Source organism: Lytechinus variegatus, chromosome 10 (assembly GCF_018143015.1).
Source record: "Lytechinus variegatus isolate NC3 chromosome 10, Lvar_3.0, whole genome shotgun sequence".
Classification (NCBI taxonomy): domain Eukaryota; kingdom Metazoa; phylum Echinodermata; class Echinoidea; order Temnopleuroida; family Toxopneustidae; genus Lytechinus; species Lytechinus variegatus.
In genome coordinates this window covers 12,679,438-12,823,616 of record NC_054749.1, presented here as the reverse complement: position 1 = coordinate 12,823,616, position 144,179 = coordinate 12,679,438, and the positions used below count along the sequence as shown (strand labels likewise).

At 36.9% G+C, this 144,179-nt stretch overlaps 5 protein-coding genes across 7 annotated transcripts; 3 read left to right on the top strand and 2 right to left on the bottom strand.

The window, feature by feature from the left end:
- Positions 1-10,033: 10,033 nt before the first annotated feature.
- Positions 10,034-14,607, top strand: LOC121423113 (somatostatin-like receptor F_48D10.1). The gene has a single exon (XM_041618404.1). It carries the CDS (start codon positions 10,787-10,789, stop codon positions 11,975-11,977), a length of 1,191 nt encoding a protein of 396 aa, XP_041474338.1. The 5' UTR covers positions 10,034-10,786; the 3' UTR covers positions 11,978-14,607.
- A 14,113-nt stretch (positions 14,608-28,720) lies between these two features.
- Positions 28,721-30,195, bottom strand: LOC121422625 (somatostatin-like receptor F_48D10.1). The gene has a single exon (XM_041617785.1). It carries the CDS (start codon positions 30,165-30,167, stop codon positions 28,980-28,982), a length of 1,188 nt encoding a protein of 395 aa, XP_041473719.1. The 5' UTR covers positions 30,168-30,195; the 3' UTR covers positions 28,721-28,979.
- Positions 30,196-39,853: 9,658 nt separating this feature from the next.
- Positions 39,854-46,359, top strand: LOC121422781 (manganese-dependent ADP-ribose/CDP-alcohol diphosphatase-like). The gene is made up of 3 exons (XM_041617968.1): positions 39,854-40,015; positions 41,283-42,206; positions 42,966-46,359. Exons 2-3 carry the CDS (start codon positions 41,363-41,365, stop codon positions 43,289-43,291), a joined length of 1,170 nt encoding a protein of 389 aa, XP_041473902.1. The 5' UTR covers positions 39,854-40,015; positions 41,283-41,362; the 3' UTR covers positions 43,292-46,359.
- A 2,038-nt stretch (positions 46,360-48,397) lies between these two features.
- Positions 48,398-72,589, top strand: LOC121422475 (intraflagellar transport protein 56-like). Of its 2 annotated transcripts, XM_041617545.1 has the most exons (16): positions 48,398-48,598; positions 54,740-54,877; positions 55,347-55,554; positions 56,664-56,713; positions 57,031-57,176; positions 58,385-58,556; positions 59,593-59,770; positions 60,714-60,823; positions 61,808-61,871; positions 62,412-62,500; positions 63,644-63,727; positions 66,999-67,068; positions 67,998-68,104; positions 70,440-70,573; positions 71,745-71,854; positions 72,332-72,589. In XM_041617545.1, exons 1-16 carry the CDS (start codon positions 48,596-48,598, stop codon positions 72,337-72,339), a joined length of 1,671 nt encoding a protein of 556 aa, XP_041473479.1. In that variant the 5' UTR covers positions 48,398-48,595; the 3' UTR covers positions 72,340-72,589. The 2 variants fall into 2 exon arrangements, with proteins under 2 accessions (XP_041473479.1, XP_041473478.1); XM_041617544.1 differs by having other exon boundaries at positions 71,745-72,589.
- Positions 72,590-79,880: 7,291 nt separating this feature from the next.
- Positions 79,881-143,810, bottom strand: LOC121423289 (transmembrane channel-like protein 7). Of its 2 annotated transcripts, none has more exons than XM_041618624.1 (17): positions 143,478-143,810; positions 131,088-131,457; positions 109,238-109,307; positions 97,768-97,849; positions 97,066-97,206; positions 94,690-94,787; positions 90,979-91,145; positions 90,319-90,466; positions 89,448-89,609; positions 88,234-88,400; positions 86,971-87,085; positions 86,478-86,575; positions 85,481-85,588; positions 84,318-84,524; positions 81,856-82,011; positions 81,336-81,414; positions 79,881-80,720 (listed from the first exon to the last, which is right to left on the bottom strand). In XM_041618624.1, the coding sequence occupies exons 1-17, from the start codon at positions 143,566-143,568 to the stop codon at positions 80,541-80,543; spliced, it is 2,439 nt and encodes an 812-aa protein (XP_041474558.1). In that variant the 5' UTR covers positions 143,569-143,810; the 3' UTR covers positions 79,881-80,540. The 2 variants fall into 2 exon arrangements, with proteins under 2 accessions (XP_041474558.1, XP_041474557.1); XM_041618623.1 differs by lacking the exon at positions 143,478-143,810 and adding an exon at positions 135,072-135,332.
- Positions 143,811-144,179: the final 369 nt, after the last annotated feature.

Below are 144,179 nucleotides of genomic sequence, written 5' to 3'. Positions count from 1 at the left end.
GGTTCGAATCCCAGCCATGGCGTAATTTCCTTCAGCAAGAAACTGATCCACGATGTGCTGCACTCGACCCAGGTGAGGTAAATGGGTACTGGTAGGAAGTAATTCCTTAAGAAGCTGTGTGCGCTATGAACGCCTAGCTTAGCCGGGTAATATAGGAGCGCCTTGAGCACCTAACAAGGTGGAAATGTGCGCAATATAAATATCCTATATTATTATCATGAACACACTAAAACTTCATGTGATTTACATTTTGATGTAATGAATGAAACCTTGACTTCAAATCATGAGTTAAGGGGTCATTTGTTTTAACTCTTGATGTCGCAATGTGAAAATCAATGTCACAAAATGAAAAATAAATTCATGTCAGTCAGTAACAACAATTATTAATTCCTTAAAGCATTCTCCTCATTTATTGTATGATTATGTAATGCAACATTGACCAGTGTATAGATGCACATGCATGACAGAGTAAAGGCAATTGAAATAGTTTTTTTGAAAAGTAGTTTGGTGGATGGTGTCTTAATTCACCAGAAAATCACAATCCAAGCTAGCCCGTGTAAAAATACTGTTCATTTTGACTGAGTGGAATTTGTGCTGTGCCCTTTTGAAGTTTGGTCAGTTTCTTTTTGAACCCAGTTTCAATCCTATACTTTCAGAGTTATGACATTTAGCTTAACCTTGGTTGTAAGATTTCATTTTGATTTTCCCGGCCGACATAATCTAAGTTCATTGATGACATTTCAAAAACTTAACCTCGGAAAAGCAGCACCTGTTGTCTCGCATTGCTAGTGCTATGCAGGCGAGACGAAAAGGAGAAGGAAAACAAAGGAATTGAGAAGAGAAAACGGTTAGATGTGTTATTTATAATGAGCATTCTCATTTATCATGTCATAGTCCATCACAAATTAAAGATCTTGTATGAATAAAGCTCAACACTTTTGCTCACTTGCAGGATTTAAGAACGGTCCCATGGATACGCCATACCAGGCCCCCTCAAACAATGTTTTTCTCATATTATGCCACTGATAACACAATCGTCCCAGCATAATAGGCTATTATTACCCTTCTCCATTCTCAAAAGCCCTGATGAAAAAATAAAAGATCCAAGTCTGTGGTATATTAAGGGGGTTAAGGTGCGGGCGCACCTCGTAGAATATTCGTATAATCTATTCTGCACTATTCGTATAAGAGGAGGAAACCCCGGTGTAGTGGTCCACCTGCATTCCCCCAATCAGTTATATCGGGAGGAGAGACCTGCGGGTCATAGTGATTCAGTTCGCTTTTCGCCTCCCAGGAACAGGTGACGCCAAAACAAATAATAATTAAAAAAACGGGGAGTAAGGAGAAAAAGAGGGAGAAAAACAAAGAGAACCATAGTGGGGCCAGAAGAAAAATTAAAGACTACGGAAATCCTTATATAGGAAGTAACAAATTAAGTCAATTTCTAAAGAATTGTTTGAAATTGACAACAGCTACTACATCGCGCCAAAAATTAGCTCCCCGTAAAAGTCCAACTTTGGATCCGGGCCCGACATATCACCTCCCGTGCATGTGGTGACGGTCTTCCACTGAGCCGCCAGCATGCTTCAGTTGCCTGGTGAAGGTCGTATCTTCATCTCGGACCGCTTGACGGAGTAGTAAGCGTTCTTCCAGTGGTACCAAGCAGTTCCCTTGGAGGATATCTTCCCGCCTTCGTAATACTTGCCATTGAGGTTGGAGAAGTGGCACCTTTGATACCACCACGCCCCCGAGTAGAGCTTGGCGCAGTTGCCGTTTGATGCGTCGCCGTCTCTGTCACGTGTCGAAAAAGGTTGACCATGGTGGTATGAAAGCGAGTCACCTAGAAGAACGATGATATTTAAAAGAAAAAAAAATCACAATTAAAGGACCCGAGAAGTAGGTTTAATCATGGGAGGAAATCCCAGGGGGGGACACGATATCAAATCTATTTTTGGTCTCTTATGATGTTAAAAAGCCGGCTCATACCCCCCCCCCCCCCCCACCTTTGAGAGCAAAAAAAAAAGATACAAAAAAACCCCGTTATTTCCCAAGTGATCAATCCATATAAATCTGTAATTTATTGTTCGAAATAGACATGAAATTAAATACTCCGAAAATTTGCTTTGGCCAATTGATCGTCGGCCCGGCAGCCGCTGTGCAGCGCCAGATCGACGGGGCTCTATCCCTTTAATCGTTGAACGCCAAACAGGGTAGCAGCAACTCCCATCTTTTAACGTCTTTTGGTCTGACGCGGCCGGGGTTTGAACCCCCGACCTCCCGGTTGTGAGACAGACGCTCTACCAACTGAGCCAACACACTGGTGTCTCCCCCTTTTTCTTCTTCTTTTTCGCTTGTCAAAATTTTCACCCCTGGTCCCCCAGGGAGAGATTTCCGCCCAAATAGGCTTAATGGGGATCTTCTCACGTGACCGAAGGTCCACGAGATTTCTCATATTTTTTCGAAGTTGCTCTCGGCAACACACTTGACCCATGTGACAACGAGCCGGGTCCCTTTTTTCTTTCCCTTTTTTTCATTGCTTACCAGAATTTCGTTGACATGAAAGTGCTTCAATTAGTGGGGACCTTTGACCTCTCTTTATTAATTGCTATAAAATGTGCCCCCCTCCCCCTGATGAAGATTTCAAACTAGGTCACTGGGCAAAAGTACAAGATTAAACCAATAAATATTGAGGCATATCAGGAATGATTCGCGCAGAAACTCAAGTGTTAATCTAAATCCACTCGCATTTCAGGGATCAATGAGAGAAACTTAACAAATAAAACAAAGAAAGCCAATCGTCGAATTAGCTTGGCCGTCGTATCACGAACTTTTTCAATTTTTCTGTGCAACCCGATTTGAACATTGAAATTTCAAACTCGTCTTGCTCATTAATGCGTGAAGTGTTAGTTTCATATTAGGTACAAAAATATAGAATATGATGATGTAAATGAAATATCATAATTCATTTTCGTTTGAAGAAAAAGATGAACTGTATTCGAGGGAAACTCGCCCCCGGAAGACCCGTCAAATTATTTACCTAAAGCTCCTAGAACCATGGTGACCAGTGGCGTAACTACGTGCCCCCCCCCCCAAAAAAAAAAAGAGGGAGAAGAAAGGAACGTAGTGGGAAAGAAGAAATTATTGTATACATTACAATGTTATATTACATAAGAAATATGTTTTTCATAACTTTAAGAAACGTAATTTGCCCAGGGTGTATTAGTTCATTATTCCAGATACTCGCATTGTCAGTTTTAACGAGAGATATAATCATGTTGCACTTAAACGTCCTGTTTTCAAGTCAATATGCACCAAATATATTTCATCGCACTTCGAGTTATTATTGTTCTATGTAGTGACATATGCTTTTTCATGACTACTTAAAGTGATTGCCCCATTTTAGGATCTGCATATAAAAAGTTTCCTGTTCGTGCTTACGTTCGAATTAGAGGATTGATGAGATATGTCTGCTCTTCATGAAGTCCTAAAATCAGTCATTCAATTCTAATCAAATGTAAAAATTTTTCAGCTCGCGCATTTGGTGAGTGAAATGGTCTCAGTAGATTCCTACAAACTAACCTTAGAATGCCCCTCTTCAGACCTGAATTTCCTATATTTTCAGCTCGCACTTTGCGCTAGTGAGGTGTGTATGATAATCATGATTACTATGACTTCAAAAAGCTCTTCATGTGTTTGGATGTGATTGGATATCAGAGGGCGCTGTTTCCCTAGCGCAGAGAGTGATTTGTGTTGGTGAAATTTCTCTTCTTTCGTAAACGACAAAGAATGATGGATCTCTGCTGTCGTCCATGTATCATCCCATGGATCATAGACTTCCTCACTGGTCGTACCCAGTGCGTCCGCTACCAAGGTGTCATGTCAGACACTATGAGCGCAGGTGTACCACAAGGTACACGGCTTGGCCCGGTGCTCTTCCTAGTTCTTATCAACGATGCTCTAGCATCATCCAAAATGGAGTTATGGAAATATATAGATGATATAACACTAGGTGAAGTGAAAACGAGGGGTGCAGCCAGTGAGGTACAAGACACTCTTGATGAGCTAAAAATGTATGGTGTAATACAAATAAAATGAACTTTAATGCCAGTAAATGTCAAGTGATGAGAGTGGACTTTGGGAAAACTCCATTCCCACCACTGATTGTTGAAATAGGCAACCAGACCCTGAACGAAGTAAATGTGATGAAAATACTTGGTATCCCTGTCCAATCAGTCCTGAAATGGAATGACCACATTAGTTCAATGATAGCTAAGGCTAACGGGCGAATTTACATGTTGAGGCAGCTCAGACCTTTTAAACTCCAACAGGGTGATCTACTGACCATTTATACTTGTTACGTGAGGCCGTTGGTGGAGTATGCTGTGCCAGTTTGGCACCCAGGCCTGACTACCCAACAGCGAGCACGAATCGAAAGAATACAGAAACGATCTCTCCGAATCATTCTTGGCCCACTGTACATAACCTAGTATGAGAATGCCCTACAAATCACAAACCTGTGTTATATATAAGAAGAATTGTAAAAGCAATAACATTCATCTATTAGTTATTTCCCCTTTAAGGATAGCTTAGAATGATCAAGAACATTCCATAACAAGTTTGTAAAAGCTTTTGTTAAGCAGGCCTCTGCCTATTTAAAGGCCAAGGATTATTGTTATTTGTGAATAGAGACTGCCAAACAATAGAATTAGCTATGTTGTTGATTTCAATGAGGTCATTCAAGAGTCTTCCAGAGTGTGATTGATCCTGAAAGAAGGAGAATGTTCTTTTAAAAGACAATACTAGAACCTTCCATAATAGTGAATACTATATAGAAGCCTCTAGAATAGTGAATTTTAGAATGATCTAGAATAGTTGTAATTAGTATATAAAGCTGGCAGATTCTTCAAGGACATCAACACATCATATGAGATCACTTCACCAGATCAGAGCTAAGAGTTTCACGCCAGACTTTGTTTCCACCTGGAATATTTATCTTCTGTGGAATTATTTGCCCACCATCAATGGACTGATTGCATTTATTTTGAGAGCGGAATTCTCAGTTCTCATCGAGATCATCAACCTGTTTAATGAACACTCTTCAACCCATGTATTGCTGAAATTGACTGTTAATCATCATCAACATCGTCTTCACGGACATTATTTTCAACTCATTACAGTGACTCTTGTTATTCATCGTGCTTCAACATCGGTTTCATCGTCGCCATCATTGTGGACTTTTATCTGGATACTATCATTTGGATTTTAATCGGATATATTGCACATCTGTCACCTCAAGAGACGTACATGTAAGATAGATATTTATTTATGTTTTCTTAGTTTTTGAGTGTTATATTTCCTGTAATAAAAGAAAAGGAAATTCAATTTCAAATTATTTCATTGTTATTTGTTGCAGTATCGTAACACCTGAAATCACTCGAATTACGACGACGGGACCTGTGTATCAAATTTGCCAAGTCAATACAAAACTCACCCACCTTCAGATCCTGGTTGCCTAATCCTAGACTAAACACAAAATCACTCCAAAGAATTGCCGCCTACGATCAGATTAAATGCAGAACACAAAGGTACAAACTAAGTCCAATCCCATATCTAATTAGCTTATTGAATGAATCCTAGATAAAGAAGACAATATGTTATGATCTGTATTATGACCTCTTCCTAAATCTTTTTTTTCTTTTCATATCTCCTCTCTCTCTCTTTCTTCCTTCCTTTTCTATCTCCCCATCCATCTCTTTCTCTCTCTCTCTCTCCCTCCTCCATCATTCTCTCAAATTCTTTCTCTATCTCACCATACAATGTGACTTATTATTATTATTGAATTCGAATAATCAGCGACTATCTGTAATGTTTCAGTAGAACGAAATAAGTATACAAAACTCTCTGTACATAAAACTTTATTCTAATTATTTACCCATTGTTACCCACTTCCATCTCTCCTATTACTCTGAATACGTCACTAATTCAAAATCTCGATATCCTCAAGTCAAATTCCCGACCTTTCGTTTGAGGACGCGTACGCTTATTTAGAACGGTAGTTCATTTTGGGAGAGACTTTTGGGCCGGTCGTCATGGTCGTAAAACTCCGTCCTGTAATGCAAATTGTGTGACATGGGATTTTTTTTTCGTTTCGCATCTGGAACGGAAACATTCAATTTGCGTTTCGTGTGCAAAATTCTGGTTGCTACTATGGTAACAGCGATATATCTGATTTAGGACGACTTTCCAAATCCAAATTTGCTTCCTCCCAGAGCTCGAGAGGCCGCCCGGGGGACCCACTTCCATTGAATGGTGGATACCAGGCGCGACCATACGTAAAAAGGGAAAGAGTGGGTATACATATAGTCCTATGTAGCGTTATGAGGGTGTGAGAAACAATAATTAAAATACTGAAAAGGGATATATTTCCACTACTTGTAGGGTGTCACAACTTGTTGAGAGATGCATTTTCATAATCTGGAAAAGACCTTCCCTTGTTTAGGGTACTTTTCGAAACCCCATGGTCGCGCCTGGTACCCACTCATCAATGGAAGTGTACCCCCCGGCAAACCCCCCATTTCCGCGGAAAAGTAAAACATACTGCCCATCACATTGTGTGCTAGAGGCATATCGTTTATGTAGAAGGTGCTGGCAAAAGAAAAAAAACTCCGCAAATTTAGACGGTTTATGACCTGTTGCATGCTGTGTACATGTCAATGCATGGGAAATGATTCGGCTTGAGAGGTGATCTGACTCATGGAATCAATTGCCAGTGATCCACAAATAATGCACATTAAATGCAATATCGATTCGATGGACTGTAATGATCTATATCTAAACCTTAATTCGGTAAGTTTTTCCTTACTCAATATGTACTCGATTTGTTTGAAAAACCACTTTCTTATCCATGTCATAATCTACATTTCGCGTGTCTCCAGTCAGCTGGAGTCATAGCCATGATACAGGTACAGTCCTGCCGCGAGCTTCGGCAGGCAAATGACATGGCATGGCATGCTGGTATCGTATGAAAGAGCTTTGCACACGAAAAGCAAGATCTATAGAGCCTGTAACACAAAGCTTGGCAATGATTGTAAAACAGTTTTCTACGTTTGATTGTATTGACTGTAATGTATAATCAATCTAGAAATTCGAGTCTATGATTAATCGTTAACTTTTGAGTTACCCGACTCTAATCTCGCGTTGTAGAGATTTGCGAAAGGTGCCTATTTATCCAATCCAATTCACTTAAGGCGCTGTCACACCTTGGCGTTTTAGACAGCGTATGCCCGACGTATGAGGAATTTGGCGAATACGCTGGAGTACGTCGAATACGTTACGGGTAAGTTTTTGCATACGTTAAGAGTACGCGAAAACACGCTGGTATACGTCGTCATACGGCGAGGTCGTCGAAAAATTTTGTGCAAGCACAACATTTTTTGACGTATGCCAGCGTATGGTTCATACGTCCCGCATACGCGGGCCATAAGTTGTAGGCAAGTTACGCGATCGTTGACACACGTTACTCGTAAGTTACTCATAAGTCGATGTACGTCGAGATAATGTCCAGCGTACCCTAAAACTTACTTCTAACCTATGAGTAACGTGCTTTGAACGTATGTGTAACTTAACTCCAACGTATATTGACGTATGAAGACGCACGTGCTCCGGACGACCACAAAACTTACTGAACATGTTTATAACTTACAGCTACCGTATAATGGCGTATTGACGTTTATAGGAATTGGTATATAAAGGTGGGGTTCACAGGAGATTTCTTCGGCATGGCGGTGGTGTTGATACGGTGATGTATCGTGCGGTTATGATTTGAATAGTCGAGGGCAGCCTTTTTATAGGCTACGACACGTGTTCGTCAGCGATACGCTGCCTCGCGCTATGCGTAAGTTAGGCTATCGTAGGGCATAAGTTGTGTACGCCGGCAATACGCTAAGCATTCGTTGGAATACGTTACTTATAAGTTAACGAAGCGTTCGATATAAGTTACTAATACGTTATGTATACGTCCAACTCGCTACGAATACCCTAAGTATACGCCCAGAGTTGAAAAAAAATCAAAGTTCAGCGTATGCCGACGTTTTAGAGAAATTTTGATACGTCGGGCATACGCTATCTAAAACGCCAAGGTGTGACACCACCTTTACATCATAAATCCTTCCCATCCGCTTTCTCGTATACATGTGCTATATATCTTAAGCAAAATTTGAAACCTCTGCAGTTACTTATATCTGAAAATATTCTGCTGATTCATATTTACCCCAAAGTATTAATGATAGTAGGTTTTTTTACGCTTTGTCTATTTTTATAATTTTATTTTGATACTGTTATGTTTAATGCTGTTTTTTATGTAAAAGTTCTGTACAATTCAGCTCTTGCTGCGAACAGTCTTTGAATAAATACCGTTACTATTATTATTCTAACAAAATCAGCAATCGCTTGGCACTCGCATTTGATGACTATGGTGAGATATGTATACTCTTAATGGATTCCCAAAAAAGAAATGGTCCTTAAAATGTCCCTGTTTGAGGTCAATATATACAAAATTTTCAGCTCGCGCTTCGCGCTCGCATCATTTTGTTAGTGGAAAACGTATGGTCTTCGTAAAATCCTATAAAAAGGCCTAAAAATGCTTCTCTTCAGGTCGGAATTTCCTAAATTTTCAGAGCTGGCACTTCGCGCTCGCAATATTTGATTAGTGAAATGCGTATTTCAATCATGATTACAATGACTACAAAAAGTGTTTCATGTTTTCTAACAAAATCAGCCAGCGCTTCGCACTCAAATCAGATGAGTATGGTGAGATATGTATTCTCTTATTAGATTCCTAAAAATAGTCCTTAAAGTGCCTCTGTTTGGGGTCAATAAATAAAAAAAATAGCTCGCGCTTCGCGCTCGCATTGTTTGTTTAAAGATACAGATACATATTTTTCTAAATGTACTTATGTCCCTTTTTAGGTCTGAATATCAAAAATGGCACAGTCCTTAAAATATCTATAAGGTCAATAGGCCCGTACCTGGCAATTGAGCGCGCTTTACTCGTTCATCGAGTGACTCAAAATTTTTGCTGGTGCCCCCCAATGCCGTGACCAACGGTACACCACTGATAGTGACATTCAGTGGCGGACCGTGACCCGGAGGAGACAAAGCATTGGGGGGGGCACAGCATTGTTCACAAACAATGCAGTGCCCCCCCCCATGCTTTGTCTCCGCCGGGTCACGGTCCGCTACTGGTGACATTCTTTTTTATTTATTCATTCATTATTATTTTATTGTGTTGCATATACTGTAGAGCGCTTAGAGACTTCTGACAAAGTAAGAATTCAGCGCTATATAAGCAAATATAATTATTATTCTTAATGGCGATCGATTTTTTTGTTAGTTTTTCAATATTCTGGAAGCGAAATTTAATGCGTATCGAACCATTCTACGTCCTTTGTTGACTTTTCGTTTCTGCCCCCCATGAACCCTGAATTTATCATGTTTAAAGGTCAAGTCCACCTCAGAAAAATTATGATTTGAATCAATAGAGAAAAATCAGACAAGCACAATGCTGAAGATTTCATCAAAATTGGATGTAAAATAAGAAAGTTATGACATTTCAAAGTTTTGCTTATTTTTAATAAAAAAAGTTATATGAACGAGCCAGTTACATCCAAATGAGAGAGTCGATGATGTCACTCACTATTTCTTTTGTTTTTTATTGTTTGAATTATACAATATTTCAATTTTTACGAATTTGATGATTAGGACCTCCTTGCCTGAAGCACAAAATGAAAAAAAAAAGTGGAATTCCACGTGTTCAGGGGGGAATGAAACTTCATTTCACATGACAATGACGAGAAAATCAAAATATTTCATATTTTAAACAATAAAAAACAAAAGAAATAGTGAGTGAGTGACATCATCGACATTCTCATTTGGATTTTACTGGCTCGTTCATATACCTGTTTTGTGAAATGAAGCGAAATGTAAAAAATGTCATAACTTTCTTATTTTACATTTTTTGATGAAATTTTCAGTATTATTTTTGTTGAATTTTTCTCTTTTTATTCAAATCAAGATTTTGTTGGGGTGGATTTGTCCTTTAATATTCAGTGGATCCGCCGCTTTCCTCATGTAATAATGAATGTATGCAAATCAGGGGGCCTGTTTCATAAAGAGTTACATTGCACCAACCTTGATAACATGCCTCATCAGCCAATCACAATCAAGGATTCTATGGTGGTTACAACAATAATCACAAAGTTACCATAACTGTAATTCCTTTTGAAAATGACTACGAGCCATCCAAAATATACAGGTTTGTTCGCTCCATTTTATTCTTCCATGAACTCTAGAAATCTAGCGCTCAAACTTGCTTGCAAAAAATACATTATTCCGATTTTCTTAGAATATAGGTGCACATGAATTGTGGTTTTTAATGGAAGTTAGATTTATTAAGATTGGAATATTAGAATTAAAAAACATAGTAGCAACTCATCCATAGCATGCAAAAAGATGAAATAGCTCGCGAAGGTGTTAAATGAGTAATCAGTGTCTGCTTGACTGCAAGAAAATAATGATACACGCTTCTTTCTGAAAAGCGGAAAAGATTTGATGTAAAGAGATTCATACTTTAGAGTGCCGTATAGACCTATATAAAGCGGCTGACGATCCGACATAGATCTAACTAAGAGGAGCTTTATCACCGAATGCCTCCAAAGGGTTGCATATCTCCGAGCAGTTTTCAAAATAATCTCAAGTGCAACATTCGTGTCCATTATCGTTTCTAATCATGCTGGCCTTGCGATACATCCTTGGTGCGTTGATTCGTGCAGTCATCATGGCTATAGGACTCCCAGGCAATGCTCTTATCATCATCGTGTACTCGAAGAAGCAGCGGAAGTCTGGAACGGATGCTTTCATCTTGGGGCTCGCTATCACTGATTTTGTCGCCTGCCTGACTTTCCCGCTCAAAATCTACTCTTATGTGACGACGCAATTCACTAACGACTTCCTGTGTAAGACGATGTACTTTACGCAGTATTGGACTCAGTTCGTTGGGGTTTTCCTGACAGGAATCATCACCATTGATCGGTACATCGCGGTGTGTAAACCATTGAAGAAGAGACTGTCACCGAAGCAAGCTACCATCATTGTGTCGCTTCTATGTGCCCTAGCTATGGTCTTCGCAATACCAACGTTGGTGTGGACAGGAGTCCAGAAATTTGGTGTCTTCGCTTCGAGGTGTACCTACGGTATGTCTAACACGAGAATATCTCCCCTTGCATTCACCTGGGTTTTGCATGACATCAATGATGCCCTCTTCTATGGAACCCTGGTGATGATCATCTTCATGTATAGTAGGATCTGGTTGACAGTTTACCGCAGGACCAGGGCAAAGATTGGATGCGTAATTCCCGCGAGCATAACTACCGTTTCCGGTCAGGTAGCTAAATCAGAGCCAACCGCAGAGACATCTACTGCATCTAAACCTGACACAACTGACAATGTAAACCTTAGTGACTGCAAAACAGAAAACACAGGAACGACAGCAAACGGTGTCACCACCATCGTCAGTGGTTCGAACAACGGAGATTCCTCTGGAGCAAATGGATCGGGTGAAGGGAGCTCTTCTGAAAAGATACCACTAAAACCCTTCCCAAAGCCAAAAGCCAAAAGTAAGCCCGGCAAGACACATATGCAAGCAAGGGCAAGCAACAAGACCACCAAGATGATCTTCATCATCACCATAATATTCTTTTTGAGCTGGGTACCAGCCAAGCTATGGGTTATCATGTTAAGGTCCAAACTCATGACAAACTTACGGTCAAACCAAGTTCTGTACAACATCTTCTATCTTTCAACGTTCATGGTCAACATCAATCAGGCCGTCAATCCATTCGTTTACAGTTTCTGTAATGAAAACTTTCGAAAGGAATGTGTGACGGCGATGAGGCACTTCAGACAGTGCCGACTGTCATAAATAAAATGCAATCAGTGAAGACTATTGATTGCAAGTCTTATCGTGTGTAGCAAGGAACTTATTCAGTTCCGTATCCAGAATCAAGTCCCCGAAGTCAAATCCCTTGGGTTAAACGCATATATGTAGTTGATTCGCGTTCAATTGAAACGAATCCAGGATTTGTACATCAATTTCTTGCAGCATCCCATTAGAGAATCTGCAATTCTTAAATCAATGTTACCGAAGTTTTCAGTGTTGTTAGTATATGCCTATTGTATCTAGATTCTTTATTCGGAGAATTCTTTCGCGTATTGCCCATGGGGTCTTGGATGTAAAATATGTGATTGTTACGCTGTTAGATATGACAATGTACCCACCTGTGATGTCGTCACGATCTCGTCATTAGCCGAGAGTCATGACTTAGAATGGTCAATTGACTTGAGAACTGTTTCTTGGATCTTTGGAAAGACCATCTGAACTGCCAGTGGGTGAGCTCAAAGCTGTAGGTCTTCCCCAATGTCTTAAAAATTCGATTTATTGATATACAATTAAATAATGTAAAGCGCCTTTTGAGACGTCGACCAGGGTCCGTCTCACAATGAGTTGTAATTGATCTGATCAATCACAACTATCGACTATGGAAATCCACCAATATCATGATTTTCTGTAAATGGCTTCGAGAGGTCGACCAGGGACCGTCTTACAAAGAGTTGTAATTGATCTGAACAATCACAACTATCAACTATGGAAATCCAACAATATCATAATTCTCCATACATGATTAGCACAAAATGTCCATTGGCAAACTTATAGAAGCACAATGATTTGTCAAGAAAATGATGTGCGTATGAATATATGGCTATATAGACGCTGGGCGATGCTGGCTTTCCAAAGTTGTGATATGTTAAATCAATCTCATCACTAGAAATCCTCCAATTTCTTAATTTCCCTACCGAAAATGTACTCAAGGTCGCTTTGGATATAAAAAAAAAGGAAGCACAAAGACTAGCAGTTCGCACGAACATCATAATTAGATATGAACTGATTATGCATTATACACTCTAAATATGAAAGGGTGTATTGAGTGTTACAAAAAAAATATGGAAAATCAGAATATTACTGTTATTGTTATTACGAATAATTTCATAAAAATATCCACTGGCAGTATAACACTTTACTTTATATAGGCTACTCTCTAAGTGTCCATATGTCCTAGTCATTTCAATAACAAAAAAAAAGTTTTTAAGAAATAGATGATCTGTGTTTCTTTTCCCTAAGGTTGTTGTAGAACTTTTAGCGTTGCCATAATAATAGACCCCGTGATTCTTCATAATATTGAGAAGAACAGGTTGATCAATTTTAGCATTTACATTTTGCATCATGATTATCATGATTATCAGCGTGATGAGTACAAAAAAAATCGAGGGGCCAGATCAAAGACGTTAAAATATATTTATGACGATGGCGCAATAAATAAAGTGCTAAAAGATGCAAGCAAGCAAAATTTGTGACATTTTTTAAACGAAAATTGAATTTGGGGGTAGATTTCGAAGTAATATTCAGAAAATAATGTAAAACCACACTCTTTCCCTTTCCTTTTCTGTTTTTTTTCTTGGTGGTGGAACTTTTTTTTTTTGGGGGGGGCATGGCCTTCAAGCGCCCTCATCTGCACGCCAGTGATGATTATGGTGATCAGTCGGGAGTTGTTTTTCCGCAATATTATATTTGAGTATATCGATTTATATCTGCGATTAGAATATTGTATGTTCTACCAAGCAAAATCGAAAACAAAGTGATTAGCAAGTATTGAAATATGAATTAAGAAATCTACACGGGTTATTTGGTGAAACGGCATCCACTACGTCGTGCGAAATTCATATTAGATCAAAATTCCCCTATACGTAACAGTTATGTAACACAATCTGAGACCAAACAGCATTTATCAAACATATACACCTCTTTACAGGGGTGGTGATCCGGGGGGGGGACACAGTGCCCCATACACTTTTTGAAGCACTGAAAAATCATGCTAACGGCCAATAATATCGTTTTAAGGCACCGCTATATGAAAATAGACCAAGATAATGAGTCGTAGTTTCTAACTTTATTTAAAAGAGCATTGCGTAGTTGATGTTATACCTTGTAAAAAATAGGTTGCAACAATGATTATTATACACATTACAATAGTAGTCAATCTAACTTGTATCATTTTTAGAACAAAACTCGATTAAAATTTGTGATTATACACACCATAGTCAAATACAAAAGGAATAGTTGGAATATGACACCACCAGCTTGCTCGTTGCATATTCATGAAGACATGCGTAGAGCTGTTACACTGAACTATTTAAAAAAAATGTCACAACTTTGTTATTCCTTGTCTGAGTTGATTGAATTATTAGATTCAAAGTTTTGTTTGTCCGATTTTACTTCGATGTTTCAGTCTTGAGGTGTCTTCTGTGTACAAGGCAAATACAGGGACTTTAGACTAAATATTCCGATCATTTGAATTAAGTGACTTATGATTTGTTTTGTTTTGTATAATTTCAATCAGCAGTTTTCGATTGTTAGCCAGGTATTGTGTTTAAACATCATCAATTAGCGTCATGAAAATAAATATTTAAGCACTTATACTATAGGCGCTACATGTATATCATTATTGTCTGTGATTACTTTTCCTTGGCTCTTGATTTGTTCAGTGTTTAATACTTTAAAAAGGGTCCGAAGCAAAATGGGGTCGAAATTAATTATTATGCATTTAAAAATAATTCGGGATAAGACTGAATGAAGTTAAGAGGGTTCGAGTGTGTGTGCGTACTGCGTATGTGCGTGTGAGAGAGAGAACAAGGGAGAGAGAGGGGGTGATTGTACCTGCTGTTCCGTTGAAACCCCTAAGGCTCAGTCTGTATCCATCGCGTTCGTCCTCTACCGCGAAATGATCGTACGAAGCATACGATTTCTCCCCTTCAAAATCCTCGAGATCGACCCGTAGTTCGTACGGTCTCTGCGATGTAAGACGATGAAGCTTGCTGTTGCCCAACCAGTGTTCTCCAGACAGCTGGCCAAAGCCGTAGTGGTACTCGATCCATGTCCGAAAAAAATTGGCGCTGCCATCCTCCCTCCGTTGAAACACCTAGAGATACAGAATGGAATTACGGAAGGTTTAAAGTGCCGTCTCCTTGATGAGATGTCCTGCCATCTTATATACCATATCGTCAAGCCTTAATAAATTATGTCGACAAGTCGACAATTAAAAATGTTCTTGATGTCATGAATAGTTACGACATTGAAACCTATTTAACATCTCACCAGGACGATATTTAACTTGTTATGCCTGTCGATAAAGGCAATGTAGCACCCTCTAAAGAAAGTTTTACCCAATATTGGGTAAAATGGGAACATGCATGTTGGATGGTTAAGAAGATTTTGTCAGTTTTACGCAATGTTGCGTCGAAATGGCCAAATATGGGGTAAAAAAATACCCAGCAAACATGCATGTTCAATTTCTACCTAATATTGGGTAACATTTTACTCAGTGCTTTAGAATGCAAGTTATATTCACCATCTCGTCAAGTATCTCGCATTTTAAAGATTCCACTAAATTTCAATTAATTTCTCGACATTAGCAACTCCAAACAATATCAGAGACATGTATGATCTTTGAAACTCAACATGGATAATATCAACTTCAAATACAGTTTAATATAGATTATCTTAGATAATTGAATTTAAGATACATTGAAATCCATTACATACTTACTTAGGTTTTCAAACCGAAACAACGTGAAAATGGAAACGGTTGAGTGTAAACGGATTTTCATTTTTAGATGTGTGCGCATAGAATGTGGGTGGTTGAAGTAGGTCCATGACATGCCTAATATGCATGATGGGTGGTGCATGTTAATAACGAAATAAGGAGAAACAGGACTTTATGTCCAGAAATATGTGGGTGTGTGTGTGATCCAAATGCGAGTGGGTGTGTGTGTGATCCAAATGCGCGTGGGTGTGTATGCGTCCGGTGTGTGCGAGAGTAAGGTTGCGTGGGTGACTGAGATGCGAGCTTATTAACGTGCATGCGCATTTTATTTTATTAACCTTTTTTAAAGACCCGTTAAAAGTGTATTGCCGTCTACCAAAAAAAGAACAGGTTGGACAGGAAGTGATTGACTTTATTATATATGTTACAATAAGTCGTTTTTTATTAAGACCCAATTTGTTTGTTTCGATGGAATCGAATAAAATATTACATTCAATGTGTTTTGAATCAATTAGATTAATGGCGTAATGGATAAAACAGTCAGGGGCACACGATGTCGTTAGTAGCAAACTTTCTTTGAAATTCCGAGCAAGCTTGCGAAACGAGCAAGCTTGCGAAACGAGCAAGCAACCATCTTGACCGTTTTAATATAAAAATCGAATTTTGTATTAGATTTTGATATAATTCTCAGAAAAGAAAAGCGTGTCTCACCTTTTCATTTCCCTTTTCTCTTTTCTTCCACTTTTTTTTGGGGGGTGGGTTCGGTTGAGTTTGGGGAGGGGGCATGGTCCCCCCGCCCGTCTGTACACCAGGGAATAAGATGGAATTGCGAGCAAAGAAAACAGAAAACTCACAGTCCAGCCTCCTCCGTCAGTATCCATATCACAGAAGACATAAAACGGATCGAAGTCCTCATCTGGAAAGACAACATATCGTCCACTTTTTAATGACCCAGCCATTTTGACGTCATGACAGTCCCTCGGTCGACCCGGACAGAATGAAAGCATAGACGAAGCTCCCGATGTGCTCTTGAGCAAGTCGATAACCTTATCCAGAGAATCTTTGAAAGATGTCACATCCTCAAATGCTATGTATACATGATAGATAAGAGATGGTATTCAAAATTGCTTCTTCTTTTTTTTTTAGTCTACTCTAAAAAAATAAATCTTTTCAAAAAGAAACAACAGAAAGGAAATAAAAAATAATGTCCAAAATGTAAAAAATCACGAATTCCGCCCTACGTCAGCTACGTTAACTAATATTAGTGGGCATAATACTGATAATTATCCGAAAATGAATGAAGGTATTTAATCTAGCTTGCTAATCGAAATATTCATGACATTTAAATACTCTTTGATGGTTACTCATTCCCGTTCTTACGCCTTCAAAAAGTAAAAGATGCAGTATTTTTAGCTTTAAATTCGCAATTTAAAGGAGAAAAATATTTGGTATTATGCTAATATAAACAGGATACAATAATTAATAATAACCCTAGTCAGTCGTTAACATAGGATCGTCGGGTAGAATACGACAGCCCCCGGCCCCCCCCCCCCCATATGGCCCTGGGAAGAGGCAGTGCTGGTGAGGTGCAGTGCGATTATACCCCAGTATTGTTCTAGTGGCGCTGCGTATGTTATACCCCACAGGCAGCACCCCGGGAAAATAGGTTGGTGATTTAGAGGAATTTTTTGGGGGGAGGTCGTTACTTTCAATATATAAGAATCACCTTCATTTTAGAGTGATTACTTTTTTTAGGAAGGGCTGGCGTGTTAACAAACAAGCACCCCCTTAAAAATAATGTTAAAGCCCCTGCCCCCCCCCCTCCAAAAAGGGGAAATAATAATAATAAAAATATACCTGTAATGAGGCAGCTCGACTTTTGGTCAACTATCTGATTCAACAATATATTGGTTTCTCGGAGTAGTTTTCTGGTTGACTCACACTCATCAAACTATAAGAAAACATAAAGAGAATGAAATACGAAGAGAGAGAAAATGGGAAATTATAACTGCCTCTCTTAAAACAAGCAACTTATTAATGACTCGATGAAAGGGTGTGTCAGGTTTAACTATTTAACTTGCCATGCATATATACATTATTCTGTGCAACTGTTGAGACCACGAATTGGCAAGGCCGTCATTCCAACTTATACAAACTTACTAGGTCGACATGATAAGGTAATTAAGTCACTTGGCAATATGGCACCTCTCCAACTCACTAAGGGAATAGCATTTTAAAACTTCTATGTGTTCGGTGATAGTTTTTTGAACCCCTCCTCCTCCTCCAAAGAGCATGGAGAGGAGTCTCATCAATAATTAGGCCTATGCACTTAAGTAAGAAATATATCCATCAACACACTTGCTATTTTAAGAGATTATTCTAGTAGTGTTCTATTTTTTGTTGTATATTTCGGTATTTGATTACTATTGTTATCTTTTAGCACGATGAATATATTTCTGTGGTTTGAGGTCTTTCTTAATCCTCTTTCGTATATATTTCTGTGGACTTTCTTAATCCTCTTTAGAATAACAAAACCTCAGTTATCCAAAAATAATCCTTTCCATTATATTGGTTTGCGTGCGGTGCTTTATTTAAGAATGATCAAAGCAGAAAATATTAATTTCGTGTTTGATTCACAATTAAGGGCTTTATTTCATTCCAACAACAAGAAACAAAACATAAATGATAAATTTATAAGAAAGAAGAAGTATAAATAGATCTTCATAATATAATGACATACCACATAATTTAAACAATTTGATAGACGAATGAAAAAATGAGTTTACCTCCAATGATTTGGAGGTAAGCGCCGTGGTGTAGCGGTTCTGACTCTCGCCTTGTAATCAGAGGGTCGTGTGTTTGAATCCCACCATGGCCTAGCGCCCTTTGGCAAGGCGTCAGTCCACACTTTGCCACTCTCACCCAGGTGCTAATTGGGTACCGGTAGGAAACAACCGTCATTGTGGTTGGTTTAGCAAGTTTGCGCCTAACGGGCTGCTTGGAATGCTATGAAACCAGTGACCGGTATTTTGGGAAGCGCTTTGAACAGTCGTAGATTAATAAAGCGCTATATATGCCAATTATTATTGTTATTATTAATGATTATTTGATATTGTCTTATTGTTTCTTATAGTCTTATAGAACTAAAGAAATATTAAAAAAATGTTCTTTATTCGTCATTTTATGTTATAATAGCAATAATGGTAATAATAGTCAGCTCTTGTATAGCGCATAACACATTATGAATAACGTCTCTATGCGCTTCCAAAGGACTTCGATATTATTACCCCGGCTGTAGCTCAAGCAGCCTTTCCAGAGCTCGGCATTTCAATGATTAGATTCCTGCCAGGTACTAATTCACCTCACCTGAGTTGAGTGACAATGGGGGATAGATTTCTTGCTGAATTGAAACTACGCCATGGCTGGGATTTGAACCCACGATCCTCTGTTTCAAGTCCGGAGTCTAATCCACTGGGCCACAACGCTCCAATTAAGAGCTATGCTCTCATTAATATTGGAATATTTGCTCCTTTATTTCGACATGTTCGACGAAAAATGTTATAAATGGTGCCTGGCTTGACATATATGACTGATGGGATAAGCCCAGCTCGAAAATTAATTGGCCTACCAATTTTTATTGATAAAGACCAAGAAGATGACAGAATTATGAATAGCACATTTATATTCCGGACTTTTTGCATTTATTACGAAGACACTCTCTACAACCCATCAATTCCTTTGAAAATGCAAGTCAAATCACAATGGAGAGCTGAGAGGCTTTTGTCGAAAGTTGGTGGACCGGGACAGCATCCGAATCTCTTGACTCTGGACAACGAATCATATTTGCAATTGCTCGGCCGGTGCAAATCTTCAGATGATCTGCTGTCCCAGTCCAGCAACTTTCGACAAACGCCTCTCAGCTCTCCACTGTGACTTTAATTGCATTTTCACCGGAATCCATGCGCTGGAGAGAGTGTCTTCGTAGTAAATGCGAAAACTCTCTATTGCCAAGCAAGAGGTGTAAAACTAGCATATTAATTATATTTGGGATTTTTCACGCAGCGAAGTACGAAGGATTCAAGAACAGAGAAAGTGAATTGTCAAATCTCTTTCATGACAAAGAACACAACCAAGTCTTTGTCGAAAAATGATGATTCAACACAGCAGTTTAGTCCTCGACTCCGAAACTGAGAATAAAACTATTCTTCCGGTTCATCAATTTTCGACGAATGCCTTCTTGCTGCTCTTTGTCATATGACTGGTATTCTCAATACATAATACATTTACTGTGTTATTAAAGTCTCTGTAGGTCGCGCTGAGCGAATACTCCCGAAAATCATAATGACTTACCATTGAAGAATTGCAAAATATCAGATTCCATGTTATGATTGTAAGAACGATTGTGCTGCGGTGAACGATGCGTTCTGTGAAACCAGCCAACATCTTGAACTTCAGTTGTTAGATATTGGTGCGTCACGAAGCATGTCCCTAACCCCAATCTAAGACGAAATAAAGCCCGGAGCAAATTTCGCAGGAGCAAATGTTGTGTCATCGAAATGATATCAATATTAATGGAATAGGCCTCGTGTTGATATTGCCGCTAACTCTATTTAACGAATTGGGATTCGTGTAATCGCGGTGATATATAAAACATTGATGTTGGGTTGTTAATGTTCTTTGGCAGATGACCAGGTAATTATCATGCACTTGTGTGATGTCGTGCTTGAGATTGGAGGAAGAAGCTTGTGGGTGGGTGAGGTGTCTGCATGCACTGCATGGCCCTGCGAAATAACGTTTGAATAGCTACGAAGTTCAGAACAAGGCTGTCAGATATTTTTATCGCCATTTCATTTTAAAAAGTTCTGGTTGAAAAAAAATGTGTTTAAAAATGGATCCATTTCTAAATTGATGACCACCGCGCGCGCTCGCGGGCCGTGCTGGAATTTTTTTCTTTGTGGATAACATCATGACTTGCAGCTCAATTTTGTTGAATTTGTTCTTTGACTATCTTGGCCCTCCTTGGAAATCCTAATTTCCGAATGTCTGTGCATGTTTTGTGATTGAACCCAATTAGGCAACGTTAAGAGAGACTGAATATTGGCTCACGGTTTGTTAAATTTTGTTCAAAATCCTTAGTAGCGCGTGACACTTGAAAAGGTTTCTGCAGTTTTGATTGTAGGTGTTTCGATATAGGTCACGTCTATTTTGTTGGATTGTCAAGACCACAGCTGAGGCCATTAGTGAAACTCATAGAGAAATGTATATCAGTCTATAAAAACAAATTCTCAAATAAAAAGATTGTATATGGTTATATATTTCAATCTGCTATTCTACAACTTTTGAGTCAATGCTCTTTATTGTGACGTCAGCAGGGCGAAGCTTAATTTTCAATCCACTTAAGAACGCTTAATGTAATCCAATGCTCTGACAGCTCAATGGAAAAAGAAAACTATCGGTATATTTCATGTAAATTGGGTGACGGTGATATTCATAATCATTCACTAATGCAAATAAATTAATTGTTCCTCTTCGAATTAATTTTCTTATCTTTATTTTCATTGAATTCGCTACCAGGATCAAGAAATGATCGCTTACTTACGTTATATAGATGAATTGATAAATTACAAGTGTGAAAACGAGTTTATTGATTGTTGACTAGTAGGTTATTTCAGCATTTGTAAGCCCATGAAGCCACCGCAATTAAAAATACGCCAAGGGATTACTCACACAGATATAACTTGCCTGCAAGAAGGTATCAATTACTCTTCACCGTGAACTGCATCTTAAACATAAATAAGTAAACATAAATAAGTAGTCTTTGGAAGGATTTCTGATACGATTATAGGCCTCTGTTATTTCTCTTAAAATAACCGGTTCTTAACCCACAAGGCCACACTCTAAGCAGTGTCTTGTTAAACATGCATATTTGCATGATAACACACTAATCTTCTTAGCAATATTTTCATACTGCAATTATTACGTTAAAAAGTAGCAGAGCAGATACTTTTCCACTCAATAACTTTTACTTTCTCTTTGCAAATTAAATATGAGTATATTTTCTTCTCTGTACTTTTATTTAAAGGGTATGATTTCAGACTAGCTACTCATAACACAAAGTCAACGAGAGACCACATGTACACTCTCATTTAATTCGGACCAGGGGGGTGTTTCATCAATATTTTTGTCCGACAAGTTGTCAGATCTGACAACTTTCCTGGATTCTGATTGGTTGAGAAGCACTGTTACTATAGTAACTGTCGGATAAAACAGGACTTGTCGGATAAAACGTCTGACAAGTCCTTTCATGAAACGCTCCCCAGGTATATATACTTACTGAGGGACAAAATAGAAAAAATAATAAATAAATGACGAAAAAAAAAATAATCACTCAAAAAGCCAAATCTGTTCATATTTCATCATCTTAAGTACACTTGAATCAGGGGCAGATCCAAGATTTTCAAAGAGGGGGTCACATTTTCCCAAGCAAAATTTGACAAGCACAAAAAGGGATAGCGATCTCCTTTATTACGATCAGAAATTCCCTTTACAACCTCTTAGGTAGAATACTTTTGTATAGCCGGCATGAACTCTGCACCCTAAAAATAAGAAAAATTGGCAAAAATGTAATTAACTGTGCCCTTAAAGGTGAATAAAACTTCACGTATACTTTTGGTTTAACCCTACAAAAAAAAAACCCAAAAAGATGAAGAAAAAAAACGAGGAAATACATGCATAAGTGAAAAAAATCTAAAAACAGGAAAAAAATTTGCTCTCACAATTTTTCGTTGTGGAAACCTTTAAATTTGATTACAAAGATGACATCTTGAAAAAAGGAAATTTGAAGTGTAATTGTGCGTCCACTTTGCAAATAATAATTTTCATTAATAAATTTCCATATTTTATTCATAGTAAATACGAAATAATTATTTTTAGATGTTTTTATATAGACAAAAAATTGACAAGCAAAAAAAAAGAAAGGTCTTCAAGTTCAAATTAGGGGGCACATGTCTGTTTTCATTGCATTTTTAAATGACAAATTTTTTGTATTTTTTGTTCTCAGAGGGGGGGGGCACGTCCCCTGGATCATTTTTTGTTTTCCTTTCTCTTTAAACCCTTTCTCCCCCCTTCTTTCCCTATCTTTCCTTTTCCTCTCTTTCCTCTTTCATCTTTTCTTTTTTCTTTCCTTTATTTTCGCTTCCTTTTTTGCGTGTGACTCGGCAGGGGAGGGGGCAGTCTGCTAATTGGCGAAAACTGGATCCGGCCCTGACCCATATAATTAAACAATTTCAAAACACTAATAATGTTTCATTTTTTTAACTAACATAAAAAGCTATTTCACGTTTCGTGACGCATATTAAATAAGTCCGTTTCAAAATATTGAGAAATTAACCGCAATTTCGTCTATAGAAATGACAAAATAACAGCCGACATATAAACTACGTAGCTAGTTAAAAGTTATGTCACAAGGCCAGTGCAGACACCCTGCCAACAGTCTTCTTCCTCCAATTTCAGGCACGACATCACACAAGTGTTAGTTTTCTGGTCCAAACTTTAATGTTCCCTATATTATCACGATTACGGAAATCCCCAAATCGTAAAATAGAATTGCTGCCAATGTCAACACTATTCCATTCGCCGCCTTTGTGTATTTACATCGAATTTATTTCTGACCTCGTGACGAATCAAAATTTCGCAGCTCAAGTTCAAGATGGTGGCTGGTTTCATGGGACACTCTCAAAACAAATCAGTCAAAATGACTAGGAAATCGGGTCAGCTGGATGCAACTGTTATTCTAGTCACATTTGACTATTTTAGTCGTATTTTACTAGAACAGAGTCATTTATGACGAGAGTATACGTCAGATATGTGACTAGACATATCAGTTGCACCCAGCTGACTGCTGATCTAGTCAATGTCATTGGTTTGGTTTAAGAGTGTTCACAGCAAGGTCATCATTTTTACAATCATAACATGTAATTTGATTGCTATTATTAAGGTTTATACCTTATACTTGGTCAAAATGGTACTCATAATTCTGCTTTACGTTGGATTGGCGGGTAAACTTACTTGTTAGGTCTTGGTTTCCGGGATAATAATATCTGCAGTCGTGCCAAAACAACATGAACAAGCAACATTTATCACATTTATCTTAGAACTAGAGGGGAAACGTTCCAATATTATTTATGGCGCAAAAAGGAAAATCGAAATACCAAAATGTTGGGGCTAATACTATTATTGGAAATATTCACGCTCCAGTGTGTTTTTTCAATAAAATCCCGTCATTTCCATTCCTGTCAGCTTTTAAACAATTTTAAGATTTATTACATAATTCATATATCAAATTATGTAAACTGTGTTTGTGTATCTGCAAAGCACTACAAAAAGGAATTGTCTTCATTATTGTAATATAGTTCCTTCTTTTTCTTCAAAGTTTGTTATTTCATTTTTTTTGTTCAGTTGATGTACTAAGTAATCAACTCCTAAACCCTGAAATAAATACGAAATAATTATTTCTGCCTTGATATTGATAATGATATTCTGAACGAAATAAAGCACTACACACAAAATAAAATAATGGAAAGGATCATTTCTTTGGTAACTGAGTTGTTATTCCCAAAGAGGATAAAACCACAACAAAACCACAGAAGGCGTTTCATACGGGCATGGTCGTATATAGTTTTTTTTTTTTTTTTATAAAATCGAAGATTACAGCAATACACTGAAAAGGAATTGCTTAAAGGTCAAGTCCACCTCAGAAAAATGTTGATTTGAATCAATAGAGACAAATCAGATAAGCACGATGCTGAAAATTTCATCAAAATCAGATGTAAATTAAGAAAGTTTTGACATTTCAAAGTTTCGCTTATTTTTCACAAAATAGTTATATGAACGAGTCAGTTATATTCAAATGAGAGAGTCGACGATGTCACTCAACCACTATTTCTTTTGTTTTTATTGTTTGAAATAAACAATATTTCAATTTTTATGAATTTGGCAATGAGGACCTCCTTGCCTGAACCACAAAAATGTTAAAATAATGGAATTCCACGTGTTCAGGGAGGAATGAAACTTCATTTCACATGACAATGACGAGAAAATCAAAATATTTCATATTTCATATAATAAAATACAAAAGGAATAGTGAGTGAGTGATGTCATCAGTTCCCTCATTTGCATACCGACCGAGATGTGCATATAACTGTTTTGTGAAATGAAGCGAAAATTTAAAATGTCATAACTTTCTTATTTTACATCCGATTTTGATGACATTTTCAGTGCTATGCTTGTTGGATTTTTCTCTTTTTATTCAAATCAAGTTTTGTTTGGAGTGGACTTGTCCTTTAAAATAATGATTGTGTGTTTGGATATATATTTGTTCACTGATACGAGTTTAAAGGTAGGTTATAGAGTTTTCTCGATTTTTCACATTTTTTTTCTATTTAGTCAGAAATATCAAGGAAAATATGGACATTAAAAATAATGTCTACTGATAAGATGACAATATATCTCTTCTTCCTTAATCGATGTAATAATCTCACCATGTCAAATAACTAAAGGTCAAGCCCCCCCCCCCCCCCACCCCTGGAAATTTTAATTTGGATCATAGAGACACATAAAAGAGCATAGCGCTGAAAATTCCATTGGGATCGAATGTAAAATCAGAAAGTTATGACATTTTAAAATTTCGTAATATGCAAATGAAAGAGATGATGACATCCATCGGGGTCATTTTCTTTTCTTCTTTGGAGTTTGAATTATACAATATTGATATTTTTAGAGATTTGACTATAATAACAAACTTGACTGAACGAGAAAATGTCAAAACAATGGTAATTACAAGTGTTCAGGGAGAAATAATACTTTATTTCACTGGACAATGAATGATGTCATCAGTCCCCTCGTTTGCACGCCGACTGGAATGAACATAAAATTGTTTTTATTTAGTAAGTGAAACTTTAAGTTTTTTTTATTTTATATCAGATTTTTATGAACATTTCAGTGTTGTGCCTTTTGGATTTTTTTTTTTTTGGGGGGAAGGGGGTGGGTGTAGCCTACCTGTCCTTTGACTTTGTTTAATTAATTCAAAACACACAGAATAAACTATTTTATTCGATGCCTTCAAAACTAGCAAGCATAAAGGTTGCAATTAAACATTTCAAAAATTAGACAATTTAACACACCTCATTTCTTCTTTCATATTTTAAATGCATAATAGGCCTATAAACACAACTCATAATCTGGTATAGGAAAAATAATGGCATGGATTGTAAAATAACTCATCTCGTATCCTCGCATTTAGGCACACGTACATACACATTTGTACCGTACACACACCCTCTCCCACACTCACCCCCCTCCCACACACACACTCTTTACCTCATTCAATCCCATCATCCCGAATTACTTTCAATGCATAATAAAATTTGATCTCGACCCAATCTTTCTTCGTACTTTTGAGTGCTAAAAAGTGAGCAAATCAAGAGCCAAGGCAAAACAATCACGGATAATAATGCTATACATAAATGAGCTGTATTACATTTATTTTCATTCAGCGCTAATCGATGGTGTGCAGTAGGTGTGCAGACACAAAAATAATTGATAAAAAAATGACAATTGCCAATTGAATTATAATCATGATACATGAAATACATCGCACAAAATAACATGCTGTGCAAACCCTTCACTCGAGGAAAAGGGTCTGAATATTTAGTCCCTACCAATGACCTGTGTACAGAAGATCAATCGAAATTGAACACCACTAGGCACCGTATTGGCGACACTGGGCGCTGGCACGAGCTGTCGCCAACTGGCACCAACTAGTGCCGGACAAGCGGATTCCTATAGCCATCTGGGGCCCGATTTGAAAGAGTTACAACTGTTGTAACTTTGATATTATGGCAACTACCATGGACACCTTGATTTTGATTGGCTGCTGAGCCCGGTTACCATGGTAGTTAACATAATGGCAAAGTTACGACAGTTGTAACTCGTCCTGAAACGGGCCCCAGATGCGCGTTAATGAGTGCCTACCGTGGGGAACGCTCGCGGTGTCGCGGCTCTAGTCAGTGGCCAAATAGCGATCTACATCATGTACATAGAAACAGGAGGACGGCCTGTATAGCAGTACTAAGCCATTAGGTTTGTATACTGACAAAGACTTGAATAAGTGACATAACTTCTTTTGGTCAGTCAAAATTTCCCACACAAATTAAATATGGACTGTCAGTTTTCAATGAATTTTGTTCAGGTACATGAAATTTGAGGATCTAAAGCTCGAACGCCTTGATGGAACTATTTTTACTTTCCCTAGTATAGAAAAAACGTTTGATCCCAAATATAAAACAAATATACTCTGCCTAATTTCGAGTTTCTAGTTAAATTCTGGGTATCGGTGCCTAAAATAGTTTTAACCAGAAACTCTCAAGACAAAGTGCATGTTTTATCATTAATGTAAAAGTTTGGTGAAATCAATAAATCGAAACCATTATTTTAGAGAAACATAAAATTCGTAACGACGCAGGTGCTATAATAAAGTTTGACCAAATTATTATTATCATTTTTCGAGCATTGCTCTCAAACGAGTATGTTGGATAGCATAAATAGTCTGAAGTGCCATTCATTGTGATGTATTGCACAATCTAATATAAAGATAAGCTATTGATATTCATTAAACAAAGTGTATATGCTAGAAGTGATCAAGCTGTTCTTCTCGAAATGACGATGAATCACAGGGTCTATAACCATTTCAACACTAAAGGTTATTCAACAGGTCATCTATTTTCTTCAAACATTGTTATTGAAAATACTAGGACACAGGTACAATAATTAAAGAGTAGCCTATTAAGTAAAGTGCTGCCAGTTTATATTTCTATAAAACTGTTCGTAAAATTTGTAACAAAAATAAGAGTAATATTCTGCATTTCCATGTTTTTTATATACACTTAACGCACCCTTTTATTTTTTAGAATATAATTCAAAATCATTTCATATCTAACTATGATGTGTACATGCGCACTGACAATCTTTGGGCTCCATAATCGAAAGGGACCTTGCTTACGTTTCCGGTATGGAAATTAAGACATTGATGGATTTCCAGAGTTGATGTTAATTTGAGAGCCAGCACCGCCCAGCATCTTTATAATCATATATCAGTTAATATCTAACTTTGATTTATATTCATGCGCACGTCATTTGTTGGCAAATCATTGTGCTTCTATAAATTTGCTAATGGACATTTTGTACTATTCATGTAAGGAGAATTATGATATTGTTGGATTTCCATAGTTGATAGTTGTGATTGATCAGATCATTTACAACTGGTCCACCTCTTTTAGTATTTTACAGATATATCACTTATGTATTTTGTCAACACACTGCACTCTTAGTTTTTATTAGTCAAGCGGGGGCAAGGATTTGTCAAACTGGCCGTAAAAATTCGTCAAGCCATTATGACGATCACTTTATGTCAATTGACAAGTCATTTATTAGTTTGACAAATCAAAAATCGGGAAATACTAATTCACGTCTCTACATAACGAATGTAAATCCTGTTTTGACAAACTACTTTAACTGACGAATCCAACAAGTACGAATTGAAAAAGCAATATTGTCGGTCCGATTGCTGCCGACGAATCTTATCAGACTTGACAAAGCAAGGGACGAATCTAGACATACCATACGAATTTGGAATGAAAGTTTTTGACAAATTTAAAACGGGTTTCCTTATCTTAAAAGATTTTTGTCAAAATTCACATCGTGCCCATGCATAGGAAAGAACTGCAGCTTTGGGCTCACCTTCGGCCATTCAGATGTTCTTAAAGTTCTTACCATAGATCAAAGAAATACCTGTCAAGGCAATTGACCATTTTTTAATATGACGAATGATGGGATCGTAAGGACGGGATTGCCGGTGGGTACATTGTCATATTCAACAGCGTAACAACCACATACATTACATTTACAACCTAAAAGGATCAAATTAACATGAAACCAAAAAATTCTCCAAATTAAGAGTTCTAGATTTAGGCTTGTTCTAGGAACTTAGTGAGAACTTCGGAAACATTATTTCAAGAATACAAAGTTCTTATCATCCGAAATGGACTTTACAAGAAACTAACGTTCAATGACACATCCTGGTGCGATTAAAGAATAAAGTGAATCTAAAAATTTACGATTATTCACAGGATTCATGCTTGACTTCGGTGACATGCTGGATTCAGAACTGAACTGAACTTGCAATCAGTTGTTTTCACTGATTGCATTTATTTATGACAGTCGGCACTGTCTGACGTGCCTTATCACCGTCACACATTCCTTTCGGAAGTTTTCATTACAGAAACTGTAAACGAATGGATTGACGGCCTGATTTATGTTGACCATGAGCGTTGAGAGATAGAAGATGTTGTACAGAACTCGGTTTGAACTTATGTTTGTCGTGAACCTGGAACTTGAGATGAAGACCCACAACTTGACTGGTACCCAGCTCACAAAGAATATTATGGTGATGATGAATATCATCTTGGTGGTCCTGTTGCTTGCCCTTGCTTGCATCGGTGTCTTGCTGGGCTTACTTTTGGCTTTTGGCTTTGGGTCTGGTTTTAGTGGTATCTTTCCAGATGAGCTTCCTTCACCCGATCCATTCACCCCAGAGGAATCTCTGTCATTTGAACCATTGAGGAGAGTGATGTCGGTTGACGTTCCTGTGTTTTCTGGTTTGCAGTCGCCAAGATTTGTATTGTCCGTTGTGTCAGGTTTAGATACAGCAGATGTCTCTGCTGTTTGCTCTGATTTAGAAAACTGACTGGAAACAGTAGTTATGCCAGAGGGGACGCTTCCAACCTTTGCTCTGCTCCTACGGTAGACTGTCAACCAGATCATACTATACATGAAGATGATCATCGCCAGGGTTCCATAGAAGAGGGCATCATTGCTGTATTGCAAAACCCAGGTGAACGTACGGCGATTCCTTGTTATCCTCAGTTCAGAGAAATTGTAGGTGCACTTTGAAGCGAACCTACCAAATTTCTGGACTCCTGTCCACACCAACGCTGGTATGGCGAAGACCATGGCAAGGGCACATAGAAGCGACACAATGATGGCAGCTTGCCTCGGTGACAGTCTCTTCTTCAAAGGTTTACACACCGCGATGTACCGATCAATGGTGATGATTCCTGTCAGGAAAACCCCAACGAACTGAGTCCAGTACTGCGTAAAGAACACCATCTTACACAGGAAATCGTTGGTGAACTCCGTCGAAACATAAGAGTAGATTTTGAGAGAGAAAGTCACGCAGGCGACAAAATCAGTGATAGCGAGCCCCAAGATGAAAGCATCCGTACCCGACTTCCGCTGCTTCTTCGAGTACACGATGATGATGAGAGCATTGCCTGGGAGTCCTATAGCCATGATGACTGCACGAATCAACGCAGCAAGGATGTATCGCAAGGCCAGCATGATGAGAAGCAATAACGGACACGAACGTTACTTCTATTGAGTTTATTGTGGAAACTTCGGAGATGTATGCAACCCTGTGGAGACACTTGACAGCTAAATCGAGGCAAAAGTCTTATCTTTTCATCGCAAGCTCCGCTGAATTAGATCAATGCAAGATCGTCAATCGCTTTATATAGGCTTATGTGGCACTTTAAATTGTGATTCTCTATCAAAACAACACATTATTTCCGCTTTTTAGAAAAAAGCATGTTTCATCAATTTTTATCGCACTCAAGCAGACACTGATTACTCATCTTGCTTATTCGGGAGCTATTGCATCGTATGTATGCTACGGATGAGTAATTCATTTTTTCTATCCTAATATTTTAATCTTAACATATCAAGCTTCCATTCAAAAACAAAAATTCATTGCACATATATTCAAAGATATCAAAAGATGCCACTTACAACCAAGTTTTCAGCGGTAGATCTAAGTTGACATCTCGTGATCATCCAATTGTGACTTTGGATGTTGCTTATTCGGGAGCTATTGCATCGTATGTATGCTACGGATGAGTAATTCATTTTTCTATCCTAATATTTTAATCTTAACATATCAAGCTTCCATTCAAAAACAAAAATTCATTGCACATATATTCAAAGATATCAAAAGATACCACTTACAACCAAGTTTTCAGCGGTAGATCTAAGTTGACATCTCGTGATCATCCAATTGTGACTTTGGATGTTACGTAAAAAAAATAACTGGTCAAAGAAATGGAGAGGAAAAACAGCCTTTGATGTCTTCGGCTATAACTGGTTGCCGTTCACAAAGACTTACAATTATTGTAACTACCATGAATAAATAAAAGAAAGTCATCTTGGTTCTTGGGTCGTGGTCTCAGCACCTCTAGTAAATACTTTGATGGGACTCTTCCGGGGGGGGGGTGGGTGAGGTCCCCTATGTATGATCACAGCTCATCAAAATATGCCAAACCTAATAAAGATGTCAGTTTCTTATTTCGAAACAACTCGGTGAAAACAAATCACACTTTGACTATAGTAGATTAAAAGGAAACCCGAATTTGGGGTGGTAATCGCGTCCTCCCCTATTCTAGAAACCAACGGCGTTTGCTGCGTGAGTCATTAAATTCAGAAATTTAGATTTTCAAAAGTGGCGAGGATTTATTACATTCTTGATTAAGCACGTTAGCTATGCACCATAAAACCTAATAAGTATGGCATATAATCCTTTCTTACATCTACATTTTGGATTATACTTCATGAAAGAAATCAGTTATTAAATGGCCTAGAATTTATCACATATTCGCATGCATGATTGGCTAAAGAATTCAAATTAATTTGTGTATTATTAAAAGGATTACTTTCTTATGCATTTCGTTTCAGGCGCTGTACTATAAAGAACTTTTTAAGACTAGAGTTCCCACGTGCAGCTGACGAGCCACAAATTTATCCAAGCAGCTGTTTATTTCTAAAGAAGCACAAAAAACTACAATAATGTCGCCTTTGATGGCCGCCGTGCGAAATTTTATGGTAAAAATGGAAAAATGATTTTTGGAAACAACCATTATTTTGATTAGTACTCTACCTTTCATATCACGTGTTTTGTACTTTTTTTCCTTACCGTTTCCAGCAAATAAAAAATAAAATGTCGTTGTTAGAATGTAAATTATTAATATTTGATGTCAGATTAGTACACGTATATAAACCAGTAAATGTGATTCATATTTAAAAGATATTGTACCATCTTTTTTTCGCATTCCCCTGTAATGTTTCCGAATTATGCATATACTCTCTATTATTAGACCAAGAAGCGGCTACGTGAGTAATTACCACCACAAAGGGTCAAATGGTCTTTATTGACTACAGTAATTCAGTTAACTTTATTTGACCCTGGCAGTCCAGTGGGTGCTCAATCTATACTCTGTTATGTTTATTATATGTATACACTGTACCAATTTCTTTCTATTTTCATTGCCGAAATAAATAATAATAATAATAATAAAGGCATATTTTCTTTTTTCCAATATGCGCAGCAAAAACTGTGGTGTTAACCGGTGTACATAAAGGACCACACAAGCTATTTTACACCGTGTTAAATTGGTGGTGTTAGATTTACACCTATAGGTGTTATTACAACACCTATGGTTGTTAAATTTTCAATCTCTAGACTGAACGGTTATTTTAACATCTCAGGGTGTGGTCTTCTATTAAGATCTACCTCAATGAAAACTTGATCGCTTCCACTAAGGAGCTAATGAAAGATGTCAACAAGGCCCGCCGAGATGCCGGATACAAGTTACTGTGGACCCAGAATGGCCGAATCTATGTAAGGAAGGATGAGAAGTGTCAACCCATCATCATTCATTCCAGAGAGGACTTTTCTAAGCTGTAGAAGGACTATCCATGTTATTCCATTTTCCAGTATTTTCATTTCTTATGAAATTCTCGTCACAAAATTTTTCGCATCGATCAATATCTGTATTATTTTCCGTGGTATATTTCGCATTCTTTCACTGCCCTTTCAATAATGTTTCAAACCAGACATTTCATGGAGGTAATTTTACTTATTTTTGTGTGCAAATATTCTTCATCGACCGTTGATAATTGTGTTAAATAATCTTTATTATGTTAACTATTACAACTGCAGTATTTTTCAAACTCGAATTTGGGGTCATGATGGTATCAGATCTAAAAGATGCTTTATATGCTCAGCTTACAAAGATTTTGATTTAAAATGGCAATATATTCTATTTCACAATGGTGGATAATATGCGTGATTTCCCATTTTATCATCTGAATAATGATGATTTCTTATTACTAAATCATCGGGATAAAAGCAATATTATCTCAAATTATCTTACTCCATTTTGATAGATTTTCTACTGATATTCTTACAAATAATTTTCATGAATTTCAAGTTGAATTCGATATTCATGATAAAGCATACAATCTTTCCTCTTCTCCATATTATACAGAAAATTCATTCAAAGACTATGCTAAATTGATTGGAGAAGATGATGTTTTTATTTTGCATTTGAATATAAGAAGCGCTAACCAAAACTTCGAGAAATTACGATTATTATTAGAAAATACACAGTTTGCCAATCCCCCAATCATTGCTCTTACTGAAACTTGGTTCACGGAAACACCGAATTCCTTATGCACCATCCCGAATTATGATATTGTTATAAACAATAGGAAAAATAAAATTGGAGGTGGACTAGCATTATATATTCCGTCTTCATTTGATTATGCAATTAGACATGAATTTGAATATATGAATGATATCATCGAATCCTTATTTGTAGAAGTAAAACTTCAAAAAGAATACTCTAATAGGTGTCATCTATTACAGACCTCCTCAAACTTCTTGTATAGAAGATTTTTTACTTGCTACTAATGAACTTTTGCAAAACGGAGAATTGATAAATAACAATTGTATCCTCACTGGTCATGCTGGTGATTTCAATATTAATCTCTTGACCAGTAATCACTCTGTAACAAACGATTTCCTTGAATTAATGTTAACTTCTACTTTTTGCCGATTATTTCTAGACCAACCCGTATTACTGATCATTCTGCTACGCTTATAGATAATATATTCTGTAACTCTCATCCTCTTCCGAAAGCTGGCATTGTAACTACAGACATATCCGATCATTTTCTTATTTTTACCCATATCCAAACAATGCAATCACTCGCAAAAATGGAAAAAAATATAGGATCTGTCTCAACTTTAGTGACAAAAATATTGAACGCCTCCAAGAAGATTTAAGCTCTGTTGATTGGTCTGACGTTTATAACTCGAAAGAGAATGTCGATGACTCATTTGACATATTTTTGAAATATTTCAATGATTGCTTAGATTCTTGTGTTCCTTTAAAGAAATATCAAAATTACGACTATAAACGTGTTCCAAAGCTACCATGGGTTTCAAAATTGATATTAAGGTCTATCAATCGGAAAAATAATCTGTATGTTTCTTATATATCAAATCCAAATGATATTTCAAGGAATGGATACACGTCTTATAAAAATACCATAACAACTACTCTCCGAATAGCAAAAAAGAGGTTTTATTCAGAAAAAGTACAATCATATAAAAACGACCTTAAAAATACATGGAAAACAATAAATGGAACTCTAAACAAAATTAACCAATCTAGTGCTGTTAATAAATTATGTGTAGATGGAAATATGGTTGAAGATACTCATTCTATAGCAAATGAATTTAATTCATATTTCTCTCAAATTGGACCAAAGTTAGCTGGAAATGTTATGCCTGTCGTTTAAGGACTTTGTGGACAAACAAAATGATAGTTCAATATTTCTTACTCCAATTCATAGAGAAGAATTACTTGAGATTGTATTTAATTTGAAAGCAGAAAAGACACCCGGTTATGATGGCATTACAAATAGAGTTGTGAAAAACATTATACATTGTCTTGCTGATCCCCTGCTTCATACATTTAATTTATTTATTTAATTTATCTTTGCAGCTTGGCAAGGTTCCAAAGAAAATGAAAATAGCTAAAGTTATACCCATTTCTAAGAAGGGAGACCAATTAATTACTAGTAATTATCGCCCAATATCTTTGTTAACTTCGTTTTCAAAAATTCTTGAAAGGATCATTTATAAAAGGACAGTTGCTTTCCTTAAGAAATATAGTATTATATGTGATAATCAATTCGGTTTTAGAGAAAAACATAATACAACTCATGCTATATTGACATTAATAAATAAAATATCTACTTCTTTTTACAATTCTGATCATACCGTAGGATTATTCCTTGACTTCTCGAAAGCGTTTGACACAATAGATCATGAAATACTGTTATAATAAATTACGGTATCAGAGGGCCAGCTTTACAATGGTTTAGGAGTTATCTTACTGATAGAATTCAGTTTGTTACAGTAAATGAATCAGAATCTCCAACAAGGCCAGTTTCCTGTGGAATTCCACAAGGTAGTATTCTTGGCCCTTTGTTATTTATACTTGATGTTAATGGTATGAAAAATTCATCTCATGTTCTCTCATTTATTCTCTTTGCTGATGATTCCAATATTTTCTATACACATCATGATCCACATGTACTTGTGAGTACTATGAATACAGAATTTAAAAAAGTAACAAACTGGATTAAAGCCAACAAAATGTCATTGAATCTGCAAAAAAACTAATTATATGCTTTTTAGTCATTTCATTGAAACATCTACCGCATCAAATACTTTTTATAGATAATACTGAAATCAAAGAAGTGCAAACAACAAAAATTTTAGGTCTTACTATTGATAACAAGTTTACGTGGAATGCTCATATCAACAATACTTGCAAAACTGTGTCAAGAAATATTGGAGTCATCAATAAGCTTAAAAACGTTCTTCCAGCACAGTCGCTATCCACGTTGTATTGTGCATTAATTCTACCATATCTTAATTATGGAATTCTGGCATGGGGTAATGCCTCTCAAACGAGACTAAATAAAGTCTTGCTACTTCAGAAAAAAGTACTGAGAATAATATGCATTATGTCCTTTAAGGCCCTATCTCACCAACGGAGACGTCGCCGCGACAGTCTCCAACTTATCAGTCGCTGCAGTCGCGGAGATGTCTCGGAGACAAAAATGGCTTGCGCTCTCACCAAGGAGACGTCTCGATGGAACGTTTGAAAGATCATACACCTGACTTGGAGCAGGAGGAGGGATATCAGCACGCGTTCAGTCACGTGGTTTCTGAAGTGGGTCAAACAATGTGAAGAAGTGTAGCGGAGACGTCTCCGCAATGTATTATAATTTTTTTTGGTCTCCAGCAGGTCTTTGTGATGTCTCTGAGACGTCTCTGAGACATCGCGGCGACGTCTCAGCAGTTGCGGATATCATTAGTCTCCGAGACGTCGCAGTAACAGATGGAGACTTCTCGGAGACGTCGCGTAGACTAGAAACAGTCTCCAAAAATATTAAACATGTTTAATCTTCTTGCGACTCCTCGGAGACTCTGTAATTTTCATTAGACGTCTCAGAGATGTCGCGGAGACGTCTATGCAACTAGCAAGATTTGTAGTCGCGAACTAGTTTCAAGCCCAGTGAAATACCCCCTTTAAGGGGGTATCTCATACGGATGAATTGTTTCGTCAGAAACGTATCCTTAAAGTCAATGACCTGTACCGCTTGCAACTATTCCAATTCATGTATCAGCTAGATAGAAATAGTGTACCTAATGTTCTACAAAAGAAATTTATGAGAAACAATACTTTCCATTCATATAATTCGAGACAATCAAATGAATATCACTTACCTAAAAGTAGAACAGTATTTTCTAGCAAAACTGTATTTTTCACAGGACCAAAACTCTGAAATTCTCTTGATAGAGAAATGAAAGAGGCAGCTAATCTTAACTGATTTAAATTACTCATCAAAAAATTTCTTCTGAATTCTTATTGATTCAATCAAATATTTGTGAACTTCATACTTATCCACGGTAGTATTGATTGTTTTAAAGTCAATATTTAAAATTGTATATAGTGTATATACATTTGTGTTACAGTGTTTATATCTATATAATTTTATAGAATTTTGCTGATTATTTTACTCTATTTGTATCATAAATTATTACCCTTGTATAAAGTTATGATAGGGGGTCTACATTTTACAAGCTCTGCTTTTTAGTAGGCCCCTCCACTTTTTTTTCATTTCGTTGCTACGTTTCAATCCTGAATATGTTATGCATTTTTTTTCATTGTAAACATGATTTATTACGAAATGTACTTTGATGATTGTAGAATATGAATATATCAATAAATAAATAAATAACACCAATTGGTGTCAGTTTAACACCACAGTTTTTACAGTGTGACCATTTTTCCTGTAGGAATTCTTTGTCTATCATTTGCAAGTATAGTATTTAGTAAACTGCATGCCTGACATAGTTTCTGTTGGCGGCTTCGAAATTGGTTCAAAGGGAATAAGTTTGCTGCTCCTTCAATTCTTTTATACATCCTTGTTACTATCATGAATAAGAGTCGATGAAAACAAGTTGGCAAAATTAATGAAATTGGGAAAATACGCAGTTTATAGTTAATAGTTTATGCTCTATTTCACTTTCATCATTCGTATAGATATTTAATATGTAATATTTTTTATCTTATTAGGCATTTTGTTTCAATTTCTGTATACAATAAATACGTTGTTGGAAAATAATGCGAACTTTTTTATATATATACTATATAAGACTCGTATATTTATTACATTCACTTTACAGTACTTTTAATGGTTCAAACAAATAGTCATATACTGTATATCGTGGTCTAGTGGTTAAGACTCTTGTCTTTCAATCTGAAGGACGTTAGATTGATTCCAAGCCATGGCGTGTGTTCTTTCAGCAAGAACTCTACCCGCATTGTGCTGCACTCAACCCAGGTGAGGTAAATGAGTACCGGCAATGAGTAATTCTTTTTTCTTTAAATAAAAATTATGTTATTTCATTTACATCATTATACAATGCAATTATTCCTCTATATTTTTATACCTAATATGAGACAAACACTTAAAGCATTAATGAGCGAGACGAGTTTGAAATTTTATTGTCAAATCTGGTTGCGCAAAAGAGCAAAGAATGTTAGTTCGTGATGGGACGACCGTGCTTATTCGACGATCACACGATTTCCATTTTAGCATTTATTTTGTACTCTATGGTCCGTATTCTGATAGCAGGTTTAACTTAAACTCAGGTTTAAAGTTGTGGTTTAAGTATGGCTAGCCAATTGTTACATAATTCACTGACAGAAGACATAACATACTTCAGCTCATTTGGCTTTCAAATTATTCATAATTGTCTAGGAAGTACAAATAGACCATTGTCTTCTTTATCGATGACTCAGGAAAGAGCACAGTAAACATGAGAAACATACAACTTAATAAAAATTATGGTACTTTTGGCTTCCCATACTTAAACCACAACTTTAATCCTGAGTTTAAGTTAAACATGCTATCAGAATACGGGCCTTTAAGTTTCTCTCACTGATCCCTGAAATGAGAATGGATTCTTCACACGTGGGTTTCTGCGCAAATCATTTCTGACGTGCTTTAATGTTTATTTATTGTAATTTGCCATGCACAACCGATTTGACAAGATGTTGGTCTCATATTAAAGTTGTGATTCCACTCTTACGATGAATATCAAATTTATGGTAACACATATTTAATAATTGTGAAATCTGTCTCTGAAAACTGTAATTTTTAGGATTCCGACCTCAACAACTGGACAGTTTAAGCATGTTTTTAATAGAGAAATAATGTATCTCAATCTAAAAAAAATATTATTACGTGAAGTGCGGGTTGACTTTTGTTTAAGATTTAGACCTACAACGGAAAATCATTTTCACCTTTTTACAATTTGAAAATATAATGTTTCCTAAACAGATGATGAGAGCGCGAAGCGCGAGCTGAAATTGTTCAGTATGTAGGCCGTATACCTTGGTTACATTTTCCCTACGGCGGCAATATGGCGAGTCGAAAACAGCCGTTTTATTAATTTTATTTCAAACCACCTATAACGTAGCTGGTATAAAAAAGGTAAAACGGTTGTTTTCGACTCGCCGTACGGCCGCCGTAGAGCAAATGTGACCGAGGTATTAACATCTTAAAACTGGACATTTGCTTCTTTAAACTCATGGCCTATTTACGGCTGACCTGGTAGGATCAAAGCAGCTAAATATGAAGAGAATTCTATTCCGAGGACAAGGACAATACACGATACATGTACAGTGAATTCACTAAGTAATAGATGAATGTCCATCTCTCGGAACTCCATGAAGAAGGTCATTTGAACTCAATTGACATGGCGGTTAATATTCAATGGGATAAGTACCAGCTTTGAAGTCTCGATTATTCAATGTTAATTCATCTTTTGAACTGCGTTTTTCATTATACCCACTGGATATCAACAATTTCCGGCAATCAATGTGTCCATTATCAACTGGTATTTAGCCTTTGGCTAAATAGGCCTATAAATTGTAATAGCATCATGCGAATGCAACAAATACCTTCATAATGTGTTCATTGATGTTTTCGATGCAATTTCTGCATCCAGCTATGTCAGGCATGCTCGCAAAATATCTTTCTTCGAAATTTGCCTATCCTAATGAAAGAAAGTAAAGGTCTTTTGTACAAATTTACCCATGCAGAAATTACTACTAACTGGGGGGGTGTTTCACAAAGATTTAAGTATGACTTAGAGTCGCACTTAAATACCGAGTTGCGTACGGTATGAAAGGCTTGACCGCATTGGTCAGATCGTGTAATGAGGACGCGCACTAATGCGTATCTATCAATAAGATCGCGCGTTGCATATCATGTACGCGTCGGCATTTAAGTGCGACTTAAGTCATACTTAAATCTTTGTGAAACACCCCCCTGGTGGGTGTTTCATAAAGCTGTTCGTAAGTTAAGAGCGACTTTAAGAACGACTGGTGATCCCTTCTTGCGGTAAGTGGTATATTGAATTTGCGATGGTTTAGCGCGTAAGAAAGGATCACCAGTCGTTCTTAAAGTCGCTCTTAACTTACGAACAGCTTTATGAAACGACCCACTGGTCTATTAGGAAAATCATAAGGGTGGTCACCCCCCCCCCCCCCCCCTCCTCCTCCCCTTGTGACTGCGCCCCACTCTATGCGAACCGCCTTATTGAAGAGGTCACTACCACTGCGAAACAAAAATGGAATGGCGCCTCAACGATTAGTGGGCGTGGTTGACCTAGAGAGTTGTATGTCCTAGACGGTGGCGCCGCTGTAGAGTCGCACTACGCTAAGTAACATGTTCGCGAATATGGCGTTACTCTGATCAAGTGGGTAAGTTACCTTGAAGTGTCTTGTCGTACACAGCAATCTGCTTTTAATTTCATATTGAGGTATATTTTCGAAGGCGTTGGTGAGTCCTAGTGCTCTTTATAATGATTGTAAACATACGTATACTGCATTAGAATTTGACAATTGCGTTCTAAGATAATTAAGTAGGCTCCATCCACTTGTTCACTGCCACCATCTGGCCTGTGGAGAATCTACAGGTAGGACTATGGTATGCCAATGCTGTATAGAGCACACACTTTAAAAAATCATTAAAATATTACTTTTGTGACCAAAATTACTAATTTCCATACAGTTTTAATTTTTTTATCATTAGTAATGTGGGAATAATTTTTGTATTCACCAGAGCGCTCAAAAACTTGAATTTTGGGCATATTTTTGTGTACGCCCTCTATTGGTGGAAAGTAATATGGCAAGAAAATTTTCATTTTTTTATCTCTATTTTTAATTAAGAAAAAATTATATAAAGGATCAAATTTAAATAAGAGCCAAGCCGTATGAATTAACAGGTCTAATGGAAACTGTCAGTGTAAAAAAAAATCAAGCATTTGCCCCAAAGAAAAAGAGAAAATAAGCCAAACATTGCCACCCTTATTTTGTCACACATGGAGATAAAACTGAGAACAAGGTTATATTATAACTTTGTTCATTGAATGAGTGGCTCCATCCATTATTGTCCCGTATAGTCAGTTTAATGGGAATTTAAGGTTTGAAACTGAATGGGAATAGGTCGACTTGAAGATCAAGTAAATCGTTGGATTTCATATTTTAGATGATTTAGGGTTACTTGAAGAGATATCTTATTCACTCTTGAGTGAAGTGAGATTACAATATGTAGATAGCTAATTAGAAATTAATTACAGAATGAAAGTGCCAAAGTGAAATCATGTTGAGTACAAGTTGGCTCTATGATAATAATCATAGAAGATGAATAAAACAGTTATTATGATGGTAATACTTGTTGTAATGAGATTAATGATGATGATGTAAGTGTAATGATGATGATAATATTAAAGGGTGGCAGTGATAATATCTATTACAGTAATAGCAATTACGATGATGATGGTGATGATAAGAAATAATGATAGTGAATTTTCATCAGTTTGGAAATAGATTCAGGTATAATTGTAATGTAGATCATAAAGAAAAGATCATCTAGAGAAACATGTTCAATTCAGTTTGGAAATGACTCATGGTCATTGCAGATTTGTAAGTCAATTTGAAATAACAAATATATTCTTTCCAATCCTAGGTTTCGGTGTAAGAACAATGGACCGATAGCGCTCTGCCGAAGAATTGAACAACATTCTGAAAGGTCATAAAAGAACCAAAATGAATAAGATGGGAACGGCCTACCATCATCACAATATGTGTAATGATTCTCTGTTCTCCTTTGGTGCAATAGCCGATGTTCAGTGCGGCGACCTGGATGACCGTGATATTCCAACACTTCCAAAGCGGTACTATCGTGGTGCGCTTTCGAATCTCGGAGACGCTGTCAATTTCTGGAACGAAAGAAGCCAGCGTCCATCCTTTGTTCTTCAGCTTGGGGATGTGTTGGATGGCTTCAATGTGGCACGTGGTGGGAAAGATCAGTCGAGACAAGTCCTTGGTAACGTCCTCAAGGAATGTTCGGGGTTCAAGGGCGAGTTCCACCACGCATGGGGCAACCATGAATTCTATAACTTCACGAGACTAGAGCTTCTGAACTCCCCTCTCTTCTCGGGAAAGAAGTACCTCAAACAGTGCCATCCACGTGCTTATAAGCGATTCCTTTGTCAAGAAACCCACTTGAATTTGTTAGGTTCTGACTCCTGCCAACGTATTTTGCAAGATGGGACTGTGAAAAATTTGGTCAGTCCCCATGGAATCAACGATGAGACCACACCAGCATATTATGACTTCAGTCCTTTCAAAGGTTTTAGGTTTGTTCTTCTAGACACATTTGAGATATCCACACTCGGATACTCCAATGTAGACTGTCCAGAAAGGGAAGCGGCTCACAAGATATTAAAGGTACACAACAAAAACAAGTTCTTAAATGACTTTTCAGGATTAGAAGGAAAAGACCGAAGATTTTGCAGTTACAATGGCGGTATCAGCAACAGGCAGTTACAATGGCTAAAGGACGTTCTCTGCAGAGCTTGCAACCACCAAGAGAAAGTGATTGTGTTTGGTAAGTGTATATTATGTAGGCCAAGAGCTGTGTAGTATATGCCAATTACAAAACCTGGAAACTATGTTCATCACTGACAGTGAATGATTAATTGCACACCAGTTTTTATCAAGGTCAGTATAGACACCACTGGATGACTGATGTTCCGCCAGGGTTCCCTGAAATGCATCTCCACAGGCTTTTCTAAATCTCTCAGCTCTTCTTTATCAACTATGTTGATCCTATTGCTGTCTGTACCCTCTTAAAAATGATTATTCAGAGTAATCAATGCGCTGGTGACTCCGTATCCGACCGACAAATTGAATGATCGAGCTTAACAAAATTTGTTGATTAAAATTTACAAGAACTTCGGTTGATATTGTCCATTTTTACCAGTCGGAAGCGTATACCAACAGATTGGGTTACTTTGATTAATACCCCTTAATTCACTCCGCTCGCCACTTCCTGTCTTTATTGCAGTAACTTTATTATCCAAAGATTGTTTAAAAAGAAAAACACTTGATGTCATATGGTAGCTATTTTTCATAAAAGGTGCAGCAATTATTGCAATTGAATGCCATAATTCTTTTTTAAGCTTTCTAAATCCATTTATTTGAACATTTAAATTTGCATACAATATTTAAGCTTTATCTCATCATAAAATAACACAGACCAAAAGGAAGCAGAACGCTACATATCTTTGACCTATCCAAAGAATTCCCTGCTGTTGCCAAGATAATGATTCGATATCTTCTCTTTCTCTTCGTCCATGTCCTCCAGGCCATGTACCTATCTATCCAGAAGTAAGCTTGGATGATTGCCTAGTGTGGAACTACCAAGATGTACTCTCCATCCTTCAGTCCAACCAGTGTGTCATCGCGACATTGTTCGGTCACACTCATCAGTATAGACACCTCACTGATGAAACGGGTATCCATCATTTTGTTTTACCAGGAGTCGTAGAATGCCAGCCAGGATCAAACGGTTTCTTGACCTTTGACATGTCTGCTGAGGGTATGGTTGTGCACAGAGCTGGTGAAACATTGCCTTTGACTTTGGAATACAGAAAGGTGAATATAACTATGGATTCATTAAATAACATCTGATGAAACGTGTTTTCACCATTTCGTTCTGTCAGGAGTAGTAGAATGCCAGCCAGGATCAAACGGTTTCTTGACCTTTGACATGTCTGCTGAGGGTATGGTTGTGCACAGAGCTGGTGAGACATTGCCTTTGACTTTGGAATACAGAAAGATGAATATAACCATGGATTCATTAAATTAACATCTGATGAAACGTGTTTTCACCATTTCGTTCTGTCAGGAAAGTAGAATGCCAGCCAGGATCAAACGGTTTCTTGACCTTGGCATGACTGTTGAGGTTATGGTTGAGCACAGAGCTGGTGAAACATTGCCTTTGACTTTAAAATAAAGGAAGGTGGCCATGGATCCATGATACAAGCGATGAAATTGCATTGATTTAATCATCTGCTGTGCGACCATGCAGGAGAGCCTTTGGTGAAACATATACTGTCTTGTTACAAGCTATTGAAATCCTTGCATCTCGTTGGCTCAGAGCAAATTCGTCAGTGATAATCACTGACAAGACGAATCATGAAACACTTCCCAGGATCACGATGTTCAAAATTTTCATGCACGCTGTCTAAGCCTGTCGCTCGAACAACTATTGTTTAAAGTTTTAAACAAGTTGTTTAACTTAACAGCTTCAAGATTTAAACAACTTGTTTAACTTTTTTTACAACTTAAAATTTTGAATCAGTTTTACTTGGAACCTTTTGTTTGACTTAAAGCAAATTGATTAGATGTTTAAACAATGGGCTAAAGATTTCAAACAGAGTTTTTACAGTGGTATAGACTAGCTGTGCAAGTAAAGTACTTATAGTCACAATTACATTACATTGCCAGAGAATGGGGGAATGATCTTGGCCCTTTAAGGTGGTGTGTTCCTTACTACGGTGCAACGAAGAATTCATGTTTGAGATCAGGTTTATTTCCAAGCTTGTGAAACAAACCGGAAGAGCATTATCTCACCGACTCCAGCTAGGCTACAACATAAGACACCTTCAGGGACCATTTAACTCTTCAAGTTTAATTCAAGTCAGACTTCAGAAGATTCGCAGGGTAAATTTTGGCATGCAAGGTATTGGACTTATTAAAATATTTGTCAAAGTTTCTTACCACATGAGAATCAATCTTCACTGGTATAAAGGACTGGTCAGTCCGACGAACATTGTCAAAATCAACCAACTTATTGGTAGAAGCTCTTGGTTCACATTGACCATTTTTATCGGTCGGATTCATACTCGCCAACAGATTATTTACTTTGACCAATACATGTCAAGATTGTTTGGTTATTTTACAAACTCACTAAATTTTGTTTTGATTTACATTATTTTACAGCATGTCGTTGACAGGCAAAACAACAACTATTGTGAGATTATGTCCGTAATTTTCCGTACAATGTCTCCTGTCTCCTGACCAATTATGTGAGTTGATATTCTGTCGCCATGTCTTGATAGAAAATAACCATTTTAAAAAATTATCATCATCTTCAGTAACCAAATTAATGCATGATAAACTGATTGAAATATGTAGTTAGTCCTACTGGTCACGATACTCTGATCGATTAAAGTACCAACATTTTTTTATTTTTATTTTTTTTACAATTTGGATATGAATATGAATAAGAGGAGGGGTTTGATATGATTTGCATTCACATTAAATCAATTTTAGCAACATTTTCTTTTCAAATATAGGATAATTGAAAACTGTACTTGATCATATTTTGTACTAATTTACTCTATTCTCTATTAGGTTTTAACTAAATCCAGTGTGAATATGATTATGATCCATAAAGTAACATCAATTTCATTATTTCTAATTCTTTTAATTAAAATGTAAATATTTCTCTTTTTTCCATGCGATTAACTGTTTGGAAATGTATTTTTTGTATCTTAAATTCATCTGAAGGTTCGTGATGGGTTTAACGAACATCTGCTCTTCTTTATTTTGGGGACTATAAATGACTTTTTTGAATTTCTTGGAAATATATCTTTGTCCATATTTATTATGTGCATTTTTTATCGTAAATTTTCCAAGTAATTTCATAGAATGTATAAAACCATTTTCGGTATTAACAAGTAAATACACCTTTTTAAAAATTATATCTTATAACCTTTTAAAAGTGATAGTTTTAATTTTTTATGAGTCGGGTATGACTTCGGGATATTGATAAGATTAATTGTCTACAGAATGAAATATATGTAAAGTGGGCACGTGCTACATTATTAGAAATGCTATAAATGTTGAACTTTCATACAATGTCTTTGAGCAAAAGTGTGCTTTTCTTAGTCTTTACTCGCTCAAGTCCAAACGAATATATCATCTACACTTCAAAATTATAAAGGATCACCAGCCAGTGTGGAGCCAAGTCTACACCCTTAAGTGTAAAGAATATACACCATCAAAATATGAATACACTGCGCCAATTAGTCTCGATATAGCATGCAGAATCGCACCTATGAGTTATGGACTATCACCATAAATCTAACACTCGTGCAAAGTGCTTGATAAGCATGTTTTTCTCTATATTTACACCGACTGGTCTAAGATTTAACACCATTGGTTTTTGCAGTGTGATGACTGTGTAAAGTAATACAAAAATGACCCTCCATTCTATTCGAAATAACATTCAGATTTATTTTCAAGGTATAAACTACTCTGGAATGCAATGCAATAGGCCTACTTTTTAAAAGAGTTTTATTTGATATGAAACAAAAAGAGACATAGCATTTTTTAATAACCGATATTTCGAGTATATTTGATATCTTATAAAAGGTTGTGAATTATATAGCAGGACAGGATATGAATTAGACTATATATATTAAAAAAATGTTTGTCTATATAATCCATATATAGACAAACATTTTTTTTCTCATTTTTTATATACTGTACAACTATTCCTTTTGTTATTTTGCAAACCCTACAAATTTACAAAAATGAACCGAAAAGGAGTTTGAAAACAATAAGCCCTATTGGTCTTTTTAATTCTGATGAGATTTTTTGTTTTACATAAAAAATAATCTTGTTCATTTTGAAACTCAGAATCATGAATGACTTTTAACATTACATTACATTGTAGGTCTGAATTGCAATTATTGTATTCTGTGTTTTTATTTGAGTGATTTTTGTTTGTTATACTGCATGGGAGGCGCGATGCTGCTACACGGATCCGACTACCCCCTCGGAGAGGGGTTGAAACTGAGAGAAGGATAAAGAAGAGAGGAGAGAGATCATCATTGTTAATCCCTGATTTTTAGAAAAAAAACACTCTCAGGGCGTCTCAAGCCCCCCCCCCCCAAGTAGGCCACCCTATATAGCGCCGCTCATGGCACTTCATAAGGCAAATAAATTAATTTAACACTATCATTTTATGAAGTGGGGATGTGGTCATCCATAACGAGCAAATATGTTCACGGTATTTGAAGTATATCGTCAGCTGAAATGAACAAGATAGAATGTCGGGGATATACAGTGCGTCCCACAAAATACGAAACCGAGATTTATAGATGATTTATCATAACTTAATCACAAATACAATAGACTAATGACCTACCATTAGAATCTCCTCTTTTATCTGAAATTACTTAGATTATTTCTCATTCGGGCATGAGTGAGCAAAAACAATTTAAAAAGGGGATACCAAAATGTCACTTGGCGGGCCGTATCTGGGTTTTAAAAAGAAAACCACATTTTTAAAAAGTTCAATATCTGCTCTTTAATTTGATACCTCAAATACAGGAAATGGTCAAGAAATAACAAAGTTCTGGTTATTTGAAATAAGGCTTGAATTTCAATAATTTCTTTAAATGAAGAGGTTTTACAGGCTATATAGCGTTCAAACTCACTCGACACTCCGTTTTGTTGACGATGCGATAGCTTAATTCTGACGGAAACCGGTGAAAACACGTTTATTTAATGAAATTATTACAAGCATTGTTTCGAGGGATCATAAATCGTTTTACTTCTTGACCATTTTCTGGGATTAAGGTATCAAAGAAAAAAGCAGATATGACTTTTTAGTCATGTGATTTTCGTTTTTTTTTAAATTCAGATACCCCCCGCAAATGAGTTTTTGGCATCCTTTCTTCAAATTGTTTTTGCTCATTCATGCGTAAATGAGGAATAATCTAAGTAATACCAGATGAAAGAGGAAATTCTAAGCTTTACATTGGTAGGTCATTTGGCTATTCTATTTATGATTAAAGTTCGTTTTTTCTGGGTCGCACTGTATAATACAGCCCAATATCACTTTTGTCCAAAAACCCTTCATGCTTAGAGTCCATGTCCACTAAAGTCCTCCTGATGTTTAATAATAAATTTCAGAGTACTGTAAAAGATGATCCTGACTCCCTATCAAATATCTCTATGATCCCCACATAAACACACAAGTAAACTTTTAAGGCAATCTATAATTGCAGACCCATTGTCTTGACTAGAGCTGTGGCATTTTAAAATAAGCTACATTTAGAAGGCTAAAAAGGGAATGTTAAATGCTGCATAAGAAAATAATGATCTATTCGTGAGGTGTGCGAAGCGCACGGCAAAAATAGGAAAGTTGTATGAATTTCATTCTTCTTTTCTCCTCCCCTATTTGTAGTAATTTGAGTAGGCCTACAAAGGATTTCCATTTTTTTTCAACTTTTCATCTACCAGGGACCACACGGACCACTTTCAAAGTCGTTCTGTGGTAAACCATGCTAAATCATTCAGCATAGGCGGCGGAAGCGGGGGGGACGTGTCCCCCCTAAATTTGAGGTGGGGGGACCCTAATTTTTTTTTTGATAACCTTTTTTTTTTTTTGCTTGTCAATTTTTTTCCCAACGACCCCCATAAAGTCACGTGGACCCCCTTGAAATGTGTGTTGTCCCCCCCTAAAATTTATGTTGATGACTTTTTTTTTTTTTTTTTTTACTTGTCTAAAATTTTTTGGGGCGCTTGTCCAATTTTTTACCTGTGTCCATCCCAAAATTTTTGGGCTTCCGCCGCCAGTGTCATTCAGCATAGAACTAATTGAAAATTAATCATATTTATATTATTTCCCCTTTACCATTTATCTCTTTTTCAAGTAGGCCTATAAATTAATCGTTATTTAAAATTTTACTTGTATTTGCCTCCCTCTTGTGTTAAGTCTTTTACAACATTCCAGTGTCTGCAGCTGTTCAAGAATGATCCGGTAATCCTTCGCCTACGCGGAGTTCGCCGAATTTTCCATAAAATTCAGGGTTAAGTTCGAGATGAGGAGAAAAACGTGATAGAAGACCAGTCTTATACTCATCCGTCATCACTTTATAATACCAGACATCAAGAGAAGATCCGCATTTCTTCAAAATGGTAAGTTAAAATGCTTGCGGTAGGCACAGAATCAATGCACTGCCGGGGTGGCCTAGGCAACATTGGACGCTATTTTTGACCCGCTGCGATATGCACGTATTTTTGGTATTGTCATCAATCAACACAATGAGCTCCGTTGGAGGTGGGGGAGCTCAAGATCGTGGACCCAGCCAGGATGTCGTCAGCAGTGACGACTTGCTGGGATATTAACCGTCCCCAAATTTTCATGTGATAATTTGAAATAAAATGATAGTTAACACCTCCCTGGAATCCTTACAGGTAGATACTGGTGAATTACCACTTGATCTAGCTATGCCTATGCCTATGTGCGAATACGGGGCATCGCGAGCGCTGGTTTTGGTGGCACGGTTTTCGCGCGGGTTTTGCTGCGAGTGGCATCGCCTCTGTCTGGGCGGCTCATTGAAAATGGGGTTTAATGCGCATGCGCACATAGTAGGTGCAATCTCGTGCCTTTTAACAGACAGCTGAAGATGTGCTTTTTCTGTACATATAAGTTTCAATGTGGATACTCGCCTGTAAAGTGTGGATATCGGAGCTTGAAAGTTCATCAAATTTTTGGACGCGTAAATGTTCGAAATTTTTTTATGGTAAGTAAAACAAGAATCTGATTAGGTATACAATTTGACTGGAAATATATTTGAATTATCAAAAAATCCAAACTTACGCGATTCTGACGTTGCGCAGTCCAGATATAAGAGATGCCAGCTACCCTTGTCACAGCCGGTCTCTCGGCAGTCGAGCTGCCCGATGCGCCTGCGGTTGGCAGGGCGATGCTACCCTTGTCACAGCCGGTCTCTCGGCAGTCGAGCTGCCCGATGCGCCTGCGGTTGGCAGGGTGATGGGAGCGGTCGATAGTGAGTCGTTCATGCTGGATTGAACTAGATCGTAAATTGCTTACTTGATGGTTATGTTGTGCCTTTTTGGGGAAATCTCTGTCATTATACCGTAGATAATTATTCTGATATTGATTTTAATACATACATTTATCACAGAAAGATTTTATCATCCCAAGGTTATGTGACTCAAGTCAAGAGTCTAGGTGTTTGATTATCGTTTCATTTGGAAACTGGATTTGCTTTTGACAGTGGAATATCAATGTTGACTTTTCTAAAATTAAATTCATGGGTGGAAATCCCAGGGGGACACGTCCCCCTACCCAAAATAATAGGGGGACATGTAACAATAATACATTTTTTTTTCTTTCTTTTTTGGTCAAACTTTTTGGGGTTAAAATGACCTTACAACAGTTTGGGGATAAACTTTTTTTTTTTAACTTGTCAGAGTTGCCAGCATCCATAGGTGGCGAAAGCTGGGGGAAGTGTACCCCCCCGCCCTTAATTTGAGGTGGGGGACGATCCCCCCCACCTCAATTTTTTTTTTTTTTATAACCTTTTTTTTTTCTTTTCTTTTTTTTTTTTGCTTGTCAAATTTAGTTTTCTGCGTCCCCCTATAATTTTTGGTTGATAACCTTTGGTGTATTTTTTTGATTATCAAAATAATTTGGTGGTCCCCCCTAAAATTGTTGGCTTTCGCCGCCGATGCCAGCGTCCCCCTACATTTGGGGCCAATTTCCGCCCATGATTAAAATGCAAAAAATTTGTTGTTTAATTTTTCACTCTCAGAGGAAATATTTCACTTCCACATGGCTCTATTGTCTATTTTTTTTTCTATGTTATTCATTTTTTTTCTATTTTATTATAATTATTTTTTTTTTTCAAGAAGGGTGCAGGGGGGAGGGTTGTGTTCATAAGTTAAAATGGGGATGGGATTTGTATAAGTTTTTGTGTCACTTTTGTTCTCTTGTTTTGAGTGTTGGAGCTTTGATGCCTGTTTTTGTTGCTGTTCAGAGCTTTATTTATGTGCAGTGATTTCATGCTAAAATATGAACTTATTTTTCATTAAAAAAGGAGTGCTCGAACATGGCCTTTGTTGTAATCATACATATCTAAGAAATGCATATATTAAAGCTTAATTTTTATGTTTCCTTCTTGATACTTGAATTACATGCAATGCTACATCTTTACACCCTCAGACTCTGCTGCTCATCCTTCCTAAAAAAAATTGTAATCGAATGCCCACGGTCTCCAAAATGAAAGCTACATTATCCATCTATAAACAAATTGTTGAAACAATAAAATACATAAAGAATTGGTGAAACAATCAAATACATCAGAAAAGCACACTTGTATTTTTATACCATACAAAGTACATGAACAAAAGGGATGATATTTTTCATTTGTAAAAAAAAGACCCCATACATACATGTACACAATACTAAAGTTGAAAAAGAGCCAATTGTAATTTATATCAGAAAAACAAAGAAATACATTAGAAATTACAAAAACAATACTTTAAACAAATTCATTTAGGAAATTATCTACATGATGCTGTTTTGATGCCAACTAAATTATATACAAATTATCTCTCATTATCACCTTCATTTGGCAAAAAAAAGAGGCGAGTAATTGTAATTTGCATAATTAATTAGAATTAATTAAAAGAAATTATTTTACACATAATAAGAAGAAAAATTACCAAGTGAAATGATTACACATCAATTGAGTTTTCTTTCACCTTTCCATTGATACCTAAATTACTTCAAAGGGCTCAAAAACAAAGAAGTTAGAGCCCGTTGAAGACTTGGGTTCAAAATGGTCACAAAATGGTCACAAAAATCGGTTATGCACTCCATTGACTTTACATTAAGACAATGACCACAAATTTGGATAAATATGCGCGACTTAAACTGGAATAACTTTATAATTTCTTGATGAAAATTTGAGTTCTTGGTATCATTTGAAAGGTCTTTTTAAGGGCTTTCAAATGATACCAAATTCATTGAGATTTGGGGATTTTCATTTTTTTTGTCACATACCTACTTGATCTGAGAAGATATATGCTTAGGCCTTAGCAAGGTATACAAAGCAAAAATAAGACAAAACGCCAAACATCCACTCCAATCATCATTGAAGAACTGTTGGCAATTTGAATACGAAAAAAATAAGAAAGCACGAAAACCTTTTGGATTAAGAGTTTTGGAAGATGAGATACTCTACACAACTGAATCTTTTCAGTCTTATACTCCCATGCCTCCTTGGCATCTCTCTCCACCAGAAGTGTCATTGAAGCTGCATGAGCTTGTGTCCAAAAGTGACAACATTTTTTATCAATACAACACAACTGTGGAGTATATTAATACAACTTGGAAAGAGAATCTCCATATTTACACTGATGGTTCTAGAGACCCGGCGCACGGCAATGCCTCTGCTTGTTTTTACGTGCCTGCTATGCGGGTAATCGAAAGTAAAAGAATGCATCGTATAGATCGGAATTGGTCGCCATAGTCTTGGCACTGCAGTGGTGGGAAAATTTGAACGTTTATAATAAAGTGGTAATTTTTACCGATTCTTTGAGTGCTATTGAAGCGGTGAAGGAAAACAATGAGGATAATTTCGTTAGAGAAATCATAATTACCGCTACTTGTCTAAAATATAAAGGTATATTAATTTGCATTGAGTGGATTCCATCTCACTGTGGAGTTAGTGGAAACGAAACGGCTGACTTCTATGCAAAGGCAGCCCTAAAACAAGAAATAGAGATTAATAATGGTTTGAATATCCAAGAAACAAAAAAGATTGTAAGAGTTCTTGCAAGAAAGGAATGGCAGAAGAGATGGGACAAGTCAACTTCAGAATTAAAAAAATACCAGAAAGCTGTCTCCGAAAAAACTCCCTTTGATTATCTCTGCACAGATAAAAGAGGTGAAAAAATGATCCACAGATTACGTTTGGGAGGTTTGGGTTTAAATGACTTCCTTTTTAAGAAGGGAAGACACACGACTGGATTGTGTGAATTTTGTAATGAAAGAGAAACGATATACCATTTCTTATATGTTTGCCCTAAATTTATTATTCAACGAGCCCTATTACTTGCTGAATTAAATGTTAACAATATCCCTGATGCGGAACGTAAAGTGGAGAATCTCACACTTAAGACACAAAGTGCTCTAATCAGATATTTCAAAAGGACTCATAGATTTCAAATTGGCTGCCCGGATGGCAACCATCTTAACAGGGTGTAGTCAAGAGTAAAGAGTTCTAAACTTTAGCAAATTATTACTTTCGTGATCAGAATACCTTGCTGAGCAAAGTTTTTATAATTATTCATATTTTTCGGGGGTAATTCTTTATGATGTTTTCACCGAATTAATCTATGTGTGCACCTTTGTCACTTTCACTTTATCACATGGCCCTTAAATGTCAGTATTTACTCTACTATAAATGTTTTCGTTTAAAAAAAAATAATGTTGATATGGTTCCGATCGATTTGACATAAATTTGCACCTGCGGAATTTAAATCAAGTTCCACGAGGTATTGGATAGAGCGCCCCCTGCTCACGTTTGAGAGACATAGGGAATACAATTTTTTTGTACTCCTGAGACGCCCTCGAAATGCACCTCGAGCGGGCTTGTCAGGATAACGTACTAATACAGGGCAGGAGAGGTGGTCTTGCACAATTTCCTGGGAACTTTTCTTTCCTTTCTTTCTTTACTTTTCAAACTGACATAATTTGGACAAAGAAATTATCATATTTTTGAAAAAAAGAAAAGCATATTTATAAGGCAACAATAGTCAAAACTGACTAGTTTGCCTATTCAAAATAACAACAACAACAACAACTTACTTACTTTGAAATAAAATGATAGTTTACACTTGCATGACTTACTGGGCGTTGTGGCGTGCGCCTGTAATCCAAGCTGTGGGGAAGTTACAAATTGATGCAGAGGGTCGAAGTTTGAGCCCTAGTCAAGTTTTTCGGATGGTGACGTTAAAGGTCGGTCCCAGACGTAAATAATCATTTCTGATTGATACACGTCTGACAAAACACACACACACTTACACTTTTGGATACTCATGGATAAAGTTAGACTTAATTAATAATATTACTTCATCATCATCCGTTAAAATACGGTACAGTCCACCATAGGCGGCGGAAGTGGGGGGGCGTGTCCCCCCCCTAAATTTGAGAAGGGGGACGGTCCCCCCTAAATTTGTAGTTGATTACCTTTTTTTTTTTTTTTTTTGCTTGTCAATTTATTTTCCTACGCGTCCCCCCTAAAATTTGTAGGTTGAGAACCTTTTTTTTTTTTTTTTGCTTGTCCCCTCCTAAAATTTTTGGCTTCCGCCGCCAATGCAGTCCACCAGGTTGGTTTTCTTAAGACATCCCCTCCATTAGGTTAAAAAAATATGTCTCCAAAAGGCAAAACCCCCTTCTTTCGTTATCTTTTTCTTCTTTTTTTATCTTCTTACTTCCGGTTGGAACTTGGATACGATCCTCTCGCTGCAGAATGAGGCATCTCCAGTGTGTCGCCTTACTGAGCTAGCAGGAATTGTTGAAAGCCATGGGTTTCGTAGCGATTATCAACCGATATTATATTTAGGACTATTAGATTAACGTTAGGCATTGATGGGTAACCTATTAATTTGTGAATGTAGACCTAGGCGTACATTGTAGGTCTAATTTATTTTCCATAAAAAGTTGAAATTAAATAAAATCATATTTGATGCTCATAATATTACGACTCACGTTTAAGTAAATGACTTTGTAAATGAATAAATAAATGTCTATCTGTACTAAGTCTATTATTAGACTATTATCAACTGTATTTATTGCAGAGCCAGAGGTAAATTTTTTTGATGGTTGCATGTCATAAATGATAGGGCATATGCAAATTTTAAATTCTTCCCATTTTGATTTTTATACTAAATTTGTTTTCACAAAACTGAAAAGTAAGTAAATTTGATGGAAATCCTGATATGACCTGTTTTTTTTTTATTTTTTGACTAGATTATATTATAGGAAATTTTACAAAGAGTTATTAGATGTGTTGTGTTATTGAAGTTTAGAAATTACTTTTTTCAGAAGCGAAACTTCATTTTTCAGGCTTTAACGATGTTTTCAGTTGATTAGTTGATTAAGAAAGAAATAGAAATGATTTACATCTGGCGCATCATTCATAAAGAGATGAAACTGGAATAAGAGTATTGAATGTCTCACATCTACCACAACCAAAGATAGGCTTAAAAATAATCTATTATGTATTGTCTTTACACCTGTAGATGCTCTCAAGGCAAAAGCCGGCCACGGGGCCAGGCTCTTCCACACCGGCACAGGAGAGTAAGAAGAAGAAACAGATGCCAAAACTGAAAGAATTCCTGGATCTCAGAGACTACACGGGGGCCTGTACATTACTAGAGGTAAGTACAGTAGACATCTCTCTTCTGGCTCATAATTGCAATTTTATCATCCAACACGAAGATATATAAGTCAATTCCACATTTCGTTTCTTATGTGCACTGTGAATAATAAAGTTGGAATCGTGCTTAAAAGACAAAATAAAGTTCAGTCCTAAAGTTATGCGTGAGTGTTCATAGTGAAAACCCTGCTAACTACTGTATGTACAGTGTATGATGAATAAATACTACCAAATTATCATGCAGGTATGATCAAACTAGGACTTTTCTGAATTTCTTTAGATGATCTATCTTGGTGATTTATTTTCCTTTGGAGCAGCACAGCAAGCATAAGCATGCAATATACAAAACCGTAGGTCTGGACAGTACAGTTTGAGCTTCCTATAGGTTGGCACAGAGTTAGACCATGGCCCTTATTTGTTACTAGACTTAATCAGAGTATCACTCATTGTGCTACCGTGTCTTTATGCAGTTCACCAGGCATAGCGGTAAGGGTTCCGACGAGACGGACATGTGGCTGGCCTTCTGTCTCTTTCACCTCGGTGATTACAAGCAAGCTATGGAGGAGTACGAGAAGTTGAGCAAGAAGGAATCCTGTAACCCGGAAGTGTGGGTCAACCTCGCCTGCTGTTACTTCTTCCTTGGGATGTACCCCCAGGCTGACGAAGCCTGCAATAAAGGTAATCTGCCATTGATACAAAAACCAAAACTGGGGGGGGAGGGTGTGTTGTTTGCATTGGAGGTGAAATGGATATGGCCATAGGAAAAAAGCAAAGTTGGCTCAGTCGGTAAAGCGTCTGCCTGTCGAACCAAAGATCGTGGGTTCAAGTCCACCCCGGGCGGATGAGTGAAGCTAGCGTGTTTTGTGTAAACGTCTCTCCCCTGTTCCATTGATGCAGGCTATCTAACAGTGGAAAACACTCCGCCCCTCGGATAGGACGTTAAATGGAGGCCCCATGTCGAAGAGAGTCACCACCTTTGCATGTTAAGAACCCACTGCAATATTCGTATAAGAGTAGGGGGAAACCCCAGTGTAGTGGTCCACCTGCACTCCCCCAATCAAATATATCGGGAGGAGAGACCTGCGGGTCACAGTGATTCAGTTCGTTTTTCGCCTCACAGGCAGAGGTGACGCCAAACAAATAATATCTATTTGTGCAGATTTAAAAAATAAAATTTTGATTTTGTTTTGAGCTTGTTTAAAATGCAAATTAAAAGTGGTTTTGCTCTAGGAAAACATGATTTTGAGAGCCACTAGAAAAACATTTATGAATATTTTTTTCATATGAAACCATGCATTAACATGAAATCTTAGTCAAACCTGTTTGTAAAGTGTGTGTTCATAGAGTTACAGGTAAATAAAGTATTTTAAAAAATGGAACTTGCATCTTGGAAACTGATAAGAGAAACATATCATAGTTTTATCCATAAAGAAATTGGGGTTGTTCATTTATCCTAACTTGATATGTTTTATTTTCATTAAAATTCACAACAAATTAATCGATCTGGAATTGATCAGGAAACTATATCACAGAAGCTTGTAGTGAAACAGAGTTACATTTAAAAGAATTATGTATGCTGTGTTGGCCACAAGATGGCGGCAAAACAAATGTATCTAAACAAAACTTGCAGTATCTATGAATACAAGTTGGGAATACCTCAAATGATTTGTTATTATTATTTGTTTTATATTATTAGAAAGATCAATTGCAAGTTGCAGCTTCAGATAATCAGATTTCATTTCATTCCTATTAATTGTAGTTTTCTCTGTTTATCTGGTCATATATAGGACCCAAGAGTGGACTACAGAACAGGCTTCTATTTCATCTATCACAAAAGGTAAGACAATGGCATTGTTATAGGGAGGGGCCAGGGGGTGACCCCCCCCAAAAAAAAAATGAAGTGATGCAATAAAAAGAAAAGAGAAGAAAGGGGGTGAGGAAAGAGGTGGAATGTACATGTATATGAGAGGTTCGAGATAAATAACTCTATGCCCTACCCCCTCCTCCTGGATCCGCCAGTGATTATTATTGTTAGAAGCTGTGCAACCTAAGATGACAGGACCAGTCAATGTGGTATTTATGCACTTTTGTTTCTATGAGCAGACATACCATTAACCTACTTTGGGGTAACGTTTGGGTTTTTTTTTTTTTTAGTTTAATGATGAGAATCGGCTGATGAACTACCATCAATCCTTACAAGACATCATTGAGGATCAGCTTAGTCTTGCCTCCATTCACTATCTCAGAAGTCACTACCAAGAAGCCATCGACATCTACAAACGCATTCTCCTTGATAATCGGTAAGAGACTGGCCTGAATTTGAAGGATAAATTGTTATTATAAAGTCTTTGTATATGCTCACAATTCTTTTTTTTTCAATTTGTATGTATGGAATTTCATTGTGTTTTTATTTTTTTCCTGGATTGATGTCTATTACTATTTGTATAAAACTTTATATCATTGTTCATACAGTATAAAATATTAGTTAAATTTATACAATACTGTAAGTGTAACTAACATGCACACCCCCCCCCCCCCCCACCACATGCCACACAAAAAAAAGATCTTGTTGCTGCCTTATTTTGAAAGGAATGTTCTGAATATAGAATATGAGATGGGAACAGGGACAATTTATGATTTCATTTGATGCAGTAAAGGGTGAAATCAGGGGGGGAGAATCTTCTTTCTTCCCTTATCAGTAGACTAGAGTATTGTATCTACCCCAACAACAACAAAAGTCTTGCTGCCACCTATCAAGAGATTTTATCAACATTATTATATGATAAGATATGAAGATAATCTAATGTGAACTGCTCTAATAATCGGTACTTTGATAGCGAGCATTAAAGGGGAAGTTCACCCTGACAAAAAGTTTATTGTAAAAATAGCAGAAAAAATAATAAAAAATATTGCCGAAGGTTTGAGAAAAATTCATCAAATAATTAAAAAGTTATTAGAATTTCAATTATTTGATTTGTGACGTCATATGCGAGCAGCATTCCTACATAGCGAATGGTAAAAAATCAATGAAATTTCATTTTCTCAGAAAATTGAAAATGGTTTTCACTGTACCTTTTTTATATCAATAGACCAATCATTTCACACCCGATCATGAATAGAAAACAAAATTAAGTCGTCAGGAACCATACAAAATTTGAAATTCATGCATTTTATATTACATAACACATGGGGCAGCTGCTCGTTTATGACGTCACAAATCAAAAACTTTGAACTCTAATAACTTTCTTACTCTTTAACGGATTTTCCTCAAACCTTCACCAATATTTTTTACTATTTTTTCTGCTATTTTTACAACAAAGTTTTCTTCAGGGTGAACTTCCCCATTAACAGAGAGACAAAACACCGAAAGGAGGTCTTCACAAGCCAAAGCCGTTTGTGTATATACATTCATATTAGTATGTACAACAATTTTGTATCTTGCTTATTTTGCTGAGAATACTTGGCATCAAGTTTATAATTCATTTTGTTATTTTTGTTTATTTTGCAGGGAATACTTGGCCTTGAATGTCTATGTTGCGCTGTGTTACTACAAGCTGGATTACTACGACGTTTCCCAGGAGGTCTTGGCCGTTTATCTCCAGAACTACTCCGATAGCGCCATCGCCCTGAATCTCAAAGCCTGCAATCACTTCAGACTCTACAACGGCAAGGCTGCTGAGGTATGAGATCACCCAATTATTTTTTTTATACATCATTTGTAATGTTCTCTTAAGTTGTAGTTTTTTTTAAAAAGAAATTGGAAAGTGTTCTAATTTAATCTAATCCACAAGTAGCTGCTTGAGAACAATAAAAACATCAAAAACTAAACAATTTGATCATTTTTTATGTCTTACAGGTAATTTTATTGGTATGGTTTTCCATACTGATGGTTATGTTTCCTTGAATTTATAGTTTTAGTTGCTTTTGTAGGGCTTGATTAAATGCATTCCTAGCAAATTTGGTAAAGAGAAAATGGAATCATAAACAATAATACTTACATACTTAGAAGGGTAAAAGTTTTACACAACATTTCGTAGATGGGAACAATATTTGCCCTAATGAAGGAATACATGTGTATCTGATATTCCATGAAATAAACTCATCCAATATAGTTATTTTTAACTGGAACCCCCCCCAAAAAAAGAGGTATAAATAAAATGAAATAAATTAATAAATTGTGTTGCTTATTACACTCAATTAAAAGGCCCCCACCTCATGAAGTCATTTTGATCATGGAAATTTGATTTCTGTCTAGCTCTAACCTGTTTATAATGTCATGCAATATTGCACATTGCACTGCATTGCTTTTTGCATGCATTGCTTATATCGCGCCGTTGCTCCATCGTGGAAAGCATTCGATAAGGAACAATATTTTAATGCAATTTCTTACATGAGCCAATTGGATATTCATCATACTTCAGTGTTTTGTGCAACCTGCTCTCATATTGCACATATAAATCATGCTGACCAAGATGCTTTGCCCAATTGATCGTGGGCCTGGCAGCCACTGTGCAGCGCCAGATCGACAAGGCTCTATCCCTTTAATCGTTGAACGCCAAACAGGGTAGCAGCAACTCCCATCTTTTAACGTCTTTTGGTCTGACGCGGCCGGGGTTTGAACCGTCGACCTCCCGGTTGTGAGACGGACGCTCTACCAACTGAGCCAACACACTGGTATATAGATAATGACTTATTTTTATTTATCTTTCTTTACAGGCTGAGCTGAAGAACCTACAAGATCTGGCCTCGCCTTCTTTCACATTTGCTCAGGATCTCATCAAACACAACCTTGTCGTCTTCAGAGCTGGAGAGGGAGCCCTTCAAGTTCTTCCTCCCCTCATTGATGTCATTCCAGAGGCGAGGCTCAACTTGGTCATCTATTATCTCAAGCAAGGTGTGACATTTTCCCATTTGAGGTGTTTTTTGCTATTTTTACCAAACTCAGAGTTTTTTTTTACTGGTTATAGATCTTAAATTGTTAGCAGTATAATAAGCTGACTAATGATAATAATATTAATGTTATGATGATAATTAAAATCGTTTATGGGGTTTGTCTTTTTAGGGTTTCGTTTATTTTGAAACTAATTGATTCATTGTTTAGATTTTAATGTATATTGTTTGTGTTTGTTAGTCTTTTTCAGTTCTTTTGGGTTCCATATTTATATAAATATGTGTATAAATGAACATTTACTTTTGTGCTATTATGTAAATATTGCTGCTTCAATTATCTTAATTATAGCAAATTGTATTTTATGACACGGCCATTGTTGAAAGCAGTTTTGAAACTGACAATGCCACCCTGTATGAATAAAACTACATATTAATAAATCAATAAATAATGACATGAGACTATTATGGAATTGAAACAAAATATTTGTTAGTATTCCATAACTGATCTGAAGGATGAAAAATACTGGTACAACATACAAATAAAACATAGGATAATTGAATTAAAGATATGAATCAAACATGTCACAATGACATATCAATATTTAACAATTACTCTTGAAATAAATATTGAACCAGCTATGGAATTAATTAGAATGACTGAGAAGTATTTTATTTTAAATGTGTGTCAGTTGTAACAATGGAAATAAACTTTTGTATATTATAACTTTAGTGAAAAATGCATACAAATAAAAATTGGATTATAATAATGATGATGACTAGATTCATGTAGTGCTTATTTCGAAGATATGAGACACTATTTGAGCAATGAAACTTAGTTGAGAAAAACATCTGACTTGCCATGTATTCATGAACAGCTTTATGAAATACCCTCGATTTTTTTTATAAATGTATGTAAATTCAGATCATGATTGTTTGTTTTTATGCAGATGATGTTAATGAAGCATATAACCTGATCAAGAATCTTGACCCGACCACCCCTCAAGAATACATCCTCAAAGGCGTCGTCAATGCAGCTCTGGGACAAGAGCAAGGATCGGTAAGATACTTCTAACTTTATGTTGTGGTCTTTATTTGAAGTACATGTAGCCTCGTCCTTAAGGCCAGTTCTACTTTTGGTTTATCATATCATCAATGGATCCGCACCCGATTACAACAAGTCTCTTGTACACCACTATCAACCTGCACGCACACTGTGATCATCCCAATCTAGTCTCTTGCATATCCCACTATTTAAAAAAATCCTGGGACCACCGAGCCTTTGCTCATGCTGGACCAGCCCTGTGGAATTCACTACCACAGGAGCTGAAGAACTCAAACTCTGCAACATCCTTTAAGGGCAACCTAAAATTGCATTTGTTCACCAGCAGGTACTGGATTTGAAGATGGACAGGTTTCCTCATTTATAATTTACCCTTTCTTGTACTTCTCTTAGTTCTCTTTACTTCTGTTTTGCTCTCTTATAAGCGCCTTGAGCATTTACCGTAATCAAAATGGAAAAGACACTATATAAATCATGTGTATTATTATTATGATAACATTTTCAAGGAATTAATTTAAAAATCATTGATTCAACTGGCAATTCAATCATAATTGCATTCATCAAATTCTAACAGGAATGGCAGAGTATCATAAGTGAAATAGTCAGTTATTTAAGATATTTGTGATATCTCTGAAATGTATAATTACATCAGCTCTTTACATTATAGACTTTGCATACCGGTACATGTATATCTGTCAGTCTTCTATTTTGTGTAATCTTCATACCCCAGGATAGAAATGCAATACGACACTGTAGGTGAGGTCCGTTAGGGGATTAAATTGACAAGCAATCACAGAGTCTTGTATTTCAGTTTACATGAATTGGCACTCCTTGAGAGTACATTACACATGAATATACAACAGAAAAATTTGACCTGTACTAGGATAGCCATTATGTTCTATCAAGTTGAGAAACTTCATAGGGTGGACCAATAGAGTGATTGAACTGTCATGTGATTGTTGGTTTGTATTTTGTTGACAGCGAGAACACCTGAAGATAGCTCAGCAGTACTTTCAGCTGGTGGGTGGATCGGCTAGTGAATGTGGTAAGTTTGATCAGCATGCTGGGAAAGGACATTTTCAGGGGAGAAAAAACAGATTTTTATTTGTACGTTCCACCATAATTGTTCTTTATTCTTACTTCAACTGCTCAAAATCATAACAACTTGAAAGCATTACAGCCTTTTATGAACTAAAAATTGAGACAAACCATATAGGAGAGCAGATAAGATGAAATAATGTTGTTCAAAGTTGTTCAAAGTTGTTCAAAGCAAGCGAAATAATGTAGTAATGTCTTTCTAATGGTAAAGCCCTCATTACCAGGTCCCACAGATAGGACCTAGATTCACAAGCATGTGGATGCTTTTTCATCTTTTAAAACGCCCAACATTACATGTGTACTATTTGTATGGAATTGCTTCTTATTTCTTTTGCTTATCTTTTCATATTAAGTCATTATATTTATGAAGAACATATTTTTCTATTCATCTGTAGCTTTCATTCCTGTCAGCCCGACAGTGATGTGATTATTCTTGATAATATTTTTTTCATTTGAAAAATTATGATCTTCTTCATTTTTTGATCAGACACAATTCCCGGTCGACAGTGCATGGCATCCTGTTTCTTCATCCTCAAGCAATTTGACGATGTCCTCATATATCTCAATTCAATAAAGGTAAGGTAATTGAACTATTCTGTAGATCGTATTGAAATATGTTTATTGGAAAGATGAAAAGGTATTGTGAGCTATGGCTGTTGATGAGGAAAAGGTGTCCACTGCGCAGTATTTCTCCGCAAAATGCCTTCACAGTCATCAGGGATGCCAGTTTTCAGGCAAAAGCCTGAATTCAGGCTCTGGCAATTTATTTTCAGGCCATAGTTTTAGCATTTTTGTGTACAAAATATTGTATTCTAGCTGATTTTCAGGCCCTCTGATCAATTCCAACTAGCATCCCTAAGTCACAAATACAAATATGTCTAATATTGTTCTGTCTATGATATGGTAGGAGGTTCCAAAGCTACGCACCTCTGCAATTTCAACGGCTAAATGTGCACTCTGTGTGAAAAATGATGACTGCAGTGTGAAGACCGATCCCTTTCCAATTTTTCTACAGTGGCTGCAATAACTCACTAAATGCAGAGAAAACCCACAACTGTTTAGAATTTTGTGGTTATATTATCTTTGATTTTGTATTTTTCCTATCATAATATGAACATATTTTAGAAATTGAGGCACAAGAAATGTTATTTCTCTGCATGATAAATCAAGTGCGTAGCTTGAGGACCCCTTCTATATCGGGCGGCAAAATGAAGAGGTGTTTGGAAAACACAAGGGGCGTTTGGTATTAGTGAGTTTTCTGATATTTTCTTTTTGGTTAATGATCTTTAGAACGTTTACCACAAATTAGACCTAACACTCCAATTAAAATGCAAAAGTTTTAACGTTTGTAAACAATTCATCCGAACCGTCGTATCAGTCAGTTGTGGTCAAAGAATTGATTTTGAGATTTTTGCAGAAAATGAAAGTACAAGTCCTATTATATTCATAACTAAATTTCTAAGCAGCTATTTATTTCAATTTCTGAGATATTTGTGGACTTTCACGGCGATGCAATGCAAATTGTCGATAAAATGCGCAAATCCTATAGGAAACGTGTACTGTAGCAAAGCAAACAACAGCTGCACACACTTGATATGCAAATGTGCGGTCAGCCGAACCCTCATCATAAATGTTTGATTGAAGTGGACCTGAACTGTACTGTTATAACGCAAACATATGTAGAGAGTTACATCATTCCCCTTCCATGTTTGGTTACAGAGCTACTTCTACAACGATGACAACTTCAACTTTAACTATGCCCAGGCCAAGGCCATGGCTGGCAATTACAAGGAAGCGGAAGAGGTAGGTAGTGCTAGTTTGAATTATGATAGCAATTTAAAAGTCAAGTCCACCTTATTGAATCAATAGAGAAAAATCAGACAAGCACAATGCTGAAAATTTCATCAAAATCATATGTAAAATAAGAAAGTTATGACATTTCAAAGTTTCGCTTATTTTTAACAAAATAGTTATATGAACGAGCCAGCTACATCCAAATGAGAGAGTTGATGATGTCACTCACTCACTATTTCTTTTGTTTTTTATTGTCTCACCTGCGAAGCAGAGTGAGACTATAGGCCCCGCTTTTCCGACGGCGGCAGCGACGGCGGCGGCGTAACTTCAAAACTTAACCTCAGGTTAAGATTTTGAAATGACGTCATAACTTAGAAAGTATATGGACCTAGTTAATAAAACTTGGCCATAAGGTTAATCAAGTATTACTGAACATCCTATTAGAGTTTCATGTCACATGACCAAGGTCAAAGGTCATTTAGGGTCAATGAACTTGGACCATGTTGGAGGAATAAACATCGAAATCTTAACCTGAGGTTAAGTTTTTGAAATGTCATCATAACTTAGAAAATATATGGACCTAGTTCATGAAAATTGGACATAAGGTTAATCAAGTATCACTGAACATCCTGCATGAGTTTCACGTCACATGACCAAGGTCAAAGGTCATTTAGGGTCAATGAACTTTGGCCGAATTGGGGATATCTGTTGAATTCCCATCATAACTTTGAAAGTTTATGGATCTGATTCATGAAACTTGGACATAATAGTAATCAAGCATCACTGAACATTTTTCTGCAAGTTTCAGGTCTCGTGATTAAGGTCAAAGGTCATTTAGGGTCAATGAACTTTGGCCGAATCGGGGGTATGTGTTGAATTACCATCATAACTTTGAAAGTTTATTGGTCTAGTTCATTAAACTTGGACATTAGAGTAATCAAGTATCACTGAACATCCTGTGCGCGTTTCAGGTCACATGACCAAGGTCAAAGGTCAATGAACTTTGGCCGAATTGGGTGTATATGTTGAATTACCATCATAACTTTGAAAGTTTATGGATCTGATTCATGAAACTTGTACATAAGAGTAATCAAGTATCACTGAACATCCTGTTCGAGTTTCAGGTCACATGATCAAGGTCAAAGGTCATGTAAGGTCAATGAACTTTGGCCATGTTGGGGTTTTTTGTTGAATAACCATCATATCTCTGTAAGTTTATTGGTCTAGTTCATAAAAAGTGGACATAAGAGTAACCATGTATCACTGAACATCTTGTGCGAGTTAGAGTAGTATTCAAAGTCAGCACTGCTGCTATATTGAACCGCGTGATGCAGGTGAGACGGCCAGAGGCATTCCACTTGTTGTTTGAATTATACAATATTTCAATTTTTACGAATTTGACGATTAGGACCTCCTTGCCTGAAGCACAAAAAGTTAAAATAATGGAATTCCATGTGTTCAGGGAGGAATGAAACTTCATTTCACATGACAATGACAAGAAAATACAAATAATTCATATTTCATACAATAAAGTACAAAAGAATTAGTGAGTGAATGATGTCATCGACTCTCTCATTTGGATGTAACTGGCTCGTTCATATAACTATTTTGTTAAAAATAATCGAAATCGAAATGTCATAACTTTCTTATTTCACATCCAGTAATTTTTAGTATTATGCTTGTTGATTTTTTCTCTTTTTATTCGCATCAAGTTTTTGTTGGGGTGGACTTGTCCTTTAAGAAACTTGAAGTCATTTACAAGTTAATGTTAGAATTTAAAGGGGAAGTTCACCCTGACGATTAGTTGGTTGTAAAAATAGCAGAAAAAATATTGGTGGAAGTTTGAGGATAATCCATTAAAGATTGATAATAATAATAATAATCGGCATTTATATAGCGCTTTATCAGTCTACCACTGCTCAAAGCGCTTCACAATTATTATCAAGAAAGTTATTTGAATTTCAAGTTTATGATTTGTGACGTCATATACGAGTAGCTGCCCCATATGTTATGCAATATTAATCATTAATTTCTCTTTCAAATTTTGAATGGTCTGTGATGTTTTAAGGTAAAGATGGGCAAGACATTTTTATTCCATGTGTTGGAAACTGTAGCCATGGTAACAGTGTAGGGCCGGGGTATTAATCACCTTCAGTGCTGGTGCTAGTTTCTTTCAGGAGCGGTTGTGAAATAACTTTTCTATTGATATATTGAAGGCACAATCAACATTGTATTCAATTTTCTGAGAAAAATTTCATTGATTCTTTACCAATACCATGCGATATGTAGGGAAGCTGCTTGCATATGATGGCACAAATCAAATAATTGAAATTCTATCAACTTCTCTATTCTTTGATGGATTTTCCTCAAACCTTCTCCAGTATTTTTATCATTTTTTTGGTGCTATTTTTACACCAAAATTTTTGTCAGGGTGAACTTCCCCTCTAAAAATCAGCCAAACATCTCGCGATTCATTTGCCAATTTTTGATCACTTGCCGATCTGCTTCCTGCATCATAAATTATGAATTGCTATGCTGGAGATAAGATCAATCACAAATTTGCCATTGATTCTTTCAATCGATTGCAAATAACTTTCTAGCACCGGCCCCTTGGAATCAAAGCTATATCATGGCAAGTTTCACTGTATTTGTCTAGTCAATACCTCGTGTGATATACATACTGTATTGACATTATCTGACAGCATATCAGAAGGTTAATTGCCAATTCATCCATTACCAACTCGTCCACTCACCACATGGTCTACCTTCATTTATTCTAATGCCATTACGTCCATCAACATTTTATCTAACAACCATTTGGTCCAATAACCATTTGGTCCAATCATCACTTCGTCTAATCACCAGTTCGTCATGAGGTATTGCCATTACGTCCATCAACATTTTATCTAACAACCATTTGGTCCAATAACCATTTGGTCCAATCATCACTTCGTCTAATCACCAGTTCGTCTATTACCATTTCGTCTAATAACCAGTTGGTCTAGAACCCATATTCTTTTCCTTCATTTTGCAGAATTAACACTTTAGTTTAATTAGACCAAATCGTATATGGACTACATGTAAATGGCTATTGGACCAACTGGTTATTAGACAGAATGGCATTTGACTAAATGAAGACCATGTGGTGAGTGGAAGAACTGATGGTAGACCAAATGATAGTAGACAAGTTGGCATTAGACAAATCGGAATTAAATCTATCAGAATATTAGATCACGGATGCAGGGATGTAACTCTTTTCTCCGTTATCTCTTATTTCTAGATCTTCATGCTGATTCAGAATGACAAGCACAAACAGGACTATGTCTACCTCAGCTGGCTGGCTAAGTGCTGTAAGTAGTGAAGTGGTTTCTGATTCCATTATTTGCAACGGTCATGGTGTAGATGTTCCGACTCTTGCCTTGTAATCAGAGGGTTGTGTGTTCAAATCTAATTGTGAACTAGCTTCATTTAACAAGGCACAAATCCATACTTTGCCTCTCTTGATTATAAGTCATGTTAAGTTGATAATGATAATAATAATAACAGGCATTTATATAGCACCATCTATCTAGATATATTGTATTCCAAGGTGCGTTGTAATTATCATTATTACCCCAGCTTTAGCTCGAGCTGCCTTTCAGCGCTCATGCATTCAAGGAATTAATCCTGCCAGGTACAAATTCACTTCACCTGGGTTGAGTGCAGCACAATATGGATAAATTTCTTGCTGAAGGAAATTACGCCATGGCTGGGATTCAAACCCTTGACCCTCTGTTTCAAAGTCAGAAGACTAATCCACAGGGCCACATCACTCCTGATATATGCTTGCCAACAGCATGTGATCTTAGTCATTCTTTTTTTATTAAAAAAAATGCAATCAAATGACAAGTTTTATGGTCCAGTCATTAAAAGTCGTGAAGGCACCAGCTTTCCTTGGGAAATAATAATTATTTGCCTATCCCTGACTTTGTAAAAAGCATCAGAAATACCGAATAGCGACTTCCTTTGAGGGAAAGGGAACTTGGTTTTTGCATCCTTTATATGTGTTTCATGTATGTTTGTAATGCTGGTGGAAAGCATCTTTCCATGAACTTGGACTACTTTGACAGAATCTGGGAATAATGAGATAATGACTTTACCGTAAAGCAATTTCCAGTGGCAATTTATAACATCTGGTTATAATTCTCCATCTACTCTATGTGATTGGCATTCAAATGGTGTCAAATTTCCCATGAAAACTGACGATAATGTGTCTGTATTCCTTACGTATTCCTTTTAGATATAATGAATCGCAAGGCTCGTCTGGCATGGGAGCTCTATTTGAAGATGGAAACATCAGGAGACTCATTCAGTCTTTTACAGCTCATAGCAAATGACTGCTACAAGGTAATGTATCTCTTATAAGTAGGGGAAGGCGGGGTAAGTTGAGCATAGGGGCAAGTTGAGCCACCAGCCCCAGGCCAATAATGAATGAGTCAGACATTGTGGTGGTGTCATGTATTGATGACCCATAGCATAACCACTAACCCCACCACATTGTTTCCAACTTTGAAACAAAAAGTAGTTTTTTAGAGGGGAAAATGTGAATTTCAGCCAAAAAAGTAAAAAAGAGTGTAAAATATATAAGTGCTTTATAAACACACACGTCTTTGAATATAATAAAGACATGATAACAACATTATTAGTCCAGGTATGGATCTTCATTCTTGTCATAGTCTTTTATATGATGGATGCTTAATAAATGTGTGGATAAAAAATTATCGCACTAAGTTCGGACTGGGGTAAGTTGAGCCAAACAGCATGGGGCAAGTTGAGCCATGGTAATTCCTATGGTAATGTATCTTAAAAAACAAACAAACCATAAAAATCGATTGAAATGCAGGCTGAAAGGAGCAAATTTACATGACTGCTCTTTTCCTTTTACAGGATGTTAGTATTTATAGAGAATTAGCAAGTGAAAAGATTTTAAACAAAAAATTGACATGCTGGTTCTCCCCCATACATTTTGTACATAGTTTTTGTGGCTCAACTTACCCCAGAAGGTGGCTCAAACTTACCCCATATATGGGGCAAGTTGAGCCATTTGACATCGTTTTTTTCAAAGGTCACGATGACTTTCAGTGTTGGGGTAGAAATTTATATATAGGTGGAAAATATTTCAGAAGAATGAAATTTCAAAGCAAGGTACTTATTTCGACAAGATTATTAATCATATCAATTCTAACATGCAAAAAGCAAAAACTGTCACAACTTACCCCGCCTTCCCCTACTGTCTTTCTAAGCTGGAACTAGGATAGTAAAATGCTCGAAAACTTGAATAAACTTTACATTTTCATGGGGTTTTTTAAGTCATATTTTAAAATATCAGGTAGATCTTTTCCCCTTACTTTAATTGGGTGCCCTTAGCTGAAACCTTACCATCAATGGCAACTAAACTTTCATTAGTAACTACTGAGGTAAAAATGCTCAATAACCAGTAAAGGGAGACAACAAAAATCAAGATTGCGATTGCAATTGATGACTAAATCAACAATACAGTGTTGTTTTTGGACAGTTTTGTGGGCTTGTCCTTGGCTTCAGGTGTATTGGTCTTGGTTCAGTCCTTGGCCTTGGCCTCAGAGCTCTGAAAACATCACTGGCCTTGGTCTTGGCATGTATGCCCTCCTGATATTTTGTCACCATGTGTATTGCCGCATTACCATTTCTAGCGAGTGTTTCATAAAGCTGTTTGTAAGTTAATAGCGACTTTACGAGCAACAACTAGTGATCCTTTCTTAGGAATTAAATCAACTCCTGCTAAAATCTGGAGTTGATCATTTTCCACAAGAAAGGATCGCCAGTCATTAGTAAAGTCCATTGTGTCTTACAAACAGCATTATGAAACACCCACCGTAACACAAAGGTTAGCGATTAATCGTACGCTTGATTTTCACGATTAATTGTACATTGTAATCAATCATTAAAATAATGTTCGATGATTGCTAAAAGCTTTGTGTTATAGTCCCCTGTACTGGCTATCAATACAAATGTATTATGACCCTATGTTACTGTTAACTAACTATACTAGGCATTTCTTCTTTTGTTCATGACAGATGGGTCAGTTCTACTATGCCTTCAAAGTGTTCGATGTGTTAAAGAGATTTGTTTTTCACAAGTCATTGTAATCAGTCAATCATTATACAAATAATGAATATTTATGAGTGCAATGGACAGAATACTTCATGAGGTGAAAGATGAAATGATCCACTTCACCGAATGAAGTACACAATGCATTCTGTCCATTGCACAAATGAAAAAACATTCATTATTTGGTTTATTTGACACCTAAATGAATGATTTTTTTTCTTATGAAATTCATGAATTTCGATGCAAAACACGCTCATGCAGTGCGAGTTTGGTCTGTTGATTGTTACGTCATTACAACATGCACACTGCTTGTGCATGAGCTGCAGTCTCGGTGCACGAGTGCAACGGACAAAATCATATGGATCCAAAATTGCACGATGAATGGATCCAAAATTGCACGGTTGATGACGTTGTCGCAAAATGGGCTGAATGAACGATATCAAACAACCAATCAAATTACAAGGATCTATGTAGGTGTCATATAATACAAAATTGTGATGATTGCTAAAAGCTTTGTGTTATCCCTGTCTATCAATACAAATTATGACCCTATGTTACTGTAACTAATGGGCATTTCCTCTTTTGTTCATGACAGATGGGTCAGTTCTACTATGCTTTCAAAGCGTTTGATGTCTTGGAGAGATTAGATCCTAACCCTGAGTACTGGGAGGGAAAAAGGGGGGCCTGTGTGGGAGTCTTTCAACAGATCATTGCTGGTCATGAACCAAGGTAAGTGTAATCTCAACAGGGGTGATAGTGGATGGGGTCAGTTCTACTATGCCTTCAAAGCGTTTGATGTCTTGGAGAGATTAGATCCTAATCCAGAGTACTGGGAGGGAAAGAGAGGGACCTGTGTAGGAGTCTTTCAACAGATCATTGCTTGTCATGAACCAAGGTAAGTGTAATCTCAACAGGGGTGATAGTAGATAGGGTCAGTTCTACTATGCCTACAAAGCGTTTGACGTGTTGGAGAGATTAAATCCTAACGTACACGTACAAAAATTGTTCATCAAACGGTATAAAGTACAGCGTGTAAAGGCCACCACACACCTTACGACCGGATTGGTCTGCGACTGAGATAGGGGAGATGAATCAGAAGGTAGTCACTACCATGCGCCTTTTGTTTTTTGCCATAGCAACTGAGAAAATGAAGCTTACTACTGCGTATGCGCGTTGCATATCATCATGTATGCGTCAGTAATCTGCTGTCTGATTGGCTGGAAGCTGAATTAGCTTGCGATCCAGTTGTTAAGATTCAGCATGTCAAATCCTTATGATTTTCCTTGCGATTTGTCTCTGACCGGTCTGCGACTCTCAAGCTGACAAGAGCTGTGACGTCACATCTCCCCTCATTCAGTCGCAAGCCAGTCGCAGACCAGTCGGGTCATAAGGTGTGCAGTGGCCATTACAATAAATAGATATTAGACTAAATGGGGATAGCCTAACTGGAAATTAGACAAATAGTAAATGGGCTAAATTGCAATTAGACCAAAGATGTAGTAAACAAACCGCTTGTTGACGAACTAGGAGTAGACTTGACGGAAAGTAGATTAAGCAGGTGTAGACCACTCTGCAGTTCACCTTTTCTCATTGATTCTATTTGAAAATGAAGGTTTTATGTTAATTCAAATCAAAGTTGTCACTTATTTCAGCACCTTTCATTCAATGCAATTTGAATGTAGTCTTCAGGCACAGACCCTGATTGAAAATTTGATCAACAAGTGGGCCTACATGCAAAGACCAGCACATACAAAACTTGCTATTCCATTACAGGAGCGAGAGAGCCTTCAGTACACAAGGCATGAGTAGGCTGCACATTCAGACCCTTAACTCCAGTGAAGGGTGTGCACAGCAGACTAATTTGAATGTCTATTTTATTTTTATTTGTAATCCCTCCCAGGGAGACATTACGAGACATCCTCCAGATCTTGAGGAACACGGGGAATCCCCAGGTTGAATACATCATCAGAGTGATGAAGAAATGGGCCAAGGATAACAGAGTACCCATCGGTAACTAAGAAACCCCAACACGAGGAATCCCATAGGAGAATAAATCATCAGAGTGATGAAGAAATGGGCCAAGGATAACAGAGTACCCATCGGTAACTAAGAAACCCCACCCAACACAAGGAATCCCCTAGGAGAATACATCATCAGAGTGATGAAGAAATGGGCCAAGGATAACAGAGTCCCCATCGGTAACTAAGAAACCCCACCCAACACGAGGAATCCCCAAGGAGAATATATCATCAGAGTAATGAAGAAATGGGCCAAGGATAACACGAGTCGCCATCGGTAACTAAGAAACCCCACCCAACACAAGGAATCCCCTAGGAGAATACCTCATCAGAGTGATGAAGAAATGGACCAAGGATAACAGAGTCGCCATCGGTAACTAAGAAACCCCACACAACACAAGGAATTCCCTAGGAGAATACATCGTCAGAGTAATGAAGAAATGGGCCAAGGATAACAGAGTACCTATAGGTAACTAAGAAACCCCACCCAAACACGAGGAATTCCCTAGGAGAATACATCATCAGAGTGATGAAGAAATGGGCCAAGGATAACAGAGTACCCATCGGTAACTAAGAAACCCCACCCAACACAAGGAATCCCCTAGGAGAATACATCGTCAGAGTGATGAAGAAATGGGCCAAGGATAACAGAGTACCCATCGGTAACTAAGAAACCCCACCCAACACGAGGAATCCCCTAGGAGAATACATCGTCAGAGTGATGAAGCGAATGGGCCAATGATGGTGACTAACCAACCCATATATTGACGGAGGAAGATGATGAGTAGAATATAGAGTTTCGAAGCGTGACGTCGTCAATTTTTCCTTTTTATGCATGTCACCATTCATGACACCATATTTCGATTGAGGATGAGATACCTCCACAACCCAAATTTGGTAGGAATCGGTCCTTGGCAGTCCAAGATGTGACCTCATGAATATGTAATTAGCCCCATTAAAGTCTGTGTATTATTGGTCTGGTTCTAAATGTCATATACCAAGCCAATAATACATTGACTTCAATAGGACTAATCACGTATTCATTAAGTTGTATTTTGGGCCTCCATGGACTGAATCCCACCAATATGGTTTGTGAATATTTTTCATCACTTCTCGCCCAGGTATGGCATAAAAAAAAACCCCTGAATTGCACAGAAAGTTTTTGTGACATCGTCTTAAATTTGCAGTCATTGTCAGAGGTCAAAGGTCACCATTCTATCAAATGTGTTGGTATTTCATGGTTTGATACAATGTCCGTGGAATTTTATGTTTATCATCTTGCTGTATGTTGGATTTAGGATGATTTAAAGGCCACCACACACCTCAGACCCGACTGGTCGGCGACTGGCTTGCGACTGAGTGAGGGGAGATGAACCGCAAGGCAGTCATAAGCCTCGACACCGCACACCTTGCGATCCGATCTGCAACTCATGCATGCGCTTTTTGCATTTTGGCATAGCATCTGAGAAACTTGCACTTACTACTGCGTATGCAACTCTGCTGTCTGATTGGCTGGAGGTTGGATTGAGCTTGCGATCCAGTCATAAGGATTCAACTTGTCAAATCCTTCCGATTTTCCTTGCGACTTGTCTCTGACCGGTCTGCGACTCTGAAGCTGACAAGCGCTGTGACGCCACATCCTTCCTGACCCAGTCGCAAGCCAGTCGGCGACCCGTAAGGTGTGCGGTGGCCTTAAGAATATTTGACCAGTTCAACACATAAAATTGATAGGCTTTCATTGAGGATGGTGATGTATGCAATTATTCCATCATTGTCACATTTTATTCAAATATTAAAATCACAGTTCAGATTCATGATACTGTTAATGAAGTAAATTTATGTTTACTTAATATCTTCTCATCTGCTTTTAAGTAGGTGTTATATATCAATGTATATAGTGATGTATATAGGAAAAAAATGTAATTTTATGTATATTGTATATATGCTCTTCATAAATGTCAATTTTTTGAATACCAATGTCAAATTCACAATGAATGCTGTGTGTAATGAAGAGAAAACATGTATGTGAATTATGACATATGCATTGCATATTGAAGATGCTGTTTTAGTAAAACATCATATTTCAGTAGGGAAACAAACAAGAAACACATTTAAGTATTGAATTGACATTTAAAGATTTCACAAAGCATACACAACAAGCAAGTTTCCCAAATAATTTTTTATTTTGATATTTTGAAGGTGCATTGTCACTACTCCTAGTGGTCAGCTTCTGTGTTGAAAAAAAATGAAATCTTGAAATCAAACCTTGGTTATTTTCTTTGTACATGTAACCTTGAATCACTGTTAAAGGGGAATTCAACCTTGGTTGTAAAATGTTGTGTTGGAAAAGGGAAATATAAAAACAGAATGGTGAAAGTTGGAAAAAATGGACAACAATGAGAAAATTATGGCTAATGTAAATTTGAGTTCCCTAAAACAATGTAAATTTCAAATTGGCAACTGGGTAAGTACATTATGACAAGGGGAAAGGACAACTTTCCCATCGGCCATGTACTTAATTTATCAGGAATTTGTGTGGAATTTTGGTTTTCTCCCAAGTACCTTTTCCCTTGGGAATGTAATCAAAATATAACCCAGGTGGCATATTGTTTTACGTCCTCATGAAAGAAAAATACAATATGAAGTAGAACTTTTGAAAAAAAAGACATTTAAGCCATAATATGTATTGGAGTACATGGAAGAGTAGTCCTTGCCTTTCATCACTATGACATCACAAATGCGGCCAATTTGAAGTCTCCATAGGTATAGTGAATACCAATATTTACAACTTTTAAAACATTCCTTTCTGTTTGTTTATCCGATATTGTTCAAACCTGTACGTATTAACTTCTCTGATATTTCTTCTCTTTCTAAAAGCTATTTTTATTTGGGTTGTATTCCCCTTTAACAACCTTCTGTATGACTGAACCTTTAACGTTTCACAAAGATTTAAGTATGACTTCAGAGTCGCAATTAAATGCCTCGTTGCGTGCTGTAGAAAAGGCATGACGGCACTCGTCAGATCATACCAAGAGGAGGCGCACTACTGCGTATTGATCAATAAGATTGTGCAATACATATCACGTATGCATAGGCATTTAAGTGCGACTCTAAGTCATACTTAAAATCTTTGTGAAACACCCCCCCCCCCCCCCGAACATACCATCAATACTTGTTGACATTCACTTGTAAATGCATCTTAGAATCATATAAGATTTAATTTGTACTTCGAATAAACTTTATAAAGTAAGTAATAAACACTGTATTGAATTTATCACCTTGATTCTTTAATATTTATTAACCGATAAAATACCCTTTCCTTGTTAGCTATCTGAAGTTACAATTCAAATTTAATTGTTTAAGTCAAACCAAAGTTTAGATTGAATTATTGAGTGTCTAGGCAAGTCATTGCCAGGTTATTATTAGAACAAGTCTTAGAATAACCATTGTGAATGATTTATTCCTTTCATGTTGCATTATTCTTTTTGGTCAAAAATAGGATTTGCTGGAGTTGGTGAACCTGCATCTTAAAACTTGTATATCAAATTTGTGATTGCCTTGGTTAATAATGAACTTGTTTTTTAGAAATTGTGCATTTCTTATTACCACAAGTCTTTACGACAAATGTATGAATCATACCTTGTTCTTCTTGTGTATCAGTGATGAATGTGCACTTTGGACAATAAACATCATGTAGCATTTTCTCAATACTTAGATGGCCAATTAAAATTAGAAGTGAATTCTTCATCACGATACATGATATTCGGATTTACTATACCTGTTTGTTTATTGTGCTGTGTTCTCAATAGTTTTTGCTCATTAAGGCATAGGGGGCGTTACAAGAAAATATTTGCAATCGATGGCAAATTACAGTAGCTTCCTGATTTCAGTTGTAACCATAGAAAGATTGTTACTTTTTGTGCTGCATGAAGCACACCAGCAATTAAAAACGATTTTGCAATTAATTGCCCGAGTTATGTTGATTTGGGGACCTGAAATAAAAATAATTTATAAAGATTGCTTATTCTTCATTATTTCCAACACAAATAGCAAAAATTCCTACCATTGCAATGGTACATCTGTCATAAAACTGCATTAAGTATTTAAAAGAAAATCCATTTTGTTCTTTCTTACACCTCTTACCCATTGTGTACATATCAAATGAAAATACTGATGGAGAAAAACACAAGAGGCACAATTTTTTAATGTTGAAAGACCATTTAATATCGCTGAATATATCACTCTTCAAACAGCAAAAATCTTTTCTGAATACTTTACAAATTAGTCATTTTCAATAAAGGCTCTTTTCATATTGATATAATCTACATATTTACAATTGCCTTGAAAAAACAAATCATTAATAAAAGCATGCAAAATGAACAATGATATGTGTAAATTCAACAATGTTTTACAAGATGGAGTATTATATACAAAATGAAAATAAATTAATGATAAAAAGCAGGCAAAGAGTATCAAATCTATCAAGCAATGTTCATATCCTGTAAAAAGTGAAATTCTTTCGTGTAAATGAAAATTCACTGAAAATACAGGTTAATAAAGCTTTAGAAATTAACAGTCAAATTGATTCTATTCAATTTAACAATCGAGTCACATTTCACTCCAGGATAGCGTTCACAAAGTTTTTTTCATTGATTTGAAGTGATTAATTTGTTCTCAGCCAATTGGATGCAAGGATTTGCAGTAGCTTATAACATCCATTAGCGAATTTCACTGACAAAAACTTCATGAAATGCTTCCCAAATCGTTTTATTTCACAGTTGAAGACAAATGTTTTTCAAACTGAACAAATCTAAAGCAATATACTTTTCATGCTAAGCACCACATAAAACTTTAGGAAGAAAAAATATTTTGCATATGCAAATTTAATTGCAATTTGCATGCTCTAAATTTGTCATTGCATTCCATGCACTTGAATAATAATTTATGTGGCTTATGAAGCGCCAAATCCACTCTGTAGAGTGCTCAAGACGCATTAAGAAATTAATAGCCCTTTCATAAACCCATCCTCCAATTAGCCGCCTAAGAGTAATGCGGATAATTCAATACAAATTGCATTCACAAACTCCGAAAATAATCCGCACTATTTTTACGAGCGCCCCGTCCTAAAAAAGGCGGATAATCCTCATGGCAACTGCACACGCCCCCTCCAATAGGGTTGCATTGGGACCGAAACAAGGCAATTATCCGCATTACTTTGTAAATGCGTTCATAAAGTCAAAATCTGGTCCCGATGCCGCTATTATGCGGATAATTGCAGCATCAAAATGATGCGGATAACTCTGGTCCTCCTCTGATTTTACGACCAAATTTTGCTTCTATTAGCCGCATAATTGGGTTTATGAAAGGGGTATAGGAAGTAAAAAGAAAGGTTTTAAGAAAAAATTTTTAAGGACTCAACAGAAGTACAATTGCATTGATGCTCAAATAAAAACTTCGATAAGAGCCATTTTCTTTGCAAAACAAAACACAAATTATTTAGGGAATTTGGTGGGATATTAAAAAGGCATTGGCCCATATTCTGAAGTCGGGTTTAACTTAAACTCGAGTTTAAAGTTGTGGTTTAAGTATGGGATGCCAAAAGTATCAAAATTTTTAATAAGTTGCACGTTTCTTATGTTTACTGTGCTCTTTCCTGATTCTTTGATTGTGAAGATTGATCTATTTCATCTATTTATACTTCCTAGACAATTATGAATGATCTGAGAGCCAAAATGAGCTGAAATATTATATCTCTACCGTTAGTGATTTATGTAACAAATGACTATCCATACTTAAACCACAACTTTAAACCCGAGTTTAAGTAAAACCTGCTATCAGAATACGGGCCATTCAGTTTAAAATACCTCAATGAATTTTTTTAAAATCCAATACAATACTTATTCAATACTTCAAAATATGAAATCATTCAGAAAAAGGGCAAACTTAAAAGATCACCCCAAATCATTCTTTAAAATCCACTTCAGCCATCCAAAAAATACCCAATATAGGGCAACATAAAAACATCCTACGTACATTCATCATCAATACGTTTGTGACCAATGGCTGATCCATAATGCAGCTTGGCATCAAATCCTCACAAAGATAGTCTTATAAGCTGGTGAATTGTACATGTACAGATTCAAATCATAATCACATCTTTCAATAAAACACAAAATAACATTTCATAGATTTCTTCACTTTCTTAAATTTCAATCATTTTTAGACAGATTTTTTTATTCGCAGTAAATTTCTGGTTAGCACTGTAATTCATCAATATGTTCTTCTGCTAAAAGAAAAGGTGTATTTTTATCGATGACAAATCACAAGGCACAAAATTGCATTATAAGGCATATATTCTCAAAGTAACGGATAAATTCACGTATTGCAATCGTTTTAGCGAGTAGATTTCATTATTAACAGATGTACATCCAAAAATACTGATCAAATACATGTCGAAATGAGCAATATTTCCCAATTGCGATTCATATAAGCCCTCAGGGCAATAAGTGACCTTTATCATACATTCGTGCACAACTGTTTATATACTAATTATATCACAATGTTTTGTACTTCAAAGTTCATGAGAAACATATTTCAAGATAGAATTTAAGGCATCAGTTGTAGGGTAAATCAATTGCCAATTTGAGAAAGACTGAATTGTAATTTGATTACTCAGCATTATGAAAGACATTTAATATTGAAAGAGGTAGCCTCATTTATCATACATGTACATGTATAAGGTGAAATATTTTTTGTTCTTAAGATTTGTAATTTAAGATTCATCACATTTTCTGCCCTTTTCTGCATTATTATATGGTATGTTCATGTTCAATTAACTATTTCAAAATGGACATACAGTGTATGGATCCTCATCAAATGATTAGCTGTGAACCACTCACATGACACACATTATGTCCACTTGAAAGAATGAAATTTTAATCAGCCGTGTTTCAATGTGATAAAACGCGTTTCCTGCAAAATGTACAGGCACTCATAAACAAGGATTCGTGTCTTGTTCATTTCTGTTATGAGTTTGCATAAATTCAAAATCTCATGGCATATTTTGCTTGGGGCAGTGTTATTTTTTATTGTCTCTACAGACCCAAAGTCAAAGTCAACCTCTACATTCACAGTGTAATTTTCACAATTCATATAATGATGCATAAAGTAAGAAACCTCAAGCAAGACACTACTAGGTGACGACAGTCTAATATATTGCTGATGAAAAAGGTAATTCTATTTGAACTGCCACACACACTCATATCCTTTCTATAAAATTCAAATAAAGAAAGAGGTTTTTCTTTTTGTAAAAATCTGATCATTGCATCTTTTTGATAGTACACGTTGAATCGCACTATCCAGCCACACTATTGTAGTTTTAGAAAGTAGGGCAGGTTGAAAATTGAAAGACATGCATAGGCATTGTACATAACTGGAAGAAAAAATGCTTAGAATTTAGTTAGAATTATATCATAAATACTGAAATGATTGTCACAATCAATGAACACAGAAAATATCTACAATTTATCTTTACCAAAAAACCCACTAAAAGCCTCCATCAGCAGATCAGGGGAGTGTTTCATCATTATTTTTGTCCGACAAGTTGTCAGATCTGACAACTGTCTTTGATTCTGATTGGCTAAGAGGCACTGTTACTATGGTAACTGTCGGATATTACAGGACTTGTCAGATAAAATGTCCGACAAGTCCTTTCATGAAACGCTCCCCGGGTCCCCATCTTACAAAGAATTACGATTGATTCAATCAATCCTAACTCAATGGAAATCCATCGGTGTCACAATTTCTTTCTACAGGAAATTTGCAAAATGTCCTTTTTAAGCAAAGGAGAAAACACCAAATTGTCAAGAAATCAATGAAATATGAATATACATTCAAAACTAGAATTTTTTAACAAACATGCATTTTATATGTCGACTTTGCTGGCTTTCCATAGCTGTGATTGATCAGATCAATCGCAATTCTTTGTAAGACGGGGCCCAGTACTCTGAAGCATTTCATGAAACAAATAGTGAGTGATTTCCATTGATAAATGTTATAAGCTACCGAAATGCTTTAATCTGATTGGCTCAGAGCAGATTAAAATCACTGACTGTGTCATGAAACACTACCCTCTTCTTGTGGCAGACCCAACTTTTTATTTGTCGAAACTCCATGGTAAATATTGCTAGATGTTCACATTAATAACACATTCCATGCAAGAATATATATACAATGCATCTCAATGAATGCTAAAAATATTCATTATAATCATATATATGCATCTGCTGTACAGTATGTTACAATGGTCATAAAACAAAGCTGCACCAAACTTTGGAAGAAATAATTATACATGAATATATTTTAAAAGTTGCTTTATTAATACTGACAAATCTCTCTGATCACACTACTTGTACATGTACATGTAAGTTGATATACTCACTGCATAAGTGATCAAAAAGACTTTCTGTGCTATGCCTGCACTGTCAAGCATTACTGAGAAACTACCTCCCAAGAAGGAGTTTGACATGGACTCATTCATAACTTAATTGGTATTATGTGACAATTTTCTGGGCAAACTGGTGATAGAAGCTGGCTTTCATCCGAAAAGAAGCATCACTGCAGAAAGCTTGGGACTTCAACGTAAAACCATCAGACAAAGAGTTGATTTATCTTCTCTATTACATAGCAAACGGATGCTTGGCTGTCGGACCTCCTTCGCTCCAAGCATCGGAAGGAACCCGCGGTGGGCGTTGGTCTTCGTTCTGGATCTGCTTCCGTCTCGATTTCTGATGACCTTTGGTCGTCGTGGGGTCAAGCTCGTTGAGCCTCGCCAAGAGAAAGTGTTTATCTCGCCCCTCCTGTTGAAAAAAAAATTAAGAAGTGTTGTAGCATTTTGGCGTGGATTCCATGCAAAATCTCATATGTTGATGGTGATTTTGACGTGATTCCAGAACTTGGAAAAGAAACCAATAAAATCCTCCAAATTACAAACAGGATTTGTAACATGAAAATGTACATACTCTATTTGTCAACTCTGAATACCAATATTGACTAACCAAAAAAAATCTATTTTTCTTCTGAAAATAAGAAAAGTAAAAAGTTTCACTACTTTAATTGAAGACACATGTTCACATTGAAAGATACAAAACCATCAAATTGAAAATGGCTCATTCCTTATTCTAACCACCATACACACGTTATCATCAGCCGGCCATTTTTGATGGGTGAAATGATCAATTGTTTAGCTTGATATCTCTAATCAACGTACATCGCCAAGTGAAATCTAGACATGGTAAAAGAGACATAGCCTTGCTAACAAGGAGCCCGAAACACAAAACTTAGCAATGATCGTAGAACATTTTTCTACGATCGATTCCATAGACTACAATGTACAATCAATCATGAAAATTAAGTGTACGGTTAATTGCTAACCTATGTGTTACGGGACCCAGAATTCACATTCCACAACTTACCATAATAAGCTGCTCTTTGAGTAGGAGGACCATTTCTTTGTGAGCTGCTGATATAGCATGGTAGTAGTAAAGAGCAAGTCTGTAGGGAAAAAAATGAAGTAAAAACCATGTAAAACCTGTCTAAAATGGTTTCCCCAACTTAGGTAATCACATATCCACAACACACCAAGCTCAAATTCTCAAAATTGTATCATAGTACGAAACCATGAACTACATGTATGCCGATTTCTTATATTGTCATGCTTCATTCAAGCATGAATTGTGACCTTTGCCAAAAGCGGGCATTTATAATTGGAATATTTTTTGTGTACGTGAAGAAATAGGCCTTATGTACACAAAACCTGCAAAGTCCTTGGTTTGTACTATGATGCAACTAAAAACACCTTTGTGAATTCATGCCATAGCAAATGAAATATTGCTACCATCGATATCATAAGTAACACAAACTCTGAAGATCCTTTTTTCCTTCCTCTATATAAATCATACTATAATCATTACCATCATTACTAGTTTTACTTACAAAAGAATGATGATGAGAGGGACAACGAAAGCTGCAGAACCGATGAACTCGAAAACTTGCTCAAAGAAGTTGTCCCATTCATCGATGGTTTGAACGAGTTCTCCCCACATCGACTGGTGACCACGGAAGGGACCACACCCTGCTGATGGTGTAATTCTGAGGACAAATAATATAAGAAAATAAATTAGATTGGATCACTCTGAATGAATTTAAAAATGTTAGATGCAGGTGTCTTGAGGAAATTTCATGAGCATCCGGCTGGAGCAGATAATGGGCATCCATCTATAACGAACATTCATCATTATCATCATCATCACCATCACCATCATTATCATCATTATCATCATGATCATCATCATCCATCATTATCATCATCATGATCATCACCATCACCATCATTATCATCATCATCATCATCACCATCATTATCATCATTATCATCATCATCATTGACATAATCTTCAGTGAAATCATCCCACTCTTCTTCTTCCTCCTCATCATCATCATCATCACATTTCCATCGTCATCTTCATCACCACCATCATCATATCTTATTATCACCATCAAATATTATTCTCACCATCATCATCACCATCATTGTCATCAACAGCAACAACAGCAGCATTATCATGGTCATCATCATCATCACCAACATCACCACATTTTTTACCATTATTATCCTCCTCCTCCTCATCATCATTTAACATCATCATCATCATCATCATCACCACCACCATCACTTTTACTATCATCATCAACACCATCTTCTGTGAAATCATCATCATCTTCTTTTTTCCACCTACTCCTCCTCATCACAGCTATGATTCACACCATTCCTGAGTGCTGCCACATGTAATATAGTAAACAGCCACTCATTCTACATGTATGATGAAAACAAACTATGGCAGCTGCATAAATGTAATTAAAATAGCTGAATTCATAACACCTGGTTTTTCTGTAACATATAATAAAAAAGTTTACCACAATCCCCCATACATTGAACATAAATGAAATTAACAATCCATTAACATGACAATAGACATGCTTTATCAACTGAAACAAGCTTCAGCAACCGCATACCAAATGTAAATTGCCAATGAAAACAACCCACATATTTATCATGAAAACATTTAATAGCGTTTGCTTCCACAAAAGCTTTTGTTGAAATGGCTCATTGATCCCGACCCAATAAAAAGAATAATCATACATCCTAACTGCCACCTACGATATTGAAAGGTGATCATGATGTTGGTGTAGCCCAAACAGTGACTGTTACACAAACACAAGGGCTTAAAGGTTAAGTCCACCCCATAAAAATGTTGATTTAAATAGATAGAGAAAAATTAAACTAGCATAACGCTGAAAATTTCATCAAAATCGGATGTAAAATAAAGTTATATTCCAAAGTTTTACTTTTTTTCACAAACAGTGACATGCACAACTCAGTGACATGCAGATGAGACAGTCGATGATGTCCCTCACTCACTATTTCTTTTGTTTTCTATTGTTTGAATTATACAATATTTCATTTTTTTACGGATTTGACAATAAGGACCAACTTGACTGAATCATTTAGTATTAAGCAATGCCGATTCCACATGTTCAGGGAGGAATTAATATTTGTTTCACTTGACAACGAGGAACAAATTAGAATATTTCATTTTTCATATAATAAAATACAAAAGAAATAGTAAGTGGATAACGTCATCAGTCCCCTCATTTGCATACCGTCCAGGATGTGCATATAACTGTGTTGTGAAATTAAGCGAAACTTTAAAATGTCATAACTTTCTTACATTACATGTACATCCAATTTTGATTAAATTTTTAGTGTTGTGCTTGTTGGATTTTTCTTGTTTTATTCAAATCGACTTTTGTTGCTGTGGACTTGTCCTTTAACCATCTGTGGAAACTCGTTCAAATATGGGGAGGGTTCATGAGGCCTAGTGTTGAGTTGTAGAGTATAGTTGAGTTTGTGTATGTTTTCAGTGTACATGTACATCAAAATGTTTTTGGCTTAGCTTGATCTTCAACATAAACTGAAATGTACTGGTACACTCTAGAAATCACTGGAATCATTTTAACTACGCGGCGACACAACATTTGCTCCAGTCTTAATATCTCAGAGGGCATAGGCTTAGAGCTTGGATTGTAATAGAGTTTTTTGTTCAGAATAATGTAAAGATAAGGATTAGAGCTTATTTAGTTTTGGGAGGTCCTGTAGGTTTAATGTTGGCTTAATGTGCAGATTTCCATCCAAGCAATTGTCGGCGGAGGCAATGTAAAGGAACCAACTACGCATCTTCGAGGCATGTTTTGAAACTGATAGAAAGGTTTTGATCTTGTTAAACAAAAACAAAAATTAATGTAGACAAGTGTAATCCTCGGCCTCTTGGACCCTCGGCTACGTGGGAAGACCATATATACAATAGGACAAGTGAGAGATAATTGTTTGAACTCACGATGAGATGGAGTAGCCGATGGGAATGAGACAGATGAGGAACGTGACGAGGAGAATGACCATGAAGAAGATACCGGACCGGGTCGCTCTGAACGGCCGGGACGAAGGCACCATGTTGTACAGCAGACTCCATTTCTTGAAGTAGAAGAAGATGAAGCATTTCAGCACACAGATCGCTGGTAGGAGAGGGCTGTAGAAGGACCCAACCCTGAAATAACAATAACAAAAATGTTTGGGGTTACAGCATAAAGGTGTATTGACTACAGAATATTTAATTGTAACAAAAATAAATTTATATCTATTCATGTACATGCAAATGTAGGTGTATGATGTATCTTGAAAGTTTGTTCAATTATAAATGCTGATTTTGTAAATTAAAAGCAGCTGATCAATAAATTGAGCATCCTGCTCAGTTCATTTGGTGTGTGTTAGTATATTTCAAGAGATACATATATAATAACATTGTTAAATTAGAATAATCCTATAATACATAATTTTGAACATTCTAAAAATTTTCCTACATGTAGAGTAAAAAAAAATTATACAAGCTGTATATTGAGAAATATCCCATAAAAAATAAATACAATATATGTCATCCCACATGTTCTTATCCTATTTCATCTTTCGTATACAATAACTTTGTCTTATAACCCTTTGATTTTATTGGCATTTTCATTCACCATCTTGCCCTATTTCCAATTAAGCTACACCCACTTTGTCTAATATTCTCTTTGTCTAAATATCATTATGACTTGTATGGTTAAATGAGATGTCCATGAATCAAATTTTCATTTGACAATAAGCAGAATAATTAAAAGACGAAGTACATGTATGAATTACCGGTAGACCAACTTGGCATTCGGTCCAATTGGACTAATTGTTAATTGTGCAAAATGAAAGAAAATGAAATTGATATTAGACCAACTGGTCATGAGACGAAACGGTCATAGAGGAAATGGTGATTAGACGAATTGATGATTGGACCAAATGGTTCCTAGATGAAATGTTGATGGACGGAATGGCATTAGACTAAATGAAAGTAGACGATGTGGTGAGTGGACGAGTTGGCAGGAGAAGGATAGGCAATTTACCGTGAATATTAACCATTTAGGATAACCATAAAGGTAACTACGATCAGAATATAAAGTTAAGGGGTAAACTTACCAGCACAAAGCTTGCGAGTAGACGATGGCTAGCACATTCTTTGGAATCTCAAACTCCATCTGTCCGAGGGCTTTAGCCACACCACAATGACAGTACTTGGCTGCGAGTCTATACAAGGACAGAGTCAAACAATCATTTTGATTGGTTAATAGAGGACAAGATGAACAATAAACGAATGCAACAATGATCATCATTGGTCGGTGTCATCGTGCGTTTAATTGCAAACTTTGTGTTCGCTGGAGAGTGTTCTTTGGAGATATTTAGAAAAAAATAAATTAAAATAAATTAGAATATATCTTCTAATCAGGGGCCCGTAACACAAAGATTAGTGATCAATCGCACACTTGATTTTCCCAATTGATTGTACATTGTAGTATATGCAATCGACCGTAGAAAAATGTTCTACGATCATTGCTAAGCTTTGTGTTTTACTGGCCCCTGGTGAGAATATAACAATTAATATTTATCTCAAAAATCAAGTCAGGGCCATAGTAACACCACATTAAAAGCATCCATATTCATACTAGAGAAGGGCAGAATGACAATTTAATTCTATAAATGTATATTACATTTTTATTAAGTTACATATTATCAAATGCAAATGAAAATATGCAATAAAGAGAGAGTGACAGAGAGATAGGGGCCCATATTCCGTAGTCAGTTTTAACTTAAACTCAGGTTTAAAATTGTGGTTTAAGTATGGAAAGCCAGAAGTATCAGAATTTTTATTAAGTTGTATGTTTCTTATGTTTACTGTGCTCTTTCCTGATTCATCGATGGTGAAGACAATCATTTATTTATACTACCTACACAATTATAAATGATTTGAGAGCCGAATGAGCTGAAGTATGATGTCTCTACTGTTAGTGTTTTATGTAACAATTGGCTGTTCATACTTAAACCACAACTTTAAACCCGACTTCAGAATACAGGCCAGGGGGTGAGAGATAATCCTGTACATATTACAATATCACAGGCTTGCACTTAGACTACTCACTTTCTCGGAAACTCGACTAAAACGATGACCAGTACAACAGCTGCAAAATCAGTAATCGTCAACTTGTAGAATTCTCTTCCTATGTACGTCTCCCAACACTACAACAGAAGAAATAAACACAGTATTCATGATTATTAGAATGATGAACTGAGGGCACAGTAACAGCATTTGGGGGTAAGCTGTAAGTTCTGAAGGTTTCCACAGTGAAGAAGAAGAATGTAGTGGGTTTCACGGTACACCATGTATTCTTTCGTGGGCCTTGAAGAGTACATGTCTCTGATTGGCTAGATTAAGTCACATGAAACTCACATATGTGGACAGGAGTGCAGGCCATTGTGTGAGCTAATAATAGTCTCAATTAGCCCTAATTAGTTGTCTAAGCATGCTCTGTTATACCTAGCTCATTTAATGTTGCAGATTTTGGCAGTAGGTCGTGAAAAGTAGCACCCGCAAAAACAAAATATTCATTTTCTTGCCTGCCCCAGATACGTACCTTGAGGTCACTTGGACAAACATCGCAAGGTTCACTTTCTCTTCCAGGACAGACGATCTGAGGGTAGAGGGAGAGGAAGAGAACAACCAAGGAAGCAAGTCTCAAGAACACCGTCCTGTAAAGAAAAAAGGGGGGATAGAATCACCAATTAATTCAAATTCATTTGCATTAAGTCTCAAAAACAATGCCCTGTAATAGACAAATGCAACAGAGCACAGTCCTGTAAGAAACATAGGGGTTGAGTCATAGTTTAATAGGGGTCCACCAAGGTTACAAACTCATTTACATCAAGTCTCAAAAACACTATCCAGTTAGAGACAAATGATAATATGAGAATACGAATCATCATTGCTGACCATTCAAGTTGATTTGATGGACCTGCTCTCGTCAATGAGTTATTTCAAGCCATAAATATTTCTATTGCAGAGTTGTTCATGTCTTTTTATGTATTTATCACACAACTAAAAAAAAAGAATCATCATATCAAGGCTTTTCATCTAAATAAAGGTCATTTAAATTAAGTAATTTAAGGGAAACAATTTTCCTATGTAAAGAAACAAACAGAATAGCACACAAATAATGCATAACATGCAGTCATTATAGAATTTAACCAAACATGGGTTGAGGTTCTGTTCATTTACTGCATGAAGCGGTTAGACTGAGCGTTATGGGTCGGCACAGCCTCAACCAGCAGATAGATCGCATCATGAACGAAGACATGCATTAATGTCTTAAGCAATTAGATTCCTTTTCTAATGAAATGAGAAACAAATACAGCTGTCCCAAAATTATTTTTCTCAGAGGCAGGAGCATCCAATCAATCATTCTTTTCCCAGAGCAAGCAGCTGTTTGCTTTTCTTTGTGACATGCATTTCATTACGCATATAAAATATGGGAAACTGGGGACTCCAATGAAGTCGTTGTAGCGTGCGACTGTATTCCAAACTGTGGGGAAGTTACAAATTGATGCAGAGGTTCGAAGTTAGAGCCCTGGTCTACGTCTGACAAAACTCATATACACACACACTCCAAAGAAGGGGCTCGAAAGTATGTACATACTTTATGAAATCGCAATATTTCAAACATCATTATTGAATGAAAGTGAAGGAAGTGTTTCATGAAGCCCCCTTGTCAGTGATTTACACTGATACAATCTGCTCTGAGCCAATCAGATGCCAGGATTTCAGTAGCTTATAACAAATAGTCGGTGGAAATCACTGGCTCTTTGTTTTTATGAAATGCTCCCCAGGCAGAGGTCTATACCTGATCAAGGTGATGCTGATCTCAAACTGCGGACTGTAGTCCTCGAACCGGACGACGACGTTGAAGATCATGGGGACGACGCCGTTGAGGAGGGTGATGGTGATGGACGGAAGGTAGCTTATGAGAAGCGAAGCAAAGGCATCGGTGGTGACGGGCTTGCTGGAATTCTAAGCGTGATAGTCAGAGAAATATTCAAGTGTGTATTCCTTATTCTCATTACAATCAAGTTCTCATTGAAAGCTAATGACCCAATGATATTAATTTGTGCAAACTTAATCCAACAAAACCATATTTTCGTCTATATAAATTTAGCACCCCCCATAATTTATTCTATTTTGAAAATACATTGACACTGATAACTTATATAGCATGTTGAGGATTTTTTTATTTCATTGCATGTATTCAAATTAAATCTTCCTTAAAGAGACAAAATATCGTATCTCCTTTGTACTTCAATTCAAATGACTGGAAACGATGTATGGTTTAAATCTATTCGGAGATACTCTTCTAGATGTGAACCTTGGATGAAGTTCTTACAGGTTTTAAAGACAAATAAAAGTTGTGGTAACGATCACAATCTCAAAATGAGTTTGAACAGGATCCTATCAAATGAGTCTCACCACCAAAGTGTTTGTATGTATAAATGAAAAAATGTGTGCCAAATACAATGTACATGTAGCTCTGGAAGAAAATGTGTACTTGCTGAGAAATTGGCAAAATAAACACAGAATTCCATCAAATATCAGGTATTTTCAAAGCAATATCAATACAGTGTCCCACATATGCTTTTCTGTGTTAGTGATCATCAGAGTTATCAAGTTTGAGCTAAGATTTCATGATTTTACAAAGATAAGTTTACAGTAATGCTCCAGGGGGCCGTTCATAAAGCAGTTCGTAAGTTAAGAGCGACTTTAAGAATGACTGGCGATCATTTCTTGTGGTAAATGATATGTTCATTGGTGATTACTTAGCCCATAAGAAATGTTCACCAGTCATTCTTAAAGTCCCTCTTACATGTAACTTACAAACAGATTTATGAAACACACACCCGGTCTAGGTGTACAATAATATTTTGAAAATTAACCTTGATGTATAAGATTTTCTCAAGAAATTATTGTTTGCTGCAATGACTGCCTTTTACCTTTAATTAAAAGCATATCAGCAAAAACTCAAAACAAGTATTATTTAGGGAATAAAGGGCATTGATTACATACCAAAACAGCAAAATCTGTTGTGAAGTAAATGAGGTAACCGGCTCCGGCTAGGACAAGTAACACCAGGAGATTGAGGAAGATCCGTAGGAAGTACAGCTTGCATTTCTGTTTGGTGGTACGCTTAGCACGCTTCAGGGCTAATCTCTCTTCCTCTAGAGCAGTCTGCCGTGATGGAAAATAGAAAACAGGAAAGATTTGGATAAATTCATTCCAACCCAACACCAATAACAATAATGTAATGTAATGTTTTGTCTACATATTTACACCATGAAATGAACTGCATGCATCACTTATATTCCATTGTCGAAAATCATACATTCATTATTTAAAGTAGCATTAAAAACATCTTTTCAAAAAAAAAAAAAAATAGACAATGAACATATATTACTAATTCTAGACTAATAAATTTTCCAATTTTTGTCACCATGACCATGACATGAATCGCATGAATCATTGATCGTTCGAGAAAAAAGTTATTGAGCTTAACACCGATACATTCTACGCCATGTCCTTAGATTTAAAAAAAATACCCATTTACTAAAAGTAAATTTTGTTCTTGTTTCATCCAGCCAATGGGGGGGGAGAGACCATGTATCATGGCAACATTGAAGCCCTGGCCCATATTAAGCAATATCTGCTCTTTTCTCCCCATGTGTTAAAATAAAACTCATGTGTTTTATTAAAAATTTTCATATCCCTAGAACCGTCAAATTTCTTTGGTTTTTATGGGCGAGTAAATATTAAATATATTATCAATGCATTTTTCAGCAATCATATTTCATTTCACTACCAGCACACATGTCATTTTTTAACTACCAAATAAAACATATATCTTTGAAATAAAGAAATGATTACAATCAAATATACTCACAGCTATTTCATAGTGAATGCTCCGATGCTTGAGATAGCAGTTGTTGAAGTCGGTCAGGGAGTAATCCCACCCTGCAAACACCTGGTTACAATACTTGTAAGACGTGTCTTCTCTGTTGGCCATGCTGTCCTTGAAACCCTTAGCCGTACTGTCAAAGATTAAAGAGAATAATGCTAATTGGCAATCTTAGCTTTGCTTTCATACATTATTGAAGTACAAAAGAATTACAAATAAAAGTCTGCTAATCAAAATGGCCTTCCTTGGGACTGGGTTAACTTCATCAAAATGTTGTACGAGTCAACAATAAAAGTTGCCCAGGAAGGTAGAAGGCGCCGACATTCACCTCCTTGAAAATATAACAAGAAAAACAAAAGTTTCAAAAGGTTACCAGCTCTAAAGTCAATTGATATTTTCCCATTTCTTAAGTGTAGTTATTTATTTGTAATTTTTAAGATATCTTTAATCAATCAATTAATCTATCTATCTATCAATTTATTTATTCATTTATTCATTCATTTTTGTTTTTGGGGGTGGGGTGGGTTCATGAGCACACAGTATCTACTGACTTACACACAAATGTAATTCAAGTGTTCCCTGATCATGACTGAGAAAGTAATATCAAAGGTTATATTCTTTCAAACAAGAGACGAGTACACTTACTAGTTAACCATCATGAGGAGACTGATCACAAAGTAACTGATCGTAGCTAGGAGATACGCCAGAGGAAGGTTATAGATGTTTGGGTTGATGGGAATGGTGCTGTTCTCCGATAGGTAGAACTCTGGGGAATAGTTGCCATAGAAGAGGGGTGTCTGCTCCATCCAACCCTGAAAATAAAATATCAAAATTGATAAGATGTGAAGAAATCCTATTGTCAGCTCGTAATAAAGCATTACTCTACTTGGAGTTTTACATGAAGCATCATGTCAAGAGTTTTTCACTGACAAATATGCTTTGAGCCAATTAGATGCAAGGATTTCAGGAGCTAATAACAAATAGTCAATGAAATCACCAATCATTTTATGACACACTTGCTCCCTGCATGTGAATGCTCAGCTAAAAGCCCACAATAAGAATATCATGCAATCTTATTTCTTATACAATCATTTCAACGATTTAAAAACACCACAATATATTTTATGTAATTGAAAGAATGTCAATTACTAAATGGGCATTGCACATACACATTATAGAGAAAGATCACTTCCAAATGAAGTCCAAATCCTAAATACATGTACAAGAAAGTAATTAGTGACCACCTGTAAATCAAAAAGGCATTTTTGTTTCATATGAAAATTTACCCATAAGTCTAGAAAGAACTCGTTAAGAAAGACTACCGGTACCTGCTCATAAATACTTTTCTTGTGTCTCTTGCATTGTGTTCAAAGACAATTTTCACTGTATTACATTGAATGTCATACAATGACTCATTGCAAACATTCCTATAGAATGTTTCCTGCCATTAAAGACCAGAGGCCTACTTCACAAATATCATAACTTTGGCATAATAAAAACTACCATGGTAACAGGGCTATAAAACAAATCAAAATTAGTTACCATTCTAGTTATAATAATGGCAAAGTAACCGTAGTTGTACATGAAACATCCTTTCAACAACACACGTTCGGCATTTATGTTTTTTATTCAGTTTTCCCATTTACATTGGACTGATGTCACTGATATGGACATGTACTTCCAAATTAAAATAGAAATAAAATCAAATTAAGCATAAGATTTTAGTTTTGCCACAGATGCTCAAAATGTTGTGGCACCTATGAGCAGAGATAACAAGTGACATGCTGATAAACCTTGAGACAAGACAATATTCATGGGGCATTACATGTAGTTCCTAGATTATATTGATTTGGGAAAATAACAGAAAAGGTTTCATACATTTTGGAAAAGTGAAGGTTCATTTTATTTTTAACTAAAGTTTTTGTAATTGATCTGCTCATTTTACCAACATCGAAAATCCATAAAAATCTGTACTTGATCAGTTGACCTATACAACAATAATAGTCATGGTAGGAAAATACAACTATCAAATCAATTACATAAACTGTAAAATCTCTCAAAACTAAGTTAAATATCTTTCTTTATTGGGATATACATGTATTCCAACATTTATATCATCACAAACACTATTATATAAACCTGGGATGATATTCTGAGATCCATATTAACCTCAAATAAATTAGAAAATTTCGAGAAAAAAAAGAAGAAAATCTTGGTAAAAATCATTGAGATAAAATAACCTTAAAATATTTTCAAATCAGTATTCTGAGAACCATTTCACTGCTACTCTTGGGCAAGCTAGGGGAGTTCCCTAATAATGAACAATATCATCATAAAGTTTATCACTGTTTACATGCTTGATAAACTCTAACAGTATGCAAACAATGCCCGAATGAGACTCCTACCATTATCTTTACTGGCATCACATAATGCATATATCCTGGATTTGTCAACTGATTACTCTTTCTGAAGAGCAATGATAATAGAAATGGTGACTAATGACTCAATTCTGCACATGGTTATTAATTTTTTTCTCATAAATCGGTGGCATTGTTTGTTAATATGTCAATTTATGACAACAAATTTACTTGGGACGGACAGAGCACCACTTATGAAATATATTGCATCCTGGATTTTGAAAGTGTTTTCACACAAAATTGTAATAACTTCAAACTGACAAGATTGGGATTTATTGGTACATTTATATGAATATAAATACTGTATAAACCTGGATCCCATCTTCCAAAGAGTTAGGATTGGTCCAATCAATCGTAACTCTATGGAAATCCATCAGTGTCATAATTTTTTCTACAGGAAATTTGCAAAATCTCCTCTGTAAACAAAGGAGAACACACCAAATTTTCCAGAAATAAAGGAATTTATGGATATACATTCATATCTAGAAAAATTTTGAACAAACATGCATTTTATATGTTGACTTTGCTGGCTTTCCATAGTTGCGATTGATTAGATCAACTGAAACTCTTTGTAAGATGGGGCCCTGGAGTGATATTGTGGGATTTTAACCTCAAATAAGTTAAAAAATCAAGAAAAAATAGTAAAATCTCTGTCAAAATCAATGAGATAGAATAACCTTTAAAAAACATATTCAAATATATATTCTGAGAACCATTTTATCTTTGTTATATTTAGTTGTAGGCACATCCATAACTTAATAAAAAAGATTTAATAGCAAGCTCATCCCTTTTAACCAATTTCATTCAGCAAGTACAGATGAGTAAACAGAACAGAGGCATTTTAATTTTTACGTATTTAAATATTTTTGGACATTCTGTATATTAAATATTTTTAAAGGGATGATCTGGGCTGAAAATATTATAACTTAATACATAGAGTAGAAATCACTGAGCAAAATGCCGAAAATTTCATCAAAATCTGATAACAAATAATAAAGAAATTAAAGTTTAAAAGTTAGCAATATTTTGTGAAAACTGTCGTCATGTATATTCATTAGGTGGGCTGATGATGTCACCTCCGCTTTCCGTTTTTCTTATGTTATTACATAAAATCACAATTTTTTCATTATCATACTTGTGTGAATAATATGTATCCCTTATAATGAAATAAGTTGCAGCAATAAATATCTACATGTAATGTACTAGTTGTCAATCCAATTTTTCTAGTTCTTGGAGGAACAAATTTGAATTAATTTCATATAATAAAATACAAAAGAACAAGTGGAGATGTGACATCGTCAGCCCACCTAGTGAATATTCATGACGACTGTTTTCACAAAATATTGCTAAACTTTAAAATTCAATAACTTTGTTATTTGTTATCCGATTTTGATGAGATTTTGGCATTTTGCTCAGTGAATTCTACTCTATTAAGCTAAACATTCTTTGAGACCGGACCATCCCTTTAAGTATCAGTATGCTTGCTTTGAAGTATGAACAAGTTTTACCTGGAATTTCCTTTTATGAATTAATCCTGTAATTTCCGAAGTTTCTACTGTACATGCATTTCAGGTTGTTCAAGGAAAACAAAAATTTCCCCACAAAAATACTGTAGTATGAAAAAATATGATGAAAATCTTGAAAATCCAATTAAAAAAAAATGAATAAAACCAGGCATCAATAGGAAACCTGCTGATATTAGCCAAACTTTATCAGCATACTACACTGTGTTCCATATGTCATATAAATTTATGGTTTCTATAAAGAATTCCCTTTTTCACTAATGGTATTTACATGTAATTTTGTTTTGACCATATCACCAACAGACACAGAACATATTTCACAACACCAAAACAAACAGGATGCACATTTTGGTGGAAAGAAATAACAAGGACGTGGCATATCCTGGATGGCATATCATTTTTCTGCTACTACTTACACTTCCTTCTAAGAAATCCAAGATACACTGGACACCGTCACCATCATCCTGACATGTTGTTTCAATGGAGTCTGTATACGCTAGCTCACAGTTGGTCGCTGTAATGAGAAAATTAGGGCATTTTAGCAATCATGTCGCAGACTCTTTCTATATATATATATATATATATACGGATCAGTGCCCACCTATTGTTCTCGCGCTTGTGCGTACGGTCTAGGAGATTAGTATAAATACAGTACGATATCGGACAATCCTTGTCACTTGATAAAGAGTTGCAGCGGCACTCGAAAGCTCGTGAACTTGTAAGCTAGTGAACACTTTTTGCGAGAGTGATCACGAATTTCCTAGAAAGCCAGTGAACACTTTTTGCGAGAGTGATCACGAATTTCCTTGTTGACCATAGTAGATTGCGAGACAAATGAATACCCTCTAGCGATTATTTCAATCCGCAATAATGAACCTATTTAGTATATATATATATATATATATATATATATATATGTATATAAAACACAGAGAATCTTTTGTCAAAATCCCTTCATAACGAAGATGCCTTTGTAAAAAAATTGTTGAATCAAAACAGCAATATCGTCTTTAACTCCGGACAAACAACATATTTGCATTTTCTTGTCCAGTCCGAATTTAAGACGATGTGCTGTCCCAGTCCACCAACTTTCGACAATGACCCCTTATGTGTCTATAGGGATTTGACGGGCATTCTCAATAGATTCTGAACATTGCGGAAAGTGTCTGCGAAGTGGATGCTAAACTACACTATTATAAAATATCAAAGCAAGAAAACAAAATATCATAGGTAAAGCAATTGCATAATATTCTTACTTTGAGTGCATATATTCCTGTCTTACTACATGTATTTCCCTTTAAAAGTAATGACAATATTTAATTCTTTCATAGTGCATAATGCATGAAGCATGTCCCAATGCATTATATAAAATTACAGAATAACCAATTAAGAAATACAGTTAGTAGTTTAGATGAATAGTATTGGGCACTGAGTTCATGTATGAGTTGTGTTTAATATTTTAGTTTGAATATTTCTTAATTGCATCACCCCAATAAGAATAAGTTTTGTATGTTTTTTTTGGGGGGAAGGGTTTTCTTTACTGGCGGAAAATAAAAAATTTTCTGACAACATGAATGTACAATTATCTATTCTGCATGCTTGAATACAATGTATCTTTAATAATCGAAACAAGTCCTAGCATATTCCCACTTCACAGGATTAAGAAGGTTGAAAAAAAAATTGATGATCATTTTGAGGTTTTTGTACATGGTTACTGAAAGAAAGGGGGGGGGGCTAAACCCTCTCAGCCCCTGATTCCTCAATCCCTGTTTATGAAATGGGGTCCAGGGGGGTGTTGCAAGAAAATATTTACAATCAATTGCAAATTTCTGACGCAAAATTACAAGTGACAGATCATTTTTAATTAAAGAAAATAAATTCATACTTGTTGATGCAAGAAGCAGACCATCAATCAATCTGTTGGTGTTCATCCGTACCATCGCATCAGTCAATTTTGGTCAAAAAATCTCTTCATTCATAGGCAGCAATTTATTCTAGTTTCTGAGATATGAGGGGATTTTCACGTCGATGCCATACAAATTTTTAATAAAATATGCAAATCCCATTGGAAACATGTACTTTAGCAGAGAGATATGACCTTTTGACTGACCGCGATTTCAATGCGCGCAATCAGCCTAACTGTTGTATCGGCCATCGGCACTGCATTGACTTTGCACAGGAAAAGCAATAGGATTTGACTGACCAGGCACATTGAAATCGCAGCCAGGGTTGTTGTATCCCCTATGGCAATTTTTTACAGGGGAAATCTAAACCGCTCAAACCAAAATTACAAGCATGGAGCTCTTTTGCAATATTTTCTCTGATCCTTGGTTTTGTGTAAAAAATAAGGATACCCATGTCAAGCAATTGTCTTGGTCTTTCCAACCATGTCATTTTCTAGCAAATGAATATGTTGTAAGGCTGGGGAACTAAGTGTAAAAATTATAGTAAACTTTGAAGTCGATTTCTCTGAAATGGGTTTGCACCGCTGCATGTGTGATACGATGGTTCGGATGACCGCTGATGAATCGCAAATTTGCGACCAAATGAGCGACTTTCAATAGATTTTAGGACCTGGTGGGTGTTTCATAAAGCTGTTCGTAAGATAAGAACGACTGGTAATCCTTTCTTTTGGTAAATGGTATACATCATAGGCGATGGTTTAGCGCGTAAGAAAGGATCACCAGTCATTCTTAAAGTCGCTCTTAACTTACGAACAGCTATATGAAACGGCCTCCGGAAATTGATTTGTGATCAATTACAAGTTTCTTGCACTACTCCATACGACTTACGTGGATTGTACATGTAGTTGGTTCCCAATATGAGTTCCGGGATGACGATGAAACCAAACATGATGAAGAAGATGTAGATGTTGAGAAAAAGAAGCCATTTGAGGAAGACAAAATATGACACCACTGCTGTTCCAAATTTGCCTGGATGTGAAGTTATAAAATATTAAAATCGTCATCAAAACAAGGAAAATGTTCATGCTTATAAGTAATACACGTGTATATATGTTTACTTGCTTTACACTGTATCGCTTAAGACTCACTTTGTTCTGTCTTTATAAAGCACTCTAGAATTATCATGCTTTAGATTTTAGAAAAATCAACTAATATGCGTTACTGTGTGTCAAGGAATAATTGCTGTCACATCCCCATTTAATAGGGAGTTACCATAAACAGAAACATTTATTAATTCATTAGTTTATTCAACATCTTTATACAGGATAACATGTTCAGACAGTGTACACTCACAACAACAAAAAAAGAAATACTGAAAAAGTGACATCATTTACTCCCTCATTGGCATCACTGTTTTGTGAGTAAAAAAAGCAAAACTTTAAATCGCTTTAACTTTCTTATTTTACATCCAATTTCAATAAAATCATTCAGCATGCTTATTTGATTTGTTATTTTATTCAAGTCCAATTTTTGCTTGGGTGGACTTGCCTTTTTAAAGTACAAACATTTGTTAAAATGATTCTTACAAACCTTCTACTTCTTTGAGTGATGAGCGCCACACTTCAAAGCGTAACCTGAAGTCATACAAGTTCTCTTTTGTGCGTTTCCATTTCTGTATATATACAAGGACAAAAGCAAAACAGGTGTTATTTCCCTTTTTAGTTGTTTTGTTTCTCCTTTCATTCTGATATTGTATCTTGAATGATTGCTTTCGATGTACTGAAATTTGCTATTGTTGTGTTCCTGGAAATGAAATGAAATAAATGAACAAATAAATAAGTAAAACAAACAGGGACAGGAATGAGGAGAAAGGAGAGAGGAATGGGAGAAATAGAGGATGAAACGGATTGGGCTACAAGATTAATAGACAATGATATGATAATAACTTGCCAATTACATGTCTGTTCAATATGTAAATAAACATGCCTATTGTAATTAAATTTTTTTTTTCGTAATGTCAATGCAATATACAGTTGTATTCCTGAGAGCTTCAAAATAGGCCTATATGTCATGGCTTGTACAAATTATGCAATTTTGTGGCATTTTACTTTCGAAAATATTGAGACTAGAATGGACTTTACTGATAAAGACTCCAGCTTGCACATGTCTTCTGTGATAAACCCTCCTCAATATTGACATTATTTGTTATCTTCATTTTCTGTCAGTTATAATTTTTATTGTAAACATTTCTCTTTCATTCTTGGAATCATAAGGAATTTAATGCTCCATCAAAATGGCATATGTCAGCTGATAAGAAAAGAGCTTAAATGTGTCCATTAAGATAACATCAGTATTTATTGTCTCTACATGTATTATAAAAAAGCAGAGAAAATGATTTGACAAGGAAAATGATATGGAATTGCCCCTGATGTGCTCAAAAGAGCACAGGAAAATAAAAAGAGCCCATTACAATCCCTATTTACTCTAAGATTAAAGGGGAATCCAACCCAAATAAAAACCTGTTTTTAAAAGAAAAACAAAAATCAGACAAGTTGATTGGTGAAAGTTTGAACAATATTGGACAAACAACAATAAAGTTATGAATTTTTAAATGTTGTAAATATTGGTAATCACTATACCCATGGATACTTCAGATTGGCCGCATATGGGATGTCATAGTGGAATCCATGACACATGCTCCGGCGACGATTGCTCCGGTGACAAGTGCTCCCCAAAATGCGACATTTGCTCCTCGGCATTTGCTCCGCCGACATTTGCTCCGCCGACATTTGCTCCGCCGATATTTGCTCCGCCGACTGTTGCTCCGCTGAAATTTGCTCCGCCGACTGTTGCTCCGCCGACAGTTGCTCCGCCGACAGTTGCTCCGCCGACAGTTGCTCCACCGACAATTGCTCCACATTTAGCGACAAATGCTACCTGAACGACACATGCTCCGGCGACAATTGCTCCGCCAATATTTGCTCCGCATGTAGGGACAAATGCTCCGCCAATAATTGCTCCGTCCACAATTGCTCCATCGACAGTTTCTCGGCATGTTGCTTTAAAAATATAAATATAAGACCTTAAAAAAAATACCTGCGACAAATGCTCCTCGAATAACAATTGCTCTGCTCACGATTGCTCTACCGACAGTTACTAGGCCTAAAAGAAGACAAGACACTTGCTCTGACGAAAATATTTGTTACATCCTTTTGCGTTACATACTTTTTTGTATTGTTTTGTTTTTCCATTCAAGTTGCTGTGCCACTTTATATAATAGGCGGATCCAGGGGCGAGGGGCCCGGGTCCCCCCTATTGGTGGAGCAAAAAAAAGAGAATAAGGGGGAAAAGAAGAAAAAAAACAGGGAAAAGAGAGAAAAAAGAAGAGGAAGACAAGTGAAAGACTTGGAAAATAAAAAGAATCTTTCATATTTCACTATATAAAATTTTCGCTCGCACTTCGTGCTCGCATTGCCTGTTTGATTTTCATAATTATCTTGTTCAATATGGAGCTTAAATATCACGTATGGAAGTCAATATGTAAAAGATATTTCGCCGCGGATATCGAACTTTCATTATTTTGTTTGATTTACAAATTGATTGTTTTAAAGTGATTTTTTAAAATGTTAGTTTTACGATGTGAACATTAATATTTTCTGCTCGTGCTACACGCTTGCAAATGTTAACTTATCAGTTACCTTTATTAATTTCGTGTATTCCATACAGTTTTCAAAGTATCCCTTTGCAGGTCTGATAGTCAAAACGTATCAGCTAGCGCTGCACGCTCGCATTTTTATTGGCAAGTAATGTATGTCTCAATATTGATTATACAACAAGCTTCTTAAAATCCACATTTTGTGATAGTCTATCAAAAGTTTCGGCTCGCGATTTGCGCTTGCATTAATTGTTAAAATGTGTTCACTCATTCATCTTATTCATAATTACCAAAGTTCTTGAAATGTCCGGTTTTCAGGCCTTGATTTCGTGCCCTACTTAGGCATATTAGCTTAAGAGATAGGAGAAGATGGGAGAGGTTGTAAAAGAAATAAGGAACAGAAGTCATGAATGTAGAGAGAGAAAAAAAAATTTTAGTACAGGAGGAGAGAGGGACGGGGGAGAAAGTGGTTTTCAAGGAAAGAAAGGGAGAAATAATCGAGATAAAAGCGCTGATGGGAAATTTAAGTTCAGCCAAACTATTTCTTTTCGCTGAGCAATTCAATTAGGAATGTTAAAAAAGTATAGAATAATGATAAAAACCATACAGCTTTGGAAAAGAAGCGTTGTTAGTTTTACAAAAAAAAAAAAAATCAGTGGATAGCATTTCGGCAGAGCTATTATCAGAGGAGCATTTGTCCCTACATGCGGAGCAAATGTCGGCGGAGCAACTGTCCCTACATGCGGAGCAAATATTGGCGGAGCAATTGTCGCCGGAGCATGTGTCGTTCGGGTAGCATTTATCGCCGGAGCATTTGTCGCTAAATGTGGAGCAATTGTCTGTGGGGCAACTGTCGGCGGAGTAACTGTCAGCAGAGCAATTGTCGGTGGAGCAACTGTCGGTGGAGCAGCTGTCGGCGGAGCAACAGTCGGCGGAGCAACTGTCGGCGGAGCAACTGTCGGCGGAGCAACAGTCGGCGGAGCAAATGTCGGCGGAGCAAATGTCGAGGAGCAAATGTCGCGGAGCAAATGTTGCATTTTGGGGAGCATTTGTTACCGGAGCAATCGTCGCCGGAGCATGTGTCGGGTTACCCTCATAGTGATGTAAGGCAAGGACTACTCTTCCATGTACTCCATTACATATTATGGCTAAAATGTCATTTTCCCCAAAAGTTTTATTTCAAATTATATTTTTCTTTCATAAGGATATAAAACAATATACTACCCTGGTTTATATTTAGATTACTGCCCCAGGGGAATGGGTACTTTAATAGGAGAAAACCACAAATCCCTGATAATAAAGTACATGACCTATGGAAAAGTTGTCCTTGCCTCTTGTCATAATTTACTTACCCAGTTGCCAATTTGAAATCTACATACTAATAGTGATCTCAATTTTAAAGCAGCTATAACTTTCTTATTGCTTATCCGATTTCTTTCAAACTTTCACTATTCTGTTTAGTATATTTTTCTCCTTCCCAACACAACATTTTATGGCCAAGGCTGGATTCCCCTTTAAAGCTATCTATAGTAGACAGTAAGTTGTGATAAGTAGCCCTGAAAAATAACTTTAAAAAAAAGATAATAATTTTTTACCAGCAACATGTACAAAAGTACAATATGATACCCTTTTAAACCAAAACTATAGAGACAGAATCCATACATGATAATAAATGCACAATGTGGACAAAATATCTGCTCATAATGTATGTACATGTAGATCCACAAAAATATGCACAGGTTCAATGTATTGTTGAGGAATTTCATGGAATCCCAGTATCATGGATTTAAAAAGCGAACCTTATAGCATACTGAACCAGGATGCTGGAGCCCTAATATTTTTTTAGTGAGTGTGTGCAACAGACCATCACTATTTGTTAATACATGGACAATACAATCAATGGACTCACTGCACAGAGGATTTCCAGAATTCTATTGATCAAAAGTTCACACTAAATAAGGTCATACAAAGGGAAAATTATCACTTGGTATTCAAATAGTGGAATGTACCATGAACATATTTTGAGCGATGAATAACTCTTTGATAGGTTTGCCCACAAGTATGCTGTTAAAAGCTACTGAAGGTTCAGATTCCCATGGCAGACCAAAGTACTGATAAATGGGATACCATGACAAAAACTTATAATCAAATATACATGTACATGTATGTGTAAGCCTAAAGGATGTATAAGAATTTTCTTCTTTTTTTAATGATAATGGATGATAAACTTTTAAAAGAAATCAAGAAATTTGTATTATCTACCCACAATATTTTTTCAGGGATTTTAAACCCTCAAACTTCTTTTATACTTTGAGGCTGTCCATAAATAAATTTGCAATGCTCAAAGAAACACAAGTAGAGATAATAAACAAACATGAAAGATACATGCAAAAACTATTTTTTCTTTACTTCTTAATGCACACAATGTATACACTGAAGACCATAAAACCATATACCAGCATGTATACCATACATGCAGGGAGTTCCATTGTATATGTAGCATGTTTTCCAATGTTCATGAACTTTACACCCTAGAAAAGTTGGTGTAAACATTTAAGGCAGTAGAAAGGGTTCATTTACTCAACAAATAACAATGTAACTATTCAAATCAATAAGGAACCTGTTCATTATATGAGGTCAGGGGGTGTGTGTGTGTGTGTGTTTTACATGAACATGAACTTTGTCGGAAATCAAACGCAGCAGGGGATCGAAACGCAATAGACCCAATAAAAAAAAATAATGCCAAAAATCAAGCAGCTTTGTTTCCCTTGATGAACACCATTAGGGTGTGTTTATGCTTCCATTGCGAGGACAGAATCAGCGATTTCAAACGTCAATTCAAAACGCCGATCGTAAACGTGAATCTGGGAGTGCTGTTTATGCTTAATACCATGGTCACATTTGTTCTACGGCGGCCGTACGGCGAGTCGAAAACAGCCGTTTTAACATTTTCGTACCAGCTAAACATAGGTGGTTTGAATAAAAATGAATAAAACGGCTGTTTTCGACTCGCCGTACGGCCGCCGTAGATCAAATGTGACCAAGGTATAACTTTTCAGAGCAAATCATGGTCTCCAGATGGCTTCGCATCGTAAAGCGAGGTCAAATTGGGCGCGCCTTTTTTCAAAAGTTTTTATCCCGATTGTTGTTATTAGGTAGAGATAACATGGAGCAATACGACGATTTTCACCTCACCGGAAGCATGTACCAAATGACGTCATTTAAACACGTTTACGATCATGGTTCTGTTTATACTTCCCCAGAAAGCCTGATTCTGGTCAAACGACATTTACAAACGCACCTTTTTGTGAGTTTAAGATCGGCATTTTGAAACAGCGTTTAAATGAAAGTAAGCATGGACGCAACCATGTTTTGGACTAATCACGTTTGGAAACGCTGATTCTGGCCTGAAAAGTGGAAGCATAAACACGGCCTTAGTCTACTGAACCATGGATGACCAGCATACATGTACATGGAGGTCTACAATCAAATTCACAGACTGAAATCTACTGAAATTAAATATAAAAAATATGCAGAGATTGTCCTTTAGAACGGATTGGAGTTAAAAGTGCACTAAAGCTCTATGATATATGCAGACGATACAGTATCATCATAATTATGTGTACTACATTATGTAATCCTACTTTAAAGATAAATACCAGTCGTGATAATAATCTCAAAATGAGTTTGAACAGAATTCTTTTTTTTTTTTAATCCTTACTATAATTTGGCTAATCTTGTGTGTCCTTCCGTTTGTTTGAAGCAGCTTTTCTCCGTGGTTTTCCACTCAATCGAGCTGGAATTTTTTCTAAACATGGTTAAATTGTTCACAGATTGTCATGAGGGGGGTTGTTCGTGGTATTTTGGTCGCATTATTTAAAAGTTTTTTTACAATTCGTAACTTTTTGGCATTCCTTTTCGCAGCCCTGAGTATAGCTTCGAAGTATTCCCAGTCCCTTTTACCTCTCTCGGGTCAGCGAAATACAAAGCACGGTATACGGTACGTACTTACACTCATGCGCTGGCTGCATGTATATATGCATGTGTAGCGCTGCTGAAACGTAAACAACATACCGTAATCGGCCGATGTCCTCAGTGGTTACCGTACAAAATGTAGGCAGTTGTCACAAAGAGGTTAACCCTATTCTGACTTGGCTTTTTGAAAACAAGTGTTGACTGGGGGTTTGCTGGGGGTGAGGGTCTACATCTAATGTTTCTGCACAGTTTCATTAACACATCCTTTGTATTTAATCCTATATTTTAACAGATTGGGCTACCTGCTACTCAACGCTCCAAAATCAAACTGTGCCAGTGCTCTGTTGTGCACAGTTGAACAGCGCATGGTTAGTATTTTGACGTAAAATGTAATATTTATATTGAATGATTGATGCCGCAGTAAATCTAAATTCCAACATATGATGAAGTTGTTTGGTTGAGTCAGATAATCAGCTCAGTGCTAAGTTCCAAAACCCAAAATTAAAATTGTCTTAAATAGATTTGCTATTAACCCTTTTATTTAAAGGCAAATTTGATCAGATTTTCTTCTGCAAATTGGCAACACTGGCATTTTTTTGCTACACATATTTTGTTTGACATGTATTCTACAAAACTCTGCTGTACATGTATGTAGATGTTTATTAAAAACGTAGATATGAATAATACAGTGTAAAAATGGTTTGTCGCTTCAACCGCCAATACCGTGTATAACAGACATACGGGACCTTATGCATTATGCCATCTCTAATATTATGATCTTTTCATCTGTATACTGTTGTAGCATATCTTGCCTTTGATTAACATGATATTTTTATGAAAAAAGACATAATCTAACATACACGTATCAATATTGTTATTTATTTGAATGAAATTATAATCAGTGAAGATGCCCATATAACTTTTAAAAGACACAATAATTCCATACTACATTTACAGTGTACTTTCTAAGATTTTTATCAATTATTTCAATGCATAACTATTTGATCCACCAGTAAAAAAATGCCCATGTAAGCCATACAAATCTTATCTTTTTATCACAATTAACATCTAAAACCTTTTCTCTCTCTCTATCTCGCTCTTTTGTATTCTTTAATTTCTCTATCTCTCTCTTCATCTCTCTCTCTGATTTTCCCACTGTCTCTCTCATTTTCCCCACTATCTCTCTCTCTCATTCATTTTCCCCGTGTGGGTCTCTTTCATTTTCCCCTCTGTCTCTCATTTTCCCATTCTCTGTCTCTCATTTTCCTCACTGTCTGTCTGACTCATTTTTCCCACCACTGTTTCTGTCTCACTCATTTTATCAACCCCCCCCCCTTTCTCTCACTCTCACTTCTTTTCGACATCCTGCCATACTTATATATGATTGAGCAACCTTTAATTTAAAAATTACAAACAACTGCAGTCTAATGTGCATTGTAAGGTACATGTGCAATGTACTTACATATTTATTTCCGACCCAATACATGTAATCATAACATTTCTATATCACAATAATTGCCTCTTGACTGCTTACTGAATACACCGTGTTCTAATACATTTTTCCATTTTATAGTTAGATTTGGATTTCACTCTGTAATGATTATTGAAGTTCTTCCTCCAGTTCAACCCAAGATGCTTAACTTAATTGAACCTCCTATCTATATTGAAAGAGAAGTCTGCTATAAATCAGTTGTCTAAATATATTTCATCACTAAACTGCTCGGCTTTCAGTGTAAATAGGCAGTCTAGCTGTACATACAAGAATGTCACCCCCTCCCCTCCCCCCCACACACTTTGATAAAGAAAAATGACTCCTACCCCCTGTGCTGCCACGGGTAATTGCTGCTAGTCAATAATAATACACTGTCCCACACACATGTATTTCTGTGTATTAAGTGATCATCAGAATTATCAATTTTGACCTAAGATTTCATGATTTTACAAAGATAAGTTTTACATCAATGTACCAGAAATAGATGTAGTGTTGTCAGTCGGTCCGGGATCGGGATGAATTCCCGGCGGTCTGAGGCTCTGAGACGGTTCCGAGACGGTTCCGGGATCAATCAACTTAGACCGTATCCCGGCAGGAAAATAAAATCAATAATGGCCAAATTCATGTTGTAATATTTCCCTAATTAGTAATTGTACTTACGAAATACGAGAGAACAATTTAGTTTCAAATGGCTGTGTGCACATGCATCTCGAAATATTACGCAATCTGTACTCGTCGATCTCATGAGCATGCACGCAATCTAGCTTTGCACACGGCTCCGAGAGATCTACGCAGACAACAATCGTCTACTGTATAGTCTCATGTGCAGACCTCTTTCACCTCAGTTCGTTTTACTGAGTCATTCATTTACCCCATACTTTCGAGTTGAATCTGCTACGATATGTATGGACTAGTGAATTTATCATGAAATAATTTACTAACAATTGACGATGATGATCTATGAGTATTTGCAAATTTAGTCATTTAAAAAAAGTCGCCATTAATTTTGTGATGATTGTATTTGTTGGGGTATTTTTTGCGAAAGGGTTTGCAAATAACAACTAGACGAATGCGCATCATGTTTCAGCTGGTTAGAGCCGGGAGAGAGAGAGAGAGAAGGGGGGGGGGTTACGGGAAGTGCTTGGTCGTTCACGACTGGGGACCATCTGTCATCTGTTGACTTGATGTTTACAATTGCAAACCAGTCGGTCAAATCATGGAGCTGTTAATAGCTCTATGGTCAAATCATTTCTCCTAGATATATTTCGACTTAAATTATAAAATTGTACCAAAACGCTGTTAGAATTGGCGATGTTTAAAGTGGCGTTGTTTAAACTTTGAAACAACATTGTTTTGAAAGTCATATCATACCCTATATGTTGTAAAAATATGTTGTTAAATGCATCAAACAAATTATCAATGATATTAACAGTTTTAAATGATATCGTTGGAAATTGCAAAAAATATTTAAAAACAAACTGTTTAAAGTTTTAAAAAAATTCTATTGGTTTAATAGTTTAAAAACAGTTGTATATTGACTGGCTTAAACAATGTTTCTTAATATTTAAATAGTTGTTCAAAATATTTTTTTTACTGTGAATAGTCTGAGTATCTATTCAAATAATGTTTTCTCGATCGAAAGTAATTCATGATTAAAGAATAAATGAGTTTGTTGTTTTGATGCGAAGTGCCGGCCGCCGGGACGAATCTTGTGTAAATTTCCAAATAAGCTTCTCTGATAAGATAGTATTCACTTTTCTCAGTAGTAGTGATATCAAGGAGATATCTCCTTGGTGATATCATACTGTTCAGAGTTACGAGAGAGGGAGAGAGAGTGAAACTGAAAGTTAAAATTCCGGGCTAGCTAGGGCCACAGGCGCACTGACGCAATTTGCTTTTAACTGTCAACCACGTGCGCACCGACCACAGATCAGTGGCACTGACACGTGTGTTATTGGACTGTCAGATCAGCATCTGGGTCGACTTAAACATAATTCGGGTCATGTCAGTGGTCATTAATGTTTACAGTTTGCGGTGGTGGCACGCTTTGACTGTCTCATCATTATTTTCCCCACGTTTTGAGTGAATGTTTACAATTTGCGGTGGTGGCATGCACACTTTGACCATGGAGCTAACAGTTAATAGTTCTATGCTTTGACTGTCTGGTGCACCGCCAGTGCGCAGTGTTTTGGATTGCATTTGTGCGTGGAGATATGTTTCGGGATTCGGGACGAGCCGGGATCCCGATAAGGAAATTTTGAAGTTGCCGGGACGGTTTCGGACCGGGATTTGGTATGCAAATGAGGGAACTGATGACATCGCTCACTATTTCCTTTGTATTTTATTATGACATATTTTCTACCCATTTATCTGTGAAACAAAGATTTATTTCTCCCTGAACATGTGGAATTACCATTGTTTAACATTTTATTGATCAGTCAAGTTGGTCCTTACTGTCAAATCTATAAAAACTGAAATATTGTATAATTCAAACAATAAAAAACAAAAGAAATAGTGAGTGAGGGAAATCTTTCATTTGCATCAATTGCATGTGACTAATTGTATACAAGGCACTAAGTGGTCAAGCCCCCAGTTACATTTCTGAGCTTTTACAAAGAAAAGTTCACAGACACTCTCACAACCTGCGTAGTTCTAACGATAATTTGCTCCTTCACATCCCCGCTCGTAATACAAAGATAACTTTGGGAGATCGCGCTTTTGCCTGTGCAGCCCCAAAGTTATGGAATGGTTTGCCGTATGTTGTGAGATCCTGTCCATCAATAAAAACGTTCAAACTTAAATTGAAAACCTATCTGTTCAAATAACTCCCATACATTTCCTTTACCCCCTTTTTCTAATTCTGTTTTTCAAGCATTTCACCAGCTCTAAATTGCAGCGCAGTAGAATATATGCACATAGTTTCTGCGCTATATAAATTAGTATATTATTATTATGTGACTAAATTGTGCATATAACTATTTTGTGAAAAATAAGTGAAACTTTAAAATATAATAACTTTCTTATCTTACATCCGATTTTGATGAAATTTTCAGCATTGTGCTTGCCTGATTTTTCTCTATTGACTCAAACCAACATTTTTCTGAGGTGGACTTGACCTTGAACTTTGGTAGACTGAGTAGGCCTATTAAAGGGACATACAATGAAGTCTGGTGGGGGTGTTTCATAAAGCTGTTCGTAAGATAAGAGCGACTTTAAGAACGACTGGTGATCCTTTCTTTTGGCAAATGCAATACACCATTGGTGATGGTTTAGCACGTAAGAAAGGTTCACCAGTCGTTCTTAAAGTCGCTCTTAACTTACGAACAGCTTTATGAAACGGCCCCCTGGTTTAAGTATACAGGCCATGGCCAGTCAAAACTCTGTACTAAAATTGGAAGACAAAAATATTACATTTCATGTACAATCTTGTTTTATTTTATGTCTCTTTATGTCCATTGGAGAGGCTTAAATTTACAGGCCATGGTCAGTCAAAACTCTGTACTAAAACTGGAAGACAAAAATATTACATTTCATGGACAATCTTGTTTTATTAAATGTCTCTTTATGTCCATTGGAGAGACATGTATGGGGGCACATGCCTCCAGGCAACAGTGCTGAATTTCACTTTTGTGCCCTGTGACCCACTTGCCACTCCCAATTTCTTCGCAAGTTTGTATACTGTAATTTTTCTGATGTAATATATATTATGTCGGTTGAATAATAACAATGTTTACTGTGTTTTTCTCTCATGTTTTAACAACACAGAAAATTATTCAAATTTTCATTCAGATGTAGCTGTGAATGATTTGAGTGTCAAATGATCTACATCATATACTGACAAGATTTGGGTCGCAATTGGCTATCCACAGTTAAACCACACTTTTAGAACCGAGTTGAATTAAAACAGAATGTAGTTCAAGCCTTGAACTTCAACTTACCAATGCAACATTGTACTTAAATGCCTTCCACCCAGAGAGTGCTTTCAGCTTACCCTTTCCATATTTATTCCTACAAGATAAAGGAAACAATTACAGAGGGGGTTGTTACTTATTTAACATATTAATGATGCAAAACATTTTCACTTGATTTATTATTATACATGCTCACCTCAGTCATGGACTTAGGTCCATGATTTCCAGAACATGTCCGTCAAAAGCATCACCACCTTTATGGAAATTTATGTTGCTTCATGACCAGGGCTCTCATTTAATAAAAGTTACTATTACAGTAAACTTGGTAACTTTCACAGAATCCTTGATTTTGATTGGCTGATGAGCACTGTTACCATGGTAGTTACCATTTGATGACAAAGTTAAAATGTCAAGTCCTCCTCAGAAAATGTTGATTTGGATCCATAGAGAAAAATCAGACAAGCATAATGCTGAAAATTTCATCAAAATCAGATATAAGAAAGTCACGACATTTTAAAGTTTCGCTATTTTTCACAAAAAAAGTTATATGCACAATTTTAGTCACATGCAAATGAGAGAATTGATGATGTCCCTAACTCACTATTTCTTTTGTTTTTTGTTTGAATTATACAATAATTTTCTATTTTTACAGATTTGAAAATAAGGACCAATCTGACTGAACCATAAAATGTTAAACAACATTTGGTAATTCGACAAGTTTAGGGAAAATAAAACTTTGTTTCACAGGACAATGAGGAGAAAATTAGAATATTTCATTTTTCATATTTTGAAATAGGAAAAAAATAGTGAGTGAGTGATGTCATCAGTTCACTCATTTGCATACCGACAGTGACTGGGTGTATAACTGTTTAGTGAATTTAAGCAAAACTTTAAAATATCATAACTTTCTTATTTTACATCCCATTTTGATGAAATTTCAGCGTTATGTTAAGGAGCTGTTGGATTTATCTCTTTTTATTCAAGTCATCTTTTTCTTAGGGTGGACTTGTCCTTTAACTTTTATGCAGCGTGGCCCAGGTACATTATAAACAACAAAATAATAATAAAAATATTGTTGATTGTGATGATGATGGGGGAAGAAAATGGTTACAGGTGTATAAAACATGCAATACTCATCATCTTCATCATTCATTAACATTAGTTTTAATTACATTTTCAACAAAGCCTGCATTTTCAGAACTTTTATTTATAATTAATTAAAAATTTTCAATACAAATATAATTCACACCATGCATGAATGCAATCAGTCGTAAATGGAAATGTCGCTCTTTTGTACTCGGAAAAAGACTTATCTAGTGGCAATGCTGCAGACAAAGAACACAACACACTTAACACTCTTATTAATTAAATTTCATTTCAATAAATATATTCCATCTCTTCTTGCGGATTAATTAAAGCTGACATTCCAAGAGCAATGAGACTCAAATGGGTAATCCGGGCTGATGATCTTAATATCAATATGTAAAAATATAGTAAAACTAATTGTCTAACACACACACACAAAATGTTCAAGCAAGGGAATGAATTTATTTTGGTGAAACTTCTGTATGCAATGAGTTGAATGAAGATATCACATTCCCACTTTCCTTGCCAATAGCACTGAGGATCACTAATACATGTACACATACATCAATTTGCACCCTAGAGAAAAATTGAATTGTAATTTCATATAAATTTCCCAAAACAGAAATTGAGTAAATGATATAATTAGCAGTCTCATTGCATAACAATTATATTCATGGAGTTCTCCATAGAATTGTTTCATCAAAATAATACAAAATATACACATCTGTTGCATCCAAACAAGCAGCTCACACAAAAATAATAAATATTTCAGAAGATGATTCTGAATCTGATGAGAAATACCACCATAGAACCATGCAGAGGTGCGTGTGACTAGGGCAGGGTACAAAACCTTGAAAAAGAACACCAACCCTGTCATTCTCATGCCGACAATGAGAGAAGACTCACAAGAACTCAATTTGTTCATTTTCATCCATCATGTCCACAAAGTCAGCGACCGATGGTCTCCTTCTCGCTGTACCCATGTTGCTGCCAGGTAACTCCACACGAACATCACCCTCGGATAATGCTCGAGTTATCTGGCTCATTCGCCTTTAAGTTAACAGCACAAGTTTCAAACACATTAAATCATATTGGTCCATATTCTTATTGCCCATACATGTACATGTAGTCCACAGAGCAAAGAGTGATCTTTTATACATGTAAAAGCTCTTTGCTATCAAAAGTTATTGGAAGCCATAATATGTCAAAATTTTTATTACGTTGTATGTTTGAACTCTGGTCTTACTCCACTGTCATCATCATACATGTACCAATAATAATTGAACCTATACTGTTTTTTTTGTCCTGATTGGTTTGCCGTAGTTATACCAAAACTTAAGATCAGAGTTTGCATCAAACTCCAGTTCAGAATACTGCACGGAATTATTACTATCCAGATGGACTCTGTGGCACTGCGCAAAGCCTACCTGGATTATAAAATCAGTTGCCAACAGCTTAACATTCATTCAAGTTCAACATGTACAATCATAGCTTATGACTGAACATATTAAACCAAATACATGTGTATAATATATTACTTTTCACTATAAAAAGATACATGTACTCTTGAACTTCTACCCGCACTTTCTGTTTTTGTAGGCCCAAACTCAATAAAAAATATAAAAACCAACATCCCAGTCCATTTTTAAAGCTGTTCTTTTAAAAGTTCAAGAAAATGCAATAAATTAAATTCACCATGGTTTTGTTCACTTGCAGTTTCACACTACATGTACACCGGTCATATTGCAGAGCATCACCAATTAAGAAAGCTAAAGAAATTCCCAGTTCCAAAGACCCTCACTTTCATTTGCTTTCTCATTCCAGTGCCCGCTCATACTTGGAGCAGCTCAGTGCCAAAATGCCATCAATTGCCCGGGGGGGCCACTTACATTGACGAGTGGATACCATGCGCTACCAAAAAAACACGTAAAAAGGATGTCTTTTTCACGACAGGGCACGTTACGTACGTAACGTGAAAAGGGTGTCAAAAACACAAAAATAATGAAAAAAGGGTATCTAATTCGCTAGGAAGATTACGTGTTTAGGGTCGAATTTGCGGGGATGATAAAACAAAATTAAAATGTTTTATAAAGGATGTCCTTTTTGCCCCAACACTTCGTGTTTAGAGTCCGATTTGCGCGAGGTGCAGAAGGTGGGGTCGTACTAAACCAAATAAGGTAAAGCAGACGAGCGAAGGACCCGTAACAATAAAACATTCCTGTACTTGTTTAGGGGTTCATTTCAGGGAATATTTGCAAAGAGTATCGTTTTGTTTCCAATACTTGTTAAGGGTAGGGTTTCACACGGCAATACTTGTTAAGGGGTGCATTTTCAGAATATGGAAATTACGTGTTTAGGGTGCTTTTCGAGACCCCATGGTCACGCATGGTATCCACTCGTGAGTGGAAGTGGCCCCCCCGGGATCAATTGACTGCATTCAACGGACAGTCAATGCTCTGCACGACAATTTGGAGACCGCTGATCAGTTCATTGTGCAGAAACATCATGACAAATTGCATGCATATGATGCTCACTCCTTTCCAGAGCATTGCATTTCTGCCAATTGTAGATCCTAAGACCAAAGTTTAGTTCCAGAGCCCCCTATTTTCGTTTTTGGTGTGGCACATACATGTACTGTACATGTAGGTAGAATTAACCCCCCCCCCTGACTGTAATCCCATCATCTTCCAAGTAAAGTGTGCAATATTCATTGGATTTTATTTTTAACTATTTACAAATTCACTTTAAAAAAAAACATAACTTCAACAAAACACCATCGAAGGATAAAAGTTCAATTTTATATTTTTTCAAGTATTATGTGGAAAACTGAAAATTCTTGTAACGTAAATTATGTAAACTCTGTTGGAGAGCTCTCCACAGAAAAATTTGCAATCAACTTGAACTAATAGCTTTAATATCAAGATCATTGTGAGGGTATTCTTTGACTTCTTTTACAGAATCCATGGCAAAAATGTACTTTATAACAGTCCTTTGGAGCCTAAAACTGCAAAAGATGGACACTGCTACCTTTATGCAAACTGTACTCTACAACATATTGTCGAAAAAATGCAAGGAATCACTTTTCATACTGTCAGCAACAAACTGAAAGCATACAATTTATGAGTAATTCACAGAATACAAGTACAATGTACATGTACATGTAGTCCATTTTACGCAAAAAACAGTTTTCTGTTATTAATAGCTGCCTTTAATACCTGATCCACTTTCGATTTTTCCCCACTAAGTTTCTCTGTGACTGAGACATGGTTTGTGATGTCATGCTGATGTCATCGTCACTATCATCCACTGGCTTCACATTGATCCTACGGATACCCATGGTCTCAGTAGTACGGATCCATTTGCATGTAATTTCCAATTAATTTATCAATTTCACTGGTTGTTGTTCTTAGCTCAGAGAGTTTCAATACTGACATTATAAAGAACATCCATTAACTACAGATCTATGGACAACACAAATTCCAAACTGCGCGAACACGGTACGTCTTGTTTGATATGAATGACTCAATGTATAATGTACAGTACATGTAAACCAGAAATGAAATATTAACTTCAACGTGATTGATAAACAAAGAACAAGAGTCTTGATAAGATATCACCCTACTTGAAGTGTGCCACAGGGTAGTGTTTCACAAAACTACAGACTGTAGTACACAGAGGAGATGAACTCATAATCATGAAAGCTTACCCCAATATTTTCATGTTCATTATTACATTTTTACTACCTTTTCTGTTTGAACATTTTGCAATGTCTACAAAGAATGCTCTGAAGACATGAATTTCTGACAAATGTATTTTCAGGCTCACCCATTGGTCCCTAATGTTTTTTACAGGTACATGATGTTATCTACATGTAATAGAGGTTGATGCACAAATATCATTCTCGACCACATTAATGAAATATTGAAATAACAAAAATCAAGTATACTTTCAGGCAACACAATAGTGAAAGGAAATGAAAAATAGAACTCAATTTATAATACAGTTTGGGTCAATATGGAGTTCATAGATTTTTTTTTAGTCTGTCAGAGCATGACACTTATCATGGACCTCAAATGTATGTACATTGCTGGCAATATTCATACAGGTATGTGTACAAAACAGTCTACTCAAACCCAAAACATACAGACTTTTAATACGACAAAAGACCTGGGGGGTGTTTACACAAATTTTATAAAGGAAATAAAAATCTATGCAAATGAAAAGCGAAAATATAATGAAACAAAATAGAACCATACAAGTCCAACTGTACTGTGAGAGAACCTTGAAAGGCATATAGTCCGGGTTATAACTGAGCGAGGTGCCACTTGGAGAAGGAGAAATTTTCATATAGTGCTTCTAGACCAGTTTTTTATGCTGAATACGAATATATGAGGTAAACAGGCTGTATCTTGAAAATTAATCTGTGAGGGCGCTTTTTTCAAAATGGCCGCCAAATTTTAAGAAAATTTGGATTTTCCTACATAGATTTCGACATAAGCATTCAATTGCCTCAAAATTAGTGTCATATGATAGATAAATAAATTTCCTACAGTTTGATACTATTTATGAGGGATAAATAGGTCATTTGGCTGAGATTTCACGTAGACAACTTCATTTTTTTACATTATTTCCCGAAAATTGAAAATTTTGAAAATACTTTATTTTAAATATATCTAAGACGAATAAAGCAATAGCCTTGAAATTTTGTAGAAAACTTAACCAATATATATTTATTACTTGGACAAAATTTCAATTGCATGTCATTATTTTTTGTAAACTTATAATGTCTTAAACTTGAAAAATCAAATTTCAGAAATGTCGGTTTTTGTACACTATAGAGTCTACACGCATGTTAGTATACGGTTTACTGATATTAGTATTTGGGTCATATAATTGAGCGAGGTGTCACTCTGAGAAGGTTAACATTTTCGCATGGTGCTTTTTTAGACCAGTTTTTACGCTGAATAAGAATGTACTGGGTAAACAGTCTGTATCCTGAACCTTAACCCGTGAGGGCGCTTTTTTCAAAATGGCCGCCAAATTTTCAGAAAAATTTACTCTTCGGGTTACATAACTGAAAGTGATGCATGTTTTATCACTTTCTGAATAATATGTATAAGGGTGAACTCAATACAATGTACAATCATACAAGAATGATTAATAATTGGTAAAAAATTAAGGGCGCTATTCGAAATGACTGCAAATATTGTTATTAAAGTGATCATAAATGTTGTAATTGGTGTAAATTTGAGAATCTTTTTACATTATTTATGATGACAGGTTTTTTACAAGATATTTACTTAGATGGGTGCTTTTGATCATTTCCTTTCACTCCCCAACGAAGAAAAAAAATGAAATAAATAGGGTCTGGGTCAATCTGAAAATTGAAAAGATTGCTACCTTTAAAAATATTTAAATGCAAGTTAATAGCATAGAAATGAAAAGTTTTATTTTGTAATGGAAATATCTGCAACTGGTATGCTCTGCAGTAAATTATTCCTTAAACAATCAGGTGTGGAAATATAATTAAGATGAGAGTAATAACTACTTGTTTAACTCTATCATTTGATCATTCTCTTAACAGTTTGTATCTACGTGTAGAGTTTTCAAGATAAAGCAAAATAGCCAAGATTTTTTTTGCAGAAGTAAAGGTATTTTGAATTGTTTCATCACAAAGGTTTTCAAGTTCTATCAAAGCATGATTTAAAATTTGTTAAAAAGTTGTATGTTTCTATTTGTTTTAATTTGTTGCATGTTCTACTTATTCAACTATTGTTCATTTTATTTCAAGAGACATTATAATAAGAGCTTAACCTGAGTTCATTTGTTCTCATCAATCTCTCAATTAACACTTGATGTAAGTTTATTCCAGCACTTTGTCTTGATTGGAATATTTTCGGTGAGTGTATTCATATTTGTTTTACTTTACAACTAACCATATTTTTATGTTACACTGACAGAGCGATATATGGCATGCAGTATTGTTCAATCAGCCTTGATTCATTTAATTATTTTTTTCTGAATATAAATACATCATTTGATTAACGCATTAATGTATCAAACTTTTATTTCTTCATTTATTTGTACTTTTTAACGAAGGCTGTAACAATACAAAATACTTATGAAGAGTTTGTTTGGAAAACAAGGCCCTAACAAACACGATTAGTCAATACTTAAGAAAGTTATGTACTTACAATTGGTAGATTTAACGAAAATATGTGATGCTTTTGACATGATTAATTACAAATGAAGCTTTAAATTTACATAACAAATTTGATATCTGAAAGTATTGTAAAACTTCTTTAAACCAAAAATGTGTTCATTTTTCACACAGGTATTTACCACTAAATGAGGAAATGGAAGCCCCTCATCAATGCTTAGAGTGTGTTGTCCACTACCAATCAGACACAAAGTATAGCACCGTAGTAGCCTTGACTGAAAAAACATTTGCCAGAATAACTGAAGCAAAGGAACTAAGAGAGAAATGGAAAGGTGAAAATTGGCATGAAGAACAATGCTCTACTGTTTCAGCCTGGCATTTCGGGTGTCCATATGACTCCATGCTACAAGAAATTTACTCTCTTTATTTCAAAGTCGAAGAAAAAAGAAAAAAATGAAAGAAATGAGGTTGAACACCGGCCTCGCCGAATGAGTAAAGTAGAAAACCCAAGGTCAATATTTCCCAAGCACTGTTTCTTTTGTAAATGTGTCAACAAGAGAGTAAAAGGGAAAATGACACCATGTCGCTTGCTCAGAACAAAATCGGCTGAGACAAAGATCATATGCCAAGCTGAAAGAATAAATGACAAAGATATGTTGTTTCATTTGAGGGATGTTGATTTAATCGTCAAAGAATTTCAAATGCATGACATATGCTACAAGGAGTATGTAAGAGAGTGTAATGATGAAATCTCAGATACAGTTGAAGAAACACATGGTAATTTTGAAGCTACTAAGGCATTTATCCAAGAAACGGTAATTGATCTTAATCAGGCGGTATCTATGGCAAGGGTACATGAAATATATAGCGATGGGCATGAGGGTGACACAAGGTATAGGAATAAACTTAAGCAGAGAGTACAAGGGTGTTTTGGAGATGTTATCAAATTTGTAGCAATTGATCGCATAAACCCTGAAATCATAATCAATGCAAAGGGGCTGAGTGAAACAACAACAATAAAAAACAAAGATATCATTATCAATCTTGCAGCCAAATATCTTAGAGAAGACATTCAGAGTTATGCAGATCAATTACCCGATCTGTCTTGGCCACCGTCTGTAGTTGAACTAGAACAACAAGAAGAAAGTATGCCAAGTCAAGTACGGACATTTCTGGAGACCCTTCTGTGCGCACCTGGACACCCAAATCAAGAAAGGGTCAACCTACTTGTGCGTTCTTACTCAAATGATCTCATCCACGGAGTGACAAAAGGCAAAGTACTTACTTTAAAACACTTTCTTGTTGGAATGGGAATGCATAACCTGACTGGACAAAAGACACCCATTCACATTCTGTCACATCTAGGCCACTCTTTGGACTATAATGTTGTTTGTAGTATTGAAACCGCAGAAGCAAGAGCAGCTCAAGAAATGTCACTTCAAGGAGCTTCATTGCCTATCAAACCAGTCGATGATGACCCAGTTCTTACCATATTTTGGGCAGATAATTTCAACATGCATCGAGATACGATTTCAAAGAAGGCTGTACTCGATATTACAAACATTGTTGCCTTTCAAGAAGGGGAACCTTTGCACATTGTCCAAGCAAAAAGAACAAATGTCACCAAAGATATCAAGCAAAGATCCCTGTCCACTGACCAACCCCTACAAGCAGAAAAGCCGAGAGTCGATTCAAAGAAAGAGCCAACACTGTTTCAAAACATGGTTAGTCAAAGAATTGATGAAAGTGAAGTTGCGAAAGTCAATAAGGCGATGTTAGTGTGGAGTATCTTGAGGCTCTTAGCATCCAGAGATCAATCACTGCCAATGTTCTCCGGGTGGTTGATGAAAATGAGAAATAGGGTTTCTGACATCTTGGTAAAAAGGACATGCGAAACATATCTCCCACCAATGACAACACCAATAACGGATTATGGAACAATCTACAGGTTGTTCTTGTTCCTTCAGCAACTTTGTACCGAGGTAAACATGCCATATGTCAATGTCACCATGGATGTCGGAGCTGCAATGACTGCATACAAGCTCTTGTGGAATTTCCCTCTGAAATTCAAGAATGTGATGCTACATTTGGGTGATTTCCACTTCATGAAGGAGAATTTTGCAGTGATTGGAAATCTGATTACTGGATCTGGCTTTGAAGACATAATTTTTCAAGCAGATATATGCTCCTCTGGTTGTCTGAATGGAATTGTAAGTGGTACTCACTACAACCGCTGCTGGGCAATTCACAATCTGTTCCATGAAGCTCTGGAGAGATTGCTTCTGAAATCATTCCTTGACCAATCGAATGCCCTTATTCCTGATTCCTTGATGAGTGTGGACGCTACCAAGACTTTGAATGATATACTTCATGATGAGGAGAACCAGCAATTTCTTAATGATTACGAGAACTTCCGGTCAGCTGTGCGTGAAGGAGCTCACGGAAGAACAGCTCAGTTTTGGTTAATGTATTACCTGGACCTGATGAAATGTCAGCACCTGCATCACACTGCAGTTCAAGAGAACAACTATGACCTCAGAAGATATGGATGGGAGTTCATGTTGCCATTCTACTTTGGTCTCAATAAGACCAACTATGCTAGGTATGGAAGCTACTATGCAAAGTGCATGGAGAATATCGAGTCTCTATACCCTGGCAATCGTCAGTTGATTGAAGTGAAAGGGCTATCAGTACAAGGTCAAGGCAGATATGCGTTGCGAACAGCAATAGATCAACGTGGAGAACAGACCATCAACAGAGATGCCAAAGTTGCAGGTGGTATAAAGTCATTCTCCACAGATGATAAGTCAATCCTGAAATGGACCTTGAATCGAGCACATCAAGCAGAAAATACAGCATCTTTGCGAGCATTTTCCAAAGCTGAACCTGAAGGAGATACATATAAACAAGCCCGACCATCTTACATCCTCTCATCTGAAATGAAGGTGCAGAAGTTAGTTGATGTCATGACCACTGAATACATGAACCCATTTGATCTTAGCTTAGATAAAGAAGAAATATACAATCTGAGCTCTGGAATGCCTGTCAACAGGATCATTGCTGACGCAATATTGCAAGTTCTTCCAAACGGCAGGTCGGCACATGAAACATTTGTAAAGGACAGGCTCAAGACAGAAGGAGTGAAGTTTCATGATCCTATCAAACGCAACAAGCTTACATTGTTTTCTAATAGTGGAAAGAAAGTTCATCTGCAGGCCCAGGGAAAGGTCAAAGTAATTGAAGCTAATCGAGATGTATTGGGGAAGCTTCTTGCAACTTCCACAAAGCACGGCAGAATTGTTGACTTCAAGAAAGCTCTAGAGTATCCTCTAACCCCTGTTCCACTAAGTCTTGGGAATGCCGATGGGACAAGACGAATGACACAGAAGAGTGCACTGATGGACATTCTGGTTGAGAACAACGCAAAAGACACAATGGAACCTGAGAGTGTTTTGCCAGCAAAAGAACATGTTATTGCTTACGTTGTTGACCTGATGGCCCTTATCAGGACATTCACATCTTTTCCTGACACATATGAAGGTCTTGCCAGAAAAATATTCGCCAGCATCCCCAAAGGGTACAAGCGAATAGATATTGTTGCTGATTCATACTTGCCACAGAGTATTAAGACCACTGAAAGAAACAAGAGAGGAATGGCTCCTAAGGTCATCGTTAGCTCCAAGTATTCCAAGCTGCCACGGGACTTTAACAAATTTCTATCCAATGGCGAAAACAAGACTAGAATGATCGAAATTGTTCATGATGTGCTGATAGAACAAAAAGAGGGCATACTTCGTGACCTAGGGTGTGACAGCATCTACCATTCCTCCTATAGAGAGTGCATCCTTGTAGTTCTAAAGATGATGTTGTGTTGGTTCCAGATCTTAGGAGCAGTCAGGAAGAAGCAGACACAAAGGTTGTTCTGCATGCAGACCACGCCCTGAGGAGAAATGATGAAGGAATAGCAATAATTAGATCACATTCTGGAGACACAGACATTGCTGTCATTGCCCTCTCATATTTTGATAAGAATGGGGACAGGGTCATCCTTGACTCAAACACTGGAAAACACAGAAAGGCATTCAAACTCAGTGACATTGATTTGACAGCATCTCAAAAGTTATGTCTTGTAGGGTTTCATGCATTTACTGGTAATGACTACAACTCTGCTTTCTTTCGCAAGGGCAAGAAGATGTGTTGGAAGTTGTTGGAGAATAAACCCAGGTTTGTTGAAACGTTCTGCCTTCTTGGAGCGTCAGAAGTTCTCATATCACAGGTGTCACAGGAACTTGATGAATACGTATCACTGCTATACGGGGTAAAGACCAAGAACGTCAATGAAGCAAGGCATGCCATTTTCGACCGAAAGTTGACGAGGGAGCAAAAAGTGATAGACATAGCATTGCTACCCCCCTGTCTCCAAACATTGCAACTTCACAAGCTTCGAGCGCATTTCATAGCTAGAGAATGGCGTTCAGCAGGCAAAGCAGATTACGTAGGCACAGATGCTTGTGCTAATGGTTGGAATGAAGAGATGGAACCGAAGTGGATACAAGCAATAATGCCGGAAGATGTGGAGGAACTTTTCATTGAAAATGAAGGCGAGGACTTTTCAGAGTGCAGTGATATGAGCGATTGTGAAGATTAATGATGGTACACAAATATAAATGATTCGTATTAGCAGTAAATTACCAAGAATGAGTCATGATGAAACTAAAACCATCAGTGCTCTTCGAGTGGTTTGGAAGGATTCCTTAAGGGTCTTCTGAACATATTTTCATTGCATCTTAAAACAAATTAACAAATAAGCATGGATAACGCTTGTATATTCTTTTCAAAAATAATTTCACGCGAAACTGAAACGAAAGGTTGTCAAATGTGCCTCATGAATATTTCTTTGAAAAACTAACAGGCTCATTTACACTATTTGATATATTGGCGGCCATTTAGTGCATGCCTTCACCTCTTGTCGTTAAATTAAATGAATAACACATAATGCATCTCTTGAATAACTTTCTTCACAATAATTAATGAAAAAAAATGTAAAATTTACACCCATTTAAATGTTAATGAGCAAATAGATTCTGTTTAAAAACAAATTTTGCAGCAATCTTGTTTGTACGGAATATAATTGTAGATTTTAAAGGCTTCACGCTTTTATGCAAAAAAAGTAATTATATATGCATCATTCTTATTTACGTAATCCACAGGCTCAATTTTTCGGAAGTTTTGGCAGCCACATTGACTGTACTATTTCATCGTTGGTGGCCATTTGAACAACACCCTCACCTAATGCTAAATGGAATGAATGGAAAATTATGTAAACCTCATGTGAATAACTGTCATCATATTATATGAAAAAGATTGTCAAATTTTACCACTATTCTAGAATCTGTTATGTAATTGTAGATTTTGATGGATTCACTCTAATAAATATTTATGCAAAAAGTGATCAAATATGCATAATTTTTTACTTATTTAACCCAGTGTCAAATTTTTGCAAATTTGGCGGCCATTTAAAAAAGGCGCCCTCACGGGTTAAAGTTAAGGATACAGCCTGTCTATCTAGTATAGTCTTATTCAGCGTAAAAAAACTGGTCCAGAAGCACCGTATGACAATTGTCACCTCCGAGTGACACCTCGTTCAATTATAACTCAGATACTAATAGGCCTATTAGTAAACCCTATATGACATGTAGACTCTATAGTGTACAAAAAACCGACATTTCTGAAATTTGATTTTTCAAGTTTGAGACATTATAAGTTTACAAAAAATAATGATATCCAATTGAAATTTTGTCCACGTGATATCGGTATATTAGTTAAGTTTTCTAGAAAATTTCAAGGCTATTGCTTTATTCTTCCTAGATTTATTTAAAATCAAGTATTTTCGAAATTTTCAATTTTTGGGAAAAAATGTAAAAAAATGAAGTTTTCTACATGAAATCTCAGCCAAATGACCTATTTATGCCCTATAAATAGTATCAAACTGTAGGAAATTTATTCATCTTTCATATGACACTAATTTTGTGGCAATCGAATGTCTATGTCAAAATCTATGTAGGAAAATCCAAATTTTCTTAAAATTTGGCGGCCATTTTGAAAAAAGCGCCCTCACAGATTAATTTTCAGGATACAGCCTGTTTACCTCATATATTCGTATTCAGCATAAAAAAACTGGTCTAGAAGCACCATATGAAAATTTCTCCTTCTCCAAGTGGCACCTCGCTCAGTTATAACCCGGACTAATACATGTATCATCATCATATTATGTTCAATTCATGGTAAACTTGAATGTAGGCTAGCCTTCATGCTGATAATTTAATTTTAATACTTCCTACACTGTATGACAATCCTCAAATTGGTACTACTCCTTCAAAGTGACAGGCTTAACTTTGTGTTATAGTGTAATCAAAATATTCTCCCAGAACATAGAATCTCAAGAGTCAAGGTGCCTGCTCTTGTCTCCTTACACACATACATGGTCGCATTTCATAAGTGGATGATACATTCTGAGTTCACAAACAAGAAGCAGAATCTTATAGATTAATAGATTTCTCTACATACATATAACTGTATGGACATTAATCTGTATTTGAGAAAATACATGTATGACATTTTGTTTAAAAAAACAAGAGCTGTAATGCTTTTAAAATCATCCTTTATTGAAGCAATATTTCTGAAACATATACATGTAATAAGAGCTGTAATACTTTAAAAATCATCCTTTTTTTGAAGCAATATTTCTGAATCATAGATTGCCAAAGAAATTGAGACTTTTCAAACTCTCAGAACTCTCTCATGATGGAATTGGAACTTGGGTGAACTAAATTGATCTCTTTCCTCTTTTCATAATAAATACAAATACGTTCTCCTTTTTGATAGAACTGAGCCATATTTCACAATTTACAAAGTTCAAGGGATCAATTACAATAAAAATGTTCACTAGCTCCACTCTAAAAAAAGGTCTATGGACAGAGGAGATGTTCAGCCAGTTTTTAGACTCGTGTACCATAGCCAGGACAAAAATTTGAAGAAAAAAAAAGTTCTCTCTTGTGCTGCTTTTTCATTTCCCTGCCATAAAAGTGGCTGTACAGGATCTTGCCGAGTTACAAGAAAAGTTAAAACAATATTCAGAATACCACCCCAAGCCTCAGCGCTTTATTCAGTTACACACATTGCCATTGGTTCCCTATCTCTCTATTTATTCTCAGTGCACAGGTGTGTGTGTACAAATCAACACCTATTGAGTACTGGTTCCAAACAACCTGATTTAATTCATGACAAGAAAAAGGGGGGGTTGTTTGTACATATTGGTTAGGCCCACTCACATGTATTGCGAGGTTAGTATTAGTATACTAACCTCGCACATTGAACCGCGTTTGGCAGTAGATTTCTAACTAGTACATGTAGGTCAGGCGTGCTGCAACCCCACTTCTGGTGTCCACAAACACGACTTCTATGGGTTCATTTTTCTGTGCACGGTGGCATGTAATGAACCCTTGAGTGGGCTAGGCCTAACGTTAGTATCAATTATGAAAGGGTGTTTAGAAAAAGATTTCATTATTTAAGTTAGTTGAACTTGAAGACTAGATTTCAAAATGAAAATGGGTATAGCTGGAAATAGGCCTAACTAATCTTAGCTTTGTCAGAGTCTACCATCATTCAATAAAAAGTTGCCAGATTTTATTCAAGTTTCAAGTGAAATTCAACTTCAACCGAGTCAAACTCAAACGACTCTAGCCTGGCCTACGGTACGGTACTTCTTTCTTTCTGACTTCAACATTGCACTCACTGACTCAGTCATGTCAGTCTCTGTTTAAACTAATGTAGCGGTCGCGCCCCTAGCTTGACCACTAGGTGTGGTATATGAAACCAAGTGAACGTAAAACAGATAAATACCTGTGTTTATCTGTAGAGATTCCTCAGGTGTGTGTTCTTCGTTCAGTTCCAGCTTCAAATACAACGTTCGTCTGGCTCCAGTATCCCAAGTGGTCCAGCGCCCTCTCTTGATAGCCCCTTCGGTAGTGAACCTGTATGGGGGTGGGGGTGACTTACTACAACAGTCCCCCCCGTTCCATAAAACTCGGTCCCTCGAGTTTCTTAACCAGACATCAGGTAGAGGGAGGAAAAAATTTTCCGCTCCCAAGTACTCCAACCAGGAAACCTTATTTCCCAGCTGGGCAAAAGCAAAAACGAGCTCATGTAGGAATTCCAAAACGTTTTTAAAAAACACCCCGCAGAATGTATCCAAATGTATATTACTAGCAACAGCATGTACGCTTTGTCATATACCTGCACCTCCTTTGCTATACAGCACAAGGCCCTTTAAATTTTGGTAAAAACCACTTGTGCAAAATTGTACTCCCCCATGATTAAGTATGATTTTTTCCATAATTAGCCATCAAACAAATTGTTCTTTTATATACAAAAACTGCAAAAACTGTCCAAAACGCTTGGCACAACTGTGCAAAAAACTTGCTCAACACCTTAAACCTTTTCAAAAAACAGTAACCTGAAAACATTAAAACCCATAATAACTTTTAACTTAATATTCACACCTCCCTGAGGTTCTTTCAAAAAATCCGTACAAAATTACAGCTGCATATATACACGTATATATATATATAAAAATACAAAACCCGTACCAACACCCATATCCCAGGAGGGTCCCCCCTCCCCAGAAAGCTCCGCTTTCCCATAGCAGTGAGCTGCCGCTGTCCCTCCCTTGGTGAAGCACCCTCATACCAGGGCTGTGCAAAACGTAGCATTCCCGTTCGGATGGGAAACTGGCCCACCAGTGCCCATCCTAGGTCCCCCAGGTGCAGGAAGAGGGCGTCAGTGCTGCCATGATATGGAAAGGGCCATTTAAAACACTCCCCTCCTAAGTGGACCATGAAGCATTCCCTACATGGCCTAAATAGACAAAAACAACAACAGAAAACATAGACAAAAGGACACAAAAGGTACAAAGAAGAGGCGACTCAGCTGATCTCCCCATAGGTGAAGCTACTGAAGAGACTACCCTTGCCGGCACTAAAGTTACCAGCGAGAAACCTTCCCTCTTGACCATGCTCGTGTAATCCCTTTACGTACATTAGAGGGAATTATAAATCTTTCCCTCACTTGCACCCAGAAATACTCGACACGTAGTCTGATTGACCCAAAGGTAGGACCCTTCTCCCATTCCACCCATACCCGGTCGATGGGCAGCGGCCCATCGGTAACGCCCACTGGCCTCACCCTGACCGCCTTGTACAGGACTGGCTCCACCTATGCGCTGAACCCTCATGGACTAGCACAAATACTGGGCAATCTTCCAGGCCTGGCCCAGTGGGAATTCCCACCTTTGCGGCCTGCCCTGCAAGAGGCATGACATCGTCCACCATCTCGCCAAATGCGGCCCAGCTTTGGAAAGCCTTATATTCTTAGCAGAGGACCTCTGTTTCGCTCCCCAATAGTACGGCTGCTTGCCCGTGATCCGGTACAAGGGAACCGCAATCCCAGCGACGCTTTTCTTGGGCTTTAATTTGAGCCCAAACTTAGCAAACCTACCTAGAACTTCTTCCAGGTTGTCCAAGTGATCATCAAAAATCCTCCCTAGGACAATTACGTCATCCAGGAACGCCAGGACAATCTGCCAAGTGATCCCCCGTAGGATCAAGATTTCCAAGTGAGGAGGCAACTCGCCTCCCTCATCTACGCTTAGCTGAAGGACCCCTTTATCCACAGTGGGAGGTCCCATCTCCCCCTCTATTTCTTCTGCTTCCCCCAGCACCTCAGAACAAGTCATCCTAAGGTGCCTATCAGTGGAGTTTATAACATAACACTCCAATGTATCCCCAGCCCTGTGAACCGAGCTAGGGACCAGGACCTGTAAACCTCCCTGTGGATTGAACATGAAACCCCCTAACCGTTGATCTAAGACCCCGGTGATCCGCTTGACTGCATTGGGAGGGACAATTACTCGTTTAAGCACATGAACCCGGGCGATTTGCCGCCCAGGATCATCACTGTACCACAGTGGGATTCTCTGGCCTCCCAGCTGCATGTGAGGATCTTGAAGGTGAATTGCAGCCTTGCGTTTGCTGAGGAAATCTAGCCCCAGGAGCATATGATCAGCTATAGGGGCTACATAAACTTCCTCTGAGAACACCTGGTTCCCAAGCTCTATGGAAAGGGGACCGACAATTGTCCCCCGCATCTTCATATCCCGTCCTGCTGCATGCAGGATCACTTCTCTCAGTTTAGGGGGCTGGGGGTCCAGTGACTGCAGGAGCCTATCCGAGATGATGGATACCTCGGCTGCGGTATCGACAACTGCGCTTACTGGCTGCCCCCCTATAACAACTGAGACCTTGAGAGTAGAACGTGACTCCAACCTGCACACCACTACCTCCTCAACCTCGCTTGCACACCCAAGTCCAGGGAGAGCATCTGGAACTGATTCCAGACTGGCTTCGCCCCGGTCTGATATCTGGGTGTTCGAGGGACCAACTGGATCCCCCGCTGCAGCCGCAGTTATTCCCTCTACACAAGTAGCTATTCCTGTTGCGTTGTTCCCGGGGACTTTCAGGCGCTCCGGCATGCCCTTTGCTATTCCTTCAGATGAGCCGACAGATGGCTCCTCTGAGCTACTGGCTAGCTTGGAACCCTCTATTTGGCCTCTGACGCTGGGGGCCGGGGGCTGGCCACCTCCTCCGACCCGCTGGAGTTTCCCTCCTGGTCCTCTACAAAAGAAACTTGCACCTTGGCCCTATTCTCTTGGACCAAGGGACACTTATTTTTGTAGTGACCAGTTTGGCCGCACTCATAGCAACGGTCACCACCAGGTGACCTTCCACCTTCGTACGCTAGCTTTGGCTTAGTCTGAACAGCCTCCAGGACCTTTTTGAGGTCCTGTTCCAACCCATCCAGACGCTGCAGGTCTTGTTCAATGTGGCCTAAGCGTTCTTCTGTCTTGCGCTCCAAGTTTGCTATCCTTCGCTCGAGGGCCGCGTTATTCGCTTCCCATTCAGGCCTACTAGAGATTTGGGGCAGTTCCACTTCACGGACCTCCCTTCCATTAACCTGAGACACTGCTTTAGGGCGCCCGTACATAGCACGGTACACGTGCTGATGCCACTCAATGAGTTTAAGCGCCTCATCCACAGTAGATGGATTTCGCGTGAGTGCATGGCACCCCGCCTCTCGGTTGAGGGCGCCCTGGCACAGGCGAAGGACCACCTGTCTATGTGGGTAGGGGCCATCGACTCCTGGAAAAGCGCGCATTGCTAACTGGAGTACCCGGTCGGCCCATTCAGACAGGGATTCGGTGGGTGCCTGCTTGGCCGCCACAAATTCTAACTGCGCGGATTCGGATAGTCCTTCCTCCCCGAACCGGTGCTGTAGCCTGGATATCAAGTCTGCATAAAGCAAATTTGGCTCTTGGTCTAAGACCATCAGCAAATAATCCTCCGCCTTCCCTTTCAGACCCCAATATAACTGGCTTACACGCTCAGTGGCCGTCCAGTTGTGGTGATCAGCAAAGGCGGTGAATTTCCTGAAGAAAGCCCTCCAGTTACCCTTGCCATCGAAAGTGAGGGACTTTGGCAGCGTGTAATATGGTAACCCACTACCAGTCCCCCTACCTGAGGAAGCATTTGAGTTCGCAGGTGACACCGCCGGACTACTAGGCGGCGAGGACGAACTATACTGGGCTGGGCGTGTAATACCCGCCCGCACCTTTCTTGCACTGTAGTCTGGGGTAGGGGGTGGGGCTGAGGAGCCCCTTCCATCTCCTACCCTGGTCCTTATACCTGCCCCTTGCCTCCCCCCTTGGGAGGGGTGCTTAGCGGGGAGGTCATCACCTCCTGACCATCCGCTAGAATCACCACTTACCTGCATGCATCTACTTGCGTAGGGCTCATTAGCCCCTTCGCATACGAGGTGCCTGGGTCTGCCCCTCAGATCTACACCTGCCCCTCGGTTGCTTGGGGGCTCGGGCCTCCGCTCACCCCATAGTGGGTGCGAGGGGCTGGTGCCCCAGGACCCACTAGTCTGGCTTGCCGCAGGTGGGTAATGATCATATGGATAAGCACCCCCTGGCCCCGCCCCATTCGGGTCTGGTTCCCTGCACGGGGTGCTCATAGTGGGACGCCCCCTGGGGGTAGTGAAAATACTAGTTTCTCCCCCCTGGGTGCCCCCCGAGAAATCTACTCTTGCCGCTAGCTCTCGGTTATTGCACAGTACTGGACTGCACCCAAAAAGCTCAGGGGTTATCTCCCCATGATCCATTCTAATCCCTTGAATTATCCCAGCTAGAGCTGAGCTTAGCCCTAGCGACCTAAACTCCTCAAAGGAGCATACATTGATAGGGATTTTATCTTCCCCGTCCATGTTGTCTTTACCCTGATTGGTGCTACCCTATCCAGGTCCAGTTAGGCTCAATACTAAACCCAACAAAAACCCTGTTGAAGTTATCCCAAAGTTATTCAAAAAGCTAGGCCTAAATCCAACCCAATTTACCTTATTAAATTCTTTCTTTTATTTCCGGTTAGCAATTAATTTACAAAAAAGTCTAAAAGTATACCCTAATTAATTTGTATGGTTAGGCCCAGTAATAAGCCCGACCTAAAACCTACTAAAATTATTTAAACAAATTCGGTCCCAATGTAAACCCAATTTATTTAATAAAAGCCAGTTAATTTCAGCCACCAAAAATTATAAAAACAGTAAAAGTCCAAAAATATATCTTTAACAGTTACTGGTTAGGCACAGTAATGGCCCCACCAAAAACCTGCTAAAGTTATCCAGAAAATCTATCCCACAAAATTAGGTCCAAATGCCAACCCAATTTATCGTATAGAATTCTTTTATTTGTAGCAACTAAAATTATTAAAACCGGTAAAGTCCGAAAATATACCTTTAACCGTTACTGGTTAGGCACAGTAATGGCCCCACCAAAAACCTGCTAAAGTTATCAAGAAAATCTATCCCACAAAATCAGGTCCAAATGTGAGCCCAATTTATCGTATAGAATTCTTGCTTTTATTATTAATTAAATTAATTTAGTCCGGTTGTCACTAATAGTTTACACTAGCACTGCCAAAAAGAATAATTTTAGCTCTAAAAATATTTATATTAACCTTTAAGCCTAACTTATCTGTTATTAATTTACCTCTTTATTTTATTAATCCTCGAAGCTGGTTCTATCACACTACAGTTCAAGTACAGCACACAAAATATTTTATGCACGCCGAATCACCCCACACTCTCACCAAATTTTTTTTTTTTTCTGAACTCCCCACTACAGTGAGTGGGTGGGTTCTCACACTACGCCACCTACGCCGCAAACACCCTACACAGTATATCCGCACACATACGTCCTAGCCCAACCGAAAATTTTGGCTAACCTTGTTCTAGATCTAATCTAGATATATCGAACAATGAACCCAGCTTCGAGGAGCAAAACAACACGCTAAAACAACCACTGCACTAATAATATTATAATCGAAAAATTATACAATCAATTTCCTACCTATTTCTTGCCTCTAACACCTTCCGCAAGGCCAAAATCGTTCTAAATCTTAAATCAAAAACCTTCACTCGGAAAAGAAAATGCTAAACGTTGAGTCGACGATTCCAAAACAAGATGGCGGCGGCGCCGGCCGTAAGCTCGGAAGATATCCCTACGCGGCTGCCCCGCTCCGTGGATCCCCGTTCCGAGCCGTTCTCCAGCCCAGCCGTATCACCCGTGTCCGTCCGCGTCAAGCACCCCAACAACAAAAAGTGCACTCACAAATCACTCGCAAAACGACACAAAATTCACCGAAACCACCAAAATCACAGTCAAAACACACAATCAAATCAACGCAAAGCACTCGTCCACAACTGAAAACATATATAAAAGCACCAAACTAAAAACAAACTCACAAGACAACAACACGTGTATTCTCCTTGCTTTAATGGAATTTTCCGTCACGGGACCGGAACTACCATCAGTCCCCGCGACGGAAACCTGACCAAAAAAGAGAGGGGATGCTTGCATAAAAATGTCCAAAATCAAGACTCAACGTCTCAATTCAGGACAAACGCAAACATATAACAAGGGACAATATTCATAGAATATACTTATTATGACAAGACTTTAAATTTAGTCCTATCACCCGTGATTAGCCCAAGCAAAAACTGATTAATCTCACTCGAGCGGCGACCATTTCCCCCCAACGCAGCGGGGCATAGGGATCAGCTCAACCGATGCGCAATAGGGGGCCGTTAGCTCGCCGCGAGACAATTATTCCCAAATTAATTTTATTTTTATTTTTCTTCTAAAATGCCCGCAAAAGCAAGCACAGTCAGGCTCGCAGCGCCACTGTAGCGGTCGCGCCCCTAGCTTGACCACTAGGTGTGGTATATGAAACCAAGTGAACGTAAAACAGATAAATACCTGTGTTTATCTGTAGAGATTCCTCAGGTGTGTGTTCTTCGTTCAGTTCCAGCTTCAAATACAACGTTCGTCTGGCTCCAGTATCCCAAGTGGTCCAGCGCCCTCTCTTGATAGCCCCTTCGGTAGTGAACCTGTATGGGGGTGGGGGTGACTTACTACAACACTAAGTTCAAGAATTTGAAATCCATTTAAGATCTACTTACCTTATACTTCGCCTTCTGTCAAGAGTAGCAGGGACGGATTTTATTACTTTGGCCCTCTTTTCCATTGCATCTTCTGAAAAATCGTCCTTGTATTTATTCATTTCATATTCCACTGCCGCATCGATGTGCCCGTGGTGTAGGCTGACCCTCGACACCGGCCGGGCCCGGGACAACGGCCGTCCATTTGCGTTCGACATGCTGGCTGCCGCTGCTGGGGCCGGAGGCGGTGGATTGTTGTTATCTAAAATTTTCAACTCTTCTTCTACCTCAATATTGGTCACAGTTGCAGGAGTATTTGATGCCTGTTTTGTCGATCCAGATCCATAGAGATCATCTGTATTTGGTGCTATTTTGTCCAACTCTTGATCTTCTGTAAAGTGTAAGAAGAAATTAAAAAGTTCGCAATCAGGGAACAATCTTACACTTTCAGGTCGATCGCGAACTTTTCGAAGTTTTGACAACTTCCGGATCTTTAATAATTACCGGTGATCGATTATATCGGAACAGCATTAAAACTCCCAAAATGAATCTACAGGTCTAAATTTCAAGGAAATTTAATATACATTTCTATATCATAGCACAAATTGAAAATGGAAGGGGCACAAATCTCTCAGACAAGTCCTGAACACCACACGATAAACTTTAGAGTATTTCACACAAAAAGCACATTAGTTGTTTCATTTGCTGGCTTCGCTCTAATTTTCACATTTTAGCTCGGGCATAATTAATGTAACAATAAATAAAAAACAAATTTTGTGATGATTTAACAAAACATCTAGAAAATAATGTCATATATTTGACATTTCACCGTTCACATGCATGTCACAATTGCCCCTGATACTTTTAATTATAAACTGCTAAAAATAAAACCCAGAAAAGAGAATTGCATAACGTGCGGCGGATTGGAACAGATCTGTCAATCATTCATTTCGAGGAAAAATATTATTATAGCCTTACATTATTTTGTAAGTTTAGAAATTGGAGCTAGATATAACTTTGAATTTAATCTGTCGATTTTCTTTTGTTACAACGCAAAACATGAGTTTTGTCCTAAAGTTTGCGTATAATTTGTTTCATTGAATGAACCTTTAGTGTTTTTGTTCTTTTTCTGTTTATGATAATCTAATGTATCACTTGACTAAAAAAAAAAAAATTAAAACATGAGGTGAGTGTTAATGTTACAGGTTCTTCTCATGTCAAAATTGTAAATCTGAGTAGGGTCCTATAGGCTAATTGGAATGACCACAGAGTGGCCTTATCGGCAAGCTAAAACATGAGAACATTTCATTTTGTCAATAATAATAATAGTATAGGTATATTTACCCAGGGAAGCCGCTTCAGTTCCGAAAACTGTTCTCCCAGCGGGCCCTGCTATCATTATTACTCCGGCTTTTTACAAGGAAAATGGTAGGCCAAACCTTTTCTATATAAGATCAGACATGACTACTTTTGAAGATATCTGTCCATTAGATAAAGATAAATTACCGGATAAATTATAGGTCCTATTTATTATTACAGCCAAAAATTTGGCTGGATTATATAATGTCCATCAGATTAATGCAAATCAGAAGATCAAGAAATTGGTAATAAAGGAATATAAAGGACAGGAAAAATGGGAGTCTAAATAATTTGCTTATCATGTACCCCAACCTTCTTCTGAATAACGTAACCACCTTCTTATTGACTCACCGTTCCAGCATTTTGTTTTTATTTTTAAAAAAATCAAATGCACATCGGACACCCAAATCGGAGGCCATCTCCACAATCTTCACAATGATATAGGTTTAAGTCTTCATGACGAAAAATGCCATCGTCAAATGATTTCTTCTTTCTCACCCCCCCCAAAAAAATATATATATGTTTTTATATATATAACCAGTGGCGTAACTACGGGGCCGCATGGGGGGCACGCCCCCCCCCCCTATCGGCTGGCATGAAAAAAGGGGACAAAGGAGAAAAAGAGGGAGAAAGAAGAGAAACGTAGTGGGGATCGACTCAGAAATTATTGTTCATTATAATGTTATATTATATTATGTTACATTACATAAGAAGCATTTTTTCATAACTTTATACATTTATAACATTATTTGCTCAGGGCCTGTGCCTTCATTGCTCCTGGTGCTCACATAAACTGTTTTAATATAATCCTGTTGTACTAAATCAATATACACCACATTATATTTCCTCGCAATTCGAGTTATTATTGTTCTATGTAGTGTCATTTACTTACTTTTCATGACTACTTGATGTGATTGCCCTATTTTAAGGTCTTAATATAAAATATTTCCTGTCCGTGCTAACGTTCTCATAAGTTGATTTGTGAGATGTCTGCTCTTCATGAATGTCTAAAATCAGTCCTTAAAATTTTAATTTTTCTGATCTGAATATCAAAAATTTTCAGCTCGCGCTTCGCACTCGCACCATTTAGTTAGTTAAATTATACGTACGGTCTTAGTGAATTTCTACAAACAAGCCTTAGAATTCACCTCTTCAGGGATTCATTTCCCAAATTTTCAGCTCGCGCTTCGCGCTAGCAGTATTTGATTATTGAGATGCGTATGATAATAATCATGATTACAATGACTACATAAAGGGCTTCATGTATTTAGATGTAATTCTAAAAAAATCAGCAAAAGATGGCACTTAGATGACTATGCTGATATACTCTTAAATGGATTCCTAATAGTCCTTAAAATGTCCCTGTTTGGGGTCAATATATACAAAATTTCAGCTCGCGCTTCGCGCTCGCATTCTTTGTTTTAGCGAGACAGGTATTTATCATGATTACAAAAAAAATGCTTATAATGTCCCTTTTAAGGTCTGAATATCAAAAATTTTCAGCTCGCGCTTCGCGCTTGCATAATTTAATCAGTGAGATACATATCCGTTTAATGGCACTGCATGTCCTTAAAATGCCTCTAGTAGGTCAGTATACTTGGCAACGGAGCCCGCTTCGCACGCTCCCTAAGTGACTCGAAATTTTGGCTGGTGCCCCCCCCCCCCCATACCGTGACCCACGGTACGCCACTGTATATAATTGATCACTCGTCGGCAATTTATCTTTCAAAAATCCGTTGAATAAAAAAAAGGTCGGAAAGGACCATATAATCATATACACACATATCTTTTCAGTGAACTTCACAACAGACGACATTCTGAACAAGAAAAGAGCCCAGCCTGTATATCCCGTATTAATCATAAAGGATATAGGCCTATTGATTGATCTGCCAAAAATCAATTCCATCAGTCGTAAAAACCAGCTCCACAAGGAAATCACTAAGATCACGGAGCCCATTACTATGTACATCCAAAGTTCAACTGATCACTCGTTGTCGGTAATATTTATCTTTCAAAAATGCGTTGAATAAAAGAAAGTCGGAAAGGACCATGATTATGATATTTTGTTTGAAAACGGCATTACCCACTTTTAGAGCAAGTTCACCCCAACAAAAAGTTGATTCGAATAAAAACAAAATCAAACAAGCATAAAGCTATTAAAAAAAATCAACAAAACTGAATGAAAAGTAAGAAAGTTATGATATTCTGTATAAGGTTTCGCCTAATTTTACAAAACAGTTTTCGCAGGCATATCCTGGTCAGTAGGACCTATATAGGCAAAATGGACCGACGCGATGATATATCGCCCACTTTGTCATGCTAAACAAATTTATGTGGAATTGCCATTTTGAACATTTTGTGGCTCAATCAAACGTGTCCTTATTGTCAAATCAGCAAAAATTTACCCCCCCCCCCCCCCAAAAAAAAATATATATGCCCTTATAACAACTTCTTTTTTTTAATGAAGCAATATTTCAAACTTTATACTTTCATATTTGAAGTCCGAATTTGATGAAATTTTCAACATTATTCTCCTTTTTTCTCTCTCTCTTTATTCAAATCAATTCTGGGGTGGACTTGACTTTGTCAATTTATAGCATATCTTGTATGAAAACAATCACATTAACCACCGAAAAGAAACCGTACCCAGTGCCATCAGTCTCGGTGGGGGCATATGGTGTTCTATTCCGAGGGCGTTAGTCGTCACCGGTTGAGGGGCTCTCTGTCTCTCCAACTCGATATTGAGAGGTGGTAACTTGTTCCCCTTATTCATCAATACCGGTGTATGATATTCCAAATAAATTTCAATAACTCCTTATTCGGTAACGATGGATCAATGGAGCCAAGGAACGCAGCTGCAACTTGAAGACCTTCATCACACGAAACTGCCAAAGATTCAGTCCATTTTGTCCACCATCAAGATTTACCCTTCACCAAAGACTACAAGACTCAAGTTAGAATTCACCATTATATACTAGATCCGACAGATAAATCAAATAAGTTTGATGCTATCTCTACTCCCGTCTCTACGGTTGATCTTATTCTGAGATGGAGATCTAACTGATAAAGGACCCTATATCGCCTGCTGTCTGTCACAGGACGACGCCATTTTGATTATTTAGTTTTTTGTTCGTGAAGAGCAGCCAGGCATGGCATGGAAGCACCAATCGATAAGTTTTTTTTTGTTTCCAGTGATGTCATCGATAAGTACGTTTTCACCCCTAATGTCTGCAAACAGATTACTTGTTTTCATGATGCATTTTCTCTTTCGTAGGGGGTGGAGTAGAAATGGGGTGTAAAAAAAAATATATTTTCCCGCCATGCATGGGGAATAACTTCTATATTCTATTTCTTTAAAAGAGAGAAAATGGTGAGATGGGATCAGTTGAGGAATGCTCCAAAGGAATTAATTTCAAATCATTCGAAGAAAGCCCGTATTCATTCAATTCATATACAATACATTTTTTTACACTAAAGCTTTTAAAGCCGTATGGGTCATGGGCTCAGAGTCCAAACGATGATCAAAAATATATTAAGAAATTGGCCCTATATATTTCTGTAACCAAATGCAATTGATCAAAACAAAATAAATATCTAATAGTGAACACAATAAAACTTCTCCTGGATGAATAATTCATCATGACATGCATGTACTAAAAGAGAAATATCAATTTGATATAACTTCTCCCTATGTTCTTAGTATTTGAGAAGTTTGAATTTTACACAGTGCATGATCCTGCACCCCCCCCCCCCCCCCACCACCCCTCCCCGGGCAGAACCCTTGCAGAGTCTATCATCCAAGAAAGTACACCTTTCTTCACCTTCTTCATCATGACGTAATACCCTAGATAGCTGAAGAATGGAGTTAAAATTGTCTATAGAGATTTGCTCGGTAGAGGAATAAAAGGATGTTTGGTCGCTGTCGGAGGAACGACATGCTAGAGCTTTGTCATGCAAAACGGTAGTGTCTTACTGTTGTGGACACGGTATAAACACAGTCGTCTGTGCAAGTCTATCATGATCACTGGGACGATTATTCCATGCACTGGCGCTGTCCGACGTACTGAGGAGCAAAAAACTTTGAGGGAGCCAGACATGATGAAATGTCGGACAAATTTCAATTAAAAAAAACCTGCGAGAAAACGAACATGATTTTTTGCCATTTTAATACAATAACCCAATTTTGTAATGTATTCCGATTAGGATTCAGAAAATTATCATGATGATTTTATTCATCACTTTTCCTTTCATTTTCTTCCATTTTTTTTCTTGGCCGTGAAACTTTTTTTGAGGAGGGGGGGGGGGGTGTCCCTGGTCTCAAGCGCCCTTTCCCCCTTTATGTACATGGAGGTGGGGTCTTGGAGGTGATGCCCCCCCAAAAAAAATGATAATAATAAATGTTACACCGCTTACAAAATCAATCAATCAATCAATCAATCAATCAATCAATCAATCAATCAATCAATCAATGAATGAATGAATGAATGAATGAATGAATGAATGAATAAATAAATAAATAAATAAATAAATAAAAAGGAAAAGGGAAAGGGTGACATGCAGAGTAAAAAAGGGGGGAAAATTATACACATTGCTCAAGCCTGTCAATCTAACTTTTGTAATTGTTAAAACTTTGAAACTAAACAACTTGTTTAAAGGTTAAAATAATAGTTTTTAGAGTGACGGGCTTAACCAACGTGCTTAAAGATTTAAACAGCGTTTTTACAGTGTGATGTGATATTATTTTCTAAATGTAAAGTGTCAAAATTTATCACAAAATTAGCCTTTCGTATCAAGAGGGTTAATGTTTTTATGATTTGGATTCCTCGGTTATAGGTCGCTCGTATTTTTTTTTCTTTATTTAGGTCCCCTCAAAATATTTTGCATATTGTGCCACTGGTCCCATGTGATAATCTTGAACAATATTTAGTGCACATTCATTTATTGTTATTTTTTTGTTCAAAAACAAAAATAGAAATAGCATGGTCATTTTTAACATCCTACATTTTTTACATACATTCTGTTGGGATAAACTGGGCATTTTGAGAAGATCCGACTCATTATGATTTGAAATGGTTAGAGAAAGAAAGTTGTATAGACAGTTTGAGTAATTGCAATCATATTTGTAATAAAAAACCTCTATATAGTCATATTTTTTGAGGGCGACTCACTTTGTTACAAAATTGGTTCTTGCCAATAAAAAATCCACGACCAATGAATTAGAATGGATCGACATTTGGGCATTTGCCTCCTCGATATCTTGACAAGCAAAGAAAAAAAGCACCCTCCCCTCCAGAAAAAAGCAAGTTAAAGAAGTATCGATCGACATTTTCCGCAACTATTTTTCCGAAGGGTGGGAGGGGGGGGGGGTGTCGCCCGTGAACCGCTGCCGTGCGGCCCTGGAATTGATGAACGATAAACAGAGTACATTGATGGCTAGTTATTAAAGTTTTTAGAAGGTAACAAGAAAGGCCTGGGGGGCCGTGGACATGGTGGACAGGGGCCAGGGAAGCATAGGCCCGGGAAGCGGGGGTGTCTGGGAATTTATTTGGTATACTGTAGTGTATATCATTCCACTTCGTTTAACAAAAATGAAAACATAGACGAAAATCACATGGGAGAGGTTTGATAAACAATAATCTTCATAATTATGAAAGTGCAAAGTCACGACAAAATCAGAACAACGTTGGGAGCGGATTCCATTTTCTTTTACTTTTTTAAAAATATTTTTGCTTATCAAATATTTCTCGAAAAAAATCACATCCATTCGGGAAGATTTTTTTTCTTTTAGTCATTATTTTTGCTTGTTAAATATAAAAAAAACACAAACAAACCATCAGCAATTTCGAAAATCGTTCCCAGGCCCCTACCGCGGGAACTGGGTTGAGGGAAGTTTTCATTCGATCGCTTTAATATTTCCAGAGCTTTGTTCAATTCCAGGCATCGTTTGGCTTCCCACTTCATGCGCATTCAGCATGCTCAGGATAACTATAATGACCCCCGCTGTATGTCGCGGTTTTAATTGAAAACCCCCGCTGTATGTCGCGGTTTTAATTGAAAACTGATATCTTTCAAGCAAACATTTCGCATTGTCAAAGTTTAGTTTCTATGTTGCCACTGACAACATATTCATCGGAGAAGTACAATGAGGCTGTTATCTCTGATCATCTCTAGTGTGAAGTGGGAATGTAACCAGTTATACCTTGGTCACATTCCCGTCACATTATCCGGCGAGTCAAAACAGCCGTTTGAACATTTTTTTTTTGTACCAGCTACATTATGTGGTTTGAATAAAAATGAATAAAACGACTGCTGTAGAGCAAATGTGACCAAGGTATTATACTCTCATACTCAGAGATAAAAAGGCAATTAAAATAATGTCATACTTATATTTTCACAACCTTACATTGTTTGATAAGGGAATGTTTTTTGTACAATGGTTTAAACTTTAATCAACTGTATATGCTACACAGTACAAACGTAGTTTGATGTTTTTACACAACGCTGGTTACGATATACCTTAAAATAGGTCTAGTTTTAACAAGTGTTTAAAATCTTAAACAACCAAGTGTAATTTTTGTTAATTTTCAATGAATTAAGCATGGTTGTTTAAACTGTTAAACAACTATTGTAAGATTCATACAGTAAGCAGTGTTGTATAGAATTTTAAACAGGATATTTACTTTGTAATATTGGCAGGTCGACTAACTTTGTAAGTTGACATTGTGACTGTCGACTTATCAGGTATGTTGTCAAGTTGAAATCAATGTCGTTTTTCTAATCCACTTCTGAAATGTTACATGCAGTGGCGTATCCAGTCCGAGCAAGAGGGGGGGGGGGGGTCTTATAAGCAAAATGTTAAGATGAAATTTTCAAATTGAGGGTTCCCCCCCAAAAAAAAAATACAATTAGGGCTATTTATGGGTAGCTAAAAGTGTACATAATGTATGTTTTTTGATCAATATTCTTTTTTTTTGGGGGGGTGCTCATAACCCATTCAAAGTAATGTGTGAGCGAGCGAAGCAAGCATGTATATTTTCAGTACACATAGTTTGGAGTATTGTCTTAAATGATGTATGCATATCAGATATATCATGAGACTGTAAAAGCCTTCAAATATTATCTGATGAAACAAGTGAGCTTAGCAAGCGAGCCTTAAGAAATTACTTTCGGTTGTTTAAAATCATGTGGAAATTTCTAAGAAGAAAAAAACAGGATCCCTTTCCAATGACTAAATGAAATTTCAAAATAAACGAAAGGGAAATATTCCAGAGGACAGTAGTGAAATGAAGTCTCGGAGAGAGATTTATATCATGGATAAACACCTGTTTGCTTGACCCTGTCCCTCCATGTGTAGGCATATTATTGACTGGATACTTGGAAGTTTAGGGGTAGTTCCCAACCCACCCCCCCCCCCTCCACCTTCCAATGAAACGATGCACGACCGACAGAAAGGGACAACGCAGAAGATACACTCACAAGACACACTCACACTGCAAGTACCCCCACACAAGACTAAAGCAACACTAGGAGACAGGTAATTTCTGATGCCAGCCCCACGACCATGGAACAAACTTCCCCCTCAACATTAGGAATTCAACAAATTTACATAATTTGAAGTTAAACTTAAAAACCTATCTATTAATTCCTATAGCATGTACAGCACCTAGCAAGCTCTTGCAGCGCAATACATAGAAACAGTTTTTGCGCTATATAAATGCATATTATTATTAGAAGAAAAGCAGAAAAAATGAGCGGGGGGGTAATGAAAGGAAGAGGGTGAAATGTGAACTTATTGTCTGGATATTCTGTTACAATCTGTCACAAAACTTGATTTTTCCTAATAATGAGTCTATTTTTTCTCTCTCGCTTAAACTTGCTCTTTCGGGATTATGCCATTTTTTGCCCCCTCATAATGTTTGATGAATAATTACGCTACTATGATGGTTAATCAGTATCTTGGACCTGGACATTTCCCTTATCCTCTTAAATTTGAAAGTTGTTACACCAACACTGTAAATGCACCAATGCCGATGATAATGGTGATGTCGCATGGTAATGATGCTGTTAACAATGACGAAGACGATGATGATAGTAATGAAAATGTGATGATGATGATGATGATGATGATGACGATGTTGTTGGTAATGATGATGATGATGATGTTGATGATGATGATGATGATGATGACGAGGTTGTTGGTAATGATGATGATGATGATGATGATGATAATGACGAGGTTGTTGGTAATGATGATGATGATATGATGATTATGACGATGATCATGATGTGCGAATTGGCGGGCAATTACAATTCAAAATGTAATAGGGGATCCCCTTTTAGCTTCTCCTTTCATGCACAATATAATCATCTATACCTCCCGTGAAGCCACAGTCATTGAAAAGGAGGGGTTTCAAACAAACATTTGGCATGATCTAACACTACCATTGACCTACATGTAACCGGGCAACACATAATTTCCTCTAGAGGAAAATTAACGTACACTGTTAAAAATAATTCAAACATTGTTCTTTACTATGTGAATTTCACAGTAGTTGTTTGAACAACCATGCTTGAATTATTGGTGATTAGATATTTGAATTGAAAATTGTTGTTTAAGATTTGAAACACTTATTTAACATGTTTAAACAAATACTGTGCGATTCAGTAACAGTGTTCTCTAAATTGTTTTTAACAGTAAATATTTATCAATTACTGCAGCGCTAAATAATAGTCATTATAGTTGTTTGGATTTCATTCATCGTCAATTTGAACTGGCAAAATAAATACTTCAAGTTTCGATTTCAGAACCTAATCATTACTTGAACGTAGAACAGATGATTTATTATTTTTTTTGGTATATATGCTTTGAACCAATTTACATTTACTTCCCAAACGAAAATTAATTTGATAAATTCATGACCATGCATCTTGAGTCAGACTCCTCGTCCACCAATCTATCATGATAAAAGTAATTCTGAATTTATATTTAAAAAGGTGAACGGTCATATTATACATGTCAACTGACGGTGGGGGCCACGGGAGGGGGGGGGGCGGGGATCATGCATGGGGCCGCCGCTCTCAACTTTCAGCGTTTCTAGAAATGTGTTTGTAATCCCCCTCAAAATACAACTTATAGTTGCAGAGCAGACCACCGGATACCTTCATATAATGATAACAATGATAATGATAATAATGATGATGATAATGATAATAATAAATAATAAATAATAATGACAATATCAATGATTATTATAATAATCTTGATAATATTCATACATGTATTTGGGAGTCGCCTACAGAATAGTTGATTTTTTTTTAAAGATGATCGCAGTATTTACTATCCATATTGGTACTTGTAGACAAGTATATTGCCTGTAGAGTTTCTACAGAATGGCTGGGAGCTTTCGATTAAAAATTACGTAACGTTTCCATGGTTATATTGCCGACAACATGTCATCAACGTACACTAATCATGATAGAAAAAATCGAATCAAATCATACAGTATGAAAGTGCCTTTTATAGGTTTCGCATGGCATAAACATTCTACGATCAATACCAGTGAAATTATATTAAATTAGAAAATATTATTCCCTCAAGACGATGAAAATATAGCGAAAATAAAACCTTGGAGAAAATTGTATTGTATGCAAGTTCACTAAGTCATTTTTTTAATGTAAGCTTGGCCCTGATTTAGTTTTACGAAAAATGTGTTATTGCAAAACATGAAGAAGCACAAGTCATGTGCAAAAAGTTCTGGCAAACAATCTTAGTTTCTAACTTCACCTATAATAATTAAAAAATAGACACAAATCATATAATAATGACGATAACGTTACGTATAAGATGATGTTGTTGTTGATGATGATGATATAATGGTGATGGGGAGGACGGTAATGGTGATGGAGGTGATGATGGTGGTGGTGGTGATGATGATGATGATGATGATGATGACGGTAATGATGATGATAGTGGTGATGATGATGATGGTGATGATGATGATGATAAAGATGATGATGATGATGGAGATGGAGATGATAATAATGATGATGATGATGATAATAGTGATGATGATGATGATGCTGCTGATGATGATGATGATCCTAGTGATGATGATGGAATGTGATGATGATGATCATCATCATCATTATTACAATCTGATGATGATGACGACGATATGATGATTATAATGATGATATTGATGATGATGATGATGATAAGGAGCAACACCATTGTTTAAGGGTATAATACTCAGACCCGGCTCTTTTTTATACCTTTATTTCATTTTCTCAATATATTTTCCTTCCCCTCCTCCAAATTCCAAGTACTGAAAAATAATTTAAACAGCAAATTGGACGCCCCTATCGGCCTGTCCCCCATGTGAAGCCGCCCCTGATATTGATGGTGCATGTATGCTGATGTGAGTGATGTCACAATGTCTCGTTAATCCTAATATATATAGGCCTATATTAAATAATTATGATCAATACATGAATATTATTCGTGTAAGATAACAATGAACACAAAGAGAACATGATTGAACATAACACGCAGTAATGCTAGTATAGGAATATACCACAGAAGATTAGGTCCCCTACCTCAGATAATTATTTTGTATCTGGAGAGATTTTAATTGATGGGTCTTTACAGTATAGTTCTATGCATAATGCCATCAATAAACCCTATACAAAAGTTAACCCGTTCGTAGGATGAGTGACAAAATCCATTCAATCAAAAGCGCGATTTCTCGTGGAAGACAATTTGAAGTAGACTATGGTACCAAGTATTACTAACCTCGCATGTTGTGTGAGTGGTACCAAGTACCACCTTTCCCTATATACATATATATATTTTAATCTGTTCGAAAATTATGTTTGAACATCCGTACATAATCATAACACACAAACATGACAAACATATAGTTTGAAATTCATTTCACTATCTGCTATAAAGCTCATTTCAAAATTACATACATTTAATTACAAAACAAATGTATAATCTTTTATTGATATACATGTAATCATGAAAATTAAGTGATATATTATTTAGCATACCAAAAGCAGGGTTACTCCTCGCCGCCCGGTCGCCAGCATGCTCGTAGTCGTATAGCATATCATCGTTGAGAATATCATCGTAATCTTCCATGATGTCGACACCTGTCCAGTTTCACTCAGCAAAATAAAACTATCATGACATTAATTGTCCCGACGCACTTGGGACTGAAACTGAACTTGACTGAATATTCCGATGATACCCCCAAGACTGGCAGTGCTCGATCGTTTGTCGGAAGAATATCATGAAGTTCTAATCTACAGTGCAATGTATCAAATTGTATCCCGATTGTGGTATCATATACCGGTGTGCGTGTGTGTAGAAGATGTCTGTGTATGCATTGATGCGTATTACATAATGAAACGGTGCGTTGTCAAAATTCTTTTATCTTGATGAATAGAAGAAAGAGATCTTCGTCTTGCTCCGAGGGAGATACTTGTCACAGTGAACACAGTTGTGGCGAGTACCAGAATCTATGTACTATTAATTTAGTCGCATTCACAAACAAATTAAATATCACATTATGTTTTCATCAAAACAGGAATTTTGACATGGAGCTGCATGCAGGCAAAGTAATGTTTCTGGGGGGGGGGGGGGTGCATGTGAGAAAATGAATTTCATAAGGTAAGAAACCAAAATAGAGTCCAGGTTAAATTACCGGGGGGAGGGGTGCTGGCTCCACCATTTAATATCTTCTAAAAAGG

What these genes read in the sequence shown, in the direction of transcription:
- LOC121423113 (XM_041618404.1), top strand. Translation starts at nt 10,787, where the DNA reads ATGCTGGCCTTGCGATACATCCTTGGTGCGTTGATTCGTGCAGTCATC.
- LOC121423289 (XM_041618623.1), bottom strand. Translation starts at nt 135,198, where the DNA reads ATGAATAAGGGGAACAAGTTACCACCTCTCAATATCGAGTTGGAGAGA. An exon ending in CTCCTCATGATGGTTAACTA is followed by an intron (nt 90,467 to 90,978) that starts GTAAGTGTACTC and finishes AATCTTTGACAG; the next exon opens with TACGGCTAAGGGTTTCAAGG. An exon ending in TTAGTCGAGTTTCCGAGAAA is followed by an intron (nt 85,589 to 86,477) that starts GTGAGTAGTCTA and finishes GTCCTTGTATAG; the next exon opens with ACTCGCAGCCAAGTACTGTC.
- LOC121422475 (XM_041617545.1), top strand. An exon ending in TATTTCATCTATCACAAAAG is followed by an intron (nt 56,714 to 57,030) that starts GTAAGACAATGG and finishes TTTTTTTTTTAG; the next exon opens with TTTAATGATGAGAATCGGCT. An exon ending in ATTACAAGGAAGCGGAAGAG is followed by an intron (nt 63,728 to 66,998) that starts GTAGGTAGTGCT and finishes TCTTATTTCTAG; the next exon opens with ATCTTCATGCTGATTCAGAA.
- LOC121422625 (XM_041617785.1), bottom strand. Translation starts at nt 30,167, where the DNA reads ATGCTGGCCTTGCGATACATCCTTGCTGCGTTGATTCGTGCAGTCATC.
- LOC121422781 (XM_041617968.1), top strand. Translation starts at nt 41,363, where the DNA reads ATGAATAAGATGGGAACGGCCTACCATCATCACAATATGTGTAATGAT. An exon ending in AGAGAAAGTGATTGTGTTTG is followed by an intron (nt 42,207 to 42,965) that starts GTAAGTGTATAT and finishes CATGTCCTCCAG; the next exon opens with GCCATGTACCTATCTATCCA.